Below are 137,161 nucleotides of genomic sequence, written 5' to 3'. Positions count from 1 at the left end.
TCATGAGAAAGAAGCTTTCAAAAAATTATTATACTCTTTCATATTTGCCCCGTATCACATCATCATTATAAAACTCAAGGGTTTTTAATAATTTTCATACAGAGGATCAATAGCTATACCTGTAGCGATATATTTTTATATTTCCTCTTGTCTTTATATATTTGGTGCTTGTAAATATTTTTTGCATGCTAAGTGATGAGTCAATATTATACTCTATATTGCTCTATTCTTAATTGAATTTTATATATGCTTTTAGAAGAATTTTGATACTTTCTCTTATGTTTTGATATAGGACAAGCCATGGCCGCCTTCAATAATTTTGTTCTTTCTCAGCCGATCCTTGCAAGGACTATGTGTTTAATATAGGGAAATGAGTGCATGACGACGATGGAATTGTAGAATTTAGCACGTGAATATCGGCAAGAGACCAAAAAACAACAGCCGCCTACAAAACTCGACACATCCTTGTTTCAGACTCAAATAATATAAGCTGAAGCTTTATAATGGCACTCGGCATTCGTCCGAGTTCATATAAATAAGGGAACTTTAATGAAAAGCACCCGGTACTGTTCACTTTAACGAAAAACCACATTTTTACACTAAAAAGTCAATCCTGGTACTATTCACTTTACCCTTTATTTTGTCCTTATCATTAAAACTCAAAGTTTTCAAGCCCTTTTCATTAGTTTTCCTTATAAATAATGACTTTGGTGCGGTGGAATCATGAAAAAAAAAGCTTTCAAACATTAATTACAATTTCCTTTATATTTGCCACGTATCACAATTTTATATTTCCTCTTGCCATTATATATACTTTGTGCCTGTACACATTTTTTGCATGCTTGGTGATGAGTCAATACTATACTATTTATCACTCTATTCTTAGTTGGAATTTATATATGTTTTTAGGAGAATTTTAATACTTTCATTTATGTTTTGATTGTAGGACAAGCGAATCTACTTTGCTCAAAAAGTGATAAAACAAAGGAATTTTGGAGTGATTCCAATTGGAGCCGATTTCTTAGGGAGTGAAGTTAATTGTGTCAAAATTGTACTTGAGGCCAGAGTTCAAAGCCACCACTCGGCTAATTTCCAGTTCACCCTTTCAATTTATTCCCTCGAATGGCCAGAGCCCGAGTTTGAATGTTATAACTTACAACCCTTAGGTTGTTTCAAAGTTGTGTGATATTTGGCATATTGGGGGATTCCTTGTACTGCAAAAAAAAAATAATAAAAAAAAGAACGAACAAACAAAAGTCACGCACTAATCAAACCAAATTTTTCGACGGTTATAAATGAAAAATCACGATTTAACGGTTATTTTAGCTCCAATTTTGATGTTTTTTTACAACTACACTCCTCGACCCTATAAAAATACAATGAACTAATTCAATCTTCATTTGAAAATACTTACACTAGTGGATACCACAAAATCTTATGTTATACTTAATGGAAGTATAAAATAAACTCTAAGTATTTGTTGAATCTATCGTTTTGATGGGATACGTATTTTATGAAACTAGTTTCAACGATCCAACCATCAAACTTATTTGTATATACTCCGAGATAGCATACGTCAAAAATTGCAATAAACAAACATTCATAGATTAGGTAACGGGACGGAATTTTTCGTTGGTTATAAATGAAAAATCCCGATTTAACGGTTATTTTAGCTTCGATTTTGATGTTTTTTACAACTGCACTCCTCGACCTTATAAGAATACAAGCAACTAATTTGATCTTTAATTTAAAATATTTACACTAGAGGATAACACACAATCTAATATTTATTCTAGTCAATGATCTTTTCCAAGGACAACTATATGCCCTCATAAATAAATATCTATTTTTGAGAACCATTGATTGCCTTCGTAAATAGATAGTTATTTTTTACGGCCTCTAGTTCCTCTCACAAATACACAATCACTTCAGACAACAAATAATCATCATCATAAATAGAGAAATTACTACTGACTACCACTTGTTGCCCTCGAAAATAAACAATTACTTACGACAATTTAAACATGCTCTAAAAAAATACTATTATTTACGAAAATAAGTTTTGTCATGAATAAATGTGGCAGCAAAATTTCCCTCCAAAAAATATTTATTTCCAATGGCAATGGAACCCTTTTCCAAGGGCATTTTGGGGTTTAAAAATAGTAAACCACTTGTCGGCATGTTTCCAACAAAGCATTTTGGTTGAAAATAGTGGTTTTATGAAGGTATTTGTAGGTCCTCGGAAAATGTTGGTTGAAAATAGTGGTTTTATGAAGGTATTTGTAGGTCCTCGGAAAATGTTGGTCGCAAATGAACAATTTTTTTGTAGTGGGTTGTGATTGAATCCTTATCGAAGTACTGCTTATATATCTCTGAGAAGAAGAATCAAATCACTATTGTAGTTTTAAAGAAAGATGATACAATGTTGTTGACATTAGGGTTCATCTTTGATAAAGGTGCCTTAACTTAGGCAGGCTTTGGAGATGTCTTTCCCAATCTATGTGTAAAGGAACAACGTTGAGCTTGTGGTTGAGGTCGAGATGGACGACCTACATATCTTATCATGCTGAGGAAGAATCAAACCATCTGTAGTTCGTTTGGGGAGTTTTTAGTCATAACGAGTGTGTTTGATGATGTTTTACCTCATAGTGGTAAGAGTTCCCCTCTTGTGTGTACGGTTACGAGTCTTTTTGCTTTCAGGTGCAAGACGATTCTGCCCTTCAAAGACGCAGTTGATGCTAAGGGTGGGCTTTTTCGCTGGACATCGATCTTTTTCTTCATCGGTGAGTTCATACTGATCAGACTTACTTTGGTCCCTCTTCTTTCTGGCTTTGTCTCTCACAAACTCCCAACAGTTACCTTGGTCGATTAGTTCTTCTATATGATCCTAGAATGTACGATAATTCTGTGTGGTATGACCAGTGCACTATAGAAGAAACAAGGAAAAATTAGTATCCGGTCCCTAGTTCGTACTGTTCATTGACCAAGACCTTATTAGTCCTCAAATTTTGATTCAAGTCCCTAACATTAATGTGATAATGAATTTACATTTTTATTATATAATTTTTTAACATAAAAATTAGTAATTAATTTAGGGTTTAATACTCACACCTCTATTAAAATTCTAATTAATTTTCAATTCAAACATTTCCAAAATAATAAAAAATTAAATTAAATTAAGTTTGTACCTATTAGTTTTTTTTATATATATATAAAGATTCTCAATTTTTTAATCTTAAATGTACCCATTCATATAAATTTTCAATTGTTTTAATCTTAAATGTACCCATTCTTAAATATATCAATTTGTTATATGTAAAATGTACCCTTTTTTAAAAATAAATTCCATTCAAAATTTTTAATCCATGTTTAAACTTATATGGTACATTCTTTTTCGTTGATTTGAGAATGTATCCATGTTTTGGTACAATAACTTTTTTTGTTAATTTTGGTTTATGTACCCATACATATATGTATACACACACACACAATATATAATAGAGAGTATAATTTATAATTTATTATTTTTAATCCCATAAATTATGGGTTTTATTTAAAATCTCATTAATATAAACAATTACAAATTTCAATTTTTAATTTTTAATTTTAAAAAAATATAGTAACTTACATTATTACATTAATGTCAGGGACCTCAATCAAAAACTAAAAACTAACAAGGTTTCAATCAAAGAATATTGATAGTTAGGGATTGCATACAAAGTGTCCCAAGAAACAATATTCAATAGCCTTTTTCTTGGCCAGATGATTAGGGAAAGGTGTGGGCTTTTTTAGGAAGGCTTTGTATTTGACGCAACAAAGGATGTTGTTGATGGTAGTGTTTAAAGTAGTGAACTACTTTGGCTTGGGCAAAGCTAGCTTGTCCTTGAGCGCTTTTATGTCGTTCTGACGAGGAAAGAGAGGCGGGTTTCTCATCATCTCTCTTCCAATCAGACCTCTTGTGATATCTACATCACAGTTTCTCTTTCGAGCGCTATCGTTCAACTCAGTAATATCATCAACGATATGGAAGCATACTGCTAGAGTAGCGTAGTCAGAGCTTTTCTTATTTAGCTTCTAGACAGAGGTGAATGGATGTAGAACCCTTGTTTGAAGGCCCTTGTAGCGAGCATGTGGTTCAACTTTTCGATTTCAACTAATTATGGGCTAAATGGCTTCAGGTAAGTTCTAAGACTCTCATTCTTAGTCTGAGCCCTCATGCTGAAGATGGCTTCATGATGCTTGCAAACATCACGATATACAAAGTAGATATTCATGAAAATGGTGATGAGGATTTCGAAACAGTCAATAGAACAGGCTGATAACTCAGATAATCATCTCCTAGTAGGTTATTCGAAAGTTAACGAGAACATCTTGCACATCCATGCGTAGTTATTGATATATATATATATATATATATATATATATATATATATATATATATATATATATATATATATATCCATAACATTCTCGTAGTGCATCGTGTAGTAGTCCAGGTCAAGCTTTACGTGGAAATACTTAAACCTAGGTTGGACAAACTTCTCCAAAAGGGATGCAAATTCGATTATTAAAGAAAGAAGGCTCTTAATCTTGGCAAAGACCTTGCTGGGAGGCAATTCTAAACATCTCTATGAGCCTCCCTAAGGCTATCACGATTCAACATTTTCAATTGCTCATGTTCCTCAGATAATTCCAGATCATTAAAGTCAAGATGCCTGGGTTCCATGCGATGAAGCCTTGCAGCGTCTAAGGGATTAGAGTTTCGTCGGACTCGGATCCCGCCTACAGAGGTCTATTTCACTATTTGGCCATCAGGTTGCTTTGCACATGCATTCAGATCAGCAATTTCAACTAGGGTTGGAACTGGCATTAGCACGATTGGTTGTCCCTCTAGAGTTATAATAATCAAGTTTTCAAATTCGATGACAAGGATTTTAGTTTGCGGTGTAGTCCCGCTAAAGTTCTATAAGGCCTTCATCTGCTTTTCAATGTCAACAAAGTTTGAATGGTTCAGATTGTTTTCCGTTGAGGCATTGGCATCTGCGTTGACTAAACTTTCTTCAACATACAGGATTGTGGTAGAGTGATTTGGTTGGGTGGAATATGAGTTCACTCTTAATGAAAGTGCCAATTGTTAGAACCAAATTTGTGCACCAATCATAAGACAACCTGTAAAAGAGCAAACAATCGTAAGACAACCTAGGCACCGGTGGGGTATTGACCAAAGGTCCTCTAATGGTCAAATTAGTAAGCAATATATGAGATTCAAGCAGTGAGCAAGAGAATAAAGTATGCGATAATTGCATACCAGAAATGAAACCCTAAAATGAGTGCATTTATACTAGACGGGAGCGAGGTCTTTCAGGATATGAAATCTATATTAAACCAAGTGAATCTTTAAAGGATATCTAGAGATTGTTATTGCTTCCTTTTAGGAGTGTGATTACTTGCCGCGTATGCCAATTCTTAGATTGTAGAAATCTCTAAGAATAGAGGAAGCTTATATGATCCCCAATTGGATCAGATTTCCATGTCTTGCGGAGTAGAATGATTAACCTCAGCAAGTCGGCGGACTTTACCTACCTTTCCGAAAACACATGATGAAGGTGGCATCGTTGGTCCGTTTATGCAGCTCGATAGGTCCAGAGGTGTTAAGTCCATGACCAAACTCCTAAGGTGTTCATATTCTAATCCGTCTTACTCCAATCTTAAAAAATCATGGTCCCACAACCCACATTTAAAAAATTTCTCAAAATTCCAGCATTGGTGTTTTTCAGAGGAGGATGCAAAAATAATCAAAATATGCAGCAATTTTCATGTTCATCTAGCTAGTTCACCTTGTTTAATAATTGGCATGATCAAATTCAGGGCCAGGCATATGGTCCAGTGCTGTTTGGGCACCAAAAAATATTACTATTAAAATATAGGTATATTTATAAAAAAAAAAAAAAAACTAATGAAAAGGGCTTGAAAACTTTGAGTTTTAATGATAAGGACAAAATAAAGGGTAAAGTGAATAGTACCAAGATTGACTTTTTAGTGTAAAAATGTGGTTTTTCGTTAAAGTGAACAGTACCGGGTGCTTTTCGTTAAAGTTCCCCAAAAAAATTGCTACAGTGCCCCTGTGCTGCCCCCGCATATTCGCTAGTTCACCCTCATTTTTCTTTTCGTCTTCCAAGTCTAAATCGTCTTCGTTTCGTCGTGACCAAAGAGTCACAGACCCATTGCCAAGACGGCAAAACCCATACCCAACCGTCCCGCATCAACAACATCCGTCAGAGTCCAGACAAATTCTAGGGACCAGTCATAGACTCACAGTGACATGGACCTACACGGTCCGCCGTTCTGCCGTTCGATACTCTTTCTCTCAGGTCGCAGCGCCTCCACGGTTCTAGCCTCTTTTCTATTTCAAACTTCTCATTTTTTTCACCTTAATTTTGTTACACAAAGGAAATTATATTTTACAAATCAAGGATAGCAAGACTGCAACTTCTAGCTTTCTTCGGCTTTTTACCTTTTGGCTTGGCTCTCCTTCGATACCGAGAAGAAAGAGTCATTCATTGAAAAAGTTTCAATTCTTTCTATCTAAGACCAAGCCTCAAGCTTAAAGTATGAGTTTGGGGAATCCATGTGCGGGGATTCTATTGAACTTGCTTTAATTGATAGGTAATTCTCCCCGCCCCTTAAAAAAAAAAAAAAATAATAATGTTATTAATGTTGTAAACATTCCTAGTTTAAGTATGATTGTGTAAATCCTAGATAAGATTTGATTCTAGTTATCCTTTCCTATTACAACTTGTATTACTTGGAGAAGAAGGAATATCTTCTCTCCCTTTACTACTATAAATAAAGGCACAATGTAGGAGGGATAACAACACACACATTCCCCTACAATTCTACAAACACACATCTCTCTCCTCTCTCTCTCTGCCGCCGGCCCTAGTCCCTCTGTCAGATAAAATAGACCACAACACGTTATCAGCACGCTCCTACCGCTGCGCTTAGGAATCTGACGTTGGAGATTTTTTCTGCATCAAACCAGTTCATCCATATCATCACGCAATCAGGTTCTTTCCAAACAACGGCTTTTAACTCGATATTTTGCAAGCCCTGATAGCATGAACATTCACCATGATGCATGACCCAACTTTACGTTTAACGTATTTTAGATTCTACATAAATTGTGTATGCTTCATCATCAAATTGCTACAATTATGTGAATTTGATATTTGCCATGAATTGAATCTTACATATGTACATGCATTGAAACTATTATTTGCATATGCATCAAAGTAAATATGTGATTCATTGAATTATATATGCATCTAATTAAAAAACAAAAACAAAAAACAAAAAAACAAAAAACAAAAAAAAAAAAAAAAAAAAAAATTTGGGCTCGCCTGGAACGGCCCGAGAAAAAAAAAAAATTTTAGGGCTGCACACAGCAGCCCATTCCCCTCTTCTCACCCCGTGGGCCTGTAATCCCACCCGAGGGTTCTTGGCTTATACTTTTAGGCCCCGAGATTTTATTATTTAATATTTTTTTTTTTAAATATGGGTTTTTATATTTTCACCCACACTTTAATTTGGCCCCGAAGACCAAAAATAAATTAATTCACTTATCATTATACAATATTTCTGCATATATTCTTTGCATATTTGTTTGCATATATATTTGTGTTTGCCTGCAGGAATATATGAACCTGAAGTTCATAATTACTTTGAAACCCGAAGTTTCTTCTAAACATGCCTTGTTTGAAAACCTGAAGTTTTCACTTAAACATATCACCCATGAAAACCCGAAGTTTTTCATGCAAAATTAAACCAATACATGTCTATTAGAACCTGTATGTTCTACTCCTATGTGAATGGATTGATTTTTCTCCATTACACTAACCACATCTTGTCCATCTATTGTGATAGGAACATGTCGAATTTGAACAAACTCGACTTCACCGCTTTGGAGGTTTCTGGAAGGAACTACCTCAAGTGGGTTCAAGATGTGAAGCTCCACCTCACTGCAAAGAACTTGCGTCCTGCTATTGAAGAAGCAACAGATAAACCTGTTGGCGAGGCTGAAAAAGCCACTGCTATGATCTTCATCCGAAGACATATCCATGACGCTCTGCAAACTGAGTACCTTGCTGAGGAGGATCCACGTGCATTATGGGCCGCTTTGGCTGATCGCTTCGATCACCAAAAGGACATATTCTTGCCTGAAGCAAGACACGACTGGCAGCACTTGCGCTTCCAAGACTTTAAGTCTGTGAATGAATATAATTCTGAAGTTTGTCGAATCCGATCACTTCTCAAGTTTTGCAATGAAACTTTGACTGAAGAGGATCTCCTGGAGAAGACCTACTCGACCTTCTCTGCTTCTAATATTGTCCTGCAGCAACAATATAGAGCTCAGAAGTTCACTAAGTTCTCGGATTTGATCTCTGTTTTACTTCTTGCTGAAAAGCAGAACCAGCTGTTGATGAAGAATCATCAAGCTCGACCTACTGGGGCTACTGCTGTGCCTGAAGCACATTATAGCACTAATCAGCACCCAAAACGCCAAAAGAGGCGTGGTAAGGGCGGCCAGAAGCCATCCCACCAAGGTCAACAGAGCCAAGGCCCATCCAAGGGAGGAAACAAAGCCCAGAAGCACCCAAACCTCGCTCCCAAGGCCCCGAACTTCAAGAATAAGGGCAAAGCACCTGCCACAATGAATGACGATATGTGTTATCGTTGTGGTTCCAAGGACCATTGGTCCCGTATTTGCCGTGCTCCCAAGAAGGTTGTGGATGCATATCATTCTCGTCGTACGAAGTTTGAATCAAACTTCCTGCAAGTGGACGAACCGGAGACTACAAAGATGGAGGTTTCTGATTTTCAGGAGGATACCACTCCTATGGAAGATTAGAATCTTAGACATAGACTTATTTTTCAGTTAAAATAAGACAATTGGGGCCGAATTCCACCTTGTGGCCGAACCCCACCTTGTTTTTTGGTTGATTTTGAACAATTTTCCTTTATGTTTTGGATTATTAGTTGGCGATTTATTTTGGATATTAAGTTTTTAATCCTTGAATAAATGAAATTATTTTGAATTAATACTTGTTTTTATAAACTTTTATGCATGTGACCGATTCAAATTAATTTTTCATTCTAAGTATGACTAGTGGGAAAGTTAGTTGTCTGGCAGATAGTGCAACCACGCATACTGTTTTGCGTGAACGCATCTATTTCACTAACTTCATACCTAAGAATGCACCTCTGACAACCCTCTCAGGCCCATCCAACCTGATCGAAGGATACGGTAAGGCACGTATAATGTTGTCCAATGGTACAATCTTGACCATTGCTGAGGCACTCTATTCTCCACGTTCCGGAAGAACGTTACTAAGTTTCAAGGACATTAGAGATAACAATTACCACGCTGAAACCCACGTAGAAAACGGAGTTGAATTTCTGTGCGTAACTTCCTACGAATATGGCCAGAAGCGTATTCTAGAGAAGATGGAGCGTAACCCGAGTGGTCTATATACTACGACCATACGCCCCATAGAATGCCACTATGTGGCCGGCCCTACCACAGGGACCGCGCACAAAATTACAATTTGGCATGATCGTTTGGGACATCCTGGACGAATAGCGATGCGCCGTATCCTCAAAACTTCACACGGGCATCCACTAACCCGAAGCTTAGGTTCGATCCATGAAATTGCATGCCAAACATGTTCTATGGGAAAGCTTATTACTAAGCCTTCTTATGACAAGATTCGTTCGAATCCTCCCATTTTTCTACAACAGATTCAGGGGGACATTTGTGGACCGATTCAACCTCCCTGCGGACCATTTAGATATTTTATGGTTTTGGTTGACGCTTCTACACGTTGGTCACACGTGTGCTTGTTGTCCACAAGGAACGCTGCATTCTCCAAACTGTTGGCTCAGGTTATCAAGCTCAGGGCTCACCACCCTGATTATCCGATCAAATCTATTCGATTGGATAATGCTGGAGAATTCACATCTAAAACTTTTGATGACTATTGCATGTCGGTTGGGGTTGAAGTTGAACATCCTGTACCCCATGTTCACACCCAGAACGGCCTGGCAGAGGCTTTCATTAAGCGTTTACAAATGATTGCTCGATCGTTGGTCATACGTACCAAGCTCCCGATCGTTGCTTGGGGCCATGCAATATTGCACGCAGCAAAGTTGGTCCGCCTGAGGCCTGTTGCGACACAACCATTTAGTGCCCTTCAGTTGGTCACCGGATGCGAACCCGACATATCGCATCTGCGCGTTTTTGGTTGTGCGGTCTATGTGCCGATCTCGCCGCCCTTACGTACAAAAATGGGGCCTCAGCGAAGGATGGGAATCTATGTCGGATATGATTCTCCTTCGATTATTCGTTACTTAGAACCTTTGACAGGCGATCTGTTTACCGCTCGTTTCGCGGATTGTCACTTCTATGAGACAGTCTTCCCGTCGTTAGGGGGAGATAAAAACGTCAACGTTCCTAATGAACGACGCGAATTATCGTGGACGACTCCCACTTTGTCTCATTTAGATCCCCGCACCGCTCAGTCTGAAGCTGAAGTGCAGCGCATATTAGATCTCCAGAGCATAGCTCAGAGCATGCCAGATGCTTTCACCGATCTAGCGCGCGTGACAAGATCACATATTCCAGCTGCGAATACGCCTGCAAAGATGGATATACCAAATGTACGACGGACTACCCTCTTGGAAGCCCGGGACGCCAATTCTGGTGATCCACGTACATTAGCGGCTAGCCAATCATCTGCCCCTACACAAAAGCGTGGCAGACCCCTTGATTCAAAGGATTCACACCCCCGGAAGAGGAAAACCACGGCACAAGGTCCTGAAGAGCCTACCGTGAATCCGACTATCGCTTACTCATTTTACCCAACTCATGAGGAAATTCTAGATTATGGAAGCGTCCTTGAAGAGACGAATCCTCCTCCCGAGAATCGTGAGATTTCGGTCTATTATGCTAGCTTAGATGATGTGTGGCGTAGAAATGAGATGATTGTCGACGATGCATTAGCATTTGCAGTAGCTACTGAGATCATGTTGAGCGATGACATTGAACCGCGTTCCGTTGATGAATGTCGACGTAGAGCTGATTGGTCAAACTGGAAACAAGCAATCCAAGTCGAACTTGATTCACTTGCGAAACGTAAGGTGTTTGGACCTGTAGTTCCTACTCCTCCACATGTGAAGCCCGTTGGCTACAAGTGGGTTTTTGTTCGGAAGCGTAATGAGAAGAACGAAATTGTGCGTTACAAAGCTCGTCTTGTAGCACAAGGTTTCTCACAACGCCCCGGGATTGACTATGACGAAACTTACTCACCCGTTATGGATGTGATTACTTTTCGATACCTTATCAGTTTGGTAGTTTCCGAAAAACTGGATATGCAGCTGATAGACGTAGTAACCGCGTATCTCTATGGGGATCTTGATACGGAAATTTATATGAAAGTTCCCGAAGGACTTACATTGACTGGTTCAAATATTTCCAAACCCCGGAACACGCTCTCAATTCGGCTGAGGCGTTCACTATACGGTTTGAAACAATCCGGAAGAATGTGGTATAACCGTTTAAGTGAGTATTTGACTAGTCAGGGATATGTGAATAACGAACTATGCCCTTGTGTGTTCATTAAGAAGTCACATTCCGGATTTGCGATTGTTGCAGTATATGTCGATGACATGAATCTCATCGGAACTCCTGAAGAGCTCGCGAGAACTGCTTCGCACCTGAAGTCGGAATTTGAGATGAAATATCTAGGTAAGACTCGATATTGTCTCAGTCTCGAGATAGAGCATTGTTCGGATGGAATCCTAGTACATCAATCGAACTACACCCAGAAGGTGTTGCGCCGTTTTAATGAGGATAAAGCGAAGTCTTCGAGTACTCATATGGTCGTTCGTACGCTAGATGCAAAGCGAGATCCCTTCCGTCCGAAGGAGGATGATGAAGAGATTTTGGAGCCTGAAGTTCCTTATCTAAGTGCAATAGGCGCTTTATTGTACTTAGCTCAACGCACTAGACCCGACATCTCCTTCGCTGTTAATCTTTTGGCAAGATACAGCAATGCACCAACACGCAGACATTGGACTGGCGTGAAAGACATCTTCCGTTACCTTAAGGGTACTACGGATTTGGGCTTATTCTATCCCTACGAATCCTCGAGTGATGCCGCACCCTATGCTCATCGGGTTGATTCTCACCTTGTTGGTTATGCCGACGCTGGATACTTATCTGATCCGCACAAGGCGCGTTCTCAAACGGGTTATGTCTTTACCGTTGGAGGCACCGCAATATCTTGGAGGTCAACTAAACAGACCTTAGTTGCCACTTCGTCTAACCATGCTGAAATTCTCGCCTTACATGGAGCAACTCGGGAATGCTTTTGGTTGAGAGCAGTAGTGGGCCATATTCGAAGCTCCTGTGATCTTCATCCCGCCGTTAATGCCCCGACGACGATTTTTGAAGACAACGCAGCTTGCATCGAACAGCTCAAGAAGGGTTACATCAAAGGAGACAACACCAAACATATTGCGCCGAAGTTCTTCTTTACACATCAACAACAAGAGCATCAGAAGATTGAAGTCATGCAAATCCGATCACAAGACAATCTGGCCGACCTCTTCACCAAATCACTACCGAAGGCGACATTTCAGAAGCTTGTTCATGGAATTGGTATGCGTAAACTTTCTGAGTTGTAACTTTGCTATTTCTCTGTGGAATTATGTCAAACTCAGGGGGAGTATCTTCTAGATACTTGCTTGATCTTAATGTACTCTTTTTCCCTACGATTATGAGCATTTTTCCCACTGGGTTTTTGCTACCTAACTAGGTTTTAACGAGGCACCCACCTTGGGCTGGTCATATCCCTGATGACGTCCTGTAGACGATTCTTTTGACTTTGCATTTCTCACGCATTTTTCCTTAGACTATGGATTTTGTCCCTACTTGGGTTTTTGCCATAGCCTTAGGGTTTTTTAGTGAGACTTACTACTTATGCAAGTTCCTACCTTATTGAGAATAAGCGTTGTTCCTTGGAATCAATGCCGACGAGTCGACTTCCTCAACTTCTGCATGATGCTGAATCTACCTTGAGTATTTACCCACTCAAGGGGGAGTGTTGTAAACATTCCTAGTTTAAGTATGATTGTGTAAATCCTAGATAAGATTTGATTCTAGTTATCCTTTCCTATTACAACTTGTATTACTTGGAGAAGAAGGAATATCTTCTCTCCCTTTACTACTATAAATAAAGGCACAATGTAGGAGGGATAACAACACACACATTCCCCTACAATTCTACAAACACACATCTCTCTCCTCTCTCTCTCTGCCGCCGGCCCTAGTCCCTCTGTCAGATAAAATAGACCACAACAATTAATACCATGTTTTTATACCACATTTGTATACCACCTAAGGTGACATCAGATGTGGACAGCCACATCATTTGAAAATTTTGCAAAACCCAAGGAAATGAAGGAGAAAGACTCCTCGTATACCACAATCATCATTTAATTAACTAGTTTTTCTTAACTTTTAGTTTATTAAATAATAAACTAAATTTAAAAATCTGATTAATTCAAATGATGTGGCTATCCACATTAAATGCCACCCAAGGTGGTATGAAAATGTGGTATAAATAGCATTACTCAAAAAAAAATTGTTATCTAGTCCAGGTACAAAGAGTTGGGATGATAATACATACTAGTAAAAAAAACACTTTGCGCGACGTAGGTCATTCGTCGCGCAAAGTCAAAAAACGTCGCGCAAAACTTAGCCCAACGCACCTTCGTCGCGGCAAGGCAGTGACAGAAGGGTTTGCGCGACGAAGAAAAACATGCGTCACGCAAAGCCACCTTGCACGACGAAGCCTACGTCGCGCAAGGTGGCTTTGCGCGACAAAGCCTACGTCGCGCAATGTGGCTTGGCGCGACGAAGAATAAACATGCGTCGCGCAAGGGGGCTTTGCGCGACGCAGCCTACGTCGCGCAAAGAGGCTTTGCACGACGCATGTTTCTTCTTCATCGCGCCAAGCCACCTTGCGCGACGTAGGCTTCGTCGCGCAAAGCCACCTAATCCTTTTTCCACGACGTAAGGACATGCGTCGCGCAAAGTGGCGTAGGTGCCTTTAAGCGAGGTAGGTAGAATCTTCGTCACGCAAACCCCTTTTTTATGTTTTGATCAAAAATATTATTTTTTAATTTTTTAATAAATATTGTAATTAAATTATAAATAATTAATTAACTAAGGCAAAGTATTTAATTATAAAATATATGAAAATATACATACAAGATGTTCAAACAAAAAAAAGAAAAAACTACAAGTAGTCTTCTAGGTGTATCAAGATCAGGTAGTGATAGCGAGATTTGGAGGCCGGACATCTGTATGGCTCGTACAAGGTCTCTCACATGCCCAACATAGGCATTCATCTTCTTGCCCTGGGCCCTAATCGGCTCTTCCTGGGCCTTCATCTGCTCGTCCCGAGCCTTCATCTTCTCGCCCTAAACCGCAAGATGACCCTTTAAGGTTGTCACTTCCTCCTTCAATGCACTGACCTCTACTGTGTTCGATTTGGAAGAAGAGGCACCCGTCTCACAAACTCGCGCTTTCCCCACACATCGAACAACCTTGCCATGACGACGACCGAAGTTCTGATCCATGACATTAGTCAGGAATTGAAAACCTGCATCATCGGGTACCGTGACATCCTCGATATGGTCTCCGGAGGAAGCTGCGATGTTGCTTCTTGGAGAAGAACAGTGCGTTGTTCCACCATAGCAACCTGTAATAATAAAGAAAAAAACATTTAATGTTTAATAACAGAATATAAATAATATTTGAACGATTCATACATATAAGAATAATAACAATTACATATACTTACATGAAGCTGCTTAGCGATCTCATCACCAGGAAATTTGAATATGTCCTCCGGTAACAACTCAACTAGAAATTTGAGTCTTCAAATGAGTCTATCTTTAACCCTAAAGTATCTTGAACTGGAATTTGAAGATGTACGTAATAACCAGAATAAAAAATGTTTCAAAAATAATTGATTCAAGATAATTTATTAACAAACAGTTCTTTACTATCTAAAAGCATCGAGATTACTAATCTATTCATATATCTCTACCTAGATCAAATGAAGCTAGAATAGGTTAAAACTTTAGTTTGGTCTTGAAGCATAAGTTTCCCCTCCCTGTCCTCTGATTTTTCTTCACCACACTAAGACCACAATCCAACGAAAACCCTAAGCTAAATCCACTAGAAATCTGGAATCCATCAGAAATACAGCGAAAATGTCACCAGGGTAGGAATGTTCCTAGAAAGGATAAAGTTAACTTTCTTGTAAAAACTGTAAGGATACATATCTCAAGCTTACACTTCATGAATTGCAGGGTGTGATAAAGAGATTGCATTAATGTACTATACTGTCAATATCTTAAGCATTTCATAGCATCATATTTCAATTTTACATATTTGACGATATATATTAAGAAGCACTATATTGATGATATTAAACTCAGAAAAGTGCACCAATTAATTAAACTCAGAAATCGAAAGAACACACAAAATAAGCACTTGGGGATTTGAGGAAGAAGAAGAAAAAAACAATAAAATTTTGACATCCAACATACCCATTTCAAATAAGCAAATGTCAATCAACCAAGACGACATCATAAAAAAGCAATAAAATTTTCACACAAAAATTACATTGAAATTTGAAATTATGAGAAATCCCGTAAAAAAAATTACATATAAAAAAGCAAAAATTAGGATTTTGGGAAGTATAGGGGAAGAGAAGAAGAATAAAGCAAAAAAAAAAATTCATATCCAAATACCCCATTTCAACTAAGCACTCAATTTGAAACTTCTACAGAAACCCTGTTTACATATAACAAAACAAAAATTGGGGATTTTGAGAAGTTTAGGGCCAAAAGAATGAAGACGAAGAAGAAGGACCTTGAATTGCAGCAGGAGTAGAAACGAAAAGGTTCTGGTAGCGACTGAGAGTGTGATCCCTCTCTCTACCTGCAACCCATCAACCCCTCTGCAAACCAGAACCAACATCCAATTTTATCAGAAACCCTAAATAACATGCAATTTGAACCCTAAATAACAAAACCCTTCGAAAATAAAAAACCCTTACCTTGATTTTGGGACTTGATTCGCGTCGGCTTCGAGATTCGGGTGGCTGGCCGTAGTGGCGTGGCCGAAGAGGAAAGCTTGCGAAGAGGAGAGAGAGATCTACGGGAAAGAAAGAGGGAGAGATGAGCAAGAGGGAAGAGAGGGCTACGGGAAAGAGGTCCAATTAAACTTGGAAAATTGAAAACAAAGCGCCCATTTTTCACTATTGTTCCGCCCAAATTTTCACAACTTGCGCGACGTAGGTTTACAATTTGACGTCGCGCAAGGTTTCTTTTTTTTAATTATTATAAAAATTATTGAAAATGTGAGAGATGAGCGAGAGGGAAGAGAGGTCTACGGGAAAGAGGTCCAATTAAACTTGGAAAATTGAAAACAAAGCGCCCATTTTTCACTATTGTTCCGCCCAAATTTTCATAACTTGCGCGACGTAGGTTTACAATTTGACGTCGCGCAAGGTTTCTTTTTTTTAATTATTATAAAAATTATTGAAAATGTGACTTTAATCCTTTTTAAATTCAAATTTTTTTTACATAAACCCTACAATAATATATTTTTCTAATAAAAACCCACAATAAATTTTTTTACATACATATCATTTAATTTCTTAAGTGTTATAAGTATAAAATAAATAAATTAAAATCTACTTAGTAAATATATATACCATTGAACTTGATGGGAAACGCATTGTACGAAACTAATTTCAACGATTCAACCGACAAACTTGTTTGTATATGCTTCGAGATCGCGTACGCCAAAAATTGCAAAAAACAAACATTCAGAGATCAAGTAACGGGACAAAACTTTTCGACGGTTATAAACGAAAAAGCACAATTTAACGGTAGTTTTAACTCCGATTTTGTTGATTTTTTAGAGCTCCACTCCTTGACCCTATATGAATACAATGAACTAATTAAATCTTCAATTTAAAATATTTACAATAGTGGATACCACAAAATCTTATGTTATACTTGATGAAAGTATAAATAAACACTAAATGTTAGTAAATGTATCGTTTTGATGGGAAACACATTGTACGAAACTAGTTTCAACGATCCAACCGTCAAATGTATTTGTATATGCTTCGAGATCGCGTACGTCAAAAATCGAAAAAAAACAAACATTTAGAGATCAAATAACGAGACAAAACTATTCTACGGTTATAAACGATAAAGCACGATTTAACGGTAGTTTTAACTCCGATTTTGATGATTTTTTAGAGCTACACTCCTTGACCTATATGAATACAATGAACTAATTCGATCTTCAATTTAAAATATTTACACTAGTGGATACCACAAAATCTTATGTTATACTTGATGAAAGTATAAATAAACTCTTAAGTGTTAGTAAATGTATCGTTTTGATGGGAAACGCATTGTACGAAACTAGTTTCAATGATCCAACCGTCAAACGTATTTGTATATGCTTCGAGATCTTGTACGCCAAAAATCGCAAAAAAAAAACATTCAAAGATCAAGTAACGGGACAAAACTTTTCAACGATTATAAACGAAAAAGCACGATTTAACGGTAGTTTTAACTCCGATTTTGTTGATTTTTTAGAGCTCCACTCCTTGACCCTATATGAATACAATGAACTAATTAAATCTTCAATTTAAAATATTTAAAACAGTGGATACCACAAAATCTTATGTTATTCTTGATGAAAGTATAAATAAACACTAAGTGTTAGTAAATGTATCGTTTTGATGGGAAACGCATTGTACGAAACTAGTTTTAACGATCCAACCGTCAAATATATTTGTATATGCTTTGAGATCGCGTACGTCAAAAATCGCAAAAAACAAACATTCAGAGATCAAGTAACGAGACAAAACTTTTCTACGGTTATAAACAATAAAGCACGATTTAACGGTAGTTTTAACTCCGATTTTGATGATTTTTTAGAGCTACACTCCTTGACCCTATATGAATACAATGAACTAATTCGATCTTCAATTTAAAATATTTACACTAGTGGATACCGCAAAATCTTATGTTATACTTGATGAAAGTATAAATAAACTCTTAAGTGTTAGTAAATGTATCGTTTTGATGGGAAACACATTGTACGAAACTAGTTTCAACGATCCAACCGTCAAACGTATTTGTATATGCTTCGAGATCTTGTACGCCAAAAATTGCAAAAAAAAAAACATTCAAATATCAAGTAACGGGACAAAAATTTTCGACGGTTATAAACGAAAAAGCACGATTTAACGGTAGTTTTAACTCCGATTTTGATGATTTTTTAGAGCTACACTCTTTAATCCTATATGAATACAATGAACTAATTTGATCGTCAATTTAAAACATTTACACAAGTAGATATCACAAAAGAAAAAGGCAATGCAAGAACCCCAAAAGAAAAGCAAAAGGAAAAAAAAAAAAACAACTTTGCGCGATGTAGCTACACCAGCGTTGCGCAAAACAACTTTGCGCAACGTAGGTACACCTACGTCGCGCAAAGTTTTTTTTTTTTCCTTTTGCCATTTTGCTTATGAGTACAAAATAAATAAATTAAAGGGAATTGTTTAAGGACCTATATGATGAGACCACGTATTCTAAATCGTAAAGGGTAGAGAATACACCTAAAATGATTACTAACCACGTAATAGAACAGTGGTTTGACAAAGCTATAAACTGGCTTCTTCTCTAAATCTCTAACATTCTAATTTCCTCCTCCCAATTTGGTGAGAAATGAAATCTATCCATTTTTGAGCACACATCAATCTATCCCTAAATTAGATCAAGTTAACTAAGCAATTTGCAGTTTCTTAGCTTTTGTTTCCCTAAACCTATCAAAATCCTTCATACTCATAGTCATTCATTCTACTCATTCAATTGTTCAAAACCAAAACTCAACTTGTTAAAAATAAGCATTGACAAAGATAATTAAAGAAAAACATAAATACACAAAAATAAAAAAATCCAAACATAAATGTAATCAATAAATAGTTAATTAACTAATCAAATAAATACAATACTTGAAGGTGAAGATGGTGAGGGTTGAGAGAGATGGAGAGTCTGAAAGAGAGTGAAACAGAGATGTTGAGTGTGAAGAAAAAGGCCCCTGTGTGTGGTTATATTAGAGAAAAAAGTCGTCGACTTTGCGCGACGCCACCTACGTCGCGCAAAGATGTTTTGTGCGACGTAAGTGCTCATGCGTCGCGCAAACTTGGGAAAAAAGCGGTAAAACATTCTTAGTTTGGCGCCAAAATCTTGCGCGACGTAGCCAACGTCGCACAAAGTGGCTTTGCGCGACGATACTTTGCGCGACGTACTCATTACTTCGTCGCACAAAACAGCTTTGCGCGACGTACACCTACGTCGCGCAAAGTATCGTCGCGCAAAGCCACTTTGCGCGACGTTTTGTGTTTAGCGTCGCGCAAACACACTTTGCGCGATAAAAGTTGTTGCGTCGCGCAAGTGTCCGTCGCGCAAACATGTTGTTGTACTAGTATATATATATACATTTTGTTTAATATGTTCGTTTATTGAAAAAAGACACATTTAAGTGTTCACTTCAGGCACCAAAAAAAACTCAAAACCGACCCTAATCAAATATTGCTTTTGAAATTAGTGTAGTAAATGAATATACTATAGTATTATTACATACTAATTTTCAGTTTTGTTTTTCAAAAAATTGAAAATAGTTACTAAATAATTTTTTTTAAATTCAACTTATAGTGATATTTCTCTTCACTTATAAGTGAGAGGTCTTCAGGTTCGATTCTCGTCAAAGACAAATTTAAACCATATTATTGCTAGTATTTTGTGAGGCTTAGCCCACTACTCTACCCTTAGAGTAGAAAATATCGTTTGTTAAAAAAAATTAAAACTAAATATTAAATGGTTATAAACCGACTTCTGGATAAATATACAGTTTGAATTTTTTTTTTTTTTTTTTTTTTTACCATGGATGGAATGAGGGGAACAGTAATTTACTTGGAGGATGGTGAACCATGGCTTCGAATTCTTTGTGCAGCAAAAGCATGGAAGACGAGTCAATGTTTTTTTTGAACAAACGATATTATCTACACTAAGGGAAAGGGGGTGGACTTAGCCTCACAATGAGCTAGCAATAATGAGGTTTAAATTCGCCTTTGACGAGAATTGAACCTAAGACTTCTCATTTATAAGTGAAGAGAAATACTACTATACTGTATTACTAAGTGACTAAAATGAATGCTCCAACAACTTAAAGTTAATCCATGCCATAGTCGCCCCCGTCACAAAGTTGCTAATGGCTTTCGGTATGCCGTGGGCACAAAAGGATCTGAACTGGTGTAGGATTCTCAAAGACGGAGCTTGTAACAAGACAACCGCCTCTGCAACAAACTTCAAGAAATCCAAGTCTTGGAGGAGAGAGAGAAAAGCAAGAAACTCATGTTTTAATGCCCGCCGTACTGCAAAAACTCGACCTTAAGAAATAGTACCGCCATTAAGCATTGGTATAGGAGCGGAAACTCCTTCTTCAATCCCGTTTGTCTCACTAGAGGAAGAAGGTTGAAAGAATGACAATGCCGTGATGCTTTTGTGGATCAACTACTACCTTCCTCGCGCCGGTGCATGCTTATTTCCATGTGGTAGATGCTAGCAGTCCACACTTGTGGGTAGGCACATGATGGGGCTCCCAAGCAAATTTAGCCAAGGGCTGGCCTGCAGTTACTTGTGCCCAACTCTCTTTAGTACTAGTTTGGTATTGATATACTTTTATAAAAATTGGGTATAAAAAAAAAGCTGAGCTCAAAAAAATGTTTGGTAAACACTTAAAAACAACTCATTTTCATAGTTTTGGGTAAAAGAAAAATTGAAAACGTGTAGCAAGCTTCTTCTAGTCCAATTCCTTTATAGCCCTTTGGTTGGACAATATTTTTGTCAATTTAAGGATTAAAAGTGGCATATAACATTTGGCTGGAGATGATCTAAAAATAGCAAATTTTTTTAGGGGTGTTCTAACTTTAATCCTTGAAGAAATTTAAAATAAATCTGGTGTTAGATTTCATGCATATTGATTATAGTCCCATAATGTGTCCTTAGTTCAAAAATAATTAATGTGTATATCATTCAATGTCTCCATTAAATATTTAAATTTATTAATATACACATTTTAATTTATTTTTTTACCAAACAAAAGTTTTTTTTTAAATTTATTAATTTGATATAACATTCTTCAAACTTGAAAAACTCAATTAATGTACCTAAATGTTAGTACTTAAATGTATGTACCAAAATGTATATATCCAAATGTATGCACCGAAATGTATTATATTAAACTAATATACCTAAATGTGTGTACCCAAATGTATGCACCAAAATTTATTATATTAAACTAATGTACCTAAATGTGTGTACCGAAATGTATTATATTGAATTAATGTACCTGAATCTTTGTATCGAAATGTATGTACTGAAATGTGTGTACCTATGTATGTACCGAAATATATTATAATGAATTTAATGTACCTAAATGAAGAAGACAAAGTATATCAAAATATATTGTAAAACAAAAGTTAGTTTATCTAAATGTTTACAACAAAATATATTACGATGAATGAAATGGAAATTATAATTATAATGAAGTAAAATTAGTACATTAAAATTAGGAAGAAAAAGAGAAATAATTAAAACATCAAAATATAAATAATAAATGAGGTGATTAATGTATAAGGAATTAAAATTAGATTTTGATCTTAAGTATCTTTGCCAAGGATTAAAATGAAGTTTTCTATTTTTTTTATACCATGGTATATTTGACACTAAGATAGTGGGAGAATAAATTGTGAGTTTGTGGATCCAAAGATTCGAGCTTAAAATCTCTCACTTATTAGTGAAGAAAAATATCACCAAATGTATTTTGATCGATATGAAGAGGTGCAGAAAATTGCGTCATTCACAAGATGATTTTGGACGGCATTGTTGGATAACGGTACAACTGAGGCTTTCATCGCAAGAAACCTCTGATTACATCGACCAAAAACACCTAAAATAACAAGACAACCGCCAGGTTTGTTTCTACTACAACTATCAAATGTGATGTAATTTGATGCATGCGAATCTTTAATCCCTAATTATCGTTGTTCTTTTCAACTTAAAGAGAGCAAGATGGCCCAAAACTCCCCCATATCTTTTGAAAATTAAGTTTAGAACCAACGGGAAAAACATGCATGCATACACCGACAGAAAGAGCAAGATGACCCAAAACAACCCCATATCGCCGAACCTTCCATGCAAGGTCCGTCCACCGGCGGAGCCACATTAAGGGCTATCCTGGGCTGTAACCTAGGTAGCTTTCGGTAGAAAATAAAATTTTACATGTAATTTTTACTGATTTTCGAATGTAGCACACCATATATTTAGTTATTGATTCGAATTCTCTCGGTTTAATTATTTAATACAGTTTACAAACAATCTTTTTTTCTCATATCTTGTTTTCATCGCTTCTTGTACATGTACAAGTTTGAATTTGTTTGAATAACGAAAATTCTTGGCTTACTTATGAAAATTTTCTTAAGCTAGTTGATACTGTGAAATTTTTTCTTTGTTTATAAAGATTTAAATCTTTAAGCTAGCCCACCCGGAAAAAAATTTCTAGCTCCGCCATTGTGTCCGTCTCTTAATCTCCATCCTGACTACCGTCATCGACGCCGTTCGCCGCTCCAATGGCACTGTTAACCGCCGTCTTATGAGCCTATTCGACTTCAAAGCCTTGCCTTCGGACAAACCCAACAACGCGGTCAAAACCCCCGACGTAATGGTGGACCCTTCCCGCAACCTCTGGTTCCGCCTCTACGTCCCCACCACCACCGACCCTGCCTCCAAGCTCCCACTCGTTATCTACTTCCACGGTGGTGGATTCGTGTTCTTTTCTGCCAACTCACAACCCTACAACGACCTCTGCAAACGTCTCGCCACCAAACTCCCTGCCGTCATCATCTCCGTCAACTACCGCCATGCGCCGGAGCATCGGTATCCTTCCCAATACGAAGACAGCATGGACGTCCTCAAATTCATTGACACAACAAGAATTGAGGGTCTTGATCTCAACAACGTTGACATCACCCGGTGTTTCCTCGCCGGAGACAGCGCTGGCGGCAACCTGGCCCACCACGTGGTAATCAAGACGAGCGAGCATGAGTTTTGCCAGATGAGGGTGATGGGACTAATAGCGATACAGCCATGTTTTTGGCGGGAAAGAAAGGACCGAATCGGAAACAAGGCTTGCAAAAGAGGGCTTGGCGATCACTTTGGAGCAGACTGACTGGTATTGGAAGGCGTTTCTGCCGGAGGGATCGAATAGGGACCACGCGGTGGTGAACGTGTTTGGGCCAGAGTCAAGCGGTATCTTGGGGGTCAAGTTTCCGGCCACGATTGTTTTCATGGGAGGTTTCGATCCGTTACAAGACTGGCAAAAGATGTACTACCAGGGATTGAAGAAAAAGGGGATACAAGCTTACTTGATCGAGTACCCAAATTCGTTTCATGGATTTTATGTTTTTCCTGAGCTAAAGGAGTCTTCCTTTTTTATTTAGGAGGTGAAGGATTTCATCGACAAGCTATCAACATGTTAATAAAATTGTTCCTCTCTCTCTCTCGCCAAAAGATGTGTTTGAGTAGTTGAATATTAGAGAGAGCATACCACAATGAACGAACAAACGGATTACAAAACTAGAAATATTATTAATATCAAACACTATAAAAACGCCGAGACGGCTACATAAACTCCAAGAGGCTACATTGTGAATGACTTATTTTTCAAACTAAATTACAAACAATATTTATAGAGAACTAAATCTAAGAAATCCTAACTCGGATGGGTTAGGTCCAAGTCCTAAACTAACAAGCAAAACCCCAAGTACTAAAATAAACCTAAATACTAATATTTTCCAACACCCCCCCTCCCGGGGTCAAACTCATGGCGGTAAACGAAATGAGTTTGCCAACAAGCAGAAGTGGGTGCAAGACTCCAAATTCCAGTGTTAGTGCCAATGTCAATGCCAGTGCTAATACCAATGTCAATGCCAATGCCAATGCCAATGCTAATACCAATGCCAATGTTAATACCAATGCCAATGCTAATGCCAGATTTCCATGCCAGTGCAAATTCCAACTTCCAAACAAACAAACAAACAAAAATCTTATTTACTCTGTCCACAACATCACTCGAGACCAGTCCAAGCACTCGAGTGATCATTGGTCCAACAGAACTCTTGCGTACACAACAAATGACCCAACAAAACAATCCTCCTCACAGGCCAATGAATTTACTTTTCCTTTTTTTTTATTTGTACCTTTTTTTCTTTTGCTTTTCTTTTCTTTTCTTTTCTTTTTACCGGGGGTCTTCTCCTGATCACGTAAAACAATGTAGCAATCAATTCCATTGTACATTGCAGAACGAGTTGGTGCGGATACGATTGCGGACGGGTGTAGAAAATGGATAGGGTGCTGATGAAGGTGGTGTCGCGACTGGTGGGTAGATGAAGCAGGTGGTGCAGTGCGGGCAGGTCGATGCGATCTCGTTTCACGAATTCAATCTTCAAACTACGGCGCGGCTGGGCGCTGTTTCAGTTCCTGATATTTTCTATTTCAAACTATCATTTGACAACTAAAGTAAAGGAACAGCGGAGACAATAAAGACAAACAAACCGATTTCAAACGGAGACAGAAAAAAAAATATGCATTCACCATATCGAACATAAGTAGAAGCCTAATCAAGATCCGAAACCAAACCAAACAATTTTCAACCAACAAATTGATACCAAACCAAAGCAGACTGATCCCAAAGGATCAAACCTGCTCTGATACCAAGTTGAATATCAGAGTGCGCATACCACAATGAACAAACAAACAGATTACAAAACTAGAAATATTATTGATATCAAACGCTACAAAATCGCCAAGACGACTACATAAACTCTAAGAGGCTACATTGTGAATGACTTATTTTTCAAACTAAATTACAAGCAATATTTATAGAGAACTAAACTAAAGAAATTCTAACTCGGATGGGTTAGGCTCAAGTCCTAAATTAACAAGCAAAACTCCAAGTACTAAAATAAACCTAAATATTAATATTTTCCAACAATATTTTCATCAGAATTGACTTTCAATACCGCACATATTTTTAGTACAACGTGAAGCTTATTGACCTTTCCTCATAATTCAGATGAGTGTGGGATGAGTATGAAATAAGTGAATAACTTGCGTTAACGTTATTTGTTCTATTTTTTGTTGACCACATTGGCCATTTCTTTAACATAGGTGGTCATGACGGACTCATAATTTTGATGTGGACTAGGATGGATTTATCTTACTTATATTGCATTTATCTGCCACCGTACAGTAGTTTTTCCATGTATGTTACCGATAGAAGTAGACCTAGCAATTTCTTACACGATCTGTTAACACGACATGTAAACGATACGAAAATAACAAGTTTCGGATCGACACGATAACTAATTGGGTCGTTATCGAGTCACACGATAAGAATCCGTTAATAACGGGTCCTTAACAGGTTTACACGAGAGTGACATGCAGGTAATCTGTTTCGACACGATAAGAAAAATGTTATTTTGATGATTTAATCTTTTTAACTACTAAAAAAACTTACTATAGAATACAATAGCTATTGTGAATATGTAAATATTTCATATTAAATATGTATTGTTGTATTATTATTCTATATAAATTTTAAAATTTTAAGTTTAATTTATTTATTTATCTTTACAGTATACTATAGGCAAAGTGTGAGATTAAAAAAATTATAAAACACATTAAAAAAATATCAATTAATTTAAAAATACCAAACACATTTAAAAAGTTATAATAATTAATTTACAAGTATGAAAAAATGTGAAAAAAATATATGCAAACACTCGTGATCGCATTCTCTACGCTTTGAGAATGGGTACATCATCGTTTGAATTTTTAAAAACATACAAACCCTCATGAATAGTATTTTTAAGGGATTTCAAAATAAATAAAATTCATAATCATTAATGTACAAGTCTGAAAAATGTAAAAGCATATATAAATGCTTGTGATTGCATCCTCTATGCTTAGACGATGGTTGGTCGTTTAAAATTTTAAAGCCGTCCAAATCTCATGAATAGTGGTTTTTATTTGAGTGCAAAATTAATAATAATTATTTGAGTGCAAAACCATAATTTGAATGGTTTATAATGTTTGGGTTTTGATGCTTAGTTTATGCGGAAGAGAGTGCTAATGTGGAAAGCTTTAATGAAAACATTGTCAATATAACCCTTAAAAACAATATATCAAGTCAAAGTTCCAATACCATTTCCCTTGGTGATTAATGAAAATTGAGGGGCTTTATTGTAAAAAACGTGTAAGATTCCTCAACCTTAAAATGAAACTCCCTTTATTTTGCATATCCTTGAATATTTGGTATTTTGTAGCATGCACTAATGTTTTTTCTTTAGGCTCTTATTTTGGGGTATATAATACTTGAAAGACAAATGTTTTTTTTTTAATTTTATGTTTTGTAGTAATATTTATGTGACGATGTGGTATGTATATACTAACTTAGTATTATCATCATATTTTTCATTTTCATTATTTATTGATTTAAAATATATTTTTCTCAACAAGTAATAGGTTGGGTCATATTACCTGATAATATTAACGAGTCGGGTCATATTACCCATTTATTTTAACGAGTGTTATACGACACAACTCGTTATGATATCGGATATGACACGAATACAAAAAACACGATATATATGAATGCCAGGTCTAATTAGAAGTATATAAAACCTCTGTTGAGTCTTAGTTTATGAGCATTGATAGCATTTCTACATTCTACGAAGGGGAAAAGGACATTTTCTTGGGTTGAAAAAAAAAACAAAGTTATTCTCTATTATGAATCAAATGAAATTGACGGTTTGTTATTTGCTGTTGGTTTATTTTAGACAACATGAATAACTAAACAGTTTTCAAATCAAATAAATTTTTTAAAGAGAAAAATCACCGTATAACAGAGTTGAATGCCAATTATTTAGGCAGCTACATTTTCACCTTCATTTTCCCAGCAAGCAAACAAATAACTAGAAAACTAAAAACAAGAAGTTAAAGAGCAGATAATTAATGATATAGAATTCATGCTAGAAGACATCGCTAAAGAAAATAAAAAATTAATACCTCAACTTTCGAAACCCTTAGAGCAAACTGACAGAGCGAAACAGTGAAATTCAAACTTCATATGTACACTTTTTCTTTTCCATTTGTCTTAGCAACCAAACAGAAGCTAGAATAATAGTAGGTGTTGAGAAGGCTAACTCCCTGATGGTGAAAACTAAGTGCCGAACATGGGCAGAAAATTCATATAGGTGACTTTCGCCCGTCTCAACTACTATGAGACACATTTAACAAAAAAAAACTACTATGAGACACAATGGCAAAAATTCATTTCTGAATATAATTTCTGCCCATACAATTATTGCATTCTGGTGATCAATATGTAAACCAATTACACAACAAAGGACGCGCTACTTCCTTTGATATTTTTTACAAGAAATTTGTTTTTACATTCGGAATTCATAATTCATAGCAGATAATCAGTTACTTGCTAGTACTATAAAAACAAATAAAGTACTTTAATCATAGATAAATCCAAGTAGCGCAATATAAACCTTAATAAACTTCCGTTAGATGGTTGAGAGCTACTAACAAACACGTTCCAAAAACTAACTGACTAGCTAAATCCGCCCTAAACCCTAAAATTCATAGCAAAAGCAGATGATAGCAACAAAAGTTGATAAGTTCCATCGATCAATGATGGGATGTTATTCCGTATAAGGAAAAACATGATCCAAAGCTGAGAATTGCCCTGCATAATTATTTGTACTGTAAAGGCTATGTTCGAACCCCTTCATGCCGAACATCATGTCATCTTGAAGAATAGTTGATTCATCTATATATCTGTAAGGCCCAAGAACACTCTCAGAAGACATCGATGGAGGTCTAACGCATATTGGTTGCGAGTACCCCATATTTGCATAGTAGCTCCCAGCATTCATAGAGGCTGCTTCAACAGACTGAATTCGATTATTGCTAATCATGTTAACTGGCAGCCCACCGGAAATATTTGGCAGAGGTGTCATATGAGGATATGCTTTATATGAGTATTTATGGTCATACTCCAGTGCAGGATCATACTCATGTAAAGGATCAACAATATCTCCACTCATCTCAATCTCCATGCTTTCGTCATTTATTCTATGCGGAAATGGAGAATGTATTTCAGCATGATTTCGACTTTCACATCTTTTGCCATTTTGACCATCCTTCTTATAAATTCTACAGAGTACCCAATTATCCAACTGCAAGAAAACAAATATAATTATAGTAAGCACCCCAAATTTTATAGGAATCCATGTTTCTTCATTATTCTGACTTTTGATATGAGTCCTTTATTTGGCATATGCATTTGAAAATATATATGCACTGCAGGTCTAAAATTGTACGATGTTTGTATATTCAAAATAGTGAACTGTACCATATTAAAATGCTAAAATGAAAATTTGACGATTTATTAGTTAAATATTAAGACGGAACTGAGGGTTCATGCGTCGACCCAACTAATATAGAAGAATAAGAATTTACGTACCCTCATGTCATTCTCACCCCTTCTGCTTCGAACAGGAGAATCCTTGACTTTAAACTCATGCATGATCCAGTTGGTTTTGTCACCCTTTGGGGGTTTGCCCCTATAGAAAACCAGAGCCTTTCTCGATCCAACAACAGCTCCATCAGATGACTTCACTTCCTTGTCAGCTCCGGTCGCCTTCCAATATCCATCCCCAGCTGCCCTCTTTGGGCGACTTCCATTGCGATACTTCCGGTCCCTTGGAGTAAAAAAATACCATTTGTCCCCATATTTCTCATATTTTTCTGTTTTACACAAACAGTTACAGATTTTTTATATGGTAATCAATTCTGATCATCTAAAAGTTTCACCAACAAACTAGAATATATACATATATATATATAACAATTTTGATGTGTTAATAAAAATAGTGTATAACAAAAGAAACAAATTAAGCAAAAACAACATGAAGATAGTAATTAATATTTACTTTAACTAAAGTAGTAATATGAGGACCTTTAATCAATTATGCATCAAACCTTTGCTAAAACAAGTAAAGGATAACAAAGCAGTGCTAAATAACATCGATCTAGGCAAAATTTGTTCATAAAATATCTCTCACACATATATAGTACCAGAATATATATATATATATATATATATATATATATATATATAACAATTTTGATGTGTTGATAAATATAGTATATAACAAAAGAAACAAATTAAGCAAAAACAACATGAAGATAATAATTAATCTTTACTTTAACTAAAGTAGTAATATGAGGACCTTTAATCAATTATGTATCAAAACTTTGCTAAAACAAGTAAAGGATAACAAGGCAGTGCTAAATAACATCGATCTAGGCAAAATTTCTTCATAAAATATCTCTCACACATATATAGTACCATTCAAAAGATTATCAATGCAAAATATAATTGAACCATATATACTTAAGAACATATACAATACCAGCAAGCACTTCGGGATTGTAGCGGTATAGGTTAACTTCAAAGATCCGGTTTGGCGGCAAGGGCTGATCCAAGACCTTTTTCATGAGATAATGCACAATAAGTTCGCCATCAAATGGGTTGAACCTATAGCCAGGTGGGAAGGAATTGAAAAATTCATCTTGATCCTTTATCAGGTTGTTATGCAAACTGTTTGCCTCATCTTCCGAAAGCTCATGATCTGTGCCGCCAGCGGCGGCTGACACGTTGGTTGTCAAAGAAACACCAGTCTCGCTCGTCGGAGTGAATTGACCTTGACCACCTTGTGCAGGTGATTGCTTGTTAGGGCTAAGGCTGTAAGAAGCCACCTGTTGAGTAATAATAGTAACAGAAGCCTTGTGATCCGGATGACTTTGCTCAACAGGCTCCATAGTTGGACTCTCTGAGGGAGAAGACATTGACAGAGACGCAAGTATGACTGACTAATTCTCTCTCTTTTAATTTTACTCGTGGAGAAAATTTTCTTTTGTGGAAGAGTTGTATCCGGAAACTAATTTATATAACAGACTCCGGCTTTCTAGATATTTTGAGATGAAACCCTAGCTCTGATTGGTCACCGGAGAATATATTTCGAAATTGAATTTATGTGGTAATTATCGCGTGGATAACAGTTTTGGTTGGTTATTGGAGAATATACTTATGAAAATGAATTTTAATGATAATTATCACGTGTATAATATTTTTTAATTGGTGATGTTTTAATTGGTCGTCTGTATGATAGATATCACACAAATGAGATTAATGACCCTTGTATGGCTAAATACTTATCTAAATTAGCGTATGATATACATTATCCAGATGGGAATTTTAGATGGGTCATCACAATATATTTGAATATTTTTTTGGGTAGTAGTAATCTTTAATTAAAGTTTTTACTAGTCTTTAAACCAAAAAAAAAAATGAACAACGAAGAAATAGGACTTGTGAAGCATGCACACTTCTTCTAGTTTCGAAATGCATCGTAAAATACAGCTGTACAAAAACTATTCTGTATTTCCTTTCTTTTTTGGTCTGATACAAACACTATACTGTAAAATAGGACATGCGAACCATGCATACTTACTAGGTTGCATAAATTTTCCGAAAGCCAGATGGTGTACTGGAAGCTTCCTAACAACGGAGCCCATGTTCCAATGTCCATAGTCCACCTAACGTAACCAGACTTGGATGGGCCCATAAATTTATGGTCTGACGGAACTTTTAGGCCCATTGATTTTAAGTTGTCATAGAATTTAAGTTAATAGGTTTGACAGTTCAAATACGAATTTATTTGTTTGATTAATTAACTTATTAGTTGATCCCAAACATAAACAATTAATCCATTTAATTGTACTTACTTAACTCCATTGTATTCTTCAATCTTTACCTTACACTATGTACGATACATTAGGTTCTAATTAGCGATATGGTGGGAGATTAGAACTCTTACTAATCGGTTGTGAATTGAAACTACCTTTCAATTCTACTTTTAATGAAGATTAGTGATTGCAAATCTTTACATCTTCCACAAGCCATGAGTGACACTTGGCAATATGTCATGGATACTTAAGCTGAGCTAAAGAGGCAAAGAATCTATTCAATTGGAATTGCAATGCAATATGGTCCTTCTTTATTTCAATATTCTTAATCACATATCACATTCATGTACTCTACCCAAAGACTCTTGAATCATATCATAGAGTACTCTCCTTTTAACAGTTTGAAGGTTAGAGATCATTTATTGTACACTCACATGCCTCTCTGAATAAATCGGCGATCCAACAATGTGCTAAGCAAACCATGTGGTTATGACGCATCATCAAATGATAAAAAAACATGTCTACAAGAAAACCTTGGTGTCTCAGGTTGAAGGACTACTTTGTATTATCCTAACTAATGAGTTCTCATATGACATGAGTATGAGAATTCCTGATTGATTATGTTCAATGAACTGACTCTCTATTGAGCACCTAGATACTTGTCTTGGTGTCTTTCATAGCAATGACTCAAGCTAATCATTCTTTATTTGATAGAAGACATAATATGTATTAATCTTACTAGATTGTCAATTATCAAGAACGTTTTAGGATATGTGTATGAAAAAGAAATGTCTCTTGAACGTGTATGAAAGAGAAATGTCTCTTGAACCTAACTTCTTTAGATTACATTCTCTCTATCACATATTCCTTATGATGAGTTGACTGGGTACTCCAAGATTTTTATTCAATACTCCATTTCCTCTCTTCTGCAGACACATTGGTGATATATATAGGAACCAACAGGCTGGAGAGTAAGTCTCAAACCAAAAGACGAAGCTGGAGTGCAAGTCACTAAACCGGAAACACAAAGTGAAACATAGACAGGACTCTATGGTTCCTTCTCGTCTGGCCGGAAGCAGCGAATATGTTTCACCGCGACCGAACTTATTGCAAAGATCTTCACTGTACTGAAATGACTCAGAAACTGACAAAACCTTTTTCCTTCAAGCTTTCAACTGTTTCCTTGAGGCTAACGTCTAGTGGAATAAATTCGACACCCAAGGTTTTCGCCTTCTCCTTGGAGACTTGATATGTTGGCACAAAAGGCTTGTCGTCCGCACACCTGGAAATGCCAGTTGAAAAGGGGAAATAACACAATTAATTTTCACGAAACCACCGCATTAAAACCACCTGGAAAATGAGGGGGCCTACGATAGTTTCTAAAAGCATCTGAAACGAAGAATGTAGGAATCAACACACACTATCAAGAACAATGCAGGTCATGCTAGGAATTTATGTTTTTACTTCTAATTTTCATAAAACGAAGATGTGAGCCTGCAGATCGCGAGAAAATGAAAGATTATGAAAATTTCTATTGCTTTGAGCTCCATGATATGGTGAAAAAATTTAGCAACACAAGGTATGCAATACTAAATGAAGAGCATCTGTAGGCAGTAAAAGTGCAGCAACTTCAACTTCAGCGTGATTGAAAAGTTAGAAGCATGGGAATGAGGATCATATTGTAGTATTTGAAACACTATACTCATTGTGAATGTAAAATAACCGGTAAAACCAAAAATACCATGTAAGTTTGAAATACGGCAATGCTGATTTTTGTCGTAAAATACAATTCAGTATAAAAGAAAACAAATAAAATAAAACCAATTATTATCCGAATCATGGGACAGTGTTAGTGTGGAAATGAAGTGACTATTACCAGCAAATTTAAATTGGCTGGGACACAAAGACTTACTTCTCTGGAAGTTGCAAAGTAGGGTGCAGCTCACGTAAAATTCTCACAACTTCTGAGAAGTGGGCAACTGTCTCCACCAAACAATATCTGCCACTAGCGGTAGGACTCTCAAATGCTTGAATATGTGCATTGGCAACATCTTTAACATTAATCCATCCAAAACTTGCATTTGGAAATGTTCGAGCTCCTGCATCACACAAAGAAGTGAAGAAATAATCAGGTACTTCATGGAGAATGAGCACACCAAGCGTTAGACTAATAGTTGGAACTTTTTTATTAATATATTTAACTGAACATTGTTTGTTTCGCTGAACGCTATCCAGTTAAGATACTGCAGATACAAATATAAAACACCTCTGGTCGGGACGCTAATAGGAAAGAGATAACGAACAACACTTTAAGTTATTTTTTAAATATATACAGTAGACGAAGATGGGGCACAAAAGGCCACCATAAGCATCACATTGACTCAACATGAAGAAACGTCCATTTATATTATCACCCAAGGTTCTATTTAAGACATTTAGTCTTTCTTCCAGCTTCTTGAGCAGAAAACGTTTTACTTGTTGAAATGAAGAAGTATTCGATACACCAATAAAGAAACGTTACCCTTAATAACATTCAAAACTGCTGCAGCACTTGTATTAAGTGTTGGCTGTAACAGAGGACCTATCACCATTGCAGGGTTAATTGTAACTAAGTCAATACCCTTCTCCTTTACAAATTTCCAGGCAGCATCCTCAGCCAAAGTCTTTGAAAGCACATACCATAGCTGGATGAAATTAAGGGGTAAACGGAAATTAAATATGTTTTTTTACAAATAAATGAAATATTCACCACAATATTAATGAGGAATAGTAAAGAATCCCTATTTTAACCCATGCAGAAGCCAATAAAATCTTTAAAAAGGCAGTTAAAGCCTTAGAGGCCTGGCATAACATTGCCTTATATACAACATCATCAACATGAAGCAAATGTATGGCATTGAGAACACAACAATATACCTACATGTTTAGTGACTACACTATACTTATGGGCATGGGAGGCCCCAATTATGAAAAACTGGTTCCGGCCACGTAATGGAATAATATGAAATCTTGAGTACTAACCATTAAGCATTAAAGAAATCTCATTTCTTAAATTCAACAAGGAAACACAAGTATTGCACCAGATTCTAAGGTTTCAGAGTTCGTAGATTGAGTGCATTTAACCATATAGCAAAACATAACATCAGAATGAGAGATTAAGATGACAAGACATTACAACATAAGAAACAACTATCATGGTCAGGCCAACATATGTGCTTTTTTAACTTACAATAAGGAAATTGGAAGTTAACTCTCAGGGAAGCTTCTCCCACAAAGTGATCTAAACCGAAACCTATTTGATAAGGAGGAGAACTACATTTCTCTTGGAAACCATCTTATTAGTGATTTCATGTTCCGTGGACAGACATATGTTGTAGATATACGTACTCACCCATATATATACATACATATTTCAGAAGGTTATATATATTAGAAAATGGATAAGTCAACTGAACTTTCGTCTCAAAAAAATGTCCATGTGACAAGGAACCGGTTTCTCCACTGGCTTCTAAAAATGTCCCATCCTCTTCTCTACCACACACTTTCATCACTCATTATAGAACAAGAGAGACTTGCTTATTACAAACAAATATGTTGTCGTTCATGAACATGCAGACTTGCAATCATATTATTCTGACTTTTGGTTAACTCTTGGGGGAATAGAAACCAAATTTAACAACTGGTACGCATTTACCACTGTACCATTACAACATAATGAATCAAAATGTATCGCCATATTTTGTTTTCACAAGAGCATTAAGAATGACAGTACATCCATACCTTTGATTCCTTACAAACATCTGGATCTGTAAACCAAGTCTCATCAATTACTACATCAGGCGTTCGAGGTTTTCCATTATATGCAACTGCGGCTATAGAAGATGTCAAAACCACCCGTTTGATTGATGGTGATTTCGCACACGAATTAAGAACATTAAGGGTTCCCTTTACTGCAGGTTCAAGTAGTTCTGCCTGAAATGAGGCAACAACTATGTATCAGCTAGAAACTATATAACCCAGCTTCTTATTAGCATGCAAAAGCGGAAGGCTAGTCTTGAATTCAAAACTCTATAAGAAATTACCACTTAACTCATGGAGTTAAATTCAGAGACAGCAAATATTGGGCAGTCGTGATTGTTTCTAACATTGCTTATATGTAACCACAAATCAATGTTGGCATCTCTATTATCTACAAGATTCTAATATACACTCATGACAAATGGGGTCCTACAAGGACACCTATGTTATTTACGTTTAGCATATGCATTTTTTTAGCTACCATCTGTGGACATGTACAAGTCACAAGTGAGTTGAGTGCACAGGATATTGGACGCGGAAAATCCTCAAAATCAAAAACGGGAACACAACTAAGTAAATACTTAAATAGATATACTTGTATGTTTCAATTAAAAAGTATTCACATTCTCTAGTTAGAAGGACAAATAAGGGCGTCTTCCAACAACGAAAAAGTCAACAAAAGGCAGGGAGTGACTACTCTGCCGTCCATATTGAAACACACAATAAGGAAGAGAAAATATATCTTTACTATGTTGCTGGAGAAGTTATCCTTTCTCTCTTATATATACCTTATATCACCCTTTAATTTATAACCTCTTGTCTCTTGTGATATTTAATTCGCTGTGCCAGAAGATTTGAAGAATGGTTCATTGTGTACCACCCGATAATTAAAAGAAGACATTGCAGGTGCTATACCACATAGGCTATGGGGAAGATACCGCTCCCAGCAAATATTTTAGTCATTTATAATATTTGATGATCTGAATTTCTCTTTATAAAAATCTTTTGGCTTCTTCAGTGCATGTCGAATTCCTGTTGTTTGTGATTTCAACAAGTAGATGCATGATGATGAACTTAATACTTATGCTGTTAAAATGGGCTTTGCTAGTTACTTTTATAAATTGAAAGATTTATATTCTTAATTTTACAGAAAAACTGGTTGACACAAAAATGAATAGGCTACATCTATTGGTTGCAGACTCGATGATCAATGAATAAAAAATAACTTGATCATCTAAAATTGAAGAAAAAAATTATATTTGATTGACCATCCGGCAAACAATCAATTGCATGAATGTATGATCAATTGGTACTATTATAAGTATCTACTTTTATTAGACAGCTCTGATCCCTCAATTTATGAAGAATATATTGTTAAGTTACGTAGCTCATTGGTAACTTAAATTTTTTATACTACAGATTATATAACTTTTAAGAAAGAAGCTAAGTACCTTCATGAACAGAGCAGAAAAAAAGCACAGAAAAAAAATTAATAATTCATTAGAAAAAGTACAAGTGGATGAACCTTTGGGTCTGTGACATCATGATAAAAGGGGGATGCAGTATGGAATACGCCTTCACAACCCTCAACAGCAGAGTCAAAGGAACCTTCTTCCAATAGATTTGCTTTGAAAAGTTGAAGTCTGTCTTGAGCTCCATCAAGCGCATGCAAGTGCTCTGTCTTAGTTGGATCATCTATGTGAAAATACAAAATGAACTCGGTAAATTAATTTGCTTAATACTAGCTGGATTTATTAAATTACATAGTTGAGCCAAGAAAGATGTCCTATCTACAAACTCATTGACAGAAACAAAACAAATGCAAGACTCAACAATCTATGACATACAAGTTATGCTGGGGGCTAAATCCATACACATATGCATTCCTACTAATGGACATGTCATGTATACACGTAGTTATACATGCACTATTTTCATATCAAACTTAAATGATAAGTTTAACATGGTAGCACCATTAGGAGTAAAAAGGACATTAAATCATTTATATCCATACTGAAAAATTGAGTGACAGACGAGTGAAAAAAAATTGATGGCCGTGATCATATGACCAGGGGCAGAAAAGATCCCAGAAAAGGAGAATAAATGTGATCTGAAGAAACAAATGTAAACTTGAAAAATGAATACCATTAACCACCTACAAATCAGAAATTAGAATCTAGTTGTGCATGTCATTTAGATGAATGACCCAATTAGTGTTATCTTACTTGAAACCAATCCACATGGAATTGGTTAAGTACCCAATTAAATAATCATAGCAACCTGTAACAATCCTATCTAAACCAATGAAACCATAGAAACGGAAGTATCTGACCCATCAAATCGGGTAAGCACAAACAAGCACAGTTTTTTGCAAGAAGAGAAAAAACCAACGAGCCTTTTCCATGTCTCCAATTTTCCATTAACTCTTGATGCAGTTAATAAAATAATCAATTTAATAAAAATAAAACTCATAAAAGCTAAGGACAAATCTCTATGCTGCAATTCCCTCACTTCCACACCTCAAGGAATGAAGGATCTGACCCATCAAATCTAAACCAAAACCCACAAACAGGTTCTCAATATCCCAGAAAACCATCAAAATCTTCAATTAAAATAAGAGTAAAATACTACAATAATCTGAAACATGGGTATGCTCCAATTCTGCATGCATAAATCTAAATCACAAGAATCTAAACGATCACACGCCAAAACGAACAAGAAAACCCGAAACTTAATGAGAGCAAAGAGAGGGAGAAATGTACGTACTTGGGTCGCGAATGGAGGCCTTGACGGTGTAGCCGCGCTGGAGAAGAAGCTTGACGAGCCATGAAGCAATGTAACCGGACGCACCGGTGACGCACACGACCTTCCCCTCTCCGTTGCTCATCTCTCTCTCTATGTGAGTGTGTGTTCACTCTGCAGATTTTACGTTTTGAAGTTTCGAAGCTCCTTTTTACGTAAATTGATTTTTGTCTGTTTCCGAACGGAATTGTTGCGTAATGGCATTCGTAGGCACGTAGCTGATGATCTAATCTATTACAACATCTCCAACAACGCCACTTACGAGTATAGTCTAATAGTATTTTTTTTCTTTTGTAAGTAAAAGGTGTTAGGTTTGACTATTGTTAAAAGAAAATTTGAACCACATTATTGTCAGTCTATTATAAAGCTAAACCCATCATTTCTCCTTTAGTATAGATAATATCGTTTGTTTAAAATTAGAAAATAAATAAATAAACTAATTTATGTTGCATTCCTAATTTTATTTGGAGTATGAGATTACGTATAGCTTGTATTAATTAGAGAGTAAATTTATCTCTTCCTTTCCTTATTAGTATAAAAAGGCATAGAGTATGAGAAATAACACACATAATTCCCTTAGACCTTCTCTTCTCTTCCACAACCCTTCTCTCCTATTTTTGTCGGCCGATCTCCCTCTTTCTTCTCTCAGTAAAATAGGCCTACTACAACATGTTATAAGTACATCGCCAAGGTCCGTTCACAAGATTCATCATCACCAATCTAGGCTTTTCTAAAACACAGTCTAAATATTAATATTTTTTCAGCCTAATTGCACGAGACATTCACCATTGAGTATGAACCCTCAATTACTGAATCATATATTCTACTCAAATTACTGTTCGCAATTATATTATACTATTATTATTATTATTATTGTGGTGAATTGCATTTGTATGAATAAGCAAAGGGAAAAAAAACGAAGAAAAAAAAACCCTAAATCGTGCTGGAGCCGCAGCTTGTAGCCGCGCCCTTCCTCACGCCCAGAAGTCGTGCAAGCCGATCCGCCAAGCCACTGAGTGAGCTGCCACCTAGCCGAGTCAAACCAAGCCCAGCTTCGGCCTTCAATTTTGCGCCCCTGTTTGAGCCTTTTCAGAAAAAAAAAAAAAAAAAAAAGTGTTTTTTTTTTCTCTTCGGCCCATTTTGGGCTCTTAATTTTTTTTGGGTTGTAGCCCACTTAATCAACGTTTTTTCTTTTCGGACCAGCAGTCCAAAACTTTTTTTCTTTTCCCTGTCAACATATAGATTTGCATTTTCATTTCAGCTTTATCTAGAAAACGTGTTTTTTTTTGTACATTTTTATGCCCTAGCAATTCGAATTTGGGTAATTCTTTTAGTGATGACTTAAAATACAGACAATTGTGATCATTGAAATGCATTATCAAATAACTATTTGAAGAATGTACATAACTTTTAGCTTTTGTACAATGGTACGCAAAATTGAGTGGTACGAAAAAATGATAATTGTGAATGAAAATAGATTTATTTAACAGTTTTAGAAATCAAATCTAACAATTAAAACATTCGTAACACGTGCGAGTGAGTATTACGTGGCAATAAAGTCACACCTTGTAACTTTATTATTATGCCTAATTGGATTATTAGTTCCCGTGGTGATAGGGTAGTCGAAAAATAGCTCATGTGGCAAAACAAAATATTAGGATTTAAGTCAGTGTGGTGAAGTCTATTAGCATTTAGGCCCAAAATTAAATATTTTGTCCTCTCTCCATTAATTATTAGCATATGAACCACACATATAAGACTAAACAAAACTTTTCGTTAATTGTTAGCACATAAGACATGTTAGGCAAACTTTATCTTTTTAGTTTCACATGTGAGCCTCATGTGCTAATAATTAACAGAGAGTTAATAAAAATTTTAATTTTGGGTCTAAATCGTAACAGACTTCATCACAAACTTGAATCTTAATTTTTTTTTTATCTTCGGACGGACTATCCTATCACCATAAAGACTAATAATCCAATTAATCTTATTATAATAGGAAACTAATGAAAAATGCTTGAAAACTTTGAGTTTTAAAGATAAGGACAAAATAAATGGTAAAGTAAATAGTACCAGGTTAGACTTTTTAGTGTAAAAATGTAATTTTTCATTAAAATGAATAGTACTGTAAGTTTTTCGTTAAAACTCTTTATTATAATTAGAGGATATTGAAAAAGAAAAGAAAGAAAACTAAAGGTTGGTGGTAAAATAACAAATTATGTGATGGCAACGGGAAGGATGGACGACGCAGGCAAGGAAGTCCCACCATTAAAATCATCATAGTACTGTGCTGTCGGCTTGGGCGGCGGTACTTCTGGCTCGGATCCAATTTCAAAGCTCAAAAATCTCAAAACGACAAAGAAAAAGCAAAACGCAGGGGATTAGTTTAACTACGAAGGACGACTTCCAATGTTTGAGGAACTGGCGGGTCCGTCCATTTGATTGATGGTTTCCATACACCCATATTTTGGCATCTTGTCCTTCAGTTTATACATATAGTATACCTGGCTTCACTGCCTTTTCACTTCTTATACACTCTTATCTTCTTCTATTTGTGTGGTCACGGTTAAATCACGTCAACATTTTATATTATTATTATTTTTTATCTTATTATCTCTATAAAAAATCAATATAAAATGTTGACGTGACTTAACTATGATTGCACAAAATAAGAGGGGATGAGAATGTATGGGAAGTGAGAGGGCAGACAAGCCAGGTCCATTTTCTTCTGCCAATCGACTCTGTCAACTTGAATATGTACGTATGTTTCTTTCTTCCAATATTTTCAACTTCTTTTTTCAATCTATATTTTTTGTTTTTCTTTTCTTTCCCAACTCTTCATTACTCATAAGAACTACAAGCAAAATCACAAGGAGCGTGTGTGGACTTTTTCACTCACAGTATGATGTGGTTGCATTTGTGATTTTACTAGATTTCCAGCCATTTTGGATTTCCGTCGACCTCTCTTACGTGAGTGAATATCGAGCGATTTCGTCACGGTCTATGTTTTTCATCCTCACTTTTTCTCTCCATAAATAGTGCAATAATAGTATTTTAAGTTTAAATTTTGCTTGCTTCTCTTTATTTGCTAATGTAGCAGACAACATAGCTAGGTTGTTTGAAGCAATTTTTTTGTTATGTTTACGATAAAGTAGTTAAATGGGCTGAGATAACAAACCTATTGGAGAAGCTCTTATAAATAAGAGGTTACTTACACAAACAAGGTACTACTAGTAAAAACGTTTATGAGCATAAATGCGTCGTGTAAGATTCCATACTAGGTCATGTATGGTATAGGGTGGTATACATATTAAAGAGGAGTATTTTGACACGGAAAATAACACTAAACCTTAACCGAGCCCTAACCGAGCCCACGTTGGACATGCTTGTTTAGTCATTCATTCCCGGCAACTACAACAATCCACCTACTCCAACAATATTTCACGCGAGCTTAATGGCGTTTTGAATACACGCGCCGATCTGAAGGACCTATTTCTAAATTAATTTAGACCAAAACAGAATCTGTCTGTTTTTCATTTGGAAGGATTTCGAATTTTGTGTGGGCTCAAAGTCTTCTTCTCTTTTCTTATAAAATTACAAGTCTTCTCTGTCATCTGCTCAGAAATGACTTCCTCATTTATTCTTGTTTGAAAGTAAACACGATTTTTCCCCTTTATAAGAAGATGTAAATGGAAAAGAGGAAAGAGCAATGTACCTTAAAAACCACTGCGTTGGCTTAAGACAACTTGGTTTTTTTTTTTAACAAACAATATTATCTACATTAAGGGGAGGGGGTTGACTTAATCTCACAAGCTAGCAAATAATGTAGTTCAAATCCGCCTTTAGTGAGAATCGAACTCAAAACAACTCGATTTTAAGTTTTGATGGGTGCTAGTGAGCATTGTGGATGCAAATTTCTTCCTCCTTGATCTTGGACAATTTTGCACCTACAAAACAATTAACACCTTAGGTTAAGGCCAAGAGCCTCACGCGCCCACGATGAATGGGGGGGCTTTGGCCGAAGAACCTCCGATGCCAAAATTAGAATTTAGAGAGAATGAGTGTTTAGAGAATTTTGGGATTTTTGCCAAAGTGTTGGAATTAGTTTTTGGTGAAAATAGGAACCTATTTATAGGGTTAGGCTTGTCCATTTTTTGAGAAGAAATGGCCGGCCTTAATGGGGATTTTTAGGTTGAAATTTTGGTTTAATTAGCCAATTTATTGGCTAATTAACCCTAAAGGAATAAATTGGTGGTTACCAAATTGATTAATTTGTATAAATGGGATAATATAGAAGGAAAAATGGAAAAAGGTAAAGAGAAAGGATGGTGACCGGTTTTGACTAGCTTTAGGGTTGAATTGGATGTATTTTGTGGTTAATTGGGTGATAAATTTGGTGATTAATGAATTAATTAGGAATTAATTCATTAATTAGCCAATTAATCTCTATTTTATGGGATAACTTATAGGTTGTGAAGTAATTACCTATAATGAGGATGGATGAGATAAATTGGAATTGGTTACCTTTTTTGGAGCATTTTTTACTTGGTTGAGGATGATTGTCCGCCGCTCGCGCGTAGGAATCTCGGTATGCCTCAAGGGTATTTTTGTTCTCTTTTACCCAAAAATCCACGTGTCGCCTTGTCATTATTTTTGGCTCCACAAATGCCCCCACACCTGTTGGGCTGCTCGCAGGAAAAGGCAGTAGGTGTAGAGATTTCCTTGCTTTTAGGAAACTTAGGACTGCTTCCTGTTTTGATGTAGATTCTCTCTTTAATAAGAAATTAGATCCTTCTAGGAAAGGGAAATAAATTTCTCTCAAAGCCTATTTAAGTCCACCTTAAGTGGGTTGTTAAATCAACTTTGGAGCGCGATTTATTCTACCCTACAAGAGAGAGAGAGCTTAAAGGATATTTGTTCCCCCTCCTCTAGCAATCTTCCACATCCTGCCCGTGCAAAATACCGTCTTTCATTGATTTCTTCGTCTTCTCCGTGCCGCACCGATGTAAGAAAAATTTAATTTTTTCTTGTCTTCTTCTTGGATAGTGCTATTGTGGGGCAGTCATCGAGGTGGTGCGGCACGTCGGCTGGCAGGGGCCAGGAGTCGGCTCGACATGGGGCGATGAGGCATCGTGGCAGGGACCACTGCTTTAAGCTGCTTGACTTGGCTAGAACCAATGGCAGCTTGTGTGACTGGGGCCTCGGATTGTGGCGTTGGGGCGCAGTGCTAGGCAAGTCACATGGCTCATGTCCTTTTGGGCTTTTGGACATGACGCGAGCTAGGCCGATGATTGAGAGAAATGAAGAGGTTGCGGACCTCATGAGCTGCTGAAATGTTGGGTTGAACTCCCCTGCTAGGTACCACGAATGACGTTGGCTACTTTAACTCTCTTCGTCAGGAGAAACATGGGCTGCTCCCAAAAGAGGAGGTGAATAGGATCAAAGCGGATGCATTGGCTCGTCCAATCATTGTTGTGGATCCTGCTGCAAGTGAAGGTGGGAAAATGGATCTTCTCTGCTTGCTCAAGAGATGCCGGCTGAGAAAAAAACCAAAGACTTCTTTCGCTGCTCGCGCTGGTTCTCCGACTGCCTCCAGGCTGGAGCAGTCGGGGGTGATGCCGCTGCTAAGAGCTTCGCGGTTGCTGAAGGTGTGGCAACCGAATAGTCGTAGGATGTCCAAGCTGCTAAAGTGTAGTCATCTAGGTAGCCTTTAAGATTTTCTTTGTTTTTCCTTGTAGCTCTTGTTTTGCTTGAACTCATTCGGCCTTTGCTAGTCGTTTATAAACATGTTTTCCTTAGCTTTTCTTCATTTTTTGCTTCTTTTGTTCATGCCCTAACCTTTAGACTTGATAGACCAGTGGCAAGCATGCTACTTTTTATAAGCAGACAAGCTCGCGTAGCCTATGCAGCCGTAGGTGTTAGTGTAGAACTTTGCAAAGTTGTTAGCCATTGGGTTGGCAGTCGGATGCCTTACTTACAGAAGCAGACAAGTCCGCGTAACCACTAGGCTGTTAACCTTGACTTTCTCCAATTCCGTAGGTTGCGTAGCAAGTATCACAACACTTTAGGACTTGGTGTAGGTTGTTCCGCGCTTGGCAGAGGTGAAGCTTATCGACTACGTAGCATGTCGGCAGTGGATAAAACTTCGTATATGTGTGCTAGCTTGTTTAACCTTTCACAAGAATGTGCGGTTGTATAAGTCTAGTGCGGCTTTACTGCTCGAAGGGCAAGCCGTAGGCAGTCTTCCGGAATCCGTAGGCTACCTTAGTGCACTCGGTAGCAACTTTAGGATTCCAGGGCAGCCGTCCATCGGATGTACTGCGTAATGTGCCCTCTCCGTCTCTAGGGCCCGGTTCCCCACAGATTAGGCCAAGAGACCCAAAATCTTTCAGTTAGCTAAGCCTTGAAAAAGACCATTGCGGCTACTTCTAGGAATCCCGGCGCAAGCCATCGTGCATCTAGTTATACTAGGGCAGCTAGGCTCATCCACGTCTGGATATTCGGAGTGTAAAGTTTATCCTCCCATCTTGGAGAGCTAACCCATATGGGTGTCGGGGAATTGGTTTACCCTCTCGCACTGGAGAGCATGGTTGGTCCCTTGGGGGGCGCAATTCCTGCGATGAGTCCCTAAGAAGGGCACAGTCTTCTTTTGAAGTGCAGGAGTGATTAATTGTTGTAAGCATGCAGCCAAGCCAAGTTGTGATTACTTCTAAATTCCTCATTGAAAAATGAGTGAAACGAACGAGAACTTTAGCTGTAAGGTAAGAACTGCATAACAACTGGATAGTCATCAGTTTGTGAGGTGGTGCCCGTCGAGCTTCTTGAGTCTTCAGGTTTTGATGTAGCGGGAGGTCACACATGGTACTTCTTTAGATTGTAGGCCATCCACTGCTTTTCGATCTTTTTGCCGTTTCATGGTGGCGAGGGTGTAATTACTCTTGCCGCCTACTCTGCTGATCTTGTACAGACCTTCCCAGATGAGATTCGTCTTTTTGGATCCTTCTCTGCAAGCAGTGATGAGGGCTTTTATGCACCGTCGACATGCAAATACCAGAAGTCTCCATCGGGTGGAGTAGGCGCGGCTAGAGTGTGCTCGGCTACTTCTGAGGTATCGTTGGGCTGCTCTGTCGCGTCACATAGGCTCGGCGTAAAGGCCAGTAGGGAGCTGTGGAGATGGGGCCATGTCATACGCAGCAGGAAATGCTCAACTGCCGGTATTGGGCCACTCTAGAGTTAAATCATTGAGCAAGGGTCGGCTAGGGCCGTGTGGTACGCAGCAGGAAGTGGTACTCAACTGCCGGTACATGTTGCTCCTATGTAGAATCTTTTAGGGTGACGAGGACAAAACTTGCTTCTGAGTGTGTCCTTCCAGTGTTGCGTTCGTCAGAAAACTTTACATCTGCCGGGGTCTATGCCTTTATCGTCGTGCGTCTGGATTGGGTAGAATAGTACGTCATGAGGATGACTGTATGCGTTTGAAAGTAAAACTTGTGCTTCCGGGTTGCAACAACTATCGCCAAAGTTAGCTTTTGAATTTTTAATTGCATCGAGGAGAGCTTTTGAACTGTAGAATATAGGTAACTGTAGAATACAGGTAGTCGGGCCCCCATCTCTTCTCGCATGATGGTAGAGCTTATTGCTACTTTAGATACCGTCAAACATGTGAATAAGTCCTCCGCTGCTTCTATGGAGGTGATGTCGGGTACTTCTTCAAGTCCTTGAATGTGCATTGGCGAGCCTCATCTCAAAGTGCATGTTTCTCTGCCAAAGCAAAAGAGTCTGCCAAAGTTAGATCTTCTTTCATGATCAATTTTTCGAATAGCGCGTGGTCTGCTAGAAGTCATTTTTGGAAGGCTGCTCTAGCTATCGAGTCGTTGCATCTGACTATTTTTACCTTCTCTACTTTGAATCTCCTCACATAGTCGCAAAGCGACTCCTTTGGGTTCTTCTTGACGTTGAACAAATGGTCAGACTTCTTTTTGATCGAGCGATAGGATGAATATTCTTTGGTGAAAACCAAAGAAAGTTCGTAGAAATTCCAGATGGATTGTGGCGGCAGGGTGTAGAACCAATCTTGCACCTCACCTTGTAGAGTGGTGGCGAATATCTTGCACATGAGATCATCGTTGTTTCGATAAAAGATCATTGCGCTTTATTAGCGCTTTATGTATCTCTCCGGGTCTTCATCCCCTTTGAAAGATGTGAAATGTGGCATGTTAAACTCGAGTGGAGGCTCTGCCTGCTCGATCTCATCCGTGAAGGGTGACCTGCTTATGTTGGTCATGTTCCGTTGAAGTGCCTCGTCGGTGACCTCGTTGCGTTGGAAATCATGCAATCGTTTGGTCAAGAGTCTCTTTACTTCTTCCTGAATTTGCCTTTGTTGGGGTAGTTGAGCTCTCGGCTGCCCTCAACCATGACTTGCTGGTCTAGGCTGCTCTTCCAGGTGTTTGACTCGGCTATGCCGCGGATGCAGTGCATGTGGTGCGTTCCTAGTAGGCGAGCGAGTTCTTCGCAGGCTGCTGGTTAAACTTGAGCTGGATTGAATGACTACTTCTTTCCGTCCGTCGTGCTGCCTACTCTGATGTGAGGTTGAGGATGCTCATTGTGGGTTTAGCTGCGAATGGACACTTTGCCCGGAAGGTTGCTCATGTTGACTATCAGAGTATGACCCTAACCGTGAATGTATGCTCATTCATGGGCCTAGTCGAGAGTGCATGCTCATCCGCGCACTAAGACGGGAATGTACACTTCCCAAATGTTCGGCTCGTGGCTGGTCGAGTGGCCGCTTGCTGGGACGCTACTGGAAAGGTCCGTCTGCCCTTGTCCTACTTCGGGATACCTCGTCCGGGGCACGTTGGATCCTGATGCGTTGCAAAAGTTGATTCACCAAGGTTGTCTGTTGTACAAGGGCGCTCGTTAACTCTATGACTTGTTGAGACAAGTGTTGTTCGCCATTTGGATTGGAAGAGCTTGGAAGGAATGCGCCTCCTTGGGCAGTGGAAGGGTGGTAGACTTCGGGCGCGAGATTTGAGTTGGGAAATGTCAAATCCGTGAAAAAATGTGGTGAGAATACCCCCGGCTCGGTGGTAGGTCCGGATGGTTGAGATAGTTTTGGGCCGACTTGGGCTGCTTGGAAAGCCACGGAAGCAGGCTGGGCCGTGAGAGTGGGCTGCTCGACTGGAGTTGGCTGGGCCACGGGAGTGGGCTGCTTGTCGGGAGCAGGCTGGGTCACGAGAGCAGGTTGGGCCGTGAGAGTGGGCTGCTCGACGGGAGCAGGCTGGACCACGTGGGTGGGCTGCTCGTCGGGAGCAGGTTAGGTCACGAGAGTAGGCTGCTTGGCAGGAGCAGGCTGGGCCACGGGAGTGGGCTGCTCGATGGAAGCAAGCTGGACCACGGGAGTGGGCTGCTCGTCGGGAGCAGGCTGGGTCACGAGAGCAGGCTGCTTGGCAGGAGCAGGCTGGGTCGCGAGAGCAGGTTGCTTGGCGGGAGCAAGCTAGGCCGCGAGAGCAGGTTGCTTGGCGGGAGCAGTTTGCTTAGTATGTGATGCATGCGAATGCAAGGCTTGGGCCCGGGCCCGTGCAAACTTGGATGGCACGACTTGGATAATGGCCTTGGTGCCGTAAGCCTTGGATGGCACGGCTCGAGCCGTGGTGAAGGCACCATGGACCTCGCCACAGGTGGCTACCGAGGTAGCCACCATGGTGGTTCCCATGGTGGAAACTTGTGGTGGTGGTGTTGCTCCACTTATTGTCGCATTTAGCCTCACGGATCTCCGCAATCCCATTTCCTGAACATTAGAATTTTCACTTGTGGATTTTTCTAAATTTCTAGCCATTATATTTTGCTTATATGTTTTATCAAAGAACCTTTGCAAGTAAAAAATTCTAATAATAAGAACGTATGAAAAATATTCAAATGGACTAGAAAATAAAGAAAAAACCTTATTGTGCGAGAGTCTTCTACGAGTATGGATTTCAACTCTCAATGAAAGCACCAATTTGTGGATGCAAATTTAACCTACAAAACAATTAACACCTTAGGTTAAGGCCAAGAGCCTTACGCTCCCACGATGAATGGGGGGGCTTTGGCCGAAGAACCTCTGATGCCAAAGTTAGAATTTAGAGAGAAAGAGTGTTTAGAGAATTTTGGGATTTTTGCCAAAGTGTTGGAATTAGTTTTTGGTGAAAATAGGAACCTATTTATAGGGTTAGGCTTGTCCATTTTTTGAGAAGAAATGGCCGGCCTTAATGGGGATTTTTAGGTTGAAATTTTGGTTTAATTAACCAATTTATTGGCTAATTAACCCTAAAGGAATAAATTGGTGGTTACCAAATTGATTAATTTGCATAAATGAGATAATAAAGAGGGAAAAATGGAAAAAGGTAAAGAGAAAGGATGGTGACCGGTTTTGACTAGCTTTAGGGTTGAATTGGATGTATTTTGTGGTTATTGGGTGATAAATTTGGTGATAAATGAATTAATTAGGAATTAATTCATTAATTAGCCAATTAATCTCTATTTTATGGGATAACTTATAGGTTGTGAAGTAATTACCTATAATGAGGATGGATGAGATAAATTGGAATTAGTTACCTTTTTTGGAGCATTTTTGACTTGGTTGAGGATGATTGTCCACCGCTCACGCGTAGGAATCTCGGTATGCCTCAAGGGTATTTTTGTCCTCTTTTACCCAAAAATCCACGTGTCGCCTTGTGATTATTTTTGACTCCATAAGCATTGTTCTAAAAATCCCAGCCTAGCGCCACCTAGGCATTAGACAATTGGCCATTGCCCCAATTAATGTCTAGGCTTTTGAAAATTAAGAAATGACACATAGACCTACTAAGGCACCCACCTAGACCACCTAGCCCGCCCAGACTAGCCTAAACACCTGCATAGGTTGCGACTCATTTAGACATAAAATATATAACTTTTATTTTGTATTTTACTTTTTTCAATAAATTGTAAAAGACTTGTTTAATACTTAAAGGAACACACATTATATACTTGTTATCCATGTTTTCATTACGTTCCAGTAGCTCATAATATATGTGTCATTCCATTTTGTAGTTTATGATGAAATCATATATATTTTAAGTATAAACTGACATTTATTTACACGAAATATAATAAATTTAATTAAATCCGCCTAGGCGCCCACCTAGACCCCACCTGGCTGCCTAAGCATTATGCCTCAACCTGCCGCCCGACTAATGTCTAGCATCTTTTAGAACATTGCTAGTGAGGGTATAACATTTTATCTGTAATAATCTTTTTCTTTTAAATGGAAACAATCTTCAAGCACAATGTATTGGCTCTTTGCTCATGTGAGGATAGTTAGCTTTAAGTTGTATTATGTGGGACACTCTTCTTTTCTTTGCCCGAATTGAAATATCTGACAAGCTCATAAAGCATCTTATCTTCACCTTGTACGTATTACCTTTTATTTCAATGAATATCATACTTTTAATAAACACAAAAAATCACACATGCGCCCCATTTCCACTTTGATTTCAAGCCCACCAAACCTCTCTATATTTCCAATTGACAATATGAAGAGTAACTCAACTATTTATAAACATATGCAAAATCCATTCTTTCTTCAGTGTGGAATTGATACTCTCCACACGCCTCTTCACTAGTGACGAATTTTCAATAGTAGCACGTGGATAACACAAATAGAGTGACTTGGAGTACTTTTGGCTGCAGAGCTTCATACGCAGGACAATCTGCACTATACCATGAAGAAAGTTGAGGTTGAACTATAAAACCAATTAATAATATGAGGAATAGTCCAATTACTTATAAGCATTTCCTAAATGTGGGATTATACTCTCAACACTCAGTTTAAGGATGTTAAATATCCAATTAATCTAATTCACCCAAACTGACAAATCCAATTCAAACCAATCTAATTTTAATCAGCTTCAATAATTTGGCGGATCGAGTTGACATTGTAACTTCCAAAACCGGATCAGATGGTGGATGCGGTTGCGAGAATCCATTTGAATCAAATCAAATCTAGTTGGTTTCTTTTTTTTTCCTCTCATAATAAATTATGGATAATTTCAGGAAGTTGGTGGACCACTTTTTGAATCTCATAGAATTACAATACTTCTCTTTGGGTCCGTTTAATTACCATTTTATTTTAGCAATTAGTTCTTAACTTTTAGTTTCTATTGAAAAACTAAAAAAACAAAAAATTCAATTGGTATCTACTTATATTAAAAAAAAAAAAAAAAAAAATTGAAAACTCAACCATGTATTTTTCATGACAATGAAAAATAGTTGCCGAATGAGTTTTAGGTTTTTCAGTAAAAAAATTTGAGAATTGAAGGGGTGTACCATCTACACATCATTTTTCACTTCATACACAGCTTATTAATTCGACTGAATTAAAGAAAATTAATAAAATATAAATAAATAAAAGGTGTATGAGAATTAAAAAAATGTGTACAGATAACATTGCCCAGATTGAATTGAGAAACCTTGTTTATAACTTTTTGTAGTAGAGAAGGAATTGGATCCTCTCTGAGGCAAACCCTTGGGATCCTCTTAATCCACTAACACGGGCAGTTGGATTTTGATCCAACGCCTACAAAAAGGGGGTTTATCTAAAAATTATAATAATTGTAACCGTTAGATCAAAATTCAACAACCCGTATTATTGGATCAGGAGGATCCCAAAGGTTTGCCTCGGAGGGGATCCAATTCTGAAAATCCCGAGGATCCAATTCTGAAAATCCGATACTCAAATTTTCCCTTTTCTAAAATATAATGCAAGCGTGAGTGAACTCAACGCGCTCGAACCCTGCAATGGTCGTTTGGAGTGTTTGAAGAGTAAGACCAGGTGGCATGCCAAAAACCCCTACTCTTAAATAACTATATTAAACCTCTTTCCTTGTTCCCTCTCTCCGTCTGTCTCCCTTGGTCTCTCTGGCTCTCTGCTCTCTGCCTCTGAACTCACGCCCCCTTCCCCACAACCCACCAAACAAAGAGACAGAGACAGAGAGAGAGCAACAGCCCACCGCCAACCCACGCACCCTCACGCATAAAAATCTCCGCCCACCCCAACCCCTCCAACAAACTCCAATCAACAATGGCGATCGCCTTCTGCTTCCTTACCTCCTCCGCCGCCGCCTCCTCTTCCTCCCTCTCCAAACTCAATCCCCACCGCCCATCTCTCTCCCCCTCCGCCTCCTCGCCCCTCCTCCACCTCCGCCTCACGGCCACCCCTCCCTCCCTCACCCACAGCCACCGCCAGTTCCGCCGCATCCTCTTCTCAGGAGGTGGCGGCGGCGGCGACGGGGGGATTAACGGACGTGACTCCTCAGGAGGTGGCGGCGGCGGAGATGAGGGTGACAGCGACGGAGGGTCGGACAATGCCGGCGGAAAGAACAGGGGGGAGGCGTTGATGGTGTTGGCGGAGTCTAAGCGGGGGTTGGAGAGCTTGCCCAAGGACTTGGCGGCTGCGATCCAGGCGGGTCGGATTCCCGGGTCGGTTGTGGGACGGTACTTTGAGCTAGAGAAGTCTGGTCTGTTCAGGTGGCTGATGCAATTCGCTGGGTTTAGAGAGAGGTTGCTCGCTGATGATCTTTTCTTTGCTAAGGTTTTCATGGAATGCGGCGTTGGTCTCTTCACCAAGGTCCTCTCTCTCTGTTTCCTCTGCTTTTTTTCATTAAAATTTGATTAAAGCCTTCATTTTTTCGATTTTAATCGGTTTTGTTTGGGTTTTCGTAGACTGCTGCAGAGTACGAGCGGCGGAGAGAGAACTTTTTCAATGAGCTGGAAGTTGTTTTTGCAGATGTGGTATGAACTTTGCTTTCTGTCAATCACATTGCTTTGGTAGACTTACGTTATTGATTCGTATTTGTTTTATATGCATAGCGATGAGCGATGATCAACATTGACCGTGTTGTTATTTTTGATTGGCCATTTTGTTGATTGTAGAGAGAATTGGCATTGGTGTGCTTGAAGCTACACATTCTAATTTATGTAAATCGATTTTGTAGTTTTATAGTGCTTGCTTAGCTATAGGGTGTTTCGGATCGAGTTGGCTGCTTTGCTTGCTTGTATTATATCTTTCCAGTAGGCATGTTTTAAGTCCGTAGCGTTCTATTCGACATGGTAACTGAAGGTGTAACACATGATCCAAATAAAAGTTTTTGTCAATCTTATTACTCCTCAAGTTATGAGTATAAATGCATCAGCTGGAGGTCATAAGCAATCTGTTTTCTTCCAATTTCTTGCTAAATTCGTAGATGAATAAGGTACATTATTTCTGTAAGCTATGGTGGGATATTTTGATGATTTTAAATCCATATGTGGATACTGGACTTGCTTAGCGATGAATTTAAATGAATTGGTGAAGATTAATTGACAAGAATTGGTTCAATATAGCCTCTCTTTTTTTTTTTTGGTTGAAATACCTTCAGTTAACATCAATAACGTGTTGTTTAAATATGTTTTAGTTTCTGTCATTTATGTTTGCAATGTATTTCTCTTAGGTAATGGCCATAATTGCAGATTTCATGCTTGTTTATCTTCCTGCCCCAACCGTTTCTCTTCGACCTCCACTTGGGGTCAATGCAGGAGCAATCACTAGGTTTTTCCATGGCTGCCCCGAAAATGCCTTCCAGGTTTCTTTTCTACAAATTCCTTTATTTGTACTGACAGTCTGTTTCGTTAGATCAAATCAAAAGCCAGATACAGTTACTTAAATGATTATGAAATTCTCTCTACAGATCGCCATGTCGGGAACATCATACTCATTATTACAGAGGATTGGTGGAGTAGTGGTAAGACACTTTGGTAACTTGCTTTTATTTCATCTGAAGTTTGAAGGTAAGAACGGAATAACATATTTAAATTGTTTTGGCAGAGAAATGGGGCCAAGCTCTTTGCTGTCGGTACTGCTTCATCCCTGGTTAGTACTTCTCTAACTCCCTGGAATTGGTGTGTATGTATGTATGTTTCAACTTAAAAGTGTCAGCAACTCATGCATCATAGATGTGTCCTGTAAATGTCGTTATCTTGTAAAGCTGGTAAAGTGAAGTTCACAAGGAGCTTATCATATTGCACATTTTTTCGGAACTTCAAATTCAATAAGACAAAATAGGGTAGCGAAATGTGTAGTTGATATGTTGAGTCAGTTATTCTGCCTTGTGCTGGAAGTGGTGATAAAGCATCGTAATTGTTAAAAATGTGGTGAAGCACTGAAGGTAGAGCTGAATGGCAGAAAAAACTCTTTGCATTTTTCCTTCTTTATGAAAGCACTGTTGAATTTCCGTCTTTCTTAAACCTCAATACAATAATAGTATTGCTCCTAACAGCATGTAAATTGAGGGCTAATTGTTTTGAGGATTGGGTTGAATCAGTGGTGACCTTTCGAACTACAAAGGCTACTTTGGCTGTCCACAAGGTGATGACACCAAACATGCGTTGTGTTTGAACCATTTGACCCAATTTTAGGTTTCTTTCTTCTTTTTTTTCAGTTTCGTCCTGGAACCCAAGCTTAGATTAGGTTGGGAATATAATGGATTTGTCCTTGCTACAGCTGAATAATTGTCTTCTTGCTTTTTAATCCACCTATCTTATACCAACTATTGTGGCATCTTTAGAGTTCTGAAAGGACGGTGGACAGGACATAGTTAAGGCAACCAAAACTTAAGGAGAGCATTTCTTGTTGGTGGTATTCTAGTCAAACCTAGAAAACCTCTAAGAAGACCCAACATTTTTTTAGAGAAACCTAATTTTACCCTCTCCACGAAGAGAGAGAGAGAGAGAAGAGTGATGTATTCAGTGCCTTCCTGGAATGAATTTAAATGCCTTAAGCTAACCTCTATGACATCTGCACGGTTCCCATCCTGGCATGGGTAGATGCGCACGGTGTTTGGTTTTACTACTTTTGGCCCATTTTTCTGTAGTTGCGTATTAGCCCAAAGCGTAATGGAGTAGATGCCATACGGCATGGTTACCTAATTCTTTGATTTATTTTTTAGGAAAACTAACGAAAAGTCCTCAAAAACTTTAGTTTTAATCAAAAGGACAAAACAAAGGTGTAAGTAAATAGTACCAGGAGTGACTTTTCAAGGTAAAAATGTCCTTAACGTTAAAAGTGAACAGTACCAGAAGTGTTTCATTGAGATTCCCTGTTTTTTTTTAATAATTTGAAATAGATTTTTTAAAATATTTTTGTGTGCTTGTACTAGCTTTCTCAATGATACTGGTTGAGCAATATAGCAATTTTGAGTTTCTTAATGGTTCATTCAAATCTTTTTTTTGAAGTTTTGCCATATTCTATGCTAATTTATGTGACCCAGTAGCACTAAGTTTGACTGGTGGTATAATGAACCTCGTCCTTCATTAGGTTGGCACAGCTGTGACAAATGCCTTGATCAACGCAAGGAAGGCTGTTGATAAGGACAAAGCCGGTGAACTTGAGAATGTGCCGATATTATCCACTAGCGTTGCATATGGTGTCTACATGGCAGTTTCTAGCAATCTCAGGTACTTCAATTTTATCTGTATTAGTTTGTCAAGTATATCGGGCATATAAGTTTATAATAACAACGCTCGAGGAAATGGGAACAATAACTTGTGGTTTTTTACCAACACAAGCTTATAATAAAATGAAAAATTCTCTGGCAGGTACCAAGTACTGGCTGGTGTTATTGAACAAAGGTGTTTGGAACCGCTACTCCATCAAAACAAGCTCATGCTAAGCGCAATTTGCTTTGCCATTCGGACTGGAAACACATTCTTGGGTTCATTATTGTAAGACCTTTTCCCTTTAAACTTTTCCACTGCAATGGATTATCATCCCCCCTCGTGCGCCACGTCTTACTACTTTTTTTTTGCAGGTGGGTGGACTATGCTCGTTTAATAGGAATCCAGAAGGCTCATTAGTTTACCAATGGGATCATTTCCATATTTGATTGAGTTTCTTGAAGGCGCCATTGTTGGTTTGCTGAATTTCAATTTGTTGCATAAATCAGGCAAAAGTGAGATGATTGAAGTAATGTGAGTTAAAATTGCTAGGTTGCTTAGTTTTACTTCTTTATATCTTTATACCGCTCATGGTTGAGCTAACTTTCTATGTTTGATATTTTTACAATTCCATGTTTCTCCATGTGGGGGCATTTTGCTCTACAAGCTATAAACTCAGTGTTGACTTTTGGAAACTCTTCTGAAATCTCAAGAAGAGCAACTAGTTAACAAAATAAAACAATTCACTCCTGAATGGGTCTGACTTCTGAGAGCCTCTCACGCCATCAGTTTACCGTGTGTGAATTGTTTGTTGAATGGATGATGCACTTTTTGAATACGTAGCAAACAATTATTGGATGTTAAATGTCACTCGAACTAAATCCTGTTTGAATGGGTCTAATGACCCTAGTTCGTACTCATCCAACGACAGACCTAAATTCGCCAATTACCATGTTGACGACGGTTACTCTGAGTCCGTCCATTGCAAGTCCTGGCATTGGAAGATTTGGTTTGAACTCAAACGCAGAGACAATCTTGCAACTCAAGTTTATTTTCCTCATCAAAACATAATGTAATTCTTACGAACTCTTGAAATTTCACAAGCCTTGTGGATATCAAAAATATTATCATATCCAAAAGATTGGAGAATAATCACATTCCATAAGAAGTGACTTAAGGGTTAGCTTAATTAATTTATACACTTAACAGAAACTATTTCGCATTCAAGAATTCAGTCTTAATGAAGATACACGTCAAAAAATTTCCTTCAATTTCTTCGTTTTGGATCATAATATAATATTTTGTAAAATCAAGCGATAATTTCTCCATCCATGCAAGCCCTGTATATGACTTGAGCAGTGTTAATGTCAGGTTCATATACTATATCACAGCAGTCTATCCCTCTAGCCTGTTAAAAAACAAACAGTAAAGAAGAAAAATATGAGAGACTATATATATATATATATATATAGGTGTACATAACTCAGACATGCACGCACGCTAAATGAGAGGCAGTAGAGACTGTCGAAAAAGCTGACCTCCAAACGTTTTGCAGGTAATGACTGGACCTGAATTTTGCTGATGAAATCTGCCGAATGGTTGCCACTCGAAGAACAAGGAGGTAAACCGCGCTGCGATGCTCTAGAATAAGTTGTTGTTACAGTTTGTCTTCCTTCAATAGTATTGTTCTGATAAATGGATTCAAAGAAAAACACATGAGGAGCTTCACACGGATTGTTGGATGGCCACCGGGTGTTGAACATGTAGAGAGGTGCTCTTGCATTATGCACCCAAGGCCTAAATGTTTCGAGGGGTCTCCGTAGAATGCTCCGAGGGATTATGGTTTCGTAAATGTGAGCAGAATATCCCCATGAGATTGAGAAAGACCAATTGCTTGGTCTATGGTAGCATATGGTTTGTTGTAGCAGACGAGAGTGGTCAACTTTTGCTGACTTCATGAGGTGGTTAATGGACTCGGAGCGGTTCATGGAGGGGAAGATTGGGTTTATGGTGTCAAGGTGGTGGAGGGAGAGGAAAGGAAACTCTGGATGAGATGACAAAAGACCTGATATATCACCATGGAGATCAATCTGTAATTACAAACATTAACGTTAAATCCTTGGGTTCGAAATCTCAAATTTCATATCTGTAAGCCTAAAAAAATACTTTGAATTGGCGGCCTATGTTTCAATCAACAATAAAGCACATGACTAAAATATAGGCCGCCAAACAACCTCTCTAATGGTAGCCGATTCCACTATGTATGTGAGACTCACTTGTATTAAAAGGGTGATTATCAACGTATTCAGTAAATGTGGTCCAAATATTAGCCCTCGTTCATCAAACTTTTTATAGTTAATAAAATACTTGTGTGCAAATAGCCTAGTTGTTCTCTCAAAGATTTGTCAGCCAACTGCAATAACCAGTTATATAATGATCGTGGAAAGGTGATTGATTACCTGATGAAACCCTTTTTCCTGAGTTAGAGCGACTCCTAAGTCAGCTAAACATGACTGCAACATAAAATCACTGACCCAGATGTATGGATATCTCTCAATACACCCGTCCAACTTTGTTGCCACTGCTGCCATTAACGGGTAACTCAGAGCATAACCAGCGCCGCCAAATGCCATATTGAACGAAAAATCGAAGTTAGACTTGACACATTCCGAATTCATACCAATGTAGTGGTACTTTTCATGGTCGTACTTTTCTAGAACCTCAACTAAATTATCAACCAAGAGGACAGTATCGTCATCCGCCATTACATACCATCGCACATCTTTGTCACCCTCTCTAAATGTCTCCAAGATTGTACGTACTATGCGTACTTGGACTAGCTTACGAACTTGCGGGTAACCTTTCAATCTAGTGAAGTACTCATTAACTCGAAAAGGAGGAGAAGACGAAGGCCAAGGTAGAAACTCCGGCGTAGGAGCTCTGTCTAAAAAAAGGTATCCTCGGGTGACATTAGATCGCCACCACACTTCAATGTATGGCCTTTTCGCCTTCCATGTGTTCATGGAGCCAACAATTCCGAAAACAATGTGTCTTAGATTGGTAGGAGGGGAACTTCTGAGGGGACTTGTAGCCGCTGGAAAACTTTCTTTCAAGGTTTTGAAGAGATTTGAAGGTAATTGGTAGTTTACTGATGATTTATCAAACAAAAATATGTAGAAAAACAATAGGGTTACTCCTGAAATAGCTACGGCTTTGCATAAAGCTCCAAGAGGTAAAGGTTTCTGTTTTGTGCTAGAGGTTGCGATAGGTGGGGAACACATTTTGAAGGATGATGGCAAAGAGATTAATTTCCCCAAATTATTCTTTTGGTCCTGCAAATTAACCAAGCCATGGATCTATTGGTTTTTAGGGGTTTAAAGGGTGGTACAAGTCCATGATTCTTGTTTAAGTTTGCTGATACATGTGAAGCTGTTGTGCTTTCGTTTATTTTAATTTTTTTCTTCTGGTGCATTACGTGATAGAAAACCATGCACGATCAAGTTCTAATGCATGTAAAATGTTAGTACAACGTTACGTGGAATACTCCCAGTATCTATGGGACAAGTCCTTGCAAATAGCATGAGATGCCCATAATTTGCCTAGAAAATTAACTCAAAAATACATGATGCAAAAACTTATATATGATGGGTTGAGTTAGCAATCAATATTACTCCGTAAATTAATAATACCACATCGGCATGTCACGTGATGTAACAGTCACACACAATCATTTCTCCCAGTAGGACATTGAACTTCTGTTTTTTACACCACTCTCCCATCATCCAAACAGATATGTTGAAGTTGTATAGGGATTAGAATAGGATTGGAGTAACGTAAATCCCATAATTCATGTTCTTAAAGTTAAAAAATAGGGCAACATAGGGTGATCACAAACCTTTCCTTGAGAGGGCTTTAATTTAATTTTAAACCCCCATTTGGTAATTCACATGAATTAGACACTTTAGTTAACAAAAATCACGCAAATATGCATGAGAATGGCAAGTTATACAGAGTCGGCGTGGTCTATGTGTGGGAGTAGGACATAGATAAGAAACTGTTTCTCTCTTCAAACAAAACCACCTCAAACAACAGGTCCACAACAGACTTTGCATTAGCTTGCAGATAAAAAATTACAGTAACGCTTGAGCTGTGAAGTAATACACATGTTAGTTTGTACAACAATCTTTGAGTAAAATAATAACGCCGATTAGATACACAAAACTGATTGTATTGTTGATCACATCTTCAGTAGAGGTGTCTCATATTATTGTATGTGAGTCTCACCCCTACATTCGAGAGGTGGTTGACAGTGCGATCAGTTTTGTGTGCCTACGAAGCGTCATTGTTAATTAGACTGCTATGGTGCGATTTTCTAAGAAGCACACTAGCTAAAAAAAAATGTTAGACATGTTTCAAATAAATCAAAAAAGGGAAATTCTCTGAATTGATCATTTTTTGTCATTTGGTTGTTGAAATGATTTATATTGTAAAAAACTTCTATTTGGTCTTTTTTTATGCGAAATAACAAAATTGTCCATAATAACAATTCCAACGACACTCTCCCTTTATGAAATTGGATAGTGTATTTCTCTTCCTTATTCCTTCTATATATCCACCCATCTCCTTCTTCATTCCCTAAAATCACCCATCTCTCTCTCTCTAGGTTAAAGCTTCAAGCTTTTCTACTCCTCTTGAGCTTTCCAATTGAAATTGGTATATTTGGACAAATTTTTTTATATGATTATTACGATCATTCTAAATACCTACCTTAATTGGTTTACTAAATCTTAACACAAATTCGCTTTACAACAATCGAAACCGAACTATATAATTATTTACATAAATCTCTTGAGTGTGTGTAAAATAGCGAAAACCTACAGTTTTCTCATGACATGTCTCAATTATAGATTGAAACTTCTGTTGAAGACCTTAAAAGAGCCTTAAAATTAAAGAGTTGTCACTTTGAATTTTTACGCAACCGTTTGCTTTCCAAATTTTTCACAAAATGCCTCAAGGGTGGTTGTGCACATTAGTCTGCATGGGCTGCACAACCAATGTTCATTAGTATTTTAGGAATGAAAGAAGGCATTTAAAGCAGCATGTAAAAATCTACTAAAACTTCTTAAATAAGAATCATTATTGGTTGATATGTCATCATTAATCGTTATATTGTCAATATATGACCTATATATTGTGCAATTGTGCATGGTTTAGTGTCATCATCAATAGTTTGGTCATAATTATCAAATGAAATGTATTGTCATAATCGGATCAATATATCAGTATTCGAGTTTGAGCTGTAATTCACCCTTTAACTTATTTGAGCTTGTTTTTGTGATTGGTAGCATTAGTATAAACTACAATTCTTCAAGAAACAAGGATACATCGATCGAATATTAACGACATTAACGATATTTTCATGAGATTGTTGTGCATCATCGCAAGAATGGTCCCTCACAATAATGACGACATATTAAGTACTGATGACCTACTGATCAAGTACTAACATATATCAACATAAGAAGGGCATTATCGATCAAATAATGACTACATATTTTGTAGGACAGTTTTGACATTTCACATACAAAAATGATATTAAAAAAAAAACGCTTATTGTTGTAAACAGTGGGTATGTTTGCCCACATGTATATAGTAAAGATTCATATGCTAAATAGTGAAGTTTTTGTAAGTTTTTAAGGTCGTTGCTCTATAAATAGATCACTACGAGTGTTCAAAACACACGGATACAAAAAGCAATAAGAGAAGAAAGATAAGTTAGAATATTTTATGCATTCTCATATTTATCTTTTACCTACAATCATTCTGTTATAGTTAATAAACAAAACAGTGTGATATATTACACCTGCTTCGATCTCGCTCTTAGCAAATGTTATTTCTCTAACTTTTGCCTATTTATAACACATTATCAACACGACTCTCTAACCCTAAAACATTTCTCATTTCCCTTCGCAGAAAGAAAGAAAAAAAATGTTTCCTTCAAGGATTTTACTGTTCTTCTTCTTCCTTTGCCTCACCTGCTGGATATACCCTCATGAAGAATTGTTCGCACCATGCCTGCTTTTAGTTCTCAACATAACAATTACTTACATATTTGACTTCTTGTTTGGGGCAGTTCCTAATTTCTAACCCAATGTTTATTTATCTTTGTTGCGATCAAAGATGGTGCGGTATTATCGCTAATCTTGGATTGCAGATTTAATTTTACTGCAAAGTTTAGGTGGAGCGGTATAATCGCCCACCCTACCTTGCATATTTAAATTTGCCTGCTATTTAATTTTACTACAATTTTAGGTGGTGTGGTATAATCAGCGACCCTGCTCTGCATATTTAAATTTCTACTGCTTGAGTGGTGCAGAATAATCGCCCATCATATGCTATACAATGTGAATGGTGCGGTACAATCGCCCTCCTCATTCATCATGTAAATCTTGAGCCTGAAGTTTCGAGTTGTTGATGCACAAAACCGGAAGGGTCTTGGAACAATGTAAATCCGACCGTGAATCTGTAAGAAAGTAAAGAACACAAGATGTATCGTGGTTCACCCCAATGTATGGGCTACGTCCACACTGATATTGTATTTCTCTGTTTGTGAGAGGATTGAGAAGGTGAGAGCTTTGCTACGAATATGAGAGGGGATGTCAGGCCTCTCTTAATGAGGAGAGTGAGGGGTCCTTTTATAGAATAAAGGCTCTTCACTTATTACATATTTGCCCCTCCATTTATTACATAATTATATTTGAGTCCCCCGAGTATTTATACGAGATCTAAATACGGAGGCCCTAAGTATGGTACAAACAGTAGTTCCCCAAGTCTTCAGTCAAGAGAGTCTTTTGGCTGGAGACTTGAAATTCAGTCCATGTGTGGGTCGAAGTAACTAGATGTTGTCTTCAACGGATGCTCGATATGAGGCGGTGCTCAATCTAAAGTGATGCTCAACTAGAAGTAGCACATGTTGCTAGGCTGCTCGGTTTGTGGCTTTGGCTCGGCTTGTGGCCGTTGAAGGTGAGAGAGTCCCTTTTATAGAATAAAGGCTCGCTCCTCAATATATAAGTGATGGGCTAAGAGTTGAGGCTTGCGGCGAGGCAGTGCTCAGTTGGCGGCGATGCTTTCTAATGATGGTGAGGGAGTCCCTTTTATAGAATAAGGGCTCGCTCCTCAATACATAAGTGATGGCTAGAGTTGAGGCTCACGGAAAGGTGGTTGCTCAGCAAGCGGCGGTGCTTTCTAATGATGGGGAGGGAGTCCCTTTTATAGAATAAGGGCTCACTCCTCAATACATAAATGATGGGCTAGAGTTGATGCTCGCGGCGATGCGGTTGCTTAGCTGGCGGCGATGCTTTCTAATGATGGTGAGGGAGTCCCTTTTATAAAATAAGGGCTCGCTCCTTAATACATGAATAATGGGTGCTCTCTAATGAAAGTGAGGGAGTCCATTTTATAAAATAAGGGTTCGCTCCTTAATACATAAATAATGGGCTAAGTCCCCCAAGTATTTTTTATGAGGCCCAATATATGGTATATAGTGTAGTCCCCTAAGTTTTCAGTCAATAGGGCATGTTGGCTGGAGACTTCAAATTGAATCCATGTATGGGCCGAAGTGGCGGTTGTTCGGAGACAGTATTTGTATACCCTGCACCGAAGCTTTGTCGGTGAAGCTTTGCAAGTGAAGCTTTGAAGTTAAAGCTCTAAAAATGAAGCTTTCAAAGCTGGAGCTTTTGTAAATGAAGCTTTTGAAGTTAGAGCTCTATAAATGAAGCTTTCGAAGCAGGAGCTCTGTATATGAAGCTTTCGAAGCTGATTGACATAAGTGATGCTCATGAATTTTTTTGTTGATTGACAAGAGTGATGCTCATGGATGTTGACATGAGTGATGCTCATGAATATTGACATGAGTGATGCTCATGAATGTTGACCTGAATGATGGTCATGAATGTTTATATATGATTGACATGAGTGATGCTCATGAATGTTTATGTATAATTAACATGAGTAATGCTCATGTATAATTTTGGAGTACTGGACGTACTTTTGATCACCTGGTTGGTGATAATAGCGGCAGGGTGCCGAATAAATTTGGAAGTACTGAGCGTACTTTTGATCACCTGGTTGGTGATAATAGCGGCAGGGTGCCGAATAAATTTGGAGCCATAGGGCCTAGCTCTTTTGGGCATATGGGCCTTGACCCTCCACACAACATTCCAGCCCATTATTTTGGGCTTGCCCTTTTATTTATTTATTTTTTTATTACCCTCTGATGGGGTTATACAGATGTCTCCGAAAGATACGAAAAATAAATTACATCATTAAAAATTAAATCCATCCCTCTGCTCAATGGGTCATGCCCATAATTTCCTTTTCTGCATGCCATCACCACCGCAATTATGTCTACTTCTTTTTTATCTTCTTTTGCTTTCTGCTTTTCTCCAGGCATCATTTTTCTTTTTCTTTTGTGGGAGTGGTTGAGCTGTCTGATGGTTTGCAATGATCTCTGACACTGATCGAGTAGTGGGTTGTTTCATCATTCTCTGGTGGCTTAGGGAAGTAATAATGATAAAGCAAAATAATAAAGAAAAAGGAGAAAGATCTCATATTTTTATCATTCTCTGCTGCAACTTTGTTGATCTCCTGCCTAGCTTGTAAAGGAGCACCGGGTTTGGACAAACCTCACGTAGACAGCTCATCTTTGCTTGCGTATCAGGCTTCCATAATTCATTCGCCTTCTCGGTGATCTCAACCACGTTGTTCCGCCAGTTCTGAATGTCAGTGTGGATTCTTTCACCTTGTTGTTCAGCTCGAACAACCTCGAGCCGTAGCCGCTCTCTAGCGTCATTTAAGTTGTTCACTTGAGTCTGTAGGTTCTCAAGGTTGCTTTTGCAGTGAGTTAGGTAACCCACTTGGCATATAGCTAGTTCGACTGCATACTTGTCAACTATTCCGACAATGGCGTCGCTCCCCACCATCGACGTTGGAGTCTCTAGATCTGCGACGTGGACAGTCTGGCGAGTCAGATCTCAGCATCTGTTCAGCTTCGCCTGATTTCTATTCTTTCTTTTCGTCATTGGCTCTTGCTCTCGTTGACGAAACACGAATGCTTAGCTCTATTTTTTGGTATTTGCTTTTTACAGGGGATAAAGAATGTGTTGCAAAAAGCAGGATGATGGTGGATGAATGAGTGATTGATCACAGGTACCCAGAAGAAACAAGCAGCAGAAGTAACAGCATCGGGATTCGGATTGGGTGATTTCCATTCACCAATCATGACAACATCGACTTGTCAAACAAATTGAGGCAGGAAGAAAAGTAAGAACCTTGATTATTGAGAGAGACAGAGAGAGATCTGCGAAGGTTTTTCTCTGGAACAGCCCAATGAAGGAGGTTCTTGAAGCTTCATGTGGGTGGTGGAAGTTTCTAGTATATTGGTTCAGTAACAGGTTCGGGTCCGGACTTTCTTCGCGAATGAAAGGTCGTCGTCTTACAACTTCTGCTTCGAGAGGAGTAGAGCGGGACATAGAGTCTCGTTGATTCTAAGTTGATAGAATAAAGGCTTGCCGGAGTGAAGGTCCAGCAAAGCCGAGCATGATTTGATGGCGCATGGGATTGGAGGAGGTTATTTCAACAGAGGCCAAGATTTTTGCTGCTTGGTGGAGGCGAAGCCAGATCCATCACAAAATTTTCCCACACTGGGTGTGACCAGATCTTTGCTGCTTGGCGGAGGCGGAACCAGATCTTTACTACTCGAAAATTGCCTTCACCAACTCGGCGAGTTGACTCACTACTGACCTGCTCATATCTTCTCCCGTTGGACCCGTCTGAACGAAGCATCTCAGTAAACCCAAAAAAGTTTCGATCTTTTTCCACTTTCTCTCTCCAAAAAAGTAGAGAGAGAGAATGTTGAATGGTTTTAATGGAGAAAGCAGAGAGAGAGAGTTAGAGTATGTATCTGTTCTGCTTACCCATTCTGGGTTTTTAGAGAGAGAGATGAGACTGTGATTTTGGTTTGGTGTTCCTGCAGATTCACGGTGGAGGTGAAAAATTGAGAGATAACCGACATAGCTTTTCGTGTTGATTCTCATAGACGGCGCCAAGTGTTGATGCACAAAACTGGAAAGGTCTTGGAACAACATAAATCCGACCGTGAATCTGCAAGAAAGTAAATAACACAAGATGTATAGTGGTTCACCCCAATGTTTGGGCTACGTCCACACTGATTATTGTATTTCTCTGAGATGTTGAAGAGGATAGCGAGAGCTTCTATGTGAGGATGAGAGCTCTGAATCTCAGAGTCCTCTATTGTGTGGGTGAGGAGGCTCTTTTATATACTAAGGGCTCTTCTCTTTTTACATATTTGCCCTTTCATTTATTACATAATTACATTTGAGTGCCTCGAGTATTTATACGAGGTCTAAATACGGAGGCCATAAGTGTGGTACAAACAGTAGTCCCCCAAGTCTCCAATCATGAGAGTCTTTTGGCTGGAGACTTGAAATTCAGTTCATGTGTGGACCGAAGTAACTAGATGTCGTCTTGAACTGATACTTGATATCGATATGAGGTGGTGCTCAATCTGAAATGATGCTCAACTAAAAGTAGCACATGTTGCGAGGCTGCTCTGCTTGTGGCTTATGTTGCCTTGGTTGGCTCGGCTTGTGGCGTTGAAGGTGAGGGAGTTCATTTTATATAATAAGGGTTCGCTCCTCAATACATGAATGATGGGCTAGAGTCGATGCTCGCGGCGAAAAGGTTGCTCAGCAGGCGGCGATGTTCTCTAATGATGGTGAAGGAGTCCCTTTTATAAAATAAGGGCTCGCTCCTCAGTACATGAATAATGGGTTAGGAGTGATGCTCACGGCGAGCCGGTTGCTCAGCAGGCGGCAATGCTCTCTAATGATGGTGAGGGAGTCTCTTTTATAAAATAAGGGCTCGCTCCTTAATACATAAATAATGGGCTAAGTTCCCCAAGTATTTTTCATGAGGCCCAATATATGGTACATAATGTAGTCCCCCAAGTTTTCGGTCAATAGAGTCTGTTGGCTGGAAACTTCAAATTAAATCCATGTGTGGACCGAAGTGGTGGTTGTTTGGAGGCAGTATTTGTATACCCTGCACTGAAGCTTTGTATGTGAAGCTTTGCAAGTGAAGCTTTGAAGCTAGAGCTTTGTAAATGAAGCTTTTGAAGCTAGAGCCTTGTAAATGAAGCTTTTGAAGCTAGATTGACATGAGTGATGCTCATGAATGTTTATGTTGATTGACATGAGTGATGCTTATGAATGTTGACATGAATGATGGTCATGAATGTTTATGTATGATTGTCATGAGTGATGCTCATGAATGTTTATGTATGAATGACATTAGTGATGCTCATGTATAATTTTGGAGTACTGTACGTACTTTTGATCACCTAGTGGGTGATAATAGCGGCAAGTTGCCGAATAATTTTGGAGTACTGTGCGTACTTTTGATCACCTGGTTGGTGATAATAGCAGCAGGCTGCCGAATAATTTTGGAACCATAGGGCCTGGATCTTTTGGGCATATGAGCCTTGGCCCTCCACATAACATTCCAACCCTTTATTTTGGGCTTGCCTTTTTATTTTATTTTTTTATTTTTTATTTTTTATTATTATTACCCTCTGATGGGTTTATACATATGTCTCCGAAAGATCAAAAAAATAAATTACATCATTCAAAAATAAATCCGACCCTCTGCTCAATGGGTCACGCCCATAATTCCCTTTTCTGCATGCCAACACCACCGCAATTATGTCTGCTTCATTTTATCTTCTTTTGTTTTCTGCTTTTGCTGTTGATTTTACTTTCTCTTTTCACTTTTGTGGGAGTGGTTGAGCTGGCTGAGAGCCTTTCTTTTTGTTGGATAAGTGCGACAAGTGATGCTAGCACATGTGAATGACTGGTAAAGCTAAGTCCTTTGTTGGGAAAAGTTATTCCCTTTGTCCAAGTAGGTTGTTGAAGATAACCCATCCTGATTGTAGCACCATAAGCCTGCACCTTGGCAGCATAAATATGACTTTTTCCATGTGGTCGACAAAAGCAAAAGTAGCTTCAAGTAGTTGATAGTGTTATCATTAAGAGACCCCAAATGTTCCATGTAGATTCACAGCATGAGGTAGGGCATGAAAATGTGGTTGCCACACTTGCAGCGCCAAGCTTCGGGGTAGTACTCGAAAGGTATCGAGACACCTGGTTGGATGGGGACGTGAATGGATTGATCGTGGGGTCTCGGCTTGGCATGCATTCTTTAAGACTGACCGTATGAAATGATTGTGCAGTGGCAAGTTCTCACTCCCCAGGATCGCTAGGTCTCGGCATTTTGGCGTTTTGCATTCTTCAAGACTGACCGTATGAAATCGTTCACAAACAAGTAACCCACACTCTTTGAGGCTCCAATTCGACGATGTTTTGAAGTTCCCCGATCACCAGGACCTGCCATCCCTTGAGCTTCACGAGTTTCTTGAGCGATTCAAACGGGTAACCGGAGATAGAAATGACAATTTTCTTGCTGCTTTCAGTCTGACGGGGGTAGGTGACTTGAAGGCGTGGTGGGGCTTGCAGCCCATGAGTTGTAGACAGCTTTGCAAAACAGGACGAGTATACCGAAAAGACTCATTCCCTTTCTTTGTCTTGTCCCCATCGTCCACCACCACTATGTACATAACCTTTGCCGCCTCAGCCATATCTGGAAGCCGGTGATTTGGAAGAAAGAGGAGGAAGATGACGGGAGCTGTGTTACCAGTGTGATAAGGGTTTGGGATGATGATTCGCCATTTTCAAGAGCGCGATCTCAGCGTTTTACTGTGTCTCTCAAGGACGTACATTTTCTCTCTCTAAAAAACTCCAAAGTCTTTCTCTCTAAAACTCCAAAACCTTTTTCTCTCGACTCTCCACTCACCACTTTACGAGGTGGAATAACGATAATGCACAAAACTGGCGAGTGCAGAAAGCAGGTCGAGGTTTATGGTGGACTTGGGTTCGCTTCAGGGTTTGACGAACTGGGGTCGTTGAGATTTCTTCTGAATATGGCTGCGGCGGTGAGGCTCTGATACGGATGAAAGGCAGCAGCATGAGGCTGCAACGATTTTGAGTTACGTACGACATGTCGAAGATCCAGATGCTGCACCATCGTCCACTTTATCTTTAGAGTTTCACCTGATCAGTCGGAGATTTAGAGAATCAAGTGAAATGAGAGCTCATCAATTTGACGAGGAAGAAGAAGAAGAAGATGGAGGACTGGGTTGATGAAAAATGAGCAAAATACAGACAGGGAAAGCATGAAAAAGAGAGAGCTGATGAGTGTTTGAGATTTGGATCTTTTCTTTTTCTGGGTTTTTGTGATTTTGCAGATTCACGGTGGAGGTGAAAAAATGAAAGAGAACCGACATAGTTTTTCGTGTTGATTCCCACAGACGGCGCCAAATGTTGATGCAAAAAACTAGAGGGGTCTTGGAACAACGTAAATCTGACCGTGAATCTACAAGAAAGTAAAGAACACAAGATGTATCGTGGTTCACCCTAATGTATGTGCTACGTCCACACTGATATTGTATTTCTCTGTTTGTGAGAGGATTGAGAGGGTGAGAGCTTTGCTCTGAATATGAGAGGGGATGTCAGGCCTATCTTAATAAGGAGAGTGATGGATCCTTTTATAGAATAAGGGCTCATCCTTATTACATATTTGCCCCTCCATTTATTACATAATTACATTTGAGTCCTCCAAGTATTTATACGAAATCTAAATACGGAGGCCCTAAGTATGATACAAACACGAGTGCTTATCATTTTGGCCTGAGGATCAAAATGAAAAATTTGTAAGAACCAGAAGTTCTAACAATATATTCCTCTAGAATACACAATATTGCAAGTTCTTACGCACCTCATTTTTCTTTCAGAAAAGAAAATGGCGAACTTGGCAAAACTTGATTTTGTTGCCTTAGATATTACTGGGAAGAATTACCTTACCTGGGTAATGGATGCCAAGATTCATCTAGAGGCAGAGAATCTTGGAGAACTATTAAGGAGGATAACAGTGCATCCTCTCAAGATCGGGAAAAAGCCATGATCTTTATCCTTCGCCATCTTGACGAGGGACTGAAAAGCGAGTACCTCACAGTCGAAGATCCACTAACCCTCTAGAAGGCATTGAAAAATAGATACAATCACCAGAAAACGGTGATTCTTCCGAGGGTTCGTTATGAGTGGACTCACCTAAGGATCCAGGATTTTAAGACCATGGCTGAGTACAATTATGTTATGTTAAGAATTACCTTCCAGTTGAAGCTCTGTGGAGAAACCATTATTGAGGAAGACATGCTGGAAAAGACTTGTAGCACTTTTCATGCCTTCAACGTGCTCCTGCAGCAGCAGTATAGAGAGCGAGACTTTACTCAGTACAACCAGCTGATATTTGTGCTCCTTGTAGCTAAGCAAAACAATGAGCTTCTGATGAAGAATCATCAGTCCCAACCTACTAGATCAGCACCATTCCCAGAAGTGAATGCTATTTCCTTTGAAGGAATACCACATCCTCATGGTAATAATTACAAACGAGGACGTGGCCACAAGCGAAGCCAAAAGGGCAAGAACCATGGTGTCAAGGTTCACAACCAGGTTCCAAGGCATAATACAGGCCTGAGCCTTAAAAATGCAAATTGCCAGAAAGGCGAAACTTATATGAACACTCCTAGAAATCCTGAAGGAGTTTGCCATAGGTGTGGTGGCAATAGGCACTGGGCACGTACCTGTCGTACCCCAAAACATCTGGTGGATCTGTATTAAGCCTCTCTTAAGGAGAAGGGTGTCGGGACCAATTTCCTCAACCAGGCTATACAGTTGGATATACTTGATCCAGTGTTCGATTTATTAGGACAATTGAACATAACCTACTTGGATGTTTCACACTTCATTATTGAAAGAGGGAATGAAGTGTTTGGGTTCGATTAAATCATTTATGTTTGATGTACTCTTGTTATTTGCACTTGTGATTTAATGCTTGCATATTCAATTCAATAAAAGTAGTATTCTAGTATGAATAAACTGCTTTTAACTGTGTTGATGCACAAAATCAGTGAGGACTTTGGTACAACAGAAAGTATTAAGTTTGTGACCTTTGCTAGATTGCTCCGGTCACTAGTGTGGATAAGTATGTAAATGGATAGAGACAGAGAAGCAAACACAAGATGTATGTGGTTCACCCAGACTAGCTACGTCCACAGAGTAGAGGAGTTCTCATTAATTGTGAAGAGTTTACACAAGTACATATGTTCAAGCTTTCCTTTAGTGAGTACAAGTGAATAATTTAGTACAGATGACATTAGGAAATATTGTGAGAGAATGATCTCTATTTATATAAGAGAGTTTCTAGTTTCATTCTGACATTGACACGTGTCGTGTTGTGATTGGCTTCTGATGTTGACACGTGTCGTGCTATGATTGGCTTCTGATGTCGACACGTGTTGTGCTGTGATTGGTCTCCTGGTTGGAGGGAAACTTTTCTGGGTCCTTGACGGTATAACGTTGACCGGTGCTCAGTATTTTCGGGATTGGTCAAGTATGGTACAAATAAACTGTAATTTCCACTACTCAGAGAGCATGGATAAAAATTATGGTTATTCTTAAAACAAGAGCAATGGTGGAGATTTTTGTCTTGCAGACAGCGCAACTACGCGTACAATACTTCGAGATCGAAAGTATTTCTCGAACATGATACTTGCAAAAGTAAAGGTAACAACAATATCAGGGCAATCAGATGTAATTGAAGGCTGAGGAAAAGCCCATATCATGTCACTAAATGGAACAATATTGTTCATACAAAGTGCGTTGTACACTACGTTATCCACTCGAAATTTGTTGAGTTTTAAAGACATACGTCTAAATGGATACCACATTGAAACGAAAAGTGCAGAAAATGTGGAATATCTATGCTTTACCTCCAATGATACCCAAAAGCGTATATTGGAGAAGTTGCATGGTTTATCGAGTGGATTGTATTATACATACATAAAGAAAATTGAGGCACATACTGTTATGAACCAGAAGTTCATTGATTCAAAAGTTTATATGCTTTAGCATTACCGTCTGGGTCATCCAGGATCTACCATGATGTGTAGAATCATTACCAACTCTAATGGACATCCATTATTAAGCAGACACATTGATGTCTCAAAGAATAACCCTTGCAAGGCTTGTTCCCAAAGGAAGTTGTAATTAGACCATCACAACTAAAGGTTGATGCTGAATCCCCATCATTTTTGCAAAGTATTCAATGGGATATCTGTGGGCCTATTCAACCACCTTGTGGACCATTTCGATATTTTATGGTTTTCGTTGATGCATCTACCCGATGGTCACATGTTTTCCCATTGTCTACTCCAAATGTAGCGTTTGCAAGATTTCTTGCTCAGATAATTAAGTTGCGAGCATAATTTCCAGATTATCCCATTAAGTCAATCCGACTTGATAACGCTGGTGAATTTACGTCTCAAACATTTGATGATTACTGCATGACATTAGGCATTGATGTTGAACACTCTGTTCATCATGTCCATACTCAAAATGGCTTAGCAGAGGCATTTATCAAGCAGCTTCAATTAATAGCTTGCACTTTGCTCATGAAAACAAAATTGTTAGTCTCTGCATGGGGACATGCCATCTTACAGGCTGCATCATTGGTTCGGTTGAGACCCATAGCCAACCACCAATACTCATAAATAAAACTCGTGTTTGGGCATCAGTAAAACATTTCACATTTATGAGTTTTTGGTTGTGCTGTTTATGTACCTATTGAACCGCCACAACGCACTAAAATGGGACCTCAGTGTAGACTAGGAATTTATGTGGGTTTTGATTCACCATCTATCATTAGATATTTGGATCCCTTAACATGTGATATGTTTATAGCTCGTTTTGCTGATTGTCACTTTGATGAGATTGTTTTCCGGCCGTTAGGGGGAGAAAAGACCGTTCTAGAAGAACGGCAAAAGCTGACATGGGTTGTTCCCACTTTATCTCATTTTGATCCACAAAGCACTCAATGTGAAGATGAAGTGAAAAGGATTGTTCATCTTCAAAGTATTGCTAATCAAATGCCATATGCATTTAATGATGCTTCGAAAGTGACAAAGTCACATATACCAGCTGCAAAAACACCTGTAAGAATTGATGTCCCTGTTGGACAAAATAAAGTGGTAGCGAATGATTCATCTGGTGCACGCTTGAAGCGTGGTAGACCACCAGGTTCAAAAGATTCAGCCCCTCGAAAGAGAAAGATGTGGGCACAACTGAATACAAATGAAATTATTTAGGAAAAGAAAACGAATAATAAATCCACAATTCATGATTCTAAATTTTCTGAAAAAAAAAATGTCCTTGATGAGACACATGTCCCTGAAGAGACAGAAGTACATGAAAGCAAAGAAATCTCCATAAATTATGCATGTACTAATGAATTGTGGGATCGAAATGAAGTAATCATCAACGATATGTTCGCTTTCGCAGTAGCCACTGAAATTATATTAAGCGATGACATTGAGCCCTGCTTTGTTGATGAATGCAAATAGAGACATGATTGGCGTAAGTGGAAAAATGCAATCCAGGCATAATTAAATTCCTTGGAAAGGCGAAGTGTTTTGGACCAGTAGTCCAAACTCCGCCTGGTGTGAACCCCGTAGGTTACAAATGGGTATTCACAAGGAAACTCAATGAGAAAAACGAGATTGCAAGATATAAAGCAAGACTCGTTGCACAAGGTTTTTCACAAAGACCTGTAATTGATTATGAAGAGACATACTCTCCTGTAATTGACGCAATTACGTTCTGTTACTTAAATAAGTTTAGTGGTTTCAGAGAAACTTGATATGCGACTTATGGATGTCATCACTGCATATCTATATGGAGAATTAGATACTGACATATATATGAAAGTCCTTGAAGGACTTAAGTTGCATGAAATGACTAACAAACCATGAGGTATGTTCTCAATCAAATTAAGGCGACCATTATATGGGCTGAAACCATCTAGGCGAATGTGGTATAATCGTCTCAGTGAGTATTTGATCAAACAAGGATATGCCAACAATGTCATGCCCTTGTGTGTTCATTAAGAAATCAAATACTGGTTTCGCTATAGTGGCAGTATATGTTGATGATATGAACCTAGTTAGAACTCCTGAAGAGCTCAATAAAACTGCTGAGTGTCTAAAAAGCAAATTTGAAATGAAAGACCTTGGGAAAACAAAATATTGTCTCGGCATGTAGATTGAACATTGTGCTAATGGAATTTTGGTCCATTAATAAGCTTACATTGAAAAAATACTTAAGCAATTTGGCATGGACAAGGCTTATCCACTTAGCACCCCAATGGTCGTTCGTTCTTTGAACATTAAGAAAGATCCATTCCGTCCAAAAGAAGATGACGAATTGGTCCTTGGTCCAGAAGTACCATATTTGAGTGCAATAGGTGATTTATTGTATTTAGCACAATGTACTAGACCGGATATAGCTTTTTCAGTAAACTTGTTAGCCAGGTATAGCTCTGCTCCAACAATTCATCATTGGAAGGGAGTCAAAGATGTTTTACGATACCTTCGTGGGACAACAGACATGAGTCTCTTCTACTCAGACAAGTCCACAAATGACCAGATCATTGTTAGATACGTAGATACTGGTTTTCTCTCCGATCCGTATAAAGCCGTTCACAAACTGGATATGTGTTCATTAATGGAGATACATCAATTTCATGGTGCTCAACGAAGCAAACATTAGTTGCTACATCTTCCAATCACTCAGAAATAATTGCTTTACATGAAGAAAGTTGTGAATGTTCTTGGTTAAGATCAACGATCCATCACATCCGGAATTCATGTGGTCTACCTTCAAAAACAAACACTCCAACTGTCATTCATGAAGATAATGCAGCCTGTGTTGCCCAGATGAAGGAAGGATTCATCAAGGATGATAAAACTAAACACATATCTCCAAGGTTTTTCAGTACACATGAGCTTCAGAAGGCTAAAGTTATTGAAGTCAGACAAATCCGTTCCAATGAAAATTTGGAAGACTTTTTCACCAAATCTCTACCAAAGTGCACATTTTAGAAGTTAGTGCATGGAATCGGATTACGTCAGCTTACAAATTTGAAGAATGCGGAATCAAGGGGAGATACAATTCAGGGGGAGCATCCATGATACATGCATGTTGTACTCTTTTTCCTTCGATTAGGATTTTTCCCACTAGGTTTTTCCTATCCAGGTTTTAACAAGGCAACATAAGCATGCTTAACACCATATCGACAATCTGGGTAAAGTTGTACTCTTTTTCCTTCGCTATGGTTTTTTCCTACTGGGTTTTCCAACCAAGGTTTTAACGAGGCAACTGATGTTGATATGTGGGCATCCAAGGGGGAGTGTTGTAAACAGTGAGTATGTTTGCCCACATGTATACAGTAAAGATTCATATGCTAAATAGTGAAGTTTTCGTAAGTTTTCAAGGTAGTTGCTCTATAAATAGAGCACCACGAGTGTTCAAAACACACGAAAACAAAAAGCAATAAGAGAAGAAAGATAAGTTAGAATATTTTCTGCATTCTCCTATTTCTCTTTTACCTGCAATCATTCTGTTATAGTTGATAAACAAAACAGTATGATATATTACACCCGCTTCGATCTAGCTCTTAGCAAAGGTTATTTCTCTAACTTTTGCCTATTTATAACACTTATCAACATAAGTGCACAGAAGCGTTGTAAACAAGCATATATGTAAGCAATACAATGCATGTTATCCTTATCTCAAAAAAAAAAAAAAAAAAAAAAAAAAAACAACGCATGTTATGCAAGAGAGAGTGAATTTCGTAGACTGAACAATTTCTAAATTTTTTGTATATATTCGTGGCAATGATCAAGATCCAGTTTACAGGTTCCTAAGGAAAAAGTAACATTAATCTTTTGGCATCCATTTAGCAAGCTTTCTGCTTCAAGCCTTTTACTTATTGGACAAGAAAATGTATATGCTCCTTGTTGAGGGGGAAACCGGAGACATGTAAAATAAATAATTACACGACTTTTAGATTTTCTCTTCACCTTCTACCCCCACCCACCTCCCCTTTCTTACCTTTTTAACAACACAAGTTAGATTTAGATTCGACCGGGATCTGCAAACTAGAAAACATAATATACAAAAGAAAAACTGCGCACTATGCTTCCCGAGGGCCATCGAAAGACTGAGTCTTTCTCAGATTCCAGTGAAGCCCGTCATGGATGCTGTTCAAGAAGTCACTGGTGGAATCAACTTGACATGCAGTAGGGACAGGCCAAGGCGCCATGCTGCACACAAGTGCATCACCAGGAGCCAACCGTTTCCTGTCCTTTCCATCAAACGACGCCCATGCATGGCTTCTGCTGTTGAAAGGTACTTGTACTCGCAAAGTCACGTGCTCAGGTAATATCAGAGGCCGAAACGATAAGGAATGTGGACAGATAGGTGTAAAAAGAATTCCAGGAACCTGCAGTTATGAAGAACAAATCATAAGAACAATGTTATAGTTGCAAGACATCAAACAGATACAGATAATAGCCATAAAGGATTTACTGTAAATCTGTCTATCAAAGTTCTAAATGTCGTTTATTACTTGTTTCTTATTTATGATAAGATCAATCAGATAACCATTGGTGAGTAGCATTTTATTTTTTGTTAACAAGATTAGTTTTGAATATCCTAGGAACAGTTTTGGTAAACACTCTGGGCTCGTTTGGTAAGTAGGATTGGATTGGAATGGATAACTCCCTAATCTCAAGGCATGTTGAGAGGATAAATGAAAAAATTGTGTCCAACTTGAGGGAAGAAGATGGATTACTCATGAAGGAGAAATAGGACAGATCACTACTATGGTTGGAAAAATGATTTTGGACAGTGAAAGCGATGTTGATGTGTGTATGTAATTATTCTCGTATAGGATTTAAATTACAATGTAGCCTATATAACCAGGATTGTTTTTCTATAAACTGAACGTTATCTATAATATTTTTAATATATTTCTCCTGAGCAAGGCATATTTTCATCCTTAATCTTTAAAGAAAACTCTCCCCACAATATGCAGAGTGAGTGCTAAGAGGTTGATGTACGCAGTAGTATAACATTAAAACCAATATTTGACAAATATTGCTTTGGCTTCACGGCAGCGCTATAAAGTTCATAACTACCATATAATATCTTTGATAGCTGTAAACAAGAACTGATAGATCACGGTATGAAAACAAACCTGGGGGTGGACCATTGATCCTCCAGCTGCTAATGAATACGCGGTACTGCCAGACGTCGTTGATAATATTAGCCCATCTCCTTGGACACTTGTGACAAAAGAATTGTCACAATAACATTCCAAATTTGTGAGGTATGATGATATCCCACGGTCAATTGTAACCTCATTTAGTACAAGCATTGGTCCTTCAGTTTCGTACTCATTTTTGGCTGCTTCTCTAATAACGTGGCACTGCAACCGGTGTCGCAACGTGATATTAAAGGGACCTTTTAAAATTAAATCAAGATAGTCTCGGTAGCGCTCACTGTCTGAAGCATGTTAAAGATCACTTTTGAATGAGATACAGGAACAGTAAAAAGTAACATAATAAGATCCATAAAGGACAAGTAAACATTTAGAGTAACTTTAGAAACTCAATTTTATTTAAAAAGGAACTCTTCTAAAAGAGATGACAAAAGGATACGAAAAGGAGTCATAAATCCCAGTGACCCTAAAGAAAACGGCACAACAGGAGGAACTGGTCCTTTGAACATAGATGCTGCCTGCAAATTCAAAGAAAATAGTCGTTACCGCCAACAATATAAGTGCTACAAAATATTAATAAATATAATTAAATAAAAACCATCAACTACAGAACTGCGATTTAGTTTCAAAGTTTCAAGAGTTCATTACCCAGGAATCAGTTTACTCTTGAGATTACAGCACAAGTAGCATACTCAAAGAAATGAAATAAATGTTATCTTCCTCTAATAACAGCACGAAAAACACCATGACTTTACAGTGGTCCAACAATATGAGCAATGACCAAATAAAGTCCAATGAATAAGTGAAAGTTTTATATAAATATACATTAAGCCAGAACCCTCCATAAGACACTGCAAATGATCCTTTTTCAACAGGACAAGATACTCCAAGAACATGACTACATCAAAAGTAGCAACACAGAAAAGTAACATCTAGTACTTCTAGTCACACTTGAAATGGACGGTTGTAAAAATTTAGAGTTGCAATTCATGTTAAAAAGAATTAAAACTTTCTGGTTTCATTTTTCTTAGTCTCACAAATATTAAATAAGGATTGGTGAGCCCAACAAAAATAAATCATCCAGCTAAAACAAAATGACAAGGAGTTAGGCTTAAGATATACTCTCTCACATGACGAGATAGGTGATGTTTCCAATTTTCTGTCTGTTTTTATCAGTTTCTTTCCCTTATCCCTGGTCCTTCTTGGGGTTATTTACATGCAGTGTTGTTAATAATGATGTGAATGAAGGAAGTTGCGATTCCACCAATAAAACCAATTGGCAATATGGAGAGTAGCCCAACTACTTATAAGCACATGCAAGGTCCTTCCTTTCTCCGATGTGGGATTCATACTCTCAACACGACCCTCACGTGTGGTGAATTTTCAAGCTTAACACATGGACAACACAAATCAGGTGACGTGGAGCACGTGTGGCCGTTAGGTTTCACACATGGGACAACTAGGCTCTGATACCATGAAGAAAGTTATAGTTCCACCACAAAACCAATTGGCAGTATAAGGAGCAACCTAATTACTTAAAAGCACATGTAAGGTCCCTCTTTCCTCGATGTGACAACACAAATTGAGTGACGTGAAGCACGTGTGGCTGTTGGGCTTCACAGCCTTCACACATAGGACAACCTGCTCTGATACCATGAAGGAAGTTGGGGTTCCACCCTAAAACCAATAGGCAATATGGAGAGTAGCCCAACTATTTATAAGCACATAGGTCCCTCCTTCCCCAATGTGGGATTCATACTCTCAACAGGTGAAATGCCCGTAACGAATGGTAATTAATCACATGTATCTCTTTCTGTTAATCAATTGATCTATCTTACACAACATTCTAATTACGTCTAACATATTCAACCATGGCATAGCAATTCATGTATACTTGTGACAATAAATTCTTCTGAACTGTATAAACAAAAAAAGTAATATGATCGTGTTTAATTCCAACCCCTCTGTTGCACGATTGCATCATGTATATTGTTACCACTTAGAAATAAGGGACAACAGAGATGAATCAGAACTCAGATATTTGCTATTGACATGAACACACAAGCACTAGAACGAACCAAAAGGTGGTACAACACATGTCCTAGTAGCAGTATAGGATCACTTTAAATTCCCTCAACCCAAATAGTTTAATGCACTGTAACATTCTGAAGTAATCAAGTTAAAGCTTAGAAATATATGCACATACCCAGAGGACAGTTCCATCCCCGCCAAGAGTTATGACAAGGTCTACTTTTGTGTGCAGCAGCATTATTTCGCTCTCTGTCAAGCAAAAAATGAAACTCTAAACAGTAAACAGCAAATCCCGAGCACAATTAGCAAGCAACTTATTATATAAATAAAAATTTATTAATTTACAAGTTACAAACAACCACCTGAGATCATTGTTATGCAAAAGTATTACATGTAAGCCAAATTTGTTATCACTTCAACCATAACTGGGAATTAAGGGAAAGAACGTATGCATGCATATAGCACTCCACTTTATTTGTGGCTGGACATTTCGTAAGATCATTACTCAACTGAAAAACAAACAGACACATGTGCGGTTGCATACACATAACTCTGTCCAACATGAAAAAATCAACACGATGTGGATTAACAACAGATCTTTGTGGGTTATGTAATTATGGAGCATATATTAATTGCACAATAACAATCGGGATCCTATAGATGCTGGTAGAATGACTTCCAAGCATCCCTAGAAGGCTATTTCCCAAATACTTGATGAAACGCCAGTTTGGTTGGGTGATAATGAAAGGATTAGATTTTCGGAAGATATGTGGTGTAATGCTAATGCCTTTCATCCATGATCTTGTCGTATCTTCCTAATGATTTGAATTGTTTTGTTTAACGTTCTTCTTCTAGCCTAGAATAGTCTACAGGTACTTTCCTTGTTCTCTACTCGCCTCTACTATCAATAGAATTTTAAGACTTAATTCTTATTTAGAAAAAAGAAACAACAACAGAAATACATATACAAGAATATGCAAGTAGCGAAAAATTCTGTAAAAAAATCTTTTGTAAAGAGCATCATGAAAACAAGTCTCAATTTGAGAGAAGTCTCTTCCAATATATAATCGAAAAGAAACAATCTTCTGTAGTTCTCACCATCCTTCCATGTATGGACAAAGTTGAAGATAGATGACTCCGTAAGAAGTTCAGCTCTTACTCGTGGTTCCACGTAAATATTTAACTTTTTCTGCTCTCTCAACCATCTGGAAATTTAAATTCAAGACTGAGGAAAGGAAAAACATGTGCAGACATTCAAGTATAAAGTTACATATGCATGCAAGAATGCAAAAGATAAAGCATCATCTATAACGTCCTTAATTGAACTTTGGCATGAGGGACTTCACAGGAATGTGGATGACTTTTTTTTTTCTTTGAAATTGTGTCAGGGCTTTTTTTTTTTTTTTTCAGTGCATGAACGGATTGTATTTTAAATAAGCATATGAGAGACCATTGGCAAGGCGAGTGATATCAGCACTCCCCTTTTACCTCCTGCTCTCCTCTTAATTGTGCCCTTGATTCTCCTTTGATTTATTCAATCCAATTGGTAGGGTAACAAAAAGGAGTGCAGAAATCTCTTGCCATTGGTAATGAATTGTTATTGCTCTACGTTTCTTCGGGGACAATCCTTCTTATATAAGATATTCTTTTACCCAACCAACCTTACCATAATGTCAAGCATATCTGTTCATTTTTATTTTTATTTTTATTTTTTTGTAGTTGTAATAATGAAAATATTGCAGCATTGTCATACTTAAGATTTAACGACAAGTCGTCATTTCTTGAACCCTATAATATCTTGAGGTCACAGAGCTTAAGCCGACAATAATATGAAAAGCAGCTAATGCAGGAAATAAAATCTGGTATCAGAGATGACACTTTAAGGAAATCTTAAGATCCACACCTGACCATCTCTGCACAGAGAATTCGAACAGAAATTGAATTTGGTTTCGTCAATATAATCACAGTCTGTGGCTGAGATTCCCACTTCAACGCAATCTGAAATGAAATCGAGATCTTAAATAGACAATAGATGGGAGCCACCAGTAAACTGAATTCAAAAGACACAAAAACAGTGGGAAAAAATAAGCAACATACACAGACAGAATAGGTTATACCTGTTTACTGCTACGCTCTGCAGTTGTAATGTTTCCCCTTTCAAAAGAGACGATGTCATGCTTGTGCTGGTCACTATCATCGCCGTTGCACCACCATGAAAGTTTAAATGATGCCTGTCTCAAGAAATATGGATGTCATGATATAACCAGTGAAATTTGTTGCAGTCATAATGTTTCAACATGTTTAACATGAACACTGCATTATGAAAGCCAAAGAAAATTGCATGCAGTGGGTAAATACAATATCTGTACAAAAAAATTTATGATAACCAAGAACATCTTACTAAAAAAAATAATTTGATATTAGGCTAAAGAACATGTGTAAATCTTAACTTTTAACCATACGCTAAGTTGGAAGAATTGTTAAGGCTCATTATCTATACGCTAAGTTGTGTTCATAATCAAATGGTAATAAATGATAAAAAATAAAAAATAAAGTCATGGGGTTACTATCTGTTGGTATGGTAGACAGTCGAGCGGTATACTTGACTAAATAGTTTGGGAAAGCTTTTGTTTAACTTTAATTTCCTGTAAAAACTAGGATTATTACTTTCCTTTTCTTGTACTTTCCTGTTACTGTGGTTCCATATGGTTTAAATACTTCACGTTGAAAGCAGAATGATGATCAGAAATATCTTTTTCCAACCTAAAGCTTTTCACTCCATCCAAATCCAAATGCAGTGATACTTTAACTAGAAATTAAATAGTTACAATGAATCAGTGTACAGTGCACGCCAGAGCTTAGCTGGACAGGAGGGTAAGGACACAAATAAAAAGGGTACCTTTCTGGTAAATTTATTGGGGAACACCTTGGAATCGGAACAGCTTTCATCATCCCGAAGAACTTCATGGGAGCATATCCCATTCATCCCACAACACTGTTCAGATTGCTCATTTGATTGGCTGGCCAAGTTCTCTGTCCTCTCTCCAATGCTGTTAGTCTCTTTACTTGATTGCTCTGTAACATAAGCCAGAAAATCCCTTCTATTAAGGTATGAATAAGGTGAAACAAAGAAACTCAGGACAACATCACCTATGCTAGTTTAAGGTGAACCAAAGTATACATCGCATTATGCAAATGAGCTCACAACACAAAGTACCACGCACAAAAGGACAAAAGTAGAATGATAACCGCAACAGTGGTGCAATTGAGAAACGAGCGCAGTAATCAGGGAAAACCTCCACATCAAACACCACCTTAGGCATCTAAACCTTAGTAATCTTGGAGAAAATGCAATAAATCAATTACCAAGAACTACATAATTTTAACCAAAAAACTCATGAGTCTAAGCATAACGAAACCCCAAATGAATTCACAATATATAAGCCAACATCACTAACTCCAAGCCTCTTACAATTTTGACTCTCCTATTATGGAAGGGAAAACTTTTAACATAAGAAAAAACGTAGTAGTTTTGAAGGCTGTTAAAAAAAATAATGTGTTATAACATTCTTACACATTATGCTGTAACAAGGAAAAATGAATCACATTAATATACTGTTGGAAAAGCTTATGCAAGTAAAACTTTATTATCGTCTTTTCAACCCCTAAAGGCTTAATAGAAATTACTCTGGGACAGTTGCTTATACTTTGGTGCATAGCCGGTCCTGATCCTTGTAGCATCATCAACTCAAAATAACAACTACCCCTCAGTTCGCAGTTAGCAATTTGTATTGGTGTACAAGACAAAATGACCTCAAAGCTTAAACAACGTTCTCCTATCCTGGTCTCTCAAGGAAAGAGGTATTTATATATCTCTATTTATTTTAATTTTTTATATTGACCCCAAAAAAGCTAGAAAGGGAAATTCCCTTTTCTTAGAAATGTGCAGTTTCTTTTGTGGGAGCACCAGAATGACTTTATTTTGTATAAGACAAAGCAAGTACCTTCAGAAACTTCCCTGCCCCGTTGCTTGAAAATTTCCAAGAAGAAAACACATGGAAGCATAAATCCTATCATTCCCATTGCATTACATAGAGAACTCGGAATCCACGAACTTTGTAGCTTTTCATAAAAGTTGTAGCCTGATGATAGTGGAATACCCACAATCTGATGATAATGAGTCCAAGTATGATTAGAAAGACCAGCAACACCAAGCAATTGATCTAAGTTTTAACCGTTTGCAGAGGTATCACGAAGAAGTCAACTCAAAACTATGGGCTATAAGATTGTCAAACCACAAGAAGCATTCAGAGAGAAGTAGAAAGTATTTCTAGGATAAATTAGTAAATGGATATGCAAAAACAATAAACGGAGAACCAGTCCAGAAGGATAGAGAAGAAAAGACAAGAGGTTTGTGAAAATTGACAAAATGAAAATATATGATGATATAAAAGACCCTCTAAGGCAAGATCTTTTCATAAAGCTTCACAAAAGCTTCCTATTTACAAAAGGCAGAGAAAAACGATGGGAGAAGAAATGAATTAATATGACCCCATTGGATTAGGTGTATGCAGTGGTGGAGCACCCTTGGCACTTTAGAAATATTTTAGCGTATTTTTCTGGCAAAACAGGGTTTATAATCTCATTTGCTTGCCTTTAGATGCAAGTGTTTCTACTATCTGAACAGGTGCTAACCATTTTCCTTTCGAATACCATTTCTGGTGCATCATTCACCCTCACATACACAACTCGTTATTTCAACATTCCATTCATATAAATTGTGTTTAGAGAAATTATAAAAGTAGAATGTATATGCAGGAATTTAATTGAACTAAATTACAAGTAATCAAAATGCTGTTTTGTTTCCAAATATATAACATCAACTATATATATATAGTTTGCACGTATGTACACATGTGTACATCTAAGGTGCCCTTATAGCTTAAGGATTCAGGCTTGATGGTATATGAAGTGAGGGACATAGAAGCAACTTGGTTTGGGAAAAATGAAAACCATCAAACATCGAATTATCCAGACCAGTTCACTCAACAAATTGGTTACAACACTCATTTGCAATATTTTGAGATCATGAAACCCCCTTTAACATTTAAAGATGTCTTCTTCCATGCCACCACAAGATAGGGGCCATAGGGGTGAAAAAGACACTTTAGTTTTGGAGCGTTTCTCCTTTTGTCGTTTGTTTCAACAAGAAACTTTGGCCTTGAACTTTCGAAGGAAAGTTCAGGTTGTTGATTCTAATGGATAAGAGAGACACAAGTGCTATACTTTTATCTCATCACATTGCGTTGATGATATTTTGTTAAGAAATATTTCAGTAACCTTTTTCACAAAGGCGTCTTTCTTAGAAGAGTTGGTTTTAGATTCTGGTGCTTTGTTTTCGTTAAATTGGAGTGGATAAAACCTTGATCTATCCCAATCCTATCCCATTTTAACTAGCCCCAAGGGCTTGAAATACTAGCATTGAATCTTTGGTACTTTTCTTTGAACAGTCTAATTTGTGTCCTAGGACAATTCTTTAGAAACATGAAATAAAGAACCAAAGCAAAATTTTGGTGTTTGATAAAGACTTTCTTCAATATATGAGAGTAAGGCCATATCAAGTCAATGTGTCACTACTCACTAGTTAACAACATATCCTAGAAAATGACACAAGAACGCAAACCTGTATGCTTTAGAATCGAGAGGTTTTAAATTCATCTCATTTTTATTCAAAATAAAAAAATTAAATCTCATCTAAACAACATAAAGTTAGAGTGATAACCGGAATGCCAAATAATTTTGAAACTTTGCTCCTAAATGTAGGACAATGCAAAGTTGTGCTATTAATGGTTAGGGTGGAGTATACCTAGCAGATAGTTTTTCAATATGAACTACAATGATTTTTGACAGTGTGAAAAGCATCAATTCATTCTCGGACCAAGATACATAAAATCTGCATCGCTCTTGCCATTAACATGCAGATTTATTCTGTGACCTCTCTCTCAAACTTTCACCCACTAAGTGTAATCTTGTTTCTCCACAGCGCATCACCCGTTTTGTTATCTTGTATCAACATGAAGAGATATCAAAAAATTGAAGAAAAAAAAGCTTTCGGACTGTTTGGCAGTTACAAACGACAAAGCAATTCCAAAAGTCATTTCTTTATGGACTTCAGATTCTGATCTCAGTTAATGAAACAAAAGCTACACTAGATGCAGAGGTTGATACGAGTACAGAAGTTCAAAAGCAATGAAAAGGCCTACAAGAAGCTAAAATCCAAATTAATGAAGAAATGGCTTTGACAGAAACTGAAGGAAACTAAGCACTTTTTCAGATGAACCCAAGTATCTGTTTTAAGGCTTCTAATTGTGCTAAAATAATATCAGCAAATATTAGAAAACTGTGTTTTACGTGAGCAGAAATTGCATGATCAAATATATGTATATCTATGTGAAAGAACAAAAGCTGCATGACAATTAAAATATGTTGAGCAATTATTAAAAAAACCTTTATGTTCCAAATGTAGATTGTGAGCCCTCTCCAGTTCGTATTTACGCTTCCATTCAGCTGCCTCAGCTTGTGCCGAAGCCTTTCCTTCAGCAGCCCGTCTCAGGGCCTTTGCAACAGCTAGAGAAAGTTGAATGCAATATAATCAATTTATATTAATGATAATCGTTTCATTGACTACTGTATACCATTCGAGAAAAGAAAATGACCATACTTCTCATAGCGTCTGCGAACTCCATGAGGTGGTCATCTGTGCTTTGAACAGAAGATTGCTGGAGAAGTTCCTGGACTGCTTTCTCTGAACTTAAAAGAGAAATCGAATTGAGAAAACCGTTCTCTGGTTGTGAGCATGAAACACTTGGTTCGCCCTGTCCACAGGAAGCATATCAGATAAGAAGCACAACTTCATCTGAGCCGAGATATCTTGTTAACATGATAGAGCTAGCACGGTTGTTGATTGTATGATGCAGAGTTAAGTAGAGTTCAATAAAACATAGATGAACAAGAACAAGAGCGCATCAGTTGATAAATATTATAAAATGAAAAAAATTTAATTCCAACAAATTCATTTCACAGCGAATATGCCCCAATTTCGGCATAAAGTCATAAATCAATGCTGAGGAATCATGTTATCGCTATACTTGGGACTTCCTACAGAAAGGAACTGTTAGCGCCGTTTGGGGTAGGGTCAATCGAATTTCCATATCCATTCATTTTATGTCCTCATCTGCTCATTGATTACAAAATACACTCAAATCAAGTTTCTTCAGATTTCAGCTAACCTATATAGTATATAAGCACCCCTGGATTGCACTGAGATTCGGATACATTGTTTGATTCAATTTTTGCAAAGGAGAAAAATTAAGAAAAAGAAACTACTTATTAAGCCAAAATACCAATACACAGCAGAATCAGTCCAACAGTAGCCATTGAGTGCAATCACAAAATTCAGAATTATATGTAGGTGTGTGTGTATATATTTCCTCTCATACATTGAAAAAATTAAATTTATAAATAAAAAAGTCTGCTAGAAATGCAACATGCACCCAAAACAGCACTAAAATTAAAAATCCAACAAGGAGCTTCAAATGCCAAAAAAAAAATAAAAATTATTGACTAATTAATCAATTACAGCATAATTGAGAGACGTAGAGGTGATTACAGTAGAATTCTTGCTGGGAGCCATGGGTGAGTTGAACAAGATCCCTTCTTTTCTTCTCCTTCTTCTTCTTCTCCAAGAGGAAGAGCCCTCCAGTGTTGGAGATATGAGAAATCTGAATTGTTAATCCATGTTTGGTATTTACACACAAAGATTCAGACTTTCCAATTTTATTTTATTTTATTAATATTTTCAGGCAAATGGGAATGTTGGAGATTGAAGTGGTAATTACAAGGCCAACACATCCCTCATCCTCTCACCCACAAACCCATACACCACATAACCCAGAAGAAATTATCAGACCGACGGCCCACCCACTACTCTCTCTCTCACCCTCTCTCTCTCTCGTGCGGCTTCGGGGGTGGGACCCACGGTTAACGCGTGGCGAGTCAAAGCACTTTGGCTCAATGGTTGCGTTCAAGGTTAAAAAGTTTTGCATCTTTCTCCCAACGAAACCACCCCCACCCAACGGCTGATTAGTCAACCAACCACCCAAATAAGGATAAATTTTTCAATGTGATCGGTACACTGAGTGATACACTATATGTCATTAAATAAATAGTGAGATATGTGTACTAAAAATTTAATAACTTGTAAAATAAAATTTTCCATCATTCCTATTAAAACATATAATATACTATTTGTGTTCCCGTCACAATTACAAATTTCACTCAAATAAGACACGGCCCAGGCGATGGGAGACATTTGGTCCAACTTCTCAATCTGGCGTGGCGTGCGCATTAGACGTGGAAATTTTTGACCCAAAAAGTGGAAATTTTTGACCCAAAAAGCAGTGCCAAGTCTCTTTTCACTTCAATTATGTATTTTTTAATTCTATATCAGTGGTAGTAATTTGATATAATACACATTATTCACAAAAGTCAGAACTTACAACTTTCCACTTAAAAATGGAGTTTTTTATTTATCAAAAGAGGTAGATAACTCAAGTTGAACCTCCATACATTTTTGCATTCTTGTGTGTTTATAAAATTTACGGTGTGATCTAAGTTAATACAAGGTCAACTCAATTTTGTGCATCAATGAGATATAAAGAAGTTAGATTCTTGATGTCTTTCTCTCATAAACATATTATGAATGTTCATGATCATAAGATTACCAATTAGCCTTGACAATCTACTAAGATTAGTGTGGGACCATGAATTTTCAGACAACTAGATCGAGGTGGCCAAAATAACCAGAGCAACATATAAGCTTCATAACAGGTTGTAAGGTCCCTTAGGGTGCGTTTGGTACGTAGACGGGACGGGACGGGACGGAACGGAACGAAGGTGTAATTTTTGAAAAAGACATGGGGTATATTTGTCTTAAAATGGTAAAACATTGTGTTCCATGGACGTTGAACAAACCCGTTCCAGGGGGGAGGTGGAACGCAAAAACACCCAAAATCTGTCCCGTGGAACAGCCCGTTCCACCCATTTTTGGCGCACCAAACGCGGGACGGAACGCCTCGTCCCGTTCCGTCCCGTCCCGTCCCACGTACCAAATGCACCCTTAGTGAATCTACTATTACAGACTATCAGAGCAAGTCATTATAATCAACCTCTAAGCGATGGGCATGATTCGTCCTATCAAGAAAGACCCACTTGCTTCTCAAAAGAGAAACTTAATTAAGTTCCAATGAGGATATATCCGTACATCTTGAAAATTTCTATACTTATGGTATTGGCATGTTCACAAATAACCACAATCCTAATAAGAAGAAGAACTTTATTTCCTCTAGGATTATCTCAGTTTGATGAAGATTACTATCCTAACAAGTCTCTATATGAACTAGTATAAATAAATACACCCCTTAGGTTCATACTAAAAGTATCCTTTACTATCTCTCTCTAGCCTACATTTTGAGTTATAAAATCCTTTACTAACTTGACCATTGGAGAGTTCATGGCCAATATCATACTGGTGCCTAGGTTGTTTTATGATTGTTTGTTTGTTTTGTAGGTTTTCGGCGATCCACACAAGGATGTGTATAAATTTGATTCCAAAAATCAATACATAATATGACATCTCACTTTAGAGAATGACTAGTCTGGAGCCACTGGTGCAAAAGACACCAAGACAAGTATATAGATACTTAATAGATAGTGAGTTCATTAAATGTGACCAAATGGAAGTCTCTACTAATATGTCAAATAAGAAATTCTTAAGTTGATTGCAGTACAAAAGGGCTTCGTAACATAAATACAACAACTATGCCAAAGCACATGTGGGACCATGATATATTGAGACCATGACACATGGCACCTTGAGTGGCAAGAAAAACAAAAATGTATATAGCATGTGACGCTCAGGCGAACAAGTTACGAGACATGATGTTGATCAGAACAGGTTAATCTTATAGACATCTTAGTCGAACCTGACTAGCCAGCCTTTTTAGTAAGATTAGACTAGCCTTAGTCATATCAGACTAGTAAAACGAAGTTAGAATACCAAGCGAAGTCAGATAGTCATAGTAAGACAAACTAGGCTTAAGCCATTAAAGATACTACTTATCTCCCAATCGATCGACACCTAATTCAAGTCAAATTAGGATACCTTAATGATTAGGCAACGTAGTCATAATCCTATGAGGATTAGATATTTTATCCTCGATTTCATCCTAGATAGTCTCTCTATTTAATTGGGATTACTCTTCATACGATCATTTCTGGTTATTTCAAATTTTCACAATGTGATATGTAGATACTAATTTAGTATTATGTTTTTCATTTGATTATTTATTGATTTTTAATTTTTTTTAATGGGTAATAGGTCTAGTCATACTACCCGTAAATATTAACGGGTCGATTTCGGGATCAGTCATATTACCCGTTTATTTTAACAGGTATTATACAACACTACCTGTTAAGATATCCAATGTGTCACGAAAACGACACGAACACAGGAAATACAACACAATTGCTAGGTCTACATTCAACAATAAGACCATGTTCAGCATGCCTTTTATTCCATTTTGAACATGCATCCTCAAACGAAGATCCTTGTCTCTTCTGAAGGGTATGCCATCTTGCTCACATCTGCTGATAATTTGATTACCTGATTACCTGTAGTTAGGAGACGGGATGGAATGTGTGCTGACTAAATTCATTAAGATACATCATCCAATCTAGTCAATTTGTTTAATCTCAATCATTGAAAATTAGTTCAATGAATCTGTGTACAGAGTCCTAATTATTCAATTTTTCCTTTTTCTCATAAATTCAACATTTTTGTAAATTAAACCAATTTGAGGTTCACACTCAATGAGTTTAGATCATTCAACAAGAATGCCAACAAACTTATAGCATATGCAAAGTATAAAATGTTATCAATTGGAGCAACTAGGTTGATGGAAGAGTGGCTTGAAAGCCTTTCAGCAGTATAAGGCATGATTGTTGGAGAACAATAAAGAAATAAATAAAATATAACAAAAATAACATAACTTGAAATACTTTATTGACGAAAAATACTTGCTATACAGAATGAAATAACAGGAATAAATATAGGAATTAAATTGGTACTAACTTGATTAACCACAAGTAGAGGCTAGTGCAAAAGCTATGTCATTCGAACATTATTTCCGTCCCACTCTTGTGCTTGTGGTTCTACAATGTATGCTCGACCAAGATACAACTACCTAATTCTATAACCCGCACTAAATTATAGAATTCTAGCGAATTGTTTTGTGTGTTTACTCTCTAGAAATTTTGTACGGAAGAGAGAGAGGAAGAAAATGATGATCCTATTTGGAAACTGTGATTGCAAATAAATAGGTTATTGTTGGAGTTTTGAGACTCTTAGTGTCCCACATCAGGGAACTTTTAGTTCCCATTGCCATTTAAATAGGTCTAGTCCTATGTTCTAGTAATTAGAACTTGGATCATTTGGAAATAGATTGAAGGTTTGGGCCTTATGGTTGTGTGGATTAAGTTTGTACAATATAGCCTAATACAATTAATATTAATTAATCAAGACAAGGGCCTTGGGCCTTGGAAGTTAAAATTAATCCAAGTTCATTAATTTTAATTTCAGATTAAGTTTTTTAGTTAACATATTAATTAAGAAACGTTTCATTAAGAGACATAACTCTTAGAAAGAGTCGTGTGTTTTCAAATATGCTCAACATGTATTTGAAAGGGTGTGAAACAACATATATATTTGCAATCACAGTTTCCAAATAGGATCATCATTTTCTTCCTCTTTCTTTTCTGTACAAAATTTCCAGAGAGTAAACACATAAAACAATTCGCTAGAATTCTATAATCTAGTTCGGGTTATAGAATTAGGTAGTTGTATCATGGTCAAGCAGACGTTGTAGAACCACAAGCACAAGAGATATTGTTCGAAGGACATAGCTTTTGTGCTAGCATCTACCTGTGATTAATCAAGTTAGTACCAATTTAATTCCTGTATTCATTCTTGTTATTTCATTTTGTATAACAAGTATTTTTCGTCAATAAAGTATTTCAAGTTCTGTTATTTCTGTTATTTTTTATTTATTTATGAATTGTTCTCCAACAATCTTCGAACAATATGGAACAATCAGGAATTAAACCTCATTTTCAAAAGCCTAAGAAATTTAAGGGTGGAAATGTCACAGCCCGTTCCAAAATATTACATTCGTGGCTGTGAATGGACGAAATTGCCCTTAAGAAATACTAAGTATGTGAAGCTCAAGTTGATAATTATCTAAGTTCCTAAGTTTTGAAAATAAAATGGAATTTAATAAGGATGGAACTTAGATTTTTAGGTTAAAATTTTGTGGTTTAGAGTTGGGGATTGGAAAAGGACCACGTGGGATCCCCATTCCTTATTTCCCTCCCCATTTCCCGTATACTGTCCTTCACACTCTCTCTCTCTCCTCCCTCACGATTACTCTCAGTTCTCTCTCCCTCTCCTTCGAACTCACACGGACCACCACCAAAACCACCCTAAATCTATACCAACGTCAAGTTTGAGACCACCATTGGAATCCTGAGGACTTCACGATCACGTTGGTATCCATTTCAGGTAAGTTTTACTTCGGAAAACCTAGATTCTAAACTCCCCATGAAAGTGTACTGTTCATGAGCTTTGAATTGGTTGATTTTTAGGACAATCCAAGCTCATAGTGAGCTTAGTGAGGTCCCAAGGAAGCTCGGAGTGCTTCGTTGGAAGTTTTTGGACGTAAGAACACGGAGATCGATAAGTTCAAAGTTTGGCCGGAGCTTTCGAGGCGTTTTCCGGCGAATCCCCGGCGAGTTAGGAGTCGAGGTAGGTATCAATCTCTTCGTCTCGTCAAGTAATACAACTTTCCTTTTTGTTTCACTCAATTTCGTTGAGTATTGAAGAAGTTATACTCATTTGAAAAATACCCAGTTTCCGGCGACCTCCGAGGCTTTCGAGGCAGTTTCCGGCCAAACCACGGCGCACTAGGTATTTTGAAAGGTACCATTCTCTTTGTCTCTTCAAGGGCTACAACTTTCGTTTTTGAATCACTTGATTTCGTTGAGAAATGACAAAGTTATGGCAATTTGAAAAACTGCCCAGAAAACGGCCGCCGGAAAAACCAGTCCGGCGACCCAAGGAAGAAGAAGGTGCTACAGTAAAAATAAAAAATAAAAATAAAATTATTTTAAAAATATGTCGACGTCCGTGACGTCGAGTAGATCACTGTGGTATATTCATATACCTAAATTGAACACCGTATGAGAAAGTTATTGAGGATTGTTGGTTAGGTGTTCAAATAACGTTTTATAGTTTTCACATTTAGGTGAAAATGTGAATTGATGATCCGACCGTTGGATCGTCACCAAAATTTGATACGTTGTAATACGTAATATTTGAGGATTATTGGAACTTACAGATTGGGAATCCGAGTTACGGATCTTCCGGAATTGGAATTGTAAGTCCATAATATAAAATGTTAACCGTCACTTAGTTTTGGAAATTGACGGAGATCCGACCGTTGGATGGTAATGAAATTTTAGGATGTTGTCCTAGAGGTATAATGTGGACCTCTGGAAGTTATGGATTTAAAATCTGAGTGGCAGATCTTCCGGATCGATCAACGTAGTGACGTATTTTATATAAGTTATGTATTCTATCGATATGAATTCTGAGCCTGGATTTGATTACTATTCTAGGCGGCGATCGTCATGACGCCTTGATGTGTGGTGCTAGGGAGTTGTTGGACGAACTCCAGGTGAGTGGGCAGTTTTGTTTTCCGTATATATATATACTTGACGTTTCCCAGAAATTGAATTGAAATGAAAATATGTTTAAAATGAAATGCATATGAGTTATGTGGAAAAACGGGAAGTGAAATACCATGCATAGAATTGATATGAAAAGTATATAGAAATGTGAGTTGAAATGCCATGCATGAATTAATATATGATGCATATGTATGAATTGGTGCGGTGGACGCACATGTAAGAATTGATTTATGATGCATATGTATGAATTGGTGCGGTGGACGCACAGGTAAGAATTGATTTATGATGCATATGTATGAATTGGTGCGGTGGACGCACAGGTAAGAATTGATTTATGATGCATATGTATGAAATGGTGCGGTGGACGCACAGATGAGTATTTAATTACTGTTATGATGATGATGATATATATTGAGCTCAAATCCTGCACCATGGTTTAGTGCTTATAGTATTCACCGCATCGCACGCTCGCCTTGGATCCAAGTAGATGCTAGTCGTACAGTCCACGCGGAGTGGGTACGACAGACCAGTCGCGAGAGTGTTAGTGAGATTCCGACTGGTGGGTGACCTTAGATTATGTGCACAGATGATTTATGAGAAGCACTAGAGCGTAACTTGCGTGCAGAAGGCCGGACGGGTCACAGAGGTGACTCCGGTAGAGTGATAATGATAGATTTTGAGCTCTAGGTTCAACCGTACAGGGCTATTAGAGGGCCTACGGTTGATTACTTTCTTGCACCTGATATGATTATGTTGATGCATTCATACCTTATTACTGTTGAGATGATGTGGCATGGCATAATTAATATGAGAAATGTTGAGATGACATGGCATGGCATGATTGATAAAGAGATAATGTTGAGATAGTAAAAATGAAGTTTTGAGAATATATATGTATATTTATATTTTACATTTCTGGGAAAGTATACAGGTTTTACGGAGAGGGGTTACAACGTTTTGAGAAATGTTTGGACTTGGAAAAGAATTGTTTTACTGACCCACTCAATTTTGGTTTTGCGCCCCTCCAGGTTCAGGAATCACAAAGGTGTGGTGACTACGAGGAATTCGACGGTGTTCTGACAGATTGGACAAAAATTAGGACTCACCTTCGGGTGTATCAACTTATAAATTGTATAATTAAAGCTTCCGTACTGTGCAAATGGTTACGTCACTCTCACGTGACGGCCAGCATGCCCTCCTTCGGGACGGGGTGTGTCAGTTGGTATCAGAGCATGGTTGCAATCTTGGACATCTTGAGAATTTCCGAGTGAATTCTGTCAGAACTACACCGCCTCGTAGCAAGCCACGTAGTTAGAGGAATTTAGTCTCCCTAATATAGCGGTTTAGGGGAAACTATTATTATGGTGATTCAGTATATTATCAAAATGGACATTTTAAGACGGGTTATGAGTTGAATTTGAATCACCTTATGAAATGATGAACCTGAGGGAGCGAAGTAACGGTTTAACCATTTGGAAAAGATGTTTCAGGTTATGCAAGTCAAAGGACATTTCCTTCTGACAAGGGGTCGAGACGACTACCTGGTTTTGGTTATGAATTTGTATCCTGGTGGAAACAGGAGTATGAATTGTTGTCACCAGAGGAATCAGTCGATTGAGAATTGTTTAAGGACTTGTTTAAAGGAAAAGTTTATCCCTCCGGCATTTATCGATGGTAGTAAACAAGAGTTTACAAATATGAGACAAGGAAAGTGATGATCGAGGGATATTATAGAAAGTTTTCAGACTTGCCTCGTTTCATCCAGATATTGTTGTTAATTTGGTGGAGGTGTTATGTTGTTTTAAGTTGGGTGGCAAAAGGGAAGTGGTATTTTGGGTGACCACTATCCATTGTACTTCTTACCAGGAATATACGAGATGTTGTTGAGTCTTGAGGACTTTGAGAACATGATCAACGAGAATAAAGAAGAATAAGAAATGAATGGGAATTAAAAGAAGACGATAAAGTTAATGATTCGTCTTATCAAGGATATAGAAAGATTCAGAGCTTCGAAAGAAGTGAAGCTAGAGTTAATTCTTCCAGCTGAGGTTTTAATGTAGCTGGTCAGAGTAAAAGTGATGGATATACTGGTAATCCCCGATATTTGAGACAAGGTGTCTCGAGTAAAGGAAATGTACCTTGTGCAGCAGGTACAAAATTAACACTTTGGGAAGTGTGAAATTAATGAATGTGTTTATGTGAACAGAGGGGACACAGAATTGTGAATCGTCCCTAGAATCAGTTGTACTCAACAATTTTCCATGATATCATAGTGTCGATTCAGCAGAGTTATGGACTTAGTAGTTTGGTCGGATTGACCGTGAGTACAAAGAGATTTGATGAGTTATATGTTCAGCTGTACAGACCATGAGAAGTGGATTCGACTGACACATGAGAAATTGGTGAGTTATAGGCTCGGCCGTGCCGACCACGCGGAGTGGATCCGGCCGACGTATTATTGAGATAAGAGTTGAATCAACCGTATTGGTCATTCTAGTTGACTTCGGCTGATATATTTCTTATGATGTATGTTATTACCTAGAGAGTAGTAAATAAATGTAGTTGAGACGAGTGTATGTATTTTGCATTGAGTGACAAAATAGTAATGTTATATCTTTGTGAGTGGTTGCCTACTTATCGAGACAACGATGATTTATCAGTATTGCGGGCTGCAGACCGTAATATTAATAACTCATTCGTGGATTCGTTAAGCAAGCAAACCGGTAGATTATTTTATGTTAGTATTGTACTTATTTGGAATGCTTAGTAGTAATAGAATATATATTGTATCAGTTAATTCTGTTCCATTAGATTGGTTGGTTATAATTGTGACAAGACGGAATGTTAAGGGAAACCAGTACTTTCCATCGATCTGGATGACCAGAGATTACTTTTGTAAGTATGCAAAGTGGATTAAGTTCAGCCATTATTTATGCTGTGAGAGCAAAGAGATTGTTTTCGAAAGGCTGTCAAAAATACTTAGCTCATGTGGTGCTAAATGATGTTGTTTGGAGTAGTGTGAATAATGTCGAAAGAGTTAGACTTTTCTTGATGTCTTCCTTGAAAGTATACCTGGATTGCCTTCAGGCAGAGATATGAGGTTCATTATTGATTTGTTGCCAGGTATAAATTTATATTGGAGATTGGTTCAGGATGAGTTAAGGGAATTGGAAATTCAGTTGAGAGAATTGGTTGATAAAAGTTTTATTCAACCTAGTACAACACTTTTGAGGAGCCCAGTTTGTTGGTGAGGAAGAAAAATGGATCTTGAGACTGTTCATTGATTATAGACAATGGAGTCGGGTAACGATTGAGAACCGTTATCCATGGTGATGTACTGATGTTTATTTAACCAGCTCAAAAGTAATTGCGAAGATTCAAAGATTGAATTGAGATCTGGTTACTACCAATTGAATATTATAAGTGACATTGATCATAAGATGGTTTTCTGGACTCGTTATAGTCTTTATGAAGTTTGGTGATGCTATATGGATACTCATGCTGTTTTATGAATTATTGGATGAAGTATTCCAATAATGCCTTGATAAATAGATATCATTTTTCATTGACGATATTCTGGTATACTCTAAGCCAGAGCAGAGCAGGTAAATGTAATAAGTCGATGAAGCAAAGATTGAGAGAACGTTGGTTGTATGCTAAGTTTAGCAAAGGCTAAAGTTAAATGAATCAAGTGACATTCTGAGAATGGTTATATCTGCTTAAGGTACTCAAGTGAATCCTTAAAAGATAGCAGAAATTGAGAATTTGGAACAACCACGAGTCGTAATTGAGATTTGGAATTTCTTAGCTTACCAGGCTATCTTGGATGGTTGTGAAAGATTTTTCAGTCATTGCGTTGTCATTAACGAGACTGATGAGAAAAGAGGTTATGTATGAGTGGGAAGGAATTGTAAGCAAAGGATTCAACAACTGAAGTATTTCCTCACTCATGCACGTATTTTAATATTCCCAGAAGATAGCGATAATTATCGGTATATGGTGATGTTACATTAAATGTTCTTGGATATGTACTAATGCAAATGTTAGGGTGATTGCATACGTTTCACGATAAATGGAATCTCATAAGATGAATTACCCTACTGGTGATTTGGAAGTCACGATTACCATTCTTGCTGTGAAGTTATGGAGACATTATATTTTAGTGGGAATGCAAGATTTTTTTTTTTCGAATCCAAAAAGTCTTCAATATCCATTACTTGGAAGGAATTTGATATGAGGTAGCGAAAGTGAATTGTATTGCTTAATGAACATGATTGTACGATCAGGGTGATCGTAAAGTTTGTTCTAGCTGAAGCACTTGGTGAGAAGACTACAGTAAGATTAATATCTGGCATGTTTGCCAAGAGTATCATCTTGTGGATTGAAAACCAACGGAAGAAAAATTAAGAATGGAAGATCGAGAAGAAGTTATACTTGTTAAGTAACAAGTTAGTACATTTACCCCAGTGTTGAGTAACAACCTTTCCCAGACAGTGCAACACTACTTATTTGTTTTATGGAAAAGAGAATTAGATTACGGAACTGCTAAGTTTCTTAAGTATGTTGGTTGTGCAGTTTCCGAAGTAACGCCATAAGGACCATGAAATGTGTCACGTGAGTCGGTTTTTGATGACTTGTGAATGGAATGTTTCTGGGTAGAGAAAGATTCGATCGAGAAAGAGTTTTAGTAGACCCTGAGACTATGGATGAGTCTCCTCAAAGTATTCAGGTGATTAAGTTAACCTGAAGTAACCAGGAATGGCAAAAGAGATCAACAGATGGATATGCCACTAATCAAGTGTGTAAGGTAAATGGTTTAATATTTTTGGAAATTTCACCATGAACAGAAATAGTAAGATTCAGAAAGGGAGACAAGATAAGTCTTGAATACATCAGTCCGTTTTGATCATTAAAGGAATCGACGAAGTTGCATACAAGTTTGTGATGCCTTCAGAATTGGCTAAGGCACATAATGTATTTTGTGTTTGATGCGTTGTCACTAGGTGGCAGATTTGTCACATGGGATTATGGTGTAACTATTGAGAATTAAATTGGATTCGACTTGATAAGGAACCAAGGACGACTTTGGATTGGAAAAAGAAGGTCCTGAGAATTAAGACAGAGTAAGTAGTAAAAGCTTTGTGAAGGAAATCATTCAGTAGAAAAGTAGGTGGGAGAAAGAGAATCGGATGAGAGAGATTTACCCGAAGCTATTGTTGGAGTATGGTTGATTTAGTTGGTTGCTGGAATTTCGGGGACGAAATTCTATAAGGAGGGGAGATTGTCACAGCCCGTTCCAAAATATTACATTCGTGGCTGTGAATGGACGAAATTGCCCTTAAGAAATACTAAGTATGTGAAGCTCAAGTTGATAATTATCTAAGTTCCTAAGTTTTGAAAATAAAATGGAATTTAATAAGGATGGAACTTAGATTTTTAGGTTAAAATTTTGTGGTTTAGAGTTGGGGATTGGAAAAGGACCACGTGGGATCCCCATTCCTTATTTCCCTCCCCATTTCCCGTATACTGTCCTTCACACTCTCTCTCTCTCCTCCCTCACGATTACTCTCAGTTCTCTCTCCCTCTCCTTCGAACTCACACGGACCACCACCAAAACCACCCTAAATCTATACCAACGTCAAGTTTGAGACCACCATTGGAATCCTGAGGACTTCACGATCACGTTGGTATCCATTTCAGGTAAGTTTTACTTCGGAAAACCTAGATTCTAAACTCCCCATGAAAGTGTACTGTTCATGAGCTTTGAATTGGTTGATTTTTAGGACAATCCAAGCTCATAGTGAGCTTAGTGAGGTCCCAAGGAAGCTCGGAGTGCTTCGTTGGAAGTTTTTGGACGTAAGAACACGGAGATCGATAAGTTCAAAGTTTGGCCGGAGCTTTCGAGGCGTTTTCCGGCGAATCCCCGGCGAGTTAGGAGTCGAGGTAGGTATCAATCTCTTCGTCTCGTCAAGTAATACAACTTTCCTTTTTGTTTCACTCAATTTCGTTGAGTATTGAAGAAGTTATACTCATTTGAAAAATACCCAGTTTCCGGCGACCTCCGAGGCTTTCGAGGCAGTTTCCGGCCAAACCACGGCGCACTAGGTATTTTGAAAGGTACCATTCTCTTTGTCTCTTCAAGGGCTACAACTTTCGTTTTTGAATCACTTGATTTCGTTGAGAAATGACAAAGTTATGGCAATTTGAAAAACTGCCCAGAAAACGGCCGCCGGAAAAACCAGTCCGGCGACCCAAGGAAGAAGAAGGTGCTACAGTAAAAATAAAAAATAAAAATAAAATTATTTTAAAAATATGTCGACGTCCGTGACGTCGAGTAGATCACTGTGGTATATTCATATACCTAAATTGAACACCGTATGAGAAAGTTATTGAGGATTGTTGGTTAGGTGTTCAAATAACGTTTTATAGTTTTCACATTTAGGTGAAAATGTGAATTGATGATCCGACCGTTGGATCGTCACCAAAATTTGATACGTTGTAATACGTAATATTTGAGGATTATTGGAACTTACAGATTGGGAATCCGAGTTACGGATCTTCCGGAATTGGAATTGTAAGTCCATAATATAAAATGTTAACCGTCACTTAGTTTTGGAAATTGACGGAGATCCGACCGTTGGATGGTAATGAAATTTTAGGATGTTGTCCTAGAGGTATAATGTGGACCTCTGGAAGTTATGGATTTAAAATCTGAGTGGCAGATCTTCCGGATCGATCAACGTAGTGACGTATTTTATATAAGTTATGTATTCTATCGATATGAATTCTGAGCCTGGATTTGATTACTATTCTAGGCGGCGATCGTCATGACGCCTTGATGTGTGGTGCTAGGGAGTTGTTGGACGAACTCCAGGTGAGTGGGCAGTTTTGTTTTCCGTATATATATATACTTGACGTTTCCCAGAAATTGAATTGAAATGAAAATATGTTTAAAATGAAATGCATATGAGTTATGTGGAAAAACGGGAAGTGAAATACCATGCATAGAATTGATATGAAAAGTATATAGAAATGTGAGTTGAAATGCCATGCATGAATTAATATATGATGCATATGTATGAATTGGTGCGGTGGACGCACATGTAAGAATTGATTTATGATGCATATGTATGAATTGGTGCGGTGGACGCACAGGTAAGAATTGATTTATGATGCATATGTATGAATTGGTGCGGTGGACGCACAGGTAAGAATTGATTTATGATGCATATGTATGAAATGGTGCGGTGGACGCACAGATGAGTATTTAATTACTGTTATGATGATGATGATATATATTGAGCTCAAATCCTGCACCATGGTTTAGTGCTTATAGTATTCACCGCATCGCACGCTCGCCTTGGATCCAAGTAGATGCTAGTCGTACAGTCCACGCGGAGTGGGTACGACAGACCAGTCGCGAGAGTGTTAGTGAGATTCCGACTGGTGGGTGACCTTAGATTATGTGCACAGATGATTTATGAGAAGCACTAGAGCGTAACTTGCGTGCAGAAGGCCGGACGGGTCACAGAGGTGACTCCGGTAGAGTGATAATGATAGATTTTGAGCTCTAGGTTCAACCGTACAGGGCTATTAGAGGGCCTACGGTTGATTACTTTCTTGCACCTGATATGATTATGTTGATGCATTCATACCTTATTACTGTTGAGATGATGTGGCATGGCATAATTAATATGAGAAATGTTGAGATGACATGGCATGGCATGATTGATAAAGAGATAATGTTGAGATAGTAAAAATGAAGTTTTGAGAATATATATGTATATTTATATTTTACATTTCTGGGAAAGTATACAGGTTTTACGGAGAGGGGTTACAACGTTTTGAGAAATGTTTGGACTTGGAAAAGAATTGTTTTACTGACCCACTCAATTTTGGTTTTGCGCCCCTCCAGGTTCAGGAATCACAAAGGTGTGGTGACTACGAGGAATTCGACGGTGTTCTGACAGATTGGACAAAAATTAGGACTCACCTTCGGGTGTATCAACTTATAAATTGTATAATTAAAGCTTCCGTACTGTGCAAATGGTTACGTCACTCTCACGTGACGGCCAGCATGCCCTCCTTCGGGACGGGGTGTGTCAGGAAACTTCAAAAGATGGCAGCAGAAAATACTGTTTTATTTGACAACTTCGAATCTAGCTAATGTCATGCATGAGACTGTGCCTAGTGCAGAAGGAGATGATATTCCTGCATAAACTTTGAGGGCTATAGATGCTTGGAATCATAATGATTTCCTCTGCATAAATTATATTCTCAATGCATTAGATGATTCGTTGTATGATGTCTATGTGGTATGCAAGGTCTAAAATATCGATATTATCCCGATATTTCCATCGAAATTTCCGTGTTTTTGGAGTATCGATATTTCCGATATCATTGATATTTTAGACCTTGATAGGAACTCTATGTGGTACTAAGTCACTCATGTATCTTACCATGCAATGTATGAAGTGTAAAATATTGTACTAATTCATTATATATAAATGATTATGGTGTGTTTAAACCTCTTTCATTAATTATTACATATTTTCTACACTCACAATGTTTGCCAACTCGCTATAAAATCAACTTAAATCAGTTAAATCCATCATGCAATGCATTTCCTTCCAATTTTTTTGTGATAAACTAATAGATAATTGACTAAATAAACATCTTGCAAAGTTTCAATAAAAATTTCCAAGTTTATCTTACAATTTCCGTGGTTTTTATTCAATTTTTATCGATATCGATAATATCTCGATATTTTCATCGAAATTTCCGTGTTTTTGGACTACCGATATTTCCGATATCATCGATATTTTATAGTATGCAAGACAGCTAAGGAACTTTGGGAATCACTTGAGAAAAAAAATATAAAACCGAGGATGCTAATTCAAAGAAATTTGTCGTGGGCAAATTTTTGGACTACGAAATGGTGGATTCAAAGTCCATTATCTCTCAAACCGAAGATCTCCAGAAAATCATCCATGACATTCATGTTGAAGGGATAGTGATCAATGAGTCTTTTCAAGTGGCGTATTTCATAAAGAAATTGCCACATTCTTGGAAGGAGTTCAAGAATTATCTCAAGCACAAACGTAAGGAGATGACCCTCAAAGATCTCATTGTAAGGTTGAGAATTGAGGAAGATAACAGAAAGAATGAGAAAGGCCGGGTTTCAAGTATGGAAGCGAAGGTGAATGTTGTTGAAGGAAATTCATCAAAGCAAAGGCTGAAATTCCAGAAAACTAAGAAGAAGGAAAAGAATTTTGTCCCTAGTGTGAAAGGCAAAGACTTCAAGAAAATTAAAGGAAGTTGCTGGGTTTGTGGAAAGCTAGGTCATAGGGCTTAAGAATGTCGCCATCGAAGGGATCAAGGTCCTGGAAATCAAGGCAACAACAACGACGCAAACCTGATTGAAAATTATGTGGATGCATTGGTTGCAATGATTTTTGAAATCAACCTTGTATCTAACCACATTAAGTGGTGGATAGATACCGGTGCAACTCACCATGTATATGGTGATAAAAATATGTTCTCTTCATACCAGAAAGTCGAGGGGAACGAGCAGTTGTTCATGGGAAATGCATATACATCTGTTATGGCTGGAATAGGGCAATGTGTTCTGAAATTCACTTCTGGAAAGGAATTAACCCTCCTTGATGTGTTGCATGTCCCCGATATAAAGAAGAATCTTGTTTCTGGTCCTATTCTTAGTAATAAGGGATTCAAACTAGTTTTTTAGTCCAATAAGTTTGTACTAACTAAAGGGGGAATGTTTGTGGGAAAGTGTTACCTTGTTGATGGATTATTTAAACTAAATGTACTTGCTAATGCTATGAATGAAATAAATAATGCTTCTGCTTATATTGTTGATTCATCTAATTTATGGCACTCTAGGCTAGGACATGTAAATTTTTGTTCTCTTTTTAGAATGCATAATTTAGGTTTGCTGCCCAAACTTGACTATTTAGATAATGTTAAATGTGAGACTTGTACAGAATCGAAATTTGCAAGTCAAAGCTTTAAATCAGTGCATGAAAAATCCAATGATTTATTAGACTTAATTCATAGTGACTTGTGTGATTTTAGATCATATCCAACTCGTGGTGGAAAGAACTATTATGTAACATTTATAGATGATTTCAGTAAGTATTGTTATGTTTATTTACTTCATAGTAAAGATGAGACCTTGGATATATTTAAAACATATAAGGCAGAAGTTGAGAATCAACTTAACAAGAAGATTAAAGTTATAAGGTCTGATAGGGGAGGAGAATATGAGTCTCATGCCCTTACTGAATTTTGTGCCACACATGGCATAATTCATCAAACAACAGCCCCCTATACATCACGACAAAATAGTGTTGCCAAATGGAAAAATAGAACTTTTAAAGACATGATCAATTCCATGTTGAATAGCTCTGGGCTTCCACACAATTTGTGGGGTGTTGCTTACTACAAATAAAATTTTGAATCGAATTCCAAGAGTCACCATATGAATTGTGGAAAGGAAGAACCCCAACGTTTAAATTGCAAGTGTGGGGTTGCCTAGCAAAAGTACAAGTCCCATTGCCAAAGAGAACAAAATTAGGGCCTAAAACTATAAATTGTGTTTTTATCGGTTTTGCATCTAATAGTTTAGCTTATAGATTCTTAGTTTTTCATTCCGAAGTAAGCGATATACATGTCAATACTATTATAAAATCTATAAATGCAATATTTTCTGAGGATATATTTCCATACAAAATGGGCAAGTCTAATTTCTTGAAAAAGAGATTACATCATGATGTATCCGAGGTTAATAACGAACCTAGAGAACATGATGATGGTTCATCCTCTTCTAGAGTTCAAGAATAAGAAGAACTTAAACCTAGAAGGAATAAAAGGACAAAAATTCGAAAAGACTTTGAGCCTGATTTTGTGACCTTATTAACTATGGCAGAACCTCAATCATTCAAGGAGACCATGTCCACTCCTAAAGCTCAATTTTGGAAGGATGCAGTTAATAGTGAAGTAGATTCCATTATGCAAAATCATACATGGGAATTAGTCGATTTGCCCCTGGCACTAAGCCAATTAGGTACAAATGGATATTTAAGAAGAAATTAAAACCATATGGTATAATTGACAAATATAAGGCTTGCTTGGTAGCTAAAGGATACCGTCAAAAACATGGTTTGGATTTCTTTGATACATAATAGCCTGTAACGAGAATTACTTCAATAAGACTGTTGATTGCTATAGCTGCACTCCATAACATGGAAATACATCAAATGGATGTAAAGACTACGTTCTTAAATGGAGACTTAGATGAGGAAATATATATGGAACAACCCGAGGGGTTTGTGGTTAAAGGTCAAGAACACAAAGTTTGTAAACTTATGAAATCACTATATGGGCTTAAACAAGCTCCAAAGCAATGACATGAAAAATGTGACCATATTATGATAAATGAGTGTGATAAGTGTGTATACGCAAAAACTCAAAATAATGCTTGCGTTATGTTGTGTTTATATGTAGATGATATGCTTATAATGGAAACTAATAAAAAGATAAGAAATTGGACCAAGAAGATATTGAAATCAAGTTTCAATATGAAAGATCTTGGTCTAGCTAATGTGATTCTTGGAATAAAAATCAAAAGAAACTAAGAAGGTTGTACTCTCACACAATCCCATTATATAGAAGCTACACTTAGAAAGTATGGTCATTTGGAAAGTAAAGATGCAATTACTCCTTTTGATGCCAATAGCAAACTTAAGAAAAATAATGGTGATGCTATATCTCAACGTGAATATTCACAAGTTATTAGAAGCCTTATGTACATTATGAACTGTACAAGGCCTGATATAGCATACTCAGTGAGTAGACTGGGTACATATATGTGCAATCCTGGGCATGATCATTGGGAAGCTTCAATTCGAGTACTGAGATACTTAAAGCATATAATGAATTATGGATTGCATTATACGAGGTATCCTCCTGTGCTTGAAGGATTTACTGATGTGAATTGGATATCCGATAATACTGATACGAAATCCACAAGTGGATATGTATTTACTTTGGGAGGAACAGCAATATCTTGGAAATCTTCCAAACAAACGTGCATAGCCCGATCAACAATGGAATCAAAATTTATAACTCTTAATGAGGTTGGAGAAGAAGCTGAGTGGCTAAGAGATTTTTTGGAAGATGTTCCCAAATGGCCTAAACCTGTAACGGCAATATGTATAACTGTGATAGTTTAGTTGCACAATATCGAACTAAAAATAGTGTATACAATGGGAAGTCTAGACAAATTAGACGAAGTCATAGTACAATAAAGCAATGGCTCTCTAGTGGTGTAATTTCTATTGACTATGTCAAGTTAAAAGATAATATTGCAGATCCACTTACTAAAGGTTTATCTAGAGAGCAAGTTAATCATACATTGAGAGGAATGGGTTTAAAGCCAATAGAGTAAAATGAAACTGTCAAACGGAAACCTAACCTAGTTGATTGTAGATCCCATGGTCTAGGTTCAATAGGCAAACATGTTTGGCTAGATTCAAAGAAGAAACACACTTACATACCCATTCCTATGATGGAAGAAGTGTGGTGATTGCTGATGGGTGTAGGATACATTAGTTTAATAATATTGATACTTGTAAATCAAGTGAAAAAGTAGTAGCCTATTCTTAATCATTATCATCTATATTAGAGTAAATGTGGGATCGCATTTATGAGAATTACATGGCTACATTTTCTAAAGCTCTCATGAATCTAAGATTTGTTCAGGACCAAAAAGAACACAAACATATGAATTTGTGATGTGTTGGTGTGGAATATGTTTTGCTTATTGTCTTGGTTTACTGCGGAGATGAACAGTTCAAGATTTTATATTCACTGCGTCATCTAGTAAATCCGATAAGTATATACTAAGGTAGGTTCAAGTCCAAAAGACACATCTCTTAACGTATGTCACATTTATTATTTACTCACGTATCTTAGTTTCTCTAAGACCACATAGTTGTATCAAAATGTGGGGTATTGTTGGAGTTTTGAGACTCTTAGTGTCCCACATCGGGGAACTTTTAGTTCCTATTGCCATTTAAATAGGTCTAGTCCTTTGTTCTAGTAATTAGAACGTGGACCATTTGGAAATGGATTGAAAGCTTGGGCCTTATGGTTGTGTGGATTAGGTTTGTATAATATAACCTAATACAATTAATACTAGCATATAGGCACACAGACAAAGTGTGTGAATTTTTTTTATTTTTTATTTTTTGAAATAGAAGGAGAGAGGAAGAGAGTGATAGAGAATGTGGGAGTGAAAAGTATTTTTTGTTAATTAGAGATATATTAGGATTACATGTAGGTGAGGCCTTGAAAAAAAACAACAAAATTTGGTTGTGTGAAATTACATTTCTGTCTCATATTTCTTATTCATGTTCTATTTTAATTAGAGGGTTAAACTGCTAATTTTATAGGGTTTTGGTTGACAATGAATGTTGACACACCCCGACCAAAATCAAGGCATGCTGGCTGTCACGTGAGGGTGACGTAGTCATGTGCACAGTGCGGAAGCAATAGAGATATAAGGAATTACGAATGAATGAAAAACCAAATCAACTAGAGTACTAGATAAGATAAGGTGCAAGTGTGAGATTAAGTGTGAAATACATAATTAGAGCATAAATAACCTAAGTGTAGTCAGGCGAGACAAGTACTAATTATACAACACCCAAAAGTGACCCTACATTTATGATGTTTTATCAGAACCACCGTCGAAATCCTCGTGAGCCACCAAAGCACTTTTACTTAAAACCTGGAAGGGAGCAAAACGGAAAGTGTGAATGGGCAAAAACAAAGCTTTTCAAAATCATTTCATTTCTCAAAAGTTCTAACCCCTCGCTGTAAAACCTGTATAAGTTCCCAGAAAAATAATATATGTTATAACAGAAATCATGCTCAGGATGAAAATCCATATAAATATACCATGCCAAGTATCTCAATGAAATGCCATAAATAATTCAGTTAAATTGTATCAAAGCCAGATGTCATATCAGCCGGCTCCACCTATGTGACCTGCACGGCTGAGTCTATAGCTCATAACCAATCTTAATCATATCAAATCAAATCCTGCACACGAGTTGGAACCACCTAAAGTGGTTTGTACGACAAGACTAGGTGTAAAATAAATATGCTCTAATGCTACGATCACGTGAAGGCTGTGCGAATAATCGCGGGTCACCTACGAGTCGGAACCACCTATAGTAGTCTGTACGACAAGCCTGTGCACCTAACTTGGATCTAAGGTGAGCATATGGTGCGGGAGGTGAATATCATGTGAAGGACTATGCCCTAACTCTAGGCGGGAGCACTAACACCAGGGTGCAGGTTTATGAGCTCTCAATACATCACACATAATCACATCATATCTCGCATAACTGAAGCAATCTCATATCTTTAATTTATGAACTTACCTGGCATAAGCATGCCATCATTTTCTTGAATTCTGAAGTCTTTCTTTTTTCCCTGATTTCTAACCTGAATTATTTCATAGGTCTCTTCATCATCCATCTGGGCTTCAAGTACACGATCCATTAAAATTGGCCTGACTTGAAATTTGCAAGTAAGGCTTCTTCTCGATCTTCTACTCCTAACATCACTCCAGTGGACCTTAAATCCGCAAGAAGAGGAACATGACAAGCGTATAAAACATTAAGTCTAACTGGAGTCTTCCTATTAAGAGCATCAGCCACTACATTCGTACGACCAGGGTGATACTCAATCGTGTAATCATAATCACTAAGCAACTTAATCCACCTCCACTGCCGAAGATTAACATCTTTCTAAGTAAAAAGATACTGAAGACTCTTATGATATGTGAAGATCTTACATTTCTCACCATAAAGATAATGTCTCCAAATCTTCAAGGCAAAGATGATAGTTGCTAACTCCAGACCATGAGTAGGATAATTCTTCTCATGAGGCTTCAATTGCCGTAAGGCATAAGCAATCACCCTACCATGCTGCATGAACACACAACCCATACCATTTAAGGAAGCATCACTGTAGACCTCAAAATTACCATTATCATTTGGGAGTGCCAAAACAGGTGCATGAGTGAGATAATATTTCAACTGCTGAAAACTTTACTCATAATTATCATCCCACTCAAACTTAACCTCTTTTCTAGTTAACCTCGTTAACGGCAAAGCGATGATTGAAAAATCCTTAACAAACCGTCTATAATAGCCTACTAGACCAAGAAAACTTCGTACCTCAGTGACGATTCAAGGTTGTTCCCAATTCTCCATATCTGCTACCTTTTGAGGATCTACTAGAATACCTTGAGCAAATATAACATGTCCCAAAAATGCCACTTGATTCAACCAAAATTGGCATTTGCTAAACTTAGCATACAACTGATGTTTTCTTAATTTCTTTAACACCAAAGTAAGATGTTGAACATGCTCTGATTTAGACTTAGAGTATACTAGAATGTCATCAATAAAAACAATGACAAACTTGTCTATATATTGCTGGAATACTTGATTCATCAAATCCATGAAAGTTGCTGGTGCATTCGTTAATCCGAATGGCATCCTTAGAAACTCATAATGACCATAACGAGTCCTGAAAGTAGTCTTAGGGACATCCTCACTGCTGATCTTCAACTGGTAGTAACCAGACCTTAAATCAATCTTAGAAAACACACAAGCACCTTGAAGCTGATCAAACAAATCATCTATATGCGGCAACGGATAACAGTTTTTAATCGTTACCTGATTTAATTGTCTATAATCAATACATAGCCTCAAAGTTCCAACTTTCTTCCTTACAAACAAAACTGGAGCTCCCCAGGGTGAAGTACTAGGCTGAATAAAACCTTTATCGATTAATTCCTGCAACTGGACTTTCAATTCCCTCAATTCAGCAGGAGCCATTCTATATGGAGTCAAAGATATAGGATCCGTACCTGGAAGAAAATCAATAGTGAACTCCACATCTTGGTCTGGCGACAATCCAGGTAAATCATCAGGAAATACATCAGGAAAATGCCTGACTACTCGAACATCCTCCACACTACTATAAGCAACATCATTCATCACTACATGAGCTAAATATCCCTGACAACCTTTTGAAAACAACCTCTTAGCTCTTACAGCAGAAAAAACACCATGTCTCACCCACAAAAGTAACTTCAGGTAATCCAGGACAATGGAAAACAACTGTTTTCCCATACAAATCTATCTTGGCATGATTATAATGTAACCAATATGTGCCTAAAATTACATCAAAATTAACAATATCTAACTGGATAAGATTAGCCGGCATGACCACCTCCTCCATCATCACTGGACATCCTGGATATACACAATCAACATAACATCTCATCCCTCTAGGCATAGTAAACTCTAAATCATACCCTAGAAGTGTAGGATGAGATTGTGTCACTTGAGCAAATATATGAGAAATGACAGAATGCGTAGCACCATAATCAATTAAAACTCTAGCAAAGTGACCAAGAATGTTTAATGTACCCATGATCAAGTCTGGATGATTTTGAGCATCCTACAAAGAGATATTGTTAATACGTCCATGAGCTTATTGTCGTCCCCCACGACCTCTATTAGCTTGATTACCTCACCCCTGCACACCTCGTCCCTGACTTGGCTGACCAGATTGCCTTGAAGATTCGGCATTACCGAAAGCAATCTCTACTTGCTGGGGCTGTCCTCCCTGATACCACTGAGATCTGCCAGCTAGAATGGAAGGATACGGCGTATACCCTCTAGGATACTGAGAATACCCACTTTGGTAATAAGGATCTTGTGAATACTGATATGGTCTTAGAGCATAAGGAGCGACATTGCCCTGATAATGGTAAGCACCATATCGACCCATCTGACCATAACTACCAGACCATGGAACTTGCTGGATCGGCATTGGTGGTGGCATAGAAGGCTGCTGGGGCCTCTGCTAACTCTGGGGACAATTTATAGCTCCATGTCCCAACTGCCCACAAGTAAAACATTCACTGCTGCCCCGCCTACACTCTAAAAAATGCCTATTATTACATATGCGGCACAAATGAGCACTTTCTCTTCCAGAATCTCCCTGCCTCTGAAATCTATGACCCTCTAAAAATCTACCACCTCTCATCTGACCAGTAGCACTAAAACCTCCGCTAGAAGAACTGGAACTAGTTCCACTTCTTTTAAAGCTCTGAGTCTTGCGAGGTCCTTGAGAGGACTGACCTTTACCTTTATCATCTATCCTCTGATTCTCATCATTTTCTTCCTCCTCACTATCGCTGAGCATATTCTTAGAATCTTCAATTCGTAGTAGAACCTTAAAAATTCTTGATAAGTAGCACGGGAAGCTATGGTCGTCATAGTACGCCATTTCTTTTTAGTAGCTAATCTGAAGTGACGAAGCATCTTAACCGGATTAGCAGCAACCTCCGGATGATAGCGAGATAAGTCAGTAAACCTCATGTAGAGTATTAGCAGTCATCTTCCCCTACTTCATATTCATAAACTCTTGTTTCTTGCGATCTATATAATCTGGAGGAATAAATCTCTTATAAAATAATTGCTTAAAAACTTCCCAATCAACATCTTCCTCTGGTGACAACTGATAAAACTCCTGTCTCCACCAAGATGCAGGCTGCTCACCTAGAAACCAGGTAGTCGTCTTAACCCACCTGTCATCTGGAAGATTTCTCTGTCTATTCATCAAACAGAAAGTCTTCTCAAGATGATTTATCCATTTCTCTGCTCCTTCAGACCTTTCGTTACCTATAAAATGACTCAACTTCAAATTATGAACAGTCTCAAGAGGTGTCTTTTGCGGAGGACGAAGAGAAGATTGAATAACATTAGCAATAGCTTCCCCTAACTGAGTGATATCGGGGAAACTAGACTCAACAGAAGGACGTGGATCTCTACGAGGTGACATAGTTCTGACAGAATACATCAAAATAATTAGAAGATTCACAAGATATGTAGGATTGCAAACCTAGGCTCTGATACCAAAATGACACACCCCGACCTAAATCAGGGCATGTTGGCCGTCACGTGAAGGTGATGCAGCTATGTGCATAGTGCGGAAGCAATAGAGATATAAGGAATTACGAATGAATGAAAAACCAAATCAACTAGAATACTAGATAAGATAAGGTGCAAGTGCGAGATTTAGTGTGAAATACACAATTAGAGCATAAATAACATAAGTGCAGTCAGGCAGGACAAGTACTAATTATACAACACCCAAAGGTGACCCTACATTTATGATGTTTTGTCAAAACCACCGTCGAAATCCCCGTGAGCCACCAAAGCACTTCTACTTAAAACCTGGAAGGGAGCAAAACAGATAGTGTGAGTGGGCAAAGACAAAGCTTTTCAAAATCATTTCATTTCTCAAAAGTTTTAACCCCTTGTTGTAAAACCTGTATAATTTCCCAGAAAAATAATATATGCTATAACAGAAATCATGCTCAAGATGAAAATCCATAGAAATATACCATGCCAAGTATCTCAATGAAATGCCATAAATAATTCAGTTAAACTGTATCAATGCCAGATGTCATATCAGCCGGCTCTACCTACGTGACCTGCACGGCTGAGTCTATAGCTTATAACCAATCTCAATCATATCAAATCAAATCCTGCACACGAGTCGGAACCACCTAAAGTGGTTTGTACGACAAGACTAGGTGTAAAATAAATATGCTCTAGTGCTACGATCACGTGAAGGCTGTGCGAATGATCGCGGGTCACCTACGAGTCGGAACCACCTATAGTGGTTTGTACGACAAGCCTGTGCACCTAACTTGGATCCAAGGTGAGCATATGGTGCGGGAGGTGAACATTACGCGATGGATTGTGCCCTAACTCTAGGCGGGAGCACTAACACCGAGGTGCAAGTTTATGAGCTTTCAATACATCACACATAATCACATCACATCTCGCATAACTGAAGCAATCTCATATCTTTAATTTATGAACTTACCTGGCACTTACCTGTGCGTCCGCAACACCAATCATGAATGTATGCAACTTCTAATACATAAATAAAATAGGCAAATACTTTGCATGGCATTTCAAAACATATAATCATTCAAATTCATTTTTTGGGAAAAATCTCAAGTATATAGGTATATACGGAAAACCAAAAGCCCACTCACTGATATGTTAAAGGGTCGTAGCCCCTGAGTCTCTATTGATGACGCTTGTCCTCAGGATAAGTCTCACCTATATGCGAAATAACTAAATAAACGTTATTTAAAGCACATATACAAAACTAGGAAATAACTTCTCATATATTGCTCAAATGGGGTGTTTGAATATACCACCATGACCTACCCAACCTCAGGAACAACCCCAAATTTTTAGAAAAAAATTTTGAGCACCCACGCGCCCTCACACGCCGACCGAGGCACGGCCAGACGTGCAGCCCACGCGTAGGCATGTGCTTGGCACACCAAACGGATTTCCTAACGGCGTTAGGGAATATTCCATCAAAAATCAAAATATGCTGTTAGAATTACCTGACGGCGTTAGAATATTCCGTCAACTTTGATGGAATATTCTTTTCCTTCTTCCTTGGTTCGTCGGAATTCGGCGCTGGTTACAGCTGCGATCGCTGGAAATTGGAAAAATTTTAAAACTTCATATCTTCTTCATTTCTCATCCAAAATTCACGAAATTTAAACCAATTGAAGCTTAAGATGAGAAGAACATATTCATACCACTTTGGGGACTTAAAACCAACAGAAAGTTGCCTGAAAAACCTTCGATATTTCGGCTAAACCTACAACTCGCAAAACCTAGACTTCCTGACATCCAAATCACTTCAAAATTACTCTTTAAAATTACTCCTTGAGCTTCGTGAAGATGTTTTAAGGATCCCTATAACCTTAAAACTCCTTGAAAACTTCACGATTACGAGTGCATGAACATTACTCCAAATCGGAGTTCTTGGGTTCTCGGGTTTTCGAGGGTTTCACATACTACAATTGGTATGGATGTGTTATTGACTTCACAAGGAACACAAAGACCACCTTCACAGCCTTGATCCGCGCCTAAAAAGGCTGGTTTGAAATTGATCGTACAATTGTACGGATAATGGATGAAAACCGAGAGACGGAGGAGAGAGAAAGGTCAACGGGTAAGGGAATAGGTTGGTGTGTGTGTGTGTGTGTGTGTTCCAGTTTGCAGCTAATCACAACAAATAACAACCATAATTTTTATGTTCCAAGAGCTTAGGAACTAATTAAATTAGTCTAAAACCCAAACTCAAACCACAAACATCACACAATGTACTCAACATCCAAGGGTATTCTACACATTTTACATAATCATGGAATATCTTTTGGGATGGGCTGTCACAAATGTTTTATTTATTAGTAGAGATTAATTAATCAAGACAAGGGCATTGGGCCTTGGGACCTTGGAAGTTAAAATTAATCCAAGTTCATTAATTTTAATTTCAGATTAAGTTTTTTAATTAACATATTAATTAAGAAACATTTGATTAAGAGACACAACTCTTAGAAAGAGTTGTGTGTTTTCAAATACGCTCAACATGTATTTGAAAGGGTGTAAAACAACCTATATATTTGCAATCACAGATTCCAAATAGGATCATCCTTTTCTTCCTCTTTCTCTTTCGTACAAAATTTTCAGTGAGTAAACACACAAAACAATTCGCTAGAATTCTATAATCTAGTACGGGTTATAGAATTAGGTAGTTGTATCATAGTCGAGCAGACGTTATAGAACCACAAGCACAAGAGTGGGACAGAAATACTGTTCGAAAGACATAGCTTTTGCTCTAGCCTCTACCTGTGGTTAATCAAGTTAGTACCAATTTAATTCCTGTATTTATTCCTGTTATTTCATTTTGTATAGCAAGTATTTTTTGTCAATAAAGTATTTCAAGTTCTGTTATATCTGTTATTTTTTATTTATTTTTGAATTGTTCTCCAACAATGACAAAGAGAATATTTCCATGGAGGGGGTGAAGATGAAGTTAATCGGTGGTATTTTCTGCTGATAGGCTGTTTTTTCTTCTTTTTCTTTCTTAACCTATTTTATTTGGGGCAAAATTGAATTAAAAAAAGAAAAAGAAAAAAGAAGGAATATAAGCTAACAAGGTGTGTTGATAGAATTTTGAGTATAAATAAAATTTTCCAAAACGAAATAATTATTAAACAGCCTGTTTAACGGTGTGTTTTTGAGCTGGTTTTTGGGTCCCTTTTGTGGGTAGACTGGAACCGGGCCTTAAAACTTAGATTGCCTCAAAAAAAAAAAAGAGTCCATAGCCCAATCCAAGCCAATCCAATCCAATAGTTCGACATCTTCTTCAAAAGTTTCAGACACTCCTCAAGATTTCAGTCCCACCTTAAATCCCAGGTTTATGCAGACAGAAACCTGAGTGTTGTCAACAGAACCCACTTCTCTCTCTCTCTCTCTCTCTCTCTCTCTCTCTCTTCTTTTCCCTAGACATGGACAACCTTCGCACCTACAGAGACGAAGACGACGAAGAAGACGAACAATCGAAACCCACAACCGCCGCCGCAATCTCAACTGCCGAGCCCATCGAACCACCCGAACCCACCACCGACGACCCCGACACCGATACCCTAAACCCACCTTCCACCGACCCGCAAAACGGCAGTAAAACCGAAACCGAAGCCTCCGAATCTCTCTCCGAGTCTATCAAATCCCAAGAAATCGACAACGACGATGACGACCCGCCTCCCAAGAAGCAAAAGCAGCTCTCTTCCCTAACCGCCGCGCCCTCTCCGGACCAAGATCAGACCCCACTGCCCCTGCCCATCTCCAACGGAAGCGCCGCCACCGCCGCTGCCCCAACCGCCCCCAATTCGAAGAAATCGAAGAAGAAGAACAACAATGTGTGGGTCACTAAGTCGACCCGCAAGGGAAAAAAGAAGAGCAAGGCCAATAACAACAACCACAATGCCCCCGGGGACGACACCGTCTTCATCACTCCGGTGACGCGGTTCCCGGACAAAACCGACGACACGCCGGACATGACAATCTGCCTCTCGAAGGTATACAAGGCGGAGAAAGTGGAGGTGAGTGAGGACCGAATGAGTGCGGGTAGCGCAAAAGGGTACAGAATGGTTAGGGCCACCAGAGGAGTGGCGGAGGGGGCTTGGTATTTTGAAATAAAGGTGGTGAATTTGGGAGAGAGTGGCCACACAAGGCTTGGCTGGTCCACTGAGAAAGGGGACTTGCAGGCGCCCGTTGGGTATGATGGAAATAGTTTCGGGTACAGGGACATTGATGGGAGTAAGGTGCATAAGGCTTTGAGGGAGAAGTATGGGGAGGAAGGGTATAAGGAAGGTGATGTTATTGGGTTTTATATAAACTTGCCAGATGGGGGGTCGTACGCCCCGAAGCCGCCCCATTTGGTTTGGTATAAGGGTCAGCGGTATGCTTGTGCCCCTGACGCGAAGGAGGATCCGCCGAAAGTAGTGCCTGGTGAGTGACTGTTTGGTTTTTTGCAGTGTTGATGTTTTCAATTGTTTGTTTATGTGATTTTGTGGTTGTGGTTGCCTTTTTTGTGAAATTTGTTGCAGAGCACTGTGTTTCTTGCATTGGTATTCTTGTTTCGTATTATGAATGTGAATACGAATATGCTTGCACAGCTCAACTGCTATGGCACTCTTTCCCTGTGATTGTAACTGAAATCATGAATGAGTTGAACCAAACAGATGTTGGTATGATAGGATATAAAATGTGCGTCTTTAGTAGTTCATTGAAGATAAACCTTAACTCAGCATAAGGCAAAACATCCCTTGCATGAAGACTGACCGAATAACACCCATTCAGACTAAAAGATGATCAAAACAACTGAACTTGTGACTTATAGTCCTTATTTATCTCTATTGCACAATGTCGTTTGTAGCATTATACTGCACTGGTGAGATTGTCTCCACTAACTAAATTCAGGGAACAACATTAGCCAAGAGAACGTACTATAATTCTGAGTTCTTTTACTTGCGAGAGAGACTATAAAGATTTATACTGAAGTTTGAGACATATGATAGTAACATGTGCTTGTGCAGAAGAAAGAGAGAGATGGGAGAAGTGATCTTAGTGCATTTTAGCCAAACTAGTTATGAAGTGGTTGAAATGGTTTCCAGGGGATGGAATTATCGCTCCTATATAAATATTTCACTTTGTTCAACAAGTCATATCATAGCACAAAAGCTTGGTATAAAATTAGGTAATTGGAATATTTTGGGAATGAGGAATTGGAATGATTAATTTGAAGAACTGCCTCTGCAGTGACTGGTTGAACTGTAATGCATGAGTCTACCCCCCGTAGAGGCTGATTTTGACTAAGACAGTATATAGGTGTTGGTAGATTCCAAGGCATGAGAATTATTTGAAGTTCATAAGATACTTACAAGCCATGCAGGTATTGACTCTTGGAATGTGATGTCCAGTTACAATCTAATTAGCATAGTGAAAGATTTATTCTATTTCTACTTCAATGAAACAGGAAATTGAGTATTTGTGTGACATGGCAATGGAAACCTTCAGCTATTTAAACCTGAAGATATCTGTATTTTCTTTTCCAAATGACCTAAAGTAAAAAATTTGTATCACAAATTGCTTTTGATCTGAGTGAAACATTTGATTTTTTTTGTTTCCATGGGTGAAAATGCTTCCTTCTCGCCAACTTGTTACCTAATTGTTCTTTTTTCCTGAGATTAAAAGGAAACTTTGTTTTGGTCTTCTCATCCAATTTCAATACCAGTCTGCATGTTTGGTATTCAACCCATTGCCATCCGTATATCGTGTGCAATGGAAAGTTAGCATCCAAGCATGCAATTGTACATATTATTTTGGGGGTGTCTTTAACTCACTGGGTTTGGAATAGGTTCAAAATGCTGCCTCTTCCACCAACTTGCCACTTTAATAATTTTTTCTGGGGTTATTAGCATTTTTTTTCAAACTTCTGTTCAACTACAGAAATGTTTCTATTCTGCTAAGGTATAACCTATGTTTGTTTTCTTGGAAGTGTAACTGTTGGAGTGGTTATTGATTTGCTTTGCAGGAAGTGAGATATCGTTTTTCAAAAATGGGGTATGCCAAGGAGTTGCTTTTAAGGATCTATATGGTGGACGTTACTATCCTGCTGCTTCAATGTACACTCTTCCACATCAACCAAATTGTGTTGTCAAGTTCAATTTCGGCCCTGATTTTGAATTCTTTCCAGAAGACTTTGATGGACGTCCAGTGCCCCTGCCCATGGTTGAAGTTCCTTATCATGGGTTTGAAAACCGAGTTGAAAATGTAGTGTCTGATGAGAAGAAACAATAACCAGAACCCAGCACCATTCAACCCTGTTTGTGTTTTGGAGGTTTCCGACGCAGGAATGGAAAACCTTCATGGATAGCATATGAGTTCAACTTTCCTTTGTAATTTTAGTTGCTGCTAAAAGTACAACTTGAAACTGAATGATAAGCATTATATTCTTGACCTTTGTCTGACAAATTCTAATGGAAAACATAATGATATTGCATATCCGGACAATTTCCCGTTTGTTGTGTTTGATAAATATCTCTGTTCTTCGTGCTTGTGTATTTGATAATATCTCTGTGCTGTTATGATGTTCAGATTCTAGATCCTTTGGCATTGGTTTAGTAGTACACTTCTTTCCAAATTATCACAGGTTCAAACGTAGCTGTTTCAGTAATTATACCTTTGTCTATGGTTTTATTTATTCATTTGGTCTGTCTTTTGAAAGTTCATTTTCTTTTAACTTTTAACTGTGCTCTTGCAGTACCTAACATAGTTCCTAGCAAAAGCTCCATCTCTGATTCTCTGCTTCGGTTCTGAAATTGGTAACTGATTAGTATGAGACATTGATCTTTACGGTTGGCATGAGATGGAATATTTGTCATGCTTATATTGTGTTATCTTTTCGCTATTTTAGATCTAATTGGACGTTTCCTCTTATGACAGGAGGTTCGTTTGTTGAGCACTGAGCGCTTACTTCAACTGTATTATAGAGGCAACTAAAATAATGGATTACATTCTTTGTTATACCTCTGTTTGGTCATATTTCTTTTAGAATGAAAGTCTTGCTGTATTTTCTAGTCGCTCATGTTGTTGTGGATTCTCAGGTTGTTGATTAACGGCTTTCACTTTGTAACATGAGGATTGCAGTGCTTTCTCTTGGCATAACCAATGGCAGTGCCAACGGTACATTAAGGGTTATGTCTAGAGGATTAGTGATTTGGGAATAACTTGAGGGTTCTTGCTTGTTTTCTGCATTTATTGCTAATATTTTGACCACTCAATATAGGCTCTTGTAAAACAAACTTAACCAATCTATGCAGTGTTTAGGCACTTATTCATATTCCACTATTATTATTATTGTCTTTACTATATTATTCGTACTTTTAAACTGTAGGGGTTTAAATATATGATGTTTTTTTTTTGTGTAACCAATGAAACAGCCTCTTTGCAAAAGCAAGGGTAAGGTTGCGTACCATAGATGTTCCCCCAGACCCCACAAAGCGGGGAACCTTGTTGGCTTGGGGTGGCCCTTTTTATGTCTTTACTATGTAAAATTTAAGATGTTAAATATGCTTGTGGAAGGAATTTGGAGATTTGGGGTAAAATAGCAATCGCACCTAACATTTTGTTTTTGAATATTAGGTTTGCAGATTTCATGACATTGTGTTTATGCTTAAATGAAGACATCAAGACTTCGGAGATTTGAGAAGGTGCAATAACGACTCAAGAGCGTTAAAATTAGAGGTAGATTCAATACATTGAGATTTACCTAGCTTCATCGTATTCTTCTGGGAGTCTCTAGGTCAGAGTTAGAGATGGGGTCATGTTTTAGTTTGCTGACTGTGGGCTAGATTTGGGCTTGGTAGGAGATTTTGTACTGTCAGACAACATTGACCTTGGGTACCATCATTAGGACCTTGAAGAGTTGTCGAGTTTGATTTTATTTTTGGGAACTATGGATAGTCTCGAAGCAGTTTTTCCTGAGCAATCTTAGTCAAGTGTCGTGTTGGAGCAACAAATTTTTGGTATCCGCTCACCAAAACCTATCGTGGGTGTAGTTCTATGATTGTTTTTCAATCTGGATGTCGAAGAAATTGCACATTTGCTATAGAACAGGGGGATACTTGTTTATGCAGGATAATCTGGTATGAGAATTGCAACATTAGTGTCATCAATTCTGCTTAGCTACTCCTGGGGCACATGGACAGATTGAAAGATTCATGATTTTTTTCTCTCAATCTAAGATTTGGGCTAGAGGTCGCACTTGGTGCGATGGCAAGTGTCTTCGCCCATGAGCGGTAGGTCTCGAGTTCGAGACTTGGGAGCAGCCTCTCCATAAATGGGGGTAAGGCTAGCTGACATTCACCTCTCCCAGATCCTGCGTAAAGCGGAAGCCTTGTGCACTGGGTACGACCTTTTAATCTAAGATTTGGGCTGAAGGTTGTCCTTTTTTAACAACAGTTTATGACAAGCACATCCCTAAGTTTTGCGATAGACGGTCCAAGGCTAGTCGAGAAGTATTTACCCATGTTGAGGCTGTTTAGAGCTTGGTAAGTTGATCTTGATCTAAGGCTAGTTGGCTTAATTCAAGGTTTATAGTCAGGGATGTCTAGTTCGGTCTAATAAGCTTGTGAGACCTAAACCCTTTGCTACTGTTGCTCTACCTCACACAACGGGAAAAGGGACGATTTGCCGGTTATTGTCTTTGATAATCCTTAAATGTTGTCGTCTGTTCATGTCTTGCTCATATCAATCATCGATTATTGTCTTGCTTCGGTCTTGTACCGGATCTTATCTGATCTCGTCTTCATCTTGTCTCATCATCTCACTGTCAAAATTTTCTTGAAGCTCATGAACATGTTTTCAACTCTATTTTCAGAAAGCAGGTGATTACTCACGCTGCAGTTTGAGGCCGAGTCTCCGGAGTGTAGATGTTTCTGTTTCCCGTTTGTGCTGCTTTTGCTTACGATTGATTGATCAACAGGAAACTAGCTTGGTTGTAATTAGTTTAATTGATTCTACATCCCTGAGTTCTATATACCTCCGATGAGTCAAGGACGATGTGTATAATGTCCAACTCGCAATTTTTTCTACTTGCCAGTCGCCATTTATGGTTGCAAGTAGGCTCCCCGAGCGTGGTTTCATCAGTTGTATAGTTTTCCAACAAACAGCAGTATTGTTGCTGTTTGCAGGTGATATTATTCTGACTGCATATTGCTCAGCTCTCTACTTCTTTATTAATCTCTTCTCTTGTACCCTTTCAAATTTCCGGTCCGGCCTTTGAGTTGTCTTCGTTGAGCCTAGTCTTCATCTATTCCAGACCCAGTAAACCGTTGATTTTCGTCAAAGTTCCGTGCAGAGTGATGAAAATATGTAGTAGTAAGTAGTACTAAGCATTCTTTAGAGGGGATCTGCTTACTATTATGCATTCTTAGACGCTGACTTGGTTACATGCCGAGACATGTCGAGGTTCTACCTCTGGTTTCTGTGTTTTCTTAGGCCCCAACCTTATTTTTTGGAGTTACAGGAAACAAGATGCTTTCTGTTGGCCTGAGTCTGGAGTTTGCCTTTAGCCTGCTGCACACACATGTTCTATGTGCTGAGACAATTGTGGAATATGTGTGTGATCCGCGAGCCCCATGTTTTTTATTACCACGCCCATTACGCTGTACTGTTGCAATCTTACACTACACGGCCTCCAACTCTGTTTTCCATTTTCGCAACATGCCAAAGGAGGAGTTGAAACGGGCTCACTGGCACCGAGGCATCCCAACCTTACACATGATCTCGTATTAGTAACTGGAATGCCCCAGTCACAGTGAACCTGTCTCATGGAACTTCGTATTTTGTAAGTCCTAAGTCATGTAAGTAAATTTTATTAAAACTACTGTTATGAGACAATTATTATGCTTGCTCGTGCCACCCATATCTTCTATTGAGATTCTGCTCAGAAAATTGCTACTGCTCTTATTTTGCTCTCTCTCTCTCTCATGCACACTTCTAATCAGGTAATAATTCTGCAGACTGCAGAATATAAAAGGAACTACAAGGTTGAGGCAGGTGTTGCTCTCAGCAAGTGCTACAGAATGAAAAACTGTGGATGGCGTTTCTGTTGCTGCTTCTAGTGCAGTGGAGAGTTGAGACCCTCTTGAAAAGCCAGGGGATGGAGAGGTTGGTGCCTCTTGGAAGGGAATGGTATCTCTTTCCTGAACGAAGGCCGCTTCTTGAGATGCTTTAGAGTATGCTTGGCATAATATGTTTGGAAGTAAGGCGAAGCTCTCTCTTTGAACTTAAGGATGATGAAGAAGAAGATTCTAAAAGACACAACAAGGGTTACAACAGCGGCCAAGTCCCACCACTTCGAGTGATCCAGTTTAAAGCCGGCAATGTTTGTGAGGATATACTCGCCTTTCAGCTTCGGGCCATTTGGTACAATAGGATCAAATTCACGGCCAACCAGTGCGTTCTTATATTCTCCCTGCATATATCGGTATAACAGTGGTAAGTTCAAATTGTAAAATTTATAATCTGTTCCTCATAGGTCCTTTTTTCGGCTGATAAATGTAGAATTGCATGAAAAACTTCACAACAATGGCAAAATTTAGGATGAGCAGGGCCTTCGGTATCTTTGGAGTAATTCTTAGGTATAACCGGTTGTAGGGAAGAAAAGTTCTTCGGTTTAGTAAGGATCTGTTTACCCAAAACTTTTGGCTATTCTTGACTAGTTATAATAAAAACTGCTACTTTTGGAAAGAATGGTAAACTTTCGCCAGTTCAAAACTCAAATATGTTTTTGTTTGGTACCTGTAATGCCCATGCACCATAATTTAGGTATGAAACAGGATATCGCCAAACCGGTTTGGGGATGTCAGGCGGCAAGCGGAAGAATCCGGCAGTCATCATCATGATTCCCTAGACAAACACGGTAATTAGTGATAAAAGGAACTTTATATGCACTTACATAAATACATTTAAGCTTTGCAAGAATGGTATGCATTTGTATTTACCAAGTATCCTGCTCCAATTATCACTCCCATCAAGTAGTTAGGAACAAGAGATGCTATAATCATCATGGAGCTCTCTACTGCTGCGATGGCGCTGATAAGATCGAGGCACATGAATACAAAACGAGGAAACTGAGAATGGAATTCCACCATGTAGTATGTTATACTTGCAGTTGAAATCGACATGACAGCCAAGAATGGGAAAGAAGAGAGGAAATTCGACAGAATAAACACAGCAACACCATAATGCCCGTTGAGCCTTTCCTTATGAAAAACCTGTTTATCGAACAGAAACAAAAGATCGAAAAGTTAAATCCTGAGTGTTGAGTTGATCTACATTCTGATTACACAATTGAATACTTTCATGCTCACAGAAACTAATTTACTTTTTACCTTCATTTCTTCAAGGAAGGATGGGAAGCCTCCGATGGACAGGAAAGTCATGAAGCCGGAAATAAATCCAGCACAAGCTCCTCTTGCCAATATTGAATTCAGATTTGTCCCAAGATTGAAGAATATCGTACCGACACACACAGATAACAGCAGGTAAATGATGATTCTTACCCAGTAATACCCCAAGTCCCTTAACATGTTCAGGAAAGATCTCTGTGTTAATATTGTTAGTTGCTTCCACCAGGTTGCTTGGCTCCCACTCCATTTTTCTACCGTCAGTCCTTCCTGTAAAACAAGTTTCTTATTAATTAACTGTCATGTAAAATTAGTAACATAGATTTCCTTGCATCCTTACCATCGATGAAATTTGTCGAATCCTAGCTCTTGTCCTCGACGCATACTCAGAACTCTTGTACTTCTCGACAAGCATAGCTTTTATCTCTGCTGTTGCTAAGTTCAGTAAAGGTTCTGATGATTTTGGGACGTCCTGCTTTGCATTTGAAAAATGTTAGTAAAGTATTTTTTTCCTTCATTAATTCAAAGCCGAAATGAGCAGAATTAGTTTGATAGGAAAATTTACATAAACGTATACAATGTACATACACGTATTCGGTGAGATTCGTTCATGGTGACTCTGTCGAAGTCCGAATTAATGCAACGAAGAAAGTGATCGGAAGGGTTTCTTCGACTCGGACATGGAACTCCAGCTCTGGCAAAGAACTGTCAAATTCAAAAGAAATGAATTAAAATTAGGAATCTCAGATCATGCACACTGTAAAATTCATGCTCATGGCAAAACTATCTTGGAACTTTCTCTAAACTTTGGAATATGTGGTTCCATGCTACAAACCATGAGAGCCCGTTTTGAAAGGCTTCTCTAGAAAGCACTTATGATCATAAGTGTTTTTATTGAAAGTGCTTTTATTAGAAGTACGTTGAAATTTTAATAAAATTTAAGCCCTTCCGGGTAAAAAACTTGGAAGGGTTTTTAAACCTTGACCTTTAATTTTTTCTGCCAAAAGTGGTCAGTAACGGTTTTAGGATCATTTGGAATTGCTTTTAAAATTACTAAAAACTTTTTTTGTGAAAATATTTTTTAAACCAATCTTTAGTTAAAATGCAAGTGAATCATGACAAAACGCTTGAAGTGCTTCCTACAAGAAACACATAACGGGTGTATCTTGTAGGAAGTACGTTAAATGCTTTTGGAATCCAGAAACACTTTATCTAAAGGCGCTTACATGCATTTTAAAAACACTTCGAAATGAGCTCTTAGTTATTTGAAAGTGCCTTTCTTCCTTAGAACTTAACAAGAAGAAAAAAAAATCCATTTCTTTTCTTCTTGTAGTAGTACCTCCAGAGCCATATTTGCCTGTCCAGAATAAACAGTTTGACCACCAGACAGCAGAACAAGATCATCAAAGAGAGCAAAGACTTCACTGCTGGGCTGATGAATGGATGAAACGACGGTTCTGCCCTCAAGAGCAATATATCTCAGAGTATGAACGACAAAGAAAGCCGAGGCACTGTCGAGGCCACTTGTAGGTTCGTCCAGAAACAGCAGCTTTGGCTTTGTGAGAATTTCAAGTCCAATGCTCAGCCTCTTTTTTTCTCCCCCACTTATGCCCCTCAAGTGCCAGTTTCCAATGAGCCTGTCAGCACAATCTTGCAGACCCATTTCTGTAATTGTACCCTCCACAATGCCGTTGACTTCTTCTTTGGTCAATGTAGTTGGAAGCCTCAAGTGTGATGAGTATGTTATGGTTTCTTTTACTGTCAGGGTTCCCAACAGTGTATTCTCTTGGGTCACATATGCCTGAAATTTTGATGTTAATTACATTAGAGGGTTGAATTTGGATGACCCGTTGCAACAACAGTTCGTGATCAACGTGATCCAAACCCGTTAAACCCAACAAGTTGGTACAGGCCATTGACCAAAGTCATTATTACATGAAATTTGTGGCTGCTATGGAATCAAAGGATTTATACTCTACAATAAAACTCTTAGAAAACTAAAAATTTCAGTTAATGTTATTGAGCTAGAAATCTCATAAGCCACAAATTTAAAGCTAGATAAGTTGCAAGTTCTATTTGTAGGCCTAATTGGATTATTAATTCCCAAGGTAATAGGGTACTTAGAAGATAACCCATGTGGTGAAAAAAATTAGGATTTAAATTCATGTGGTAAAAAAATTACGATTTAAACCCCTGTGGTGAAGTTCGTTAGGATTTAGGGCCAAAATTAAAAGTTCTATCAATTCTCTGTTAATTGTTAGCATATATGAGGCTAAAATGAAACTATTTGTTAATTGTTAACACATGAGATTTGAATGTGAGGCTAAGCCTCACATGCTCACAACTAACATAAGGTTTATGAAACTTTTAATTTTGGGCCTAAATCTTAACAGACTTCACCACGTGAGTTTAAATTTTTTTTTTTAATTTTATTTTACTACAAGGTCTTCGACTGTTCTATTACTGCATAAACTATTAATCCAATTAAGCCTAACTTTTAATAAAAGAAACATGTACGAGTAGTCCACAGGCACATGGGGAATGGGGGTAGTCTTATTAGGAAGAATAGGAAGTATGTGTACTTACAGCAGCACCATAGTCTAGTCTCATCTTATTACCATTTACAAGAACATTTCCAGTCATGACAAGATTTTGTGAAAGTCTACCTGCAAAACAGCAAAACAGCAAAATTAAAGAGAGTAGTTGAGGCATTTTTGGGATATCAATAATTATTTGACAATGAAAAATATTGCTAGAATTAATTTCGAACATTGCATGTTCCTACTATACATATCTCAAACATGAAAGTGGATTGCTAGCGTCAGTCCTCCATGTGTGTCGGTAAACTTGAACCGTTAATTCTTATAAATCTCACAATGCATTAACGGCTCACAATTAAAGCATGAGCAATATGCTAACATAATTCAACATATCATTTGAGTCAAAGTGATCACCTCTCTCTTTCTCTCTTCATTCTTCAAAGAGTATTAATGTGGAGATGTGAAGCAAATTTTCTTGAGACGATTTGATTTAACAGTTTTAATCATTTTTGGACAATTCAAAGAGTCATATATGTGTCGGCCTTGATTGCTCGTAATATTTAAGAACGTATAAAAAGTTTGATTGTTCATCTTGTTACTAACTAGTTTTCCGGTAAAACTTCAATTTCTTTCACCAGTTAATGCAAGAGACAGGCAAAGTGTTTAGTTAATGAAATCAAGAAGAGAATTCATGGTACGTAGTGTGCTTAGTTTTGAAATGCCAATCCCATGTTAAATGCCGATCAGTAATTATCCAACCAACCAACCTCCTCAAAATTTAGCTATTCCGTAACCATCTCTCTGTATCTATTTCAGGAATGTATAGCTTATCTTATGAATGTACATGCAAGAGATCACATGTTTGTATCACATGGGTGTATCATGATCATGTGATAAGTTATACATAAAATTAACATCTAATCAGATAGACTCATTAATTGATGTGACATGTACACATCACTTGCCACGTTAGATGGTACATCAATGCGGTCTCCCTAACAATTTTCAAGATATATAACTAGCATCGACATTCATTTAAAATTTAAAATCAAATAAAAGTCAATTTTTTTTTAGATTAAAAAATTGGTGCATATGTAGTTCACACTATAGTGAAGAGAAAAAGAAAAAAAAAATACAAGACACAGAAAGAAGACAAAGCAAGCATGTGTGTTCATCTTAGGATTAATTTTTTGTAAATCTTAATTATAATAATTAATTGTGAATTTAAACCTTACACACATACACAAAACATATCTGCATGTACTTATTATTTTGATCATAGGCTAACTAGAAATGGCTTTTTTCATTATTTGAATTCTCGTTGGTTCGAGTGATCATCAGACTTTATCCGTGATGCTCTACTTAAAGATTGTAATAATCTTTGATCGAATAAAATAAAATTCCGATCGTTTCACCTATAAAAAATAAAATAAAAAGTGCACTTTTGCTTTAATCAATTGACATTCCAAAGTGTGGAAACTTTTTATTTTTTTTGGATTAAAACTTATGCATGTGATTGAAATTTGAAACATATAATTATATATACATACATACAACATGCATATATATATGTATATATATATTTGAGAAAGACAAACCTGCTAAAGAATCGAGAAGGGTTGATTTGCCAGAGCCAGAAGGACCCATGATAGCCATGATACGACCTGGCTCAGCAAACCCACTCAGCCCATCAAGCAGTCTTCTGGTATGTCCATTCCCAAACTTTGGAAGCACAACACTCAGATCTTCCCACACTAAGTGCATCCCAACAACCGCCTGAGGCTGCCACCGCCGACGAACATCTTCTCCTTCTCTTCCACCAAAAGTTGGCAAACTCCTCTCTGAATCTACACCACCAGAAGTGGTACCACCCTTTTGCTCCTCTATCTCCTCCATAGCTAGCAAAATATCCAGCTACAACTTACAAGTATTGTGTTGATAGGAACAGCAGAGAAAATGTGGCAAATACACAGAGTTATATAAACAAACAATTAATAAGCGGTTGCTGGATATCAGAGAAAGTTGTCCCTAGCTATTCCATATGGGAGTAAATATGTGTGTATATATTTGTCCAATTCAAATTTACAGCAGAAAACGGAGTGCAGAGAGGAAATACAAAGGAAGGAAAAAAGGTGGTCCTAGCTAGGGTTTTGAAGTTTAATTTGGTGGATCGACAGCTGCTTTTTGGTTTTGGTGAGTGAGTTACTACGGGAAGTTAGCTTGCAGTAAGTGTGCTCACCAAACTACCATTAATACTTTCATGGATCAGAATAGAGGTCGATGAGAGTGAAAGAATATTGAAATGGGGCGTTTTTGAATAAGGTTGTTGTTGGCATATGTACTTTTTGGAACTCCAGTCTCTAGGCTAGCCAACTAATATCGTGGGAATAAAATGCATGTATATCCCCGTACGAAAAATCAATTTCGCAAATATTGACTTAATCAAGTTGGCGATAGCTAGCATTTTGCGCCTACCTCTTCTTTCTTTCTTGTTTTTCAATAATTTACACTAAAGTTTGAATGTCGCCAAGATTTAAAAAAAAAAAATTCAAGTTGTTTAGGAAGCATGTCGCCAAGATTTTAAAATTTGTAATCTGCAACATAGCACTAAACACTGTTATAAAATAGGGTTACGCTACTAGCCCTTCAAAAAATTCATTGTTCACTCTTTATAAGTGTATTTTTATTTTTCAATATATAAGGTTTTGGAGTGCACAATGAATTTCTTTTAGTGCCAATAACAACATCCATAAGATATACTTAAAAGAAGAATGTTATTTCGACAGCTTATGTAGGTACATAATATATTTTCCTCAAGTTTTCAACAATACGGAGTTTCCTTGCAATTAAGGGTTTCTTGTCGGGGCTTTGACGCCAACTATGGATGAAAAAAAACAGAGCTAACTTACAACCGCATGGGAAAAACATTGCTGATATACAAATGTTGTTGTTAAGAGAATCGACATATGGTAAACATTGCTGATATGATATCAATATTTTGTTAATACTGTTTGTGGAGCCAAAAATAATCACAAGGCGACACGTGAATTTTTTGGTGAAGAGGACAAAATTGCCCTCGAGACATACCGGGTTTCCTACATGTGAGCAGTGGAGAATCATCCATCAACCAAGTCAAGAGTGCCAAAAATAGGTAATAAGTTCAAATTTATCTCATCTCCATATCCTCTACAAGGAAATCATTACATAACCTCCCAAAACCTCCCAAAACATTTCTTTTATTATGATAATTAGTCAATTAATATATTTATACCTAATTAATATATTAATTGCTGATTGAATCACCAAATAACACACCAAAACACACTTAAAGCCCGGCCACACCCCATTCCCTATATATATATGACCCTATTTCTTCTAAAAAGCTAGGTCCACACTCTTGCAAAACTCCAAAAACTCTCTAAACACTTTTCTCTCTAAATTCTAACTTTGGCATCAGAGGTTCTTCAGCCAAAGCCCCCCACCCCATTCATCGTGGGCGCGTGAGGCTCCTGGCCTTGACCCGAAGGTGTTAATTGTTTTGTAGGTGCAATATTGTCCAAGATCAAGGAGGAAGAAATTTGCATCCACAAATTGGTGCTTTCATTGAGAGTTGAAATCCATACTCGTATAAGACTCTCGCATAAAAAGGTTTTTTCTCTATTTTCTAGTCCATTTGAATATTTTTCATATGTTCTAATTATTAGAACTTTTTATTTAAAAAGGTTCTTTGATAAAACGTATAAGAAAAATATAATGGCTAGAAATTTAGAAAATTCCATAAGTGAAAATTCGAATACTCAAGAAATGGGATCGCGGAGATTTGTGAGGCAAAATGCGGTTGTAAGCAGAGTGGCACCATCGCTACAAGGTTCCACCATGGCCCAAGCCATGCCATCCAAGCTTGCACGGGCCCGAGCCCAAGCCTCGCATTCGCATGCACCACGCATTGAGCAGCCTGCTCCCGCGACTCAACCTGCTCCCATAATCCAGCTTGCTCCTGCAGCCCTGCCTACTCCCGCGACCCAGCCTGCTCCCGTAATCCAACCTGCTCATGTAGCCCAGCTTGCTCCCGCAGCCCTACCTTCCATGGTTTCCCAAACAGCTCAAGTTGGCCCGAGAATATCTCAACTATTCGGAGCAACCATCGAGCCCGGGGCATTTTCACCATATTTCTCCGCGGATTTAACATTTCCCAATTCAAATCTTGCACCCGGAGTTTACCACACTTCCACTGCTCAAGGAGGCACATTCCTTCTAAGCTCTTCTAATCCAAATGGCAAACAACACTTGTCTCGACAAGTCATAGAGTTGACGAGTGCCCTTGCACAACAGACAACCTTAGTTAATCAACTCTTACAACACACCAAGATCCAACGTGCCCCGGACAAGGTGTCTCGAAGTAGGACAAGGGCAGACAAACCTCTCCACTAGTGTCCCGGCAAACAGCCCATTAACCAGCCACGTTCCAAGTGTTCTGGCAGTTTACGCTCCCGCCTGGGTCTTTGGGATATCGTATACTCTCGTCTTAGCGCGCGGAGGAGTGTGCATTCCCAATCAAGCTCACGGATGAGCATACGTTCACGGTTGAGGTCACACTTCGATTATCAACACGGACAACCTTCCAGGTGAAATGTTCATTCACAATTAGGCTCGCAATAAGCATTCTTCACCTTACATCGGAGTAGGCAGCACGGCAGACAAAGAGAAGCAGTCACTCAATCCAACTCAAGTTCAACCGGCAGCCTGCGAACGGCCCATTCGCCTGCCAGGTACATGCCACATGTGCCGCAGCCGCGACATGGACTAGTCGAGCATAGGGAAAAGCGGCCTAGACCCATAGGTCACGATTGGAGGTAGCCGAAAGTTCCACTGCCCCAACAGAGGCAAATTCAAGAAAAAGTTAAGAGACTCATAACCGAACGATTGCACAATTTCCAACATAACGAGACTGCAGACGATGTGCTTCGACAAAACATTACCAACATAAGCATGTCACCATTCGCGAATGAGATCAAGTGGACAGATTCACCTCGTGGGTTCACTATACTTCACTTCATTCTGTATAAGGGAGACGAAGATCCAGATTGACATCTCAAGCACTACTGCAGTACCATGATCCCCTACAGGAACAATGATGCGCTTATGTGCAAAATTCTTGCCACAACTCTACAAGGCGAGGCGCAAGACTGGTTTCACATTCTGCCGCCGCAATCGATCCTGAGTTTTAATGAACTTTCCTTTGTTTTCATTAAGGAGTATTCGTCTAACCGCTCAATCAAAAGGACAACTGACCATCTTTTTAGCATCGTAAAAGACCATTGGGAGATTCAACTATGTTAAGAGATTCAAAGCGGAGAAGGCCAAGATTGTTGGTTGCAACGAAGATGTAGCAACGGGAGCATTTAGAAATGGACTTCCCACCGAACATCCTTTATTCGGAAAACTAATCATGGGAGAATAACTTATCCTAGCAGCTTCGTATGCTTTGGCAAAAAAGCATGCATTATGGGATGAGGCCAATCAGTCTAACAAAAACGAGTCGGAAAAGAAGCACATGGAACGTTCCTCGACCAAAAAAGACTCAGGGCCTGAAACATTCACCAAGTTCACAGTTTCAATCGGCTAAATTCTCTGAAAACTCAAGAACGAACCTTGGTTCAAACTACCGCCACCCATGAAATGCGATCTTACCAGGCTGGATCATACAGGCCGTGTTTGTTTCCCTTCACTAGCTCTCATTGGATTGGACTAGAATAATAGTTAGTCCAGTCCCATGTTTGTTACTTCACGGGACTAGCTTTAGTGGGAGTAAGCCGGACTCGCCTCGACTAAGGACCGTGCTAGACGGTCTTAGCGAGAGACGTCGGGAACCATGGGACTAGCTAATCCCTTCGTCGCCCTCTGTTCGCGTCCCCTACTTTCATCTATGTTCGCGTTCTCTCTCTTTCTCTTCATCCCCAACCCTGAAACATGAACAAAGACCTTGATTCGAACTTCAATCGGATAACTCAGGAGCTCCGTCGGTCGCGCCCTGCTCATACCAAGCTCATTGGTCGTGCCCTCCGATTGGGCTTCTTCCTCCTAAACCTCAATTTTTTACGGCAAGGACTTCGGGCTCCATCCTCTTTGACCTCTTCCATTGCTACCTCTGCTTTGCTTTGCCCCTCACATCTCCTTCTTCCCTGCTTCCGACAACCAGAAAACCCAGAAAAGAGAAAAGGGAAAGAGACAGTGGCACAGATAAAATGGCAGAGAAAAAGAAAAGGGGAGGGATGCAGTGGGCGGACAAAAAAAATGAGAGAGGAAGGTGAAATGGCAGAGAAAGAAGAGAGGGGAAGGATGCAGTGGGTGGACAAAAAAATGAGAGAAAGATGAAATGGCAGGGAAAGATGAGAGGATGTAGTGGGCGGACACAAAATTGAGAGATTCTAAAAGGGAAAATGATAATTTAATAATAAAATATTAGTATATATAGATTAAATTAATGATAAAATATTGTAAATATAAATTTAATAATATAATACATGAGTCCTGCTTTTTAATTCGACACTGCACCAAACGCTTCACTAAATCAGTCCAGCTTAGTCTAGTCTAAGCCAGTCCAGCTTAGTCCTTGAAGTTAGTCTAGTTCAAGACAGTCCGATGCAACAAACACATCTACAAAGTATTGCACATTCCATCAAGGACCAGGCCACACTACCAACGGCTGCCTAAAGTTGAACCAGTACCTTGAGAAACTGACAAATGAGGGTCGATGCAATGAGTATCTTGATAGGTCAACGAAACAGCCTACACAAGCAGGGGAAGTCTCTATCACCCCCTAAACCTCATTTGGGCTTTCCCAAATAAGTTTGAAGTCTCAAGCAGCTCGACGAACAAGGCTTCACAAGCCAAAGATTATCTAGTTTGTTATGCAGTTTCTGCCTTCCAGCACAATTGATTTATTTATTTATTCTCAATGAAGATTCAAGAAGTTATTCACAAGCATGGCTTAACTGTTGTCCACAACGACTGCTAAAAACCTATACGGGTTCGTTCTTCAGTGCGAGAAGATAAACTAATTGCTCTCCAGTGCAAGAGGGTAAACCAATTCCCCGACACCCAAAAGGGTTTGCTCTCCAGCGCGAGAGGATAAACTAATTGCTTTCCAATGCGAAAGGGTAAACCAATTTCTCGACACCCAAAAGGGTATGCTCTCCAGTACGAGAGGATAAACTAATTGCTCTTTAGTGCGAGAGGGTAAACCAATTCCCCGACACCCATATGGGTTTGCTCTCCAGTGCGAGAGGGTAAACTAATTGCTCTCCAGTGCGAGAAGGTAAACTAATTCCCCGACACCCATCTGGGTAAGTTCTCCAGTGCGAGAAGGCCATATAGCTTAAAAGATCAAATGCTTGAAGATCAACTAGGCAGCAAATGGTCAGGGGTAGCAGCCACTTTTGCATTTAACAGTTTACTTATCCAACACTTTATCTTCAGCATCTCCGATCTTGGTAGTTTTATCTTTGACTGCTCTATCTACGGCAGTTGAGAAATCAAATTCAAGCAGTTTCTTCATTTTTGGCAAGCAGCCCAAACATGGCAGCCTAAACCGTTGCCGATGCCATGCCACTTCATCGGCCCATGCCGAGCTAACCCTTGGCTTCAATCAAGCCGAGCAGCACAAGCAATGGCCCCTGCCACACCACATCATTGGCCCATGACAAGCTGATTCCTAGCCACTGCCAGCCGACGTGCCACACCACCCCGACGGCTGCCCGGTGGCAACACCTCCCAAGAAGAAGACAAGAAAAATTAATTTTTCTTATGTTGGTGCGACACGGAAAAGACGAAGAAATCAACGAAAAAGGGTCTTTTGCACATGCAAGATGTAAAAGATTGCTAGAGGAGGGTAGAACAAATATCCTTTAAGTTGATTTAATAACCCACTTAAGGTGGACTTAAATAGGCTTTGAGAGAAATTTATTTCCCTTTCCTAGAAGGACCGAATTTCCTATTAAAGAGGGAATCTACATCAAAATAGGAAGAAGTCATATGTTTCCTAAAGCAAGAAGATCTCTACACCTGTTGTCCTTTACTACGAGCTGCCCAGCAGGTGTGGGGGCATTTGTGGAGCCAAAAATAATCACAAGGCAACAAGTGGATTTTTGGATGAAGATGACAAAATTGCCCTCGAGACACACCGGGTTTCATACACGTGAGCAGTGGAGAATCATCCATCAACCGAGTCAAGAGTGCCCAAAATAGGTCATAAGTTCAAATTTATCTCATCTCCATATCCTCTACAAGGAAGTCATTACATAACCTCCCAAAACCTCCCAAAACATTTCTTTTATTATGATAATTAGCCAATTAATATATTTATACCTAATTAATATATTAATTGCTAATTAAATCACCAAATAACACCCCAAAACACACTTAAAGGCCGGCCAGACCCCATTCCCTATATATATGACCCTATTTCTTCTAAAAAGCTAGGTCCACACTCTTGCAAAACTCCAAAAACTCTCTAAACACTTCTCTCTAAATTCTAACTTTGGCATCGAAGGTTCTTCGGCCAAAGCCCGCCCATTCATCGTGGGCGCGTGAGGCTCTTAGCCTTAACCTAAAGGTGTTAATTGTTTTGTAGGTGCAATATTGTCCAAGATCAAGGAGGAAGAAATTTGCATCCACATTGTTGATATGATATCAATGTTTTGTTAATATTGTATTATACCAGCCCTGCTAGCTTCAGAGCCTCCGCATAGGCTTCACCTTGTACCCCACTTATGGTCAAATCATTCAAAAGGGACTTAAGAAATTAAATTGACATTATCGCTAGAACTTGATTGAAGATTGGGTCAAGCGAAATGATTCATCTAAACATATAGATCCAGGCAGCTTAACTCTGTCAAGCCTTTAGGATTAGTGAAAAGTGTCTTCCCCCTCATATCGTACACCAATCATGATTTGTATAGTTGGATTTGTGGATGCAAATTTCCGTCTTCTTCTTGAACAAAATTGCACCTACAAAACAATTAACACATTTGGTCAAAGCCAAGAGTCTCATGCGCCCACGATGAATGGGTAGGGGTGGGCTTTGGCCGAAGAACCTCTGATACCAAAGTTAGAATTTGAGGAAAAAATGTTTAGAGAATTTGGAGAATTTTGCAAGAGTGTTGAACTTAGGGTTTTGGAGACAATGGGGTGGTATTTATAGGGCTTTGGCCGGCCCTATTAGGAGAATGGGGACTTGCCATATGTGGTATTTTTGGTGTTAATTTCAATCAATTAGCTAATAAATCAATTAATTAGCTAATTAATATAATTTGAAATGAATGATTTAAGGTTACCTTGTGGAGAAGATTTGATGAGGATGGATGAAATAGGTTTTGAATAATTACCTATTTTGAGCATTTTTGACCTTGATTGAGTCATGATTGTCCACTATTCGCTTGTAGGAGTTCTAGTATTCCTCGAGGGTAATTTTGTCTTTTTCACCCTAGATTCACATGTCGCCTCCATATTTTTCTTGATTATTTTTGGCTCCACGAATCCCCACACCTGCTGAGCTGCTCACAGGAAATGGCAGCAGGCGTAGAGATCTCCAGCTTTGATGCAGATTCTCACTTGGACTTGGAATTAGATTCTTCTAGGAAAGGGAAATAAATCACCTCCAAAGCCTATTTAAGCCTACCTTAAGTAGGGGATTAAATCAACTTCGGAGGGCAATTATTTATCCCTACAAGAAAGAGAGAAAACTAAAAGATATTTGTTCCCCCTCCCCTAGCACTTTTCTTTGCTTGCCCGTGCAAAGAACCGTATTCCGTTGATTTCTTTGTCTTCTTTGCGCCGTACCGATGTAAGAAAAACTTAATTCTCCTTGTCTTCTTCTTGGGTGGTGCTGCCACGGGGCAGCCATTGGGGTGGTGCAGCACGTTGATTGGCGAGGGCCAAGAGTTGGCTTGGCATGGGCCAAGGAGGTGGTGTGGCATGGGCCATTTCTTGTGCTGTTTGGCTTGACTGAAGCCAATGACTGACTCAGCATGGGCCGAAGAAGCGTCGTATTTGGGCTTCCATATTTGGGTTACTTGCTAAAAATGAGGAAACTGCTTAAGTTTGATTTCTCAGCTGCCGTAAATAGAGCAGCCAAGATCGGAGCTACTGAAGATGAAGTGTCGGATAAGCAAACTGTTGGTTGCAAAGTAGTTACTGCCCAATGACCATTTGTTGCTTAGTTGGTCTTCAAGCATTCGATCTTTTGAGTTATGTAGCCTTCTCGCACTGAAGAGCTTACCTAAATGGGTGTCAGGGAATTAGTTTACCCTATCGCACTGGAAAGCAATTAGTATACCCTCTCGTACTGGAGAGCTTACCCATATAGGTGTCAAGGAATTGGTTTACCCTCTCGCACTAGAAAACAATTAGTTTACCTTCTCACATTGGAAAGCAGACCCTTTTAGGTGTCAGGGAATTAGTTTACCCTCTCGCATTAGAGAGCAATTAGTTTACCCTCTTGCACTGGAGAACAATTAGTTTATCTTTTTGCACTGGAGAGCTGACCTTTTTGGGTGTCGTGGAATTAGTTTACCTTCTCGCACTGGAGAACATGGAAGTCATTGTCATGAGTGCAGCTGAGGAAAGTGACCCGCTTATGTTGGTCATATCTCGTCGGATCCCTCGTTAGTAACTTCATTATGTTGGAAATCATGCAATCGTTCGATCAGGAGCCTCTCAACTTCTTCATGAATTTGCCTTTGTTGGGTAGTGGAGCTCTTGGCTGCCCCGGTTATGACCTATTGGTCTAGGCTGTTCTTCAATGTGTTCGGCTTATTTATGTCGCAATTGCGGTGCATATGTTATGTTCCTAATAGGCGAGCCGGTAACTTGCAGGTTGCTGGTTGAACTTAAGCTGGATTGAGTGATCGATTCTCTTCATCCGTTGTGCTACCTACACCGATGTAAGGTGGATGATGCTCATTGCGGTCCTTGCCGTAAATGAACACTTCACCTGGAAGGCTGCTCATGTTGATTATTGGAGTGTAGCCCCAACCGTGAATGTGTGTTCGTCCGTGGGCCTAACTGAGAGTGTAAGCTCCTCCGTGAGCTAAGACGAGAGTATATGTTATCTTAGGGGCCTAGTCAGGAGTGTACACTACCAGGACATTCGGTTCATGACTGGTCGAGTAGATGTCTGCCGAGACGCTGCTGGAGAGGTTCGTCATCTGCCTTTGTCCTACTTCAAGACACTTTGTCTAAGGCACGCTACAAGAGCTGATTCACCAAGGTAGTCTGTTATGCAAGGGTATACATCTCCTTGAGTAGTGGAAGTGTAATAAACTTCGAACGCGAGATTTGAGTTAGGATGTCAAATCTGCAGAGAAATTGGGTGAAAATACCTCTGATTCAATCATCGGTCCAGAAATATAAAGCTGGGACGGTTGAACTGGTCTTGGACCGATTAAGATTGCTTGGTAGGCCATGAGAGTGGGTTGGGCCTCAGATTGGACTGTGGGAGCATGTCGGGCAGCTGGCGTGTATTACCCCGCATGCGGGGTGTGTAGGCGTTGGGCCTAGCTCAGCTGCCTTGCAGCGTAGGCTGTAGATTGGGCCTGCGATGCTGGGGTAATGGCGTGGGCCGGTTAATGCTGGGCTTGGCTCGGCTGCCTTGCAATGTGGGCCCTGCGCCAAGTAGATAAGGCTTGGGCCTGCGCTGTTGGAAGGTGGTGTGGGCTTGGGCTGGTGGTTGCCTCGTTGCCCCCTGCTTACCATGGGCTTGCTGCCATGAAGTTGGCCTACTCCCCACTACCACAATAATCCCCGTGGTTGCCATGGTGGTGGTGCTCCTTGATGGCAAAGTTGCTCATCTTGCCATCGTATTGAGCCTTGGGGATCATCGTGGTGGGGTTGCGTCTCACACCCTAATCCCAACATACGTCGAGAATTAACACGTGATAAGGAAAATAATGTCCATTGAATACAGTATAAGTTACGGAATAAAATACTTTAACTGATAAACCAAAATAATATGAAGGTGGATAAGTTCTCCACAAAATATTTACAAATATGTATATCCCAAAAAGAAGCATAATCTTTGCTTTACTAAGAACAAGATTGAGGTGCTCAAAAGAAAGTCCCAAAGATAAGGTACAAGATAGGATATAGGAGTAACCTAGCACTCCAAATCTCTGATACTGTACCGCTACCCCACCACGATCTATATTTTCACTACTTCAAACGTCCGTAACCATACCGTTATAATTCGGACTCGCAAACGGCTTTCGCCTATGCGTTCGTGGTTTCCAGATTTATTTAAAAACACTAGTTGTAACTTCGAAATGTCAACGAAAGATAAAGATTGATTATGAAACTTCCAACTCGATAACTAATCAATTGCTAAACTTATAATTAGTGGAATTAAAATTAACTAATAAAGATAACGTAATCGCAAAATACGAATTTAAATTACTAAATACGTAATAAATTGTGAAATTGCAAGGATGGGATTTCGCATCCTTCCCCCCATAAAAAGAGTTTAGTCCCCTAAACTCAACGCACCTGAGTCAAATACATGGGGATAATGTTGGCGCATCTCTACCTCTGGTTCCCAAGTTGATTCCTCCACACCATGATTGTTCCATAATATGCGTACCAATGAAATAGTCTTGGTGCAGAGAGCTTTCTCTCTCCGATCAATAATTTCAACGGGGTACTCTTCATAAGTGAGATTCTCCTTAACCTGAATAGGCTCATAAGAAATGACATGGGAAGGATCACTACGATACCTCCGGAGTGAGGATACGTGGAACACTGGGTGAATGTGAGACAACTCAGGAGGTAGTGCAAGGCGATAGGCAACTTTGCCCACTCTCTCCAATTCCTCAAATGGTCCAATGTATCTTGGACTAAGCTTCCTTTTACGCCCAAATCTAAAAACACCTTTCATAGGTGAAACCCGTAGGAAAACATATTCCCCAGTATCGAATGTTACCTCACGTTTATGGGGATTAACATAACTCTGCTGTCTACTCTGAGTAGCTAATAAATGTGCACGGATCATAGAAATCTTTTCTGCAGCAATCTGAATTAACTCTGGTCCCAATAATCGACGTTCTCCTACCTCGTCCCAATACAAATGAGACCTACACTTTCTCCCATAAAGTGCCTCATACGATGCCATCTAAATACTAGCCTGGTAGCTGTTATTATAAGCAAATTCAATCAAAGATAGATGTTTATCCCAACTACCTTTTAAATGAAGTATGCAAGCAAGGAGCATATCCTCTAATGTATGAATTTTGCGCTCTAACTGGCCATTAGTTTGAGGATGAAAAGTTGTGCTAAAACTCAACTTAGTTCCCATAGCTTTATGAAGGCTACCCCAAAAGTGAGAAGTGAAACGAGGATCACGATCAGAAATGATGGATACAGGAACTCCATGTAACTTAATAATCACATCTAAAAATAGTCTTGCAAGTCTCTCAAGAGTATAAGTTTTCTCAACAACAATAAAATGAGCAGATTTCGTCAATCGATCGACGATCACCCAAATGGAATCATGTCCCTCACGAGTCCTCAGTAAGCCTGTCACAAAATCCATGGTAATATGCTCCCACTTCCACTCGGGAATAGAGAGTGACTGAAGTAAGCCTGCAGGTCGCTGATGCTCTGCCTTAACTTGTTGACAAGTCAAACAATGTGCGACGAACTCGGCAATTGATAGGAGCATATTTATGCAACTTAGTTAGCTTGTTTTCGTGTATTT

The 137,161-nt window shown here is 38.3% G+C and overlaps 11 protein-coding genes, 3 long non-coding RNA genes, 1 other non-coding gene and 1 pseudogene across 16 annotated transcripts; 11 read left to right on the top strand and 5 right to left on the bottom strand.

Annotated features, from left to right (window-relative positions):
* The first annotated feature begins 6,715 nt into the window (after nt 1-6,715).
* Nucleotides 6,716-9,095, top strand: LOC139194239 (uncharacterized). Its single transcript, XM_070818595.1, has 2 exons — nt 6,716-7,067; nt 7,924-9,095. Exon 2 carries the CDS (start codon nt 7,928-7,930, stop codon nt 8,906-8,908), a length of 981 nt encoding a protein of 326 aa, XP_070674696.1. The 5' UTR covers nt 6,716-7,067; nt 7,924-7,927; the 3' UTR covers nt 8,909-9,095.
* A 13,262-nt stretch (nt 9,096-22,357) lies between these two features.
* LOC103427280 (probable carboxylesterase 18) lies at nt 22,358-23,765 on the top strand (annotated as a pseudogene).
* A 4,065-nt stretch (nt 23,766-27,830) lies between these two features.
* Nucleotides 27,831-30,183, bottom strand: LOC103427281 (NAC domain-containing protein 1-like). The gene is made up of 3 exons (XM_017330088.2): nt 29,775-30,183; nt 28,823-29,106; nt 27,831-28,535 (listed from the first exon to the last, which is right to left on the bottom strand). The coding sequence occupies exons 1-3, from the start codon at nt 30,181-30,183 to the stop codon at nt 27,999-28,001; spliced, it is 1,230 nt and encodes a 409-aa protein (XP_017185577.1). The 3' UTR covers nt 27,831-27,998.
* A 1,805-nt stretch (nt 30,184-31,988) lies between these two features.
* On the bottom strand, nt 31,989-37,861 carry LOC103427062 (phenylacetaldehyde reductase). The gene is made up of 6 exons (XM_008365135.4): nt 37,675-37,861; nt 36,434-36,603; nt 34,891-35,082; nt 33,632-33,794; nt 33,023-33,209; nt 31,989-32,392 (listed from the first exon to the last, which is right to left on the bottom strand). Exons 1-6 carry the CDS (start codon nt 37,793-37,795, stop codon nt 32,248-32,250), a joined length of 978 nt encoding a protein of 325 aa, XP_008363357.3. The 5' UTR covers nt 37,796-37,861; the 3' UTR covers nt 31,989-32,247.
* A 12,750-nt stretch (nt 37,862-50,611) lies between these two features.
* LOC103447501 (protein RETICULATA-RELATED 4, chloroplastic) lies at nt 50,612-54,893 on the top strand. The gene is made up of 8 exons (XM_008386697.4): nt 50,612-51,355; nt 51,451-51,519; nt 52,218-52,349; nt 52,455-52,508; nt 52,592-52,636; nt 54,080-54,219; nt 54,361-54,486; nt 54,573-54,893. Exons 1-8 carry the CDS (start codon nt 50,810-50,812, stop codon nt 54,616-54,618), a joined length of 1,158 nt encoding a protein of 385 aa, XP_008384919.2. The 5' UTR covers nt 50,612-50,809; the 3' UTR covers nt 54,619-54,893.
* Nucleotides 54,894-55,507: 614 nt separating this feature from the next.
* LOC103447686 (uncharacterized) lies at nt 55,508-63,179 on the bottom strand. The gene is made up of 5 exons (XM_008386874.3): nt 62,883-63,179; nt 60,619-60,721; nt 56,658-57,346; nt 55,698-56,288; nt 55,508-55,606 (listed from the first exon to the last, which is right to left on the bottom strand). The coding sequence occupies exons 1-5, from the start codon at nt 63,177-63,179 to the stop codon at nt 55,508-55,510; spliced, it is 1,779 nt and encodes a 592-aa protein (XP_008385096.3).
* A 5,283-nt stretch (nt 63,180-68,462) lies between these two features.
* On the top strand, nt 68,463-69,008 carry LOC103447687 (uncharacterized). The gene has a single exon (XM_008386875.3). The coding sequence runs from the start codon at nt 68,463-68,465 to the stop codon at nt 69,006-69,008; it is 546 nt and encodes a 181-aa protein (XP_008385097.3).
* A 5,081-nt stretch (nt 69,009-74,089) lies between these two features.
* Nucleotides 74,090-85,520, bottom strand: LOC103427046 (NAD(H) kinase 1). Of its 2 annotated transcripts, XM_008365121.4 has the most exons (12): nt 85,208-85,520; nt 84,260-84,413; nt 84,046-84,165; nt 81,543-81,680; nt 80,438-80,613; nt 79,656-79,769; nt 79,442-79,536; nt 78,637-78,743; nt 77,714-77,787; nt 75,947-76,025; nt 75,484-75,791; nt 74,090-74,727 (listed from the first exon to the last, which is right to left on the bottom strand). In XM_008365121.4, exons 1-12 carry the CDS (start codon nt 85,229-85,231, stop codon nt 74,419-74,421), a joined length of 1,698 nt encoding a protein of 565 aa, XP_008363343.3. In that variant the 5' UTR covers nt 85,232-85,520; the 3' UTR covers nt 74,090-74,418. The 2 variants fall into 2 exon arrangements, with proteins under 2 accessions (XP_008363343.3, XP_008363346.3); XM_008365124.4 differs by lacking the exon at nt 81,543-81,680.
* Nucleotides 85,521-89,988: 4,468 nt separating this feature from the next.
* On the top strand, nt 89,989-92,576 carry LOC139194479 (uncharacterized). Its single transcript, XR_011579361.1, has 5 exons — nt 89,989-90,214; nt 90,298-90,457; nt 90,563-90,631; nt 91,330-91,388; nt 92,430-92,576. It is a non-coding gene; the product is annotated as an uncharacterized lncRNA (long non-coding RNA).
* A 4,065-nt stretch (nt 92,577-96,641) lies between these two features.
* LOC139194478 (uncharacterized) lies at nt 96,642-99,463 on the top strand. The gene is made up of 5 exons (XR_011579359.1): nt 96,642-97,101; nt 97,185-97,344; nt 97,450-97,518; nt 98,217-98,275; nt 99,317-99,463. It is a non-coding gene; the product is annotated as an uncharacterized lncRNA (long non-coding RNA).
* An 873-nt stretch (nt 99,464-100,336) lies between these two features.
* Nucleotides 100,337-101,149, top strand: LOC139194728 (uncharacterized). The gene is made up of 2 exons (XM_070819634.1): nt 100,337-100,726; nt 100,955-101,149. The coding sequence occupies exons 1-2, from the start codon at nt 100,337-100,339 to the stop codon at nt 101,147-101,149; spliced, it is 585 nt and encodes a 194-aa protein (XP_070675735.1).
* An 11,617-nt stretch (nt 101,150-112,766) lies between these two features.
* Nucleotides 112,767-115,973, top strand: LOC139187448 (protein TRAUCO-like). Its single transcript, XM_070819163.1, has 2 exons — nt 112,767-113,909; nt 115,495-115,973. The coding sequence occupies exons 1-2, from the start codon at nt 112,907-112,909 to the stop codon at nt 115,758-115,760; spliced, it is 1,269 nt and encodes a 422-aa protein (XP_070675264.1). The 5' UTR covers nt 112,767-112,906; the 3' UTR covers nt 115,761-115,973.
* A 171-nt stretch (nt 115,974-116,144) lies between these two features.
* Nucleotides 116,145-116,627, top strand: LOC139194477 (uncharacterized). Its single transcript, XR_011579358.1, has 2 exons — nt 116,145-116,284; nt 116,406-116,627. It is a non-coding gene; the product is annotated as an uncharacterized lncRNA (long non-coding RNA).
* A 1,253-nt stretch (nt 116,628-117,880) lies between these two features.
* LOC108171975 (uncharacterized) lies at nt 117,881-121,342 on the top strand. The gene is made up of 5 exons (XR_011579357.1): nt 117,881-119,326; nt 119,486-119,963; nt 120,305-120,387; nt 120,879-121,012; nt 121,104-121,342. It is a non-coding gene; the product is annotated as an uncharacterized protein (transcript).
* LOC103427035 (ABC transporter G family member 15-like) lies at nt 119,323-125,535 on the bottom strand. The gene is made up of 9 exons (XM_008365112.4): nt 125,013-125,535; nt 123,461-123,540; nt 122,214-122,675; nt 121,463-121,579; nt 121,215-121,346; nt 120,860-121,144; nt 120,470-120,742; nt 120,267-120,374; nt 119,323-119,940 (listed from the first exon to the last, which is right to left on the bottom strand). The coding sequence occupies exons 1-9, from the start codon at nt 125,308-125,310 to the stop codon at nt 119,584-119,586; spliced, it is 2,112 nt and encodes a 703-aa protein (XP_008363334.3). The 5' UTR covers nt 125,311-125,535; the 3' UTR covers nt 119,323-119,583.
* A 1,683-nt stretch (nt 125,536-127,218) lies between these two features.
* On the top strand, nt 127,219-127,845 carry LOC139194727 (uncharacterized). The gene has a single exon (XM_070819633.1). The coding sequence runs from the start codon at nt 127,219-127,221 to the stop codon at nt 127,843-127,845; it is 627 nt and encodes a 208-aa protein (XP_070675734.1).
* Nucleotides 127,846-137,161: the final 9,316 nt, after the last annotated feature.

Source organism: Malus domestica, chromosome 03 (genome assembly GCF_042453785.1).
Source record: "Malus domestica chromosome 03, GDT2T_hap1".
NCBI classification, from domain to species: domain Eukaryota; kingdom Viridiplantae; phylum Streptophyta; class Magnoliopsida; order Rosales; family Rosaceae; genus Malus; species Malus domestica.
The sequence above is the reverse complement of the archived record's forward strand: the minus strand, read 5'-3'. Positions and strand labels throughout refer to the sequence as shown.

Excerpts from the sequence above, each read along its gene's own strand:
- LOC139194239 (XM_070818595.1), top strand. The coding sequence starts at position 7,928 with ATGTCGAATTTGAACAAACTCGACTTCACCGCTTTGGAGGTTTCTGGA.
- LOC103427281 (XM_017330088.2), bottom strand. The coding sequence starts at position 30,183 with ATGGAGCCTGTTGAGCAAAGTCATCCGGATCACAAGGCTTCTGTTACT. Across the intron at positions 29,107-29,774 it reads CAATCCCGAAGTGCTTGCTG|AAAAATATGAGAAATATGGG; the intron begins GTATTGTATATG and ends TGTGTAAAACAG. Across the intron at positions 28,536-28,822 it reads GGGGTGAGAATGACATGAGG|TTGGATAATTGGGTACTCTG; the intron begins GTACGTAAATTC and ends GTTTTCTTGCAG.
- LOC103427062 (XM_008365135.4), bottom strand. The coding sequence starts at position 37,795 with ATGAGCAACGGAGAGGGGAAGGTCGTGTGCGTCACCGGTGCGTCCGGT. Across the intron at positions 35,083-36,433 it reads ATGATGTCACAGACCCAAAG|GCAGAACTACTTGAACCTGC; the intron begins GTTCATCCACTT and ends GCCTCATTTCAG. Across the intron at positions 33,210-33,631 it reads AGTTTTGAATGTTATTAAGG|GAGCTCGAACATTTCCAAAT; the intron begins GTAACGTTTCTT and ends TGTGTGATGCAG.
- LOC103447501 (XM_008386697.4), top strand. The coding sequence starts at position 50,810 with ATGGCGATCGCCTTCTGCTTCCTTACCTCCTCCGCCGCCGCCTCCTCT. Across the intron at positions 52,509-52,591 it reads AGAGGATTGGTGGAGTAGTG|AGAAATGGGGCCAAGCTCTT; the intron begins GTAAGACACTTT and ends TTGTTTTGGCAG. Across the intron at positions 54,220-54,360 it reads GCAGTTTCTAGCAATCTCAG|GTACCAAGTACTGGCTGGTG; the intron begins GTACTTCAATTT and ends ATTCTCTGGCAG.
- LOC103447686 (XM_008386874.3), bottom strand. The coding sequence starts at position 63,179 with ATGGTGGGGAGCGACGCCATTGTCGGAATAGTTGACAAGTATGCAGTC. Across the intron at positions 57,347-60,618 it reads GATGAATGAGGAGGGCGATT|TAAACTACCAATTACCTTCA; the intron begins GTACCGCACCAT and ends ATAAATCATCAG. Across the intron at positions 55,607-55,697 it reads TCTACTGCCTCTCATTTAGC|GCTAGAGGGATAGACTGCTG; the intron begins GTGCGTGCATGT and ends GTTTTTTAACAG.
- LOC103447687 (XM_008386875.3), top strand. The coding sequence starts at position 68,463 with ATGGCTGAGTACAATTATGTTATGTTAAGAATTACCTTCCAGTTGAAG.
- LOC103427046 (XM_008365121.4), bottom strand. The coding sequence starts at position 85,231 with ATGGCTCCCAGCAAGAATTCTACT. Across the intron at positions 80,614-81,542 it reads GGGCAGGGAAGTTTCTGAAG|AGCAATCAAGTAAAGAGACT; the intron begins GTACTTGCTTTG and ends CTTATGTTACAG. Across the intron at positions 79,537-79,655 it reads CAGAGCGTAGCAGTAAACAG|ATTGCGTTGAAGTGGGAATC; the intron begins GTATAACCTATT and ends ATTTCATTTCAG.
- LOC139194728 (XM_070819634.1), top strand. The coding sequence starts at position 100,337 with ATGGTGGATTCAAAGTCCATTATCTCTCAAACCGAAGATCTCCAGAAA. Across the intron at positions 100,727-100,954 it reads AAATTAAAGGAAGTTGCTGG|AAAGTCGAGGGGAACGAGCA; the intron begins GTTTGTGGAAAG and ends TCTTCATACCAG.
- LOC139187448 (XM_070819163.1), top strand. The coding sequence starts at position 112,907 with ATGGACAACCTTCGCACCTACAGAGACGAAGACGACGAAGAAGACGAA. Across the intron at positions 113,910-115,494 it reads TCCGCCGAAAGTAGTGCCTG|GAAGTGAGATATCGTTTTTC; the intron begins GTGAGTGACTGT and ends TTTGCTTTGCAG.
- LOC103427035 (XM_008365112.4), bottom strand. The coding sequence starts at position 125,310 with ATGGAGGAGATAGAGGAGCAAAAGGGTGGTACCACTTCTGGTGGTGTA. Across the intron at positions 121,347-121,462 it reads ACGAATCTCACCGAATACGT|GACGTCCCAAAATCATCAGA; the intron begins GTATGTACATTG and ends AATGCAAAGCAG. Across the intron at positions 120,743-120,859 it reads CCTTCCTTGAAGAAATGAAG|GTTTTTCATAAGGAAAGGCT; the intron begins GTAAAAAGTAAA and ends TTCGATAAACAG.
- LOC139194727 (XM_070819633.1), top strand. The coding sequence starts at position 127,219 with ATGGGATCGCGGAGATTTGTGAGGCAAAATGCGGTTGTAAGCAGAGTG.